Source organism: Panthera onca, chromosome B1, assembly GCF_046562875.1.
Source record: "Panthera onca isolate mPanOnc1 chromosome B1, mPanOnc1 haplotype 2, whole genome shotgun sequence".
NCBI classification, from domain to species: Eukaryota; Metazoa; Chordata; class Mammalia; order Carnivora; family Felidae; genus Panthera; species Panthera onca.
The window spans coordinates 112780614-112924792 of record NC_138342.1 but is presented as its reverse complement, the minus strand read 5'-3'; the positions used below and the strand labels follow the sequence as shown (position 1 = coordinate 112924792).

General features: G+C 35.6%; 1 protein-coding gene and 1 long non-coding RNA gene across 6 annotated transcripts; one reads left to right on the top strand and one right to left on the bottom strand.

Annotated features, from left to right (window-relative positions):
• Positions 1–63919: 63919 nt before the first annotated feature.
• Positions 63920–127602, bottom strand: PCDH10 (protocadherin 10). Of its 3 annotated transcripts, none has more exons than XM_060654180.3 (5): positions 124033–127602; positions 122395–122453; positions 121734–121840; positions 113565–113870; positions 63920–64403 (listed from the first exon to the last, which is right to left on the bottom strand). In XM_060654180.3, the coding sequence occupies exons 1-5, from the start codon at positions 126661–126663 to the stop codon at positions 64336–64338; spliced, it is 3171 nt and encodes a 1056-aa protein (XP_060510163.1). In that variant the 5' UTR covers positions 126664–127602; the 3' UTR covers positions 63920–64335. The 3 variants fall into 3 exon arrangements, with proteins under 3 accessions (XP_060510163.1, XP_060510166.1, XP_060510164.1); XM_060654183.3 differs by lacking the exon at positions 63920–64403 and adding an exon at positions 84316–86897; XM_060654181.3 differs by lacking the exon at positions 63920–64403 and adding an exon at positions 107423–107699.
• A 159-nt stretch (positions 127603–127761) lies between these two features.
• On the top strand, positions 127762–137251 carry LOC132693263 (uncharacterized). 3 transcript variants are annotated; one of them, XR_014137545.1, is made up of 5 exons: positions 128693–128796; positions 129087–129178; positions 129606–129683; positions 134293–136668; positions 136901–137251. It is a non-coding gene; the product is annotated as an uncharacterized LOC132693263 (long non-coding RNA). The 3 variants fall into 3 exon arrangements; XR_009616689.3 differs by lacking the exons at positions 128693–128796; positions 134293–136668; positions 136901–137251 and adding exons at positions 127762–127864; positions 133881–134283; XR_009616688.3 differs by lacking the exons at positions 134293–136668; positions 136901–137251 and adding an exon at positions 133881–134283.
• The last annotated feature ends 6928 nt before the right edge of the window (positions 137252–144179 follow it).

Genomic DNA, 144179 nt, shown 5'->3' with positions numbered 1-144179 from the left:
CTTTGAAATGTCTGTTATTTACATGTAAATATTTTTTTCATGTTTATAAAAACGTACAATTTATTCAGAATAATATTCCTCTACATGGTTTTTTAAGTTAAACTTTAGAGAAAAGATAAAATTAGGACGTGAAAGCATTTACACTTAAAGCATGCAATACATCATATATACAATGTCATATATGGAAATTAATACTATGTCTGGGTAGTTATTAACATCTATAAAAATGTAGTCCTATGCACACTACTGTGATGATTTGAGAAAGTGCTCTTGGTCCAGTGCCACCTACTCGTTTTAGTACAATGTTTATGCTTCTTAGTGATCATATTAATACACCCAACAAGCCCTATCTTCACTCCCCTACTATAAGATAGTCTGCCAAATATTCCAAGTGTTCACTTGGGAGCCCTGAGATAATATACTTCAGGAATAAAAGAAAACTAGAAATACATCAGCTCACACAAGAACTAAAACTCAGCTTTTTTTATTTATTATGTTTATTTTTAAGAGAGAGAGAGACAGAGTGTGAGTTGGGGAGGGGCAGAGAGAGAGGGAGACACAGAATCCAAAGCAGGCTCCAGGCTCTGAGTTGTCAGCACTGAGCCCAACATGGGGCTCAAATTCACGAATCATGAGATCGTGACCTGAGCCGAAGTCCAATGCTCAACAGACTGAGCCACCCAGGTGCTCCTAGAAGTCAGCTTTAAACAGCTTAATCCTTATTGGATTAAGATGATTTGCCCCTTGAACAACAGCCTGGTCAAAACAAAATTAATTTTTCTCTGGAGGAAAGTCACAACATCGAGAAGTTTTAATCATCTTTATACTTTGTTTTATGAGATATTGTGTAATGAATAGAAAATTATCAAATAAAAATTAACAAAAATAGAAAAAAAGATAATCAAAATAGAGCCAAAAGAGATATAGATACCAAACAGAGATTTCAAATTGTCTGTAATTAATATTTTACAATATAAATGGGTACATGGTGTCTTCTACAAAAATGTGAAATATTTAAATAATCAAGTGGCAGTTATATAAATAAAAAATGCATATAATAATATTAGGAACTCATTCCATGGCATTATTATTAGATTAGACTTAGCTGAATCAGTGAATTGAAAAATAAATTAGTAAATGTCCAGAATGAAGCACAGAAACATAAATTAGTTAAAACAATACCAAAGAGCCTGCAAAGAAAATTATGTTACTTCATTAAACAGTCCAGTAAACCTTTCATTAGAGTCTCAAAAATAAAAGATAGGAAATTGGAAAGAAGTAATATTTGATGTAATGATAGTAGTCAAAATAATGTTAACAATTGACGACAGTTACAAAACCACAAATTCAAAAACAATTACAAAATACAAAATGATAAGTACAGAGAAAACTATACCTAGACACATCACAGTGAAACAAAAAACAAAAGACAAAAGACACACCCAACAAGTGGTAAAGTACTAAAGTACCCAAAGGAAAAGGATTTTATCTACTATGAAACTGTTATAAACTGACAGCTAATTTTTTGACAGGGAAAAAATAAAATCTACAGTTAGAAGGTAATAAAATAATGTCTTCAAATTATTTATAGAATATAACTGCCAAGCTAAAATTCTATCCCCACCTAAAACATGCTTCAAAAAGGAAAGGAAAATAAACACACTTACTGACAAACAAAAGATCTAAAAGTACCTATACTGAGCTGTAATAAGTTAAGGATGCATGCTGTAAACTCCTGAGTAACTCTTGGAAATAATAATGAGCTTCTAAGATTAAAAATGAAATAATAGAAACACTGAATTCATCTAAAAAAAAGGCAAGAAGGTAGAAAAAATATGTATGAATACAAGAAGAAATAGAGAAACAAGTAAAAATATGGTTTATCTATTTATTTATTTATGATTTGAAAGAAAGAGAGTATGTGTGTGCATAAGCAGGGGTTCTGTGTAGGGTCAGAGGGACAGAAAGAGAGAGAGAGAGAGAGAGAGAGAGAGAGAGAGAGAGAGAGAGAGAATCCTAAGCAGGCTCCATACTCAGCAGGGAGCCCAATGTGGGGTTCGATCCCTGGAGGCTGGCTGGGATCATGACGTGAGCTGAAATCAGAAGTCCGACGCTTAACCTACTGAGTTATAGCGGTGCCACAAAATATAGTTAATTTAAATAAAAACATATCAACAGTTAAATTTAATGAACCGAGTCTAAATGCACTACTTAAAAGATAGAGTAGGGAAGATTGGATCAAAGAACAAAATCTAACGATGTATTTATATGAGGTAAATGTCAAATACATACATACATAACAAGAAATTCATAAATAAGAGTTAAAAAATATATGCATTATGCCAACACTAAGCAAGTAAAAACTGCTGCGTATACACTCATATCAGCCAAAACACAGCTTATGAATAGAAACATTATTAATTTTGACGAGCTTCATTTAATAATCCTAACAGTATCAATCTATCAGGATGTTATAAAAATTCTAGATTTACACGAACTCACTTCAGTTATCTTTTCCTGTGGAACAAAACTACCTGCAAGTATAGCGCTTTGAATAATGATTTATTATTTGTCATGATTCTGAAGGTTGACTGAGCTCAGCTGAGTAATTTTCATTCAGATTCTCCCGAGATTGTCACCACATAGCAGCTGGTGCTGGTGCCACCCGAAAGCTCAACTCGACTGGACGTCTGACATGCTTCACTTATAAGACTGACAGCTATTCTGGCTCCTTCCCTGGGGGTGTAGATGGAGCTGTGCACTGGAGTACCCGCATGTCTCTTCGCATGAGTCTTGGGCTTCTCACAGGATGGTGACTGGGGAATGTTCCAGGAATCTGAGGTAAAGCTGAAGCCTTCTCATGGTCAGTCTTGTAATTCCTAGAGCACAGTTTCCACAACATTCAGTTAGTCAAGCAAGTCACTGAGGCAAGATCAGAGTAAGGGGAGCGGCAATTAGACTTCCTGTCTTGATATGACAACAATTCAATGCACACCCAGAGAAAAGAAATCGACTGTGGTATCATTAGAGACGGTTCAGTATGGAATTTTATAATATAGCCTCAAAATACATTTGTAAAAATCGTTGAAAATGTAAAGAGAAATAGATAATCATACAACCATATCATAGTTGATGATGCAAATAGATTTTACTTTAATTTGGGAATGAAACAAATAATCCTTCTACTCAACATTTTACTGAAAATACCAATTTATACAGTAAGACAAGAACAAAAAATGAAATAGAGAAAAATAAAATATCCATGATTTGCATTAGACATGTTGTGTATGAAGAAACTGCAAAACATTCTTAAATATACTATAAGAATAAATTGGTGAGTATGGCACAACCACTTGATACAAGAGAAATATAAAAATCTCTATTTTATTTTCATAGTTAATATGTTGCAACAATTAAAATTTAAGTGTAAAAATCCTGCCACTTAAAATAGCACTGAAAAACATGAAATACCTAGTAATAAATCTAACATAAGAACAAGTCTTAGGCACAGAAAGTGATAAAACATTATTGAAAGAAATGTAAATCAATCTAAATAAACAAGGTATATTCCATTTCATTAATATTAATTCTAAATTATTCTTAATATTAACATTCCACTCTTAATATCGTTAAGATATCAGTACTCTCATGAGATTCTAATCATGTTGTCAGTTAATTTCACAAGCTCATCCTATAATATATATAGAAATATGAATGTTCAAGTTTAGCCAAAATAATTAAAAAAAATCAAAACTGAAAACATAGATCACTGGTTATCAAATCTTATTATAAAACTATGATAATTAAAACAGCAAGGAATTATTACATGTAAAGCAATATATGACCAGTATAACAGAAAGTGTTCAGAAACACACAAATGTAAATATGGAAACTTGATTTATGACAAAAGTAACGTTATGGAGGAATTGAGAATGGATAGTTTTCAATAACTGGTTCACATTCTTATGGGAAAAAAATGATTTTGACCTATAAAGAAATTATACAGTGAAGTCCAAACAGCTACATTACAGATCTTAACTTCAAAATTGGAAAAGAAAGCTTTTATTTTTTTATTTTTATTTTTCAAATAAAATCTTTAAAGGAAAAGATAAGAGAATATATTTATTACCAAACTTTAACAATGTTGTTTAATCACAATACATAAAGCACTATCTATATAATAAAATATTTAAAAATTGGACTATAATAAGAGTTTCTATACCAAAAAGAAAAAAAAAAAAAAAATAGGCACCATTGAAATGAACGGGCAGCCATAGTAATGGGAAAAGATATTTTCAACATGTAAAAAGCAAAAAAAACCCTTGTGTCCACAATATATTTATCACAGCCCTATAGATCACTTAGGAAAATATATAAATAACTATTAAATAATATATAAATGAGTATATAAATGGGCAAAAGAATGAAACAGGCACATCACAAAGCAACATATCTAAATGGTCAATAAACATTTGAAAAGATGCTCAGCAACATTAGAAAAATGAAAATTAAAACTAGTGAATACACAACCACACACTTGTACGTATATACACACATAAGAATAACAAAGCAAAAATAAAAACATCCTAAAATAACAACATAAGGAAACAAAAACAAAAACCTGACTATTTTGTTGAAGATGTAGCTCAAGTGGAACTCTCATACATTATTTCGGGAGTGAACTCAGCACAGCCACTTTAAAAAACTGGTAGTTTTCCCAAAAACTATGTACATAGATGTGTATCACAATACATGTGCAATAATATTTGAAGCAGCACAATTCAAATAGTGTAAAATGGGAAATAAGCCAAATGCCATCAGCACTAAAATTAATGAAGAAATCCTAGTCTATTCCTATACTCATTACTGTCTGAAAGCAAAACAAATAAACTAATGTTACAAATAAAATATGGCAAAATCTGGGAACAAATTATTTAGGTGGTTAGAGACACGTGGAAGTATACATACATGATGTGTGATTCAATTTAAATAATACTAAAAAAAGGTAAACTTAAAAGTCAGGATGGTGGTTACCTTTAAAGTATGGGAGTGTTTGAGAGAGGGCAAATCATTTCTGTGTGAATGAATTACTACGCCCTTCTTGTTTTAAGCGGCAAAATATTTTGGTATTTCGCTAAACAGCAATGGATAATAGATTCAACACCCTATGGTGGTAGGCCCTGACTTTAGGATGGAATTGTTTTCAGGTTTTCTGGCTAAATGCAAGATGCCCCTTAAAAGAAACTATTCTTATAAAATATGTTTAATATATTGAATGTCAGGGATCATTTTCCCTCCATGTATGGTTTCTCCATTCTTGAACAGTCTTAGTTATTGAATATTATCTTTCCATTGAAGAATTGAGTGAAGAATTTTCACTCATGTTTCCTAATTCTGAAGTTACCTAATTCTAATTAGCAGTACACAGGAAAAGGTAACTCTCTCTTAATAAGACATCCCCTCACACATGTGAGAAGCAAACTGTTGATTTATTTTTGGTATTTATACCTTTATAGCTTCTGCATACATATACAAAATACAAGTTCAGCACTTCTGCTAATTTTATCCACTAAAATTTTCCAGAAAGAAAAAATTCTAGTGAATTCCTGCTAAGAAATGCCAGGCCAAAAGGATTATTACTGCCCCAGGTTATAAAGGTCAATGGGTTTGTTAAAGAGGAAGGATGAAGGATTTCCTGAAGCCAGGTCTCCACCATCAAAAATGCCCTCCCTGGTTCCCAGAAACCCAGATCTGCAGGCTGTTTACAAGGCAATATTTATAAATCTTTTATGAAAGGGTCAATGCTAGGGTATTGCAATACAAGCCACCATAGCTAGAAATAATGTCAAGGTCCTGCAAAAGGCTAGCGGAGTAGGTCCAGTGCACACGGTGACAAAGCAGTGTCACCTATATGGTCATGTAAGAGCTATATCAAATATTGTAATTAAATTCCATCTTTATCAATAACCTATAGTTAACTACATAATGACTCATATTGGAAGGCATTCAAATAGTCCTCAGATAAATTAAAAACATGTTCATATTTTTAAGACTTGTTATCTCAAAAATGCTTAAATTAATGGGTAAAAGCCATATATAAAAATTAAAATTTTCAAAGAAAACTTTGCTATACTGAAGCTTGAATACCATTTATAAAATTACACAGCCTTAATTCTGTATAAATAATGGAGATAGGTTTCACATTTAAAAGTGTTTGGAAAAACATACCTCAGAAGGACTTCTATTCCTGATGTTAAGCAGATTTGACATCTTAAAAAATTAGCTTGATTCATAATACCCAAAATCTGGATTTAATATAACATTTTAAAAAAGCATAGCTGAACTCATAAGTAACAAAAAGAAACAAGACAAACAAAAAAATCTTTCTTTGGCTCCCAATTGGAAAAGGCAGTGGAAAACAGAGATGGTTGAGTGTAGCTGAACCACAGCTATCTGGGGAATGTTTTCTGATATTAGTATCAAGAGGTTTGCAGTGTAACTACTTTTTCAAGAACTGGAAACAATACCTTCGGTCTACAAAAATTGTTGGGTTAAAACGGAGACCTGTGGAAAACAAAGATATGAGCCACAAGGGTACTAGGAAAAATATGACCCCTTATAAAGAGTTATGACTAGAAAGTCCACTTCTACTGTCACTGGATGGGGAAAATACTGTCCTTGAAATCTTGAAAATTTTGTCCTCACTTCATGCAGCTTTGGAGTTTGAGATTAAAGTAAGGGAATTCCCAAACTAAGAGGCTAAGAAATTAACCTAAAATGGCATGAGATAGTGCCATCTCAATTCACCTAAAAAAACAACTTTTCTCCGAGGAGACAACATTAAAGCAGGGTTCACCGGATTTTTACAGGTAACATTCCTGCTTTAAGTTTCATGATCCTAAATCATCCAACACACAAGGAAGCAACTATGAGTGAGGATCAGTAGAAACACAGTAGGAACAACACCGCAGCCCAATTAATCTGCTCAGAAATTAAGTAATCAAATATAAAATTCAAATAGGTACATGTAAAGGTTTAGAAGAAATGAGAGGTAGAGTCACAACTGTGATTTAAGAACAAAATACTATCAAACAAATCCAAGTATATTTGATGACGAATCGAATGGATTTTCTAGACCTGACATATGTAATCTTTACAATAAGAATCCACAGTTAAGTTAAATAGTCAAATAGATGTGGACGACAAGAGAAGTAATGATACTAGATGCAGATCTGAAGAAATCTCGCAGACTCATAGCATACTTATACAAGGAGGAGAAATAAGAGGTTAAAAATAATGGATGGTAACATGGTCCAAATTTGCCGAATTGGATTTCAAAAAGAAGAAAAATGAGAAAATGAGGGCCAGGCTATACTAAAAAATAATATAATAACTGAGAATGACCCAGGATTAATAAAAAACAAAACAAAAACATGAATCTTCTTGTTTAGGAAGCTCAACACATCCCAAACAGAACACATTTTAAATAATTCATATTATGGGGTGTCTAGGTAGCTCAGTTGGTTAAACGTCAAGCTCTTTCTTTTTTTTTTTTTTTAATTTTTTTTGTACTGTTTATTTATTTTTGAGACAGAGAAAGACAGAGCATGAATGGGGGAGGGGCAGAGAGAGAGGGAGACACAGAATCGGAAGCAGGCTCCAGGCTCTGAGCCATCAGCCCAGAGCCTGACGCGGGGCTCAAACTCACGGACCGCGAGATCGTGACCTGAGCTGAAGTCGGACGCTTAACCAACTGAGCCACCCAGGTGCCCCTGTCAAGCTCTTTCTTGATTTCGGCTCAAGTCATGATCTCATGGTTTGTGGGATTGAGCCCAGCATTGGGCTTCATGCTGAGAGTGCAGAGCACATCTGGGATTCTCTCTCTCCCTCTCTCTCTCTCCCCCTCCTGTGTGTGCTCTCTCTCTCTCAAAATAAATGAATAAGCTTAAAAAATCCATACGATGAAAGATTATGTTTTTACAAAGATGACTACAACAATGTCTTGTACTCCAAATATTTTTTTTCTATAATGTAGCCATACCAATCTCCCTCCAAGAGGAGAAATTGAATTCTGTCCTCCTTGAAACTGGGATGGCCTGGGAATTTTTTTCCTCAGAATGTGGAGGGAATGATGCTATGTAACTCCTGCAGCTTTGTTAGAAAAGATCACATGGCTTCCTCTTCTTTTCAATTACTTGTATTAGGAAATTTCCTCCCAGAAATCTACTTCTTGGAATTCGGCTGGATGTCTTCGGAAGCTCAAGCATGAGGAGGAGGCCATCGGTCAAGCTGAGCCTCACATTAGACTCGTGGCAGCTGAGTGTCAGACATTTAAGTGAAGAGGTCCCCTAATGATTCCAGGCTTCAGCTGTTCAAATCTTCTCTGTTGAGGTGCTGGACATTTTGGAGCAGTGAGAAGTTGTCTCTGCTATGCCCTCCTTGGATTTCTGACCACATAATAAACAAAATAATATAGTTGTGTTATGCTTCTAAATTTAGGATGTTAACTAGAACCTGACCAAAACCATTCCCTGAAGAATATAATAAAGGAAATTAGAAAATCTTAAAACTCAGACTCACAATTTGCTATTCATGTATTTATTAAAGATGTTGTATCAAGAATATGCAAAACAAAGCAAAACAAAACACTAGAAAGAGGCACAAACCTAATAGAAAACTGACAAAATTGACAAAAGCCTTAAAAAGACACTCAGTAACAGAAGAGAACCATACAGCATAAGATATTCAACTACATTAATCATTGGGGAATACAAATAAAAACACATTTGGGGGGCACCTGGGTGGCTCAGTAATTTAAGCTTCGAACTCTTGGTTTTGGCTCAGATCATGATCTCAGGGTCCATGAGTCAGAGCCCCACATCAGGCTCAGTGCTGCTGGTACAGAGCCTGCATAGGATCCTGTCTGTCCGTCTGTCTGTCTCTGTCTCTGTCTCTCTTTCCTCTCAAAATAAGTAAATAAACTTAAAAAAGAAAAACACATTTAGTAGAACTCACCATACTGCAACGGTTAAAATTTAAAAAATGAAAAACATCAAATAACGATGACATAAAATCAATTGAAATTTATATAAATTTTTGGTGAAAGTCTAAATTGGTACAATTCTTTAAGAAGTGTTTTTGAGGTATTGACTCAGGTGAAATATGCCTAACCTATAATCCAGCAAATTTAAGTCCTGTATCATCCCAGCAGTATTTATGCATAGGTTCACCAAACAAAAAACAGAACATGTACTAGAATATTCAAAACTGCTCCTGTGAATCCAAATATCATCAAAATCGGAATGAACAAATACATTTTGACATAGTCAAAACATGTGATACTGTATAGCAGTGAGAATAAGCACTCTACACCAGCATAAATGCATAAATCTCATAAACACAGTGTTGAACAAAGAAGTCAAACACCAAGGAGTACATATTGTATAATTCCTCTTATATAAATCCAAAAGCAGGCAAAACTAATAAAGATTATTAGAAGACTGAATAAAATGTACCAGAGGAGAGGATTACAAATTCTAAGGGATGGGGCCCCTAGGTGGCTCAGTGGGTTGAACATCTGACTTCAGCTCAGGTCATGATCTTGTGGTTTGTGAGTTGGAGCCCTGTGTTGGGGTCTGTGATGACAGCTCAGGGCCTGGAACCTGCTTCATATTCTGTGTCTCCTGCCTCTCTTCTCTTCCCCCACTTGCACTCTGTCTCTCTCAAAAATAAACAAACATTAAAAAAATTGTTTTAAGTCTAAGGGAGCTTGAAATCAGGGGTTCTGAGAAATAAGGGACCTTATTTCTCATAGATGGGAGTTGGTTGCATTGGTTCAATTTATGGATTTCGTTCAACTTTACTTCTAATACATTTTTGTATATTTAATATACTTCATAAAACAGCTTCTGGTTTTGAGTTATTTTGGTCAATATTTAACGAAAAACAATTGGAGACATAGAGTGGGTTTTCTACAAAGGAATCAAAACAGCAAAAGGAAGCCATAATACAGTTGGATTGTATCTTTAAAAGACTGAAAGAAAGTAATTATCAATCAAGAATTTTATATCAAACTAAATTATTCAAAAATGGGGATGAAATAGAATATGTTAAAAAGAATGAAATGAACAGGAATTCCTGAAATAAATTTTTTCCACTCTGCAGAAATTTTCAAACATATGAATAACTAGATCCCAGAAATTGTGAATCATTATATTTCATCAGTGCCAGGATACGTGGGTCTTTGAAAACCATTTCCTCCATTTTCGAATGCAGTCAATGTTAAGAATGGTTAGGATTAGAAAAATCTTATATTTAAATTCTAAGATTGAGAAAAGTGTGATGTTTCCGTCCAAGTTACCAGCTACTAAAAATATCATTTGTGCTAATAGATTTTTTCTTCAATTAGATTGTGAATTTCTTTTAGAGAATTTTTTTTCTTTTAACTGCCTGATGTCATGCATAGAATACAATAGAAAACTATTGTTTTCGCTTCAGAAAACAATTCTGAAACTTAATTTATAATTGTTTATTAGATGGTATATTCAATTTAATTGTATTATTTGGAGCCAAATTTTTTTTCTCTTTTTAGTTGACAATTTCTCTATAACAGTTTATTTAGTTAACAATTTTCCAATACCCCCCTAAAAAACATATGTGTACATACACACATGTAAAAATCTATAAACATACATAGAAATGCAAACCTGATAGAAACCAATGGAAAAAAAAAACTGGGTGTGTGTGTATGTGTGTGCGTGTGTGTGTATCAGTGAGAGATTAGTGGTTTCATGTACTTGTTCAAAGCTCTCACTCCAAAAAATAGGCTTGTTGGACTAGTCCCATATTATGGGTAAATCTTAATCAATTCACTTGTTATAACTCATATAGTGCTTCCATTTCTATGCAATCAAGTTCAATATGAGGTAGCCATTTTCATAATGGAGTAATTGCAAGTTTTTATACCAGCACTAACAGCACATATTTAATTATTGGCTTTGGGACTCCTGGGTGGTTCAGCAAGTTAAGCAGCCAACTCTTGATTTCAGTTCAGGTCATGATCCCAGGGTCATGGGATGGAGCCATGCATCCAGTCCTGCATCATGCTGGTCATGGAGCCTGCTTAAGATTCTCTTTCTCTCTCTCCCTCTACCTGGCTTATGCAGATGCACTCTCTCTCACTCAAATTAATATATATATATATATATATATATATATATATATATATATACACACACACATATATATATATATAGGCTTTATATAAAATATATATATATATATGTATGTATATATATATATATATATATACATATATATATATATATATTGGCTTGGACCAACCCCATAACTATGTTTTGCCTTGATTTTTTTTCATTTTTAAATGTGGGAAATGCTAATGAAATGGTAATTACATGAGTTAATTTATATAGGTGAAAATGCCTGAACTTTCTTTTAATCAATAATAAGTGTTAGTAATTAATATCATGAAAACTTGTTTGATTTTAAATCATCTACATATTTCAAAAATCTCTAAATTTAATTTTTTCATAATATTCTACATTTTAATTTGAGTTTTTACAGGATTCAAGTATATGTTCAACAGTCAAACTTTTCCATTTGAAAATGTGATTTAAATTATTCTGTTTCAAAAACTTAAATAATAAAGTGTTAACATGAAAAACAAAATAATGACTATAGATATAATCGTGGTTAAATTGCAATTAAATTCAGATTATTTCTTTTTAATAATTTTGGATCATTAATTTATCTCACTTCATAAACTTCTAATCATGAAAAGTGTAGCATGAAATAAGGCTTTGAAAAATCTTTCTATAATTATCTTTTAAATCTTAAATTTTTGAACCTCTTCCAAACAAGGCTGAAAAACTGACCTTCTGAAATAATGCAGGACAGAGTTTTTTCAGATGAAAGATAATGCCCACAAACTTGCCCACTTCTGACCATTAAAAGGTTTTGATCATGTCTCTACTTATGTTTGATGATGAAGGTGAAATACACTAATTAGACTTTTACTGTTACTTGCTTAATCTTTTTCTTATCCACATTTCAGAGAATGTGTTTGATCTAAAGATGTGATTTAGAATAAATTTCAATTGAGTACAAGATGGAATTTTAAAAAGGTAATGAATTTAACTTCTGATGAACTAGAAATTTTATATAATCTTGTATAATATCAATGTGGAACACTCAAACAAATGAGTATGTCAAGATAACGTATATTTATAAAATGTCTTAGCAATTTCAAGTAGCTTTTCTATAAATTTAATTAATTACAAAAATTATTAACTCCAATAGTGGAAACACGAACAGTGGAAAATAGTTGAAAACATCTTAAATGAAGAATAATTTTAAATCATTTTTGAAGCATTTTTGTTTTGCAATATTTAACTGAAAAGTCCTAAAATTTATAAAACATTGCACAGCTAAAGGAAGGAAGAGAAATTTAACTTTTTGAGCTCTATTTTAATATATATTATTATAAAAGTTGTTTGTAATTTCCACAAGTGGGATATAAAACCTTTTACATAGCTTTTGGACTTCTATATTAAAGAACTGCTAAGAGATCTTTAATTCAATTGAAAGATTTTTAAGGTTTTTAAATGCAAAACAAAGATCCAAACAACAAAATCTAGTTCACAAGAGATTAACAACCCAATCAAGTATTACCAAACATCAGTGAATAATTCTAGGAACAACGAAAATTTTAACACACAAAAGAACAGGGGTGCCTGAGTGGCTCAGTCGGTTGAGGTTAAGCATCAGATTCAGCTCAGTTCATGGTCTCATGGTTCATGGGTTCGAGCCCCTCATTGGGCTCTGTGCTGACAGCTCAGAGCCTGCAGCCTGCTTTGGATTCTGTGTCTCCCTCTCTCTCTGCTCCTCCCTTGCTCGTGCTCTGTCTCTCTCACTCTCTTTCTCTCTCAAAAATAAATAAACATTAAAAAAAAAAAAAAAAGAACAGGATTGTAAGAGGGACATAAAAAAAATAAAAAGAATAGAATTGTAATAGCTGGTGTGTTAGGTAGCCAGGTTCTCCAGAGAAACAGAACCAATGGAAGATCTATCAATAGATATATAGATAAAATTAATTAATAATTATTAAATAATTAATAATAATTAACAATTATGAATTATTGAATAATAATTAATTAATTATAGGCATTGACCCATGCATGTATGAAAGCTGAAAGCTTCCATGACCTACACCCTCAAAGCTGAAGAACCAGGAAAACCAGTGGGAAATTCAGTTTGAGTCAAAAGCCCTGACAGGAGGGTTGTCAAGTGCAGGAGAAGATGCATGTCCCAACTTAACCAGAGAGAAAATATGCCCTTCCTCCATCTTTCTGTTCTATTCAGGCCCTAAACATGTTGGATGATACCACCCTGCATTGGTAAAGGTGATATTGTTTACATGGTCTAGTAATGCAAATGCTAATCTCTCGCAGACATACCCAGAAGTAATGTTTTCCCAGCTATCTCTGCATCCGTTTGCCAAACTGTCACATAAAATTAATGACCACAATTACTTGAAACTATGAATTTTAGAGTTCTGAAGAGACTGAGAGATGAACAGATTTTAATCTATATGCAAGTATTACTCAAAAAATATATAATTTGAGGAGAAACCCAAGCCACCTAAAACATTATATCAGTTTATTTACCATAGTACACAATAATAAATGGTCCTGACTTGGCACTTATAACTCTATAATGAAAAAAGGAAGTTTAAGATGCTGTTGTTTCATGAAAACATCTCTAGAAACTTGGTGCTCTATACCCATTAAAAGAAAAAAAATTTTGGTCTAGCATGTGACTTTTGATCTTGGACCCATGAGTTCGAGCCCCACACTAGTGACAGAGTCTACTTTAAAAAAATACGTTAAAACATATGGGTTTTTATTACAGAAAGAAAGGACTAATTAGATGCTGATTTTTTATTTAATAATAATATTAAATAATATTAATATTTTATATTATATATATTATATTATATTATATTATATTATATTATATTATATTATATTAATAATATTATCATTTATAAAAATAGTAATTTGGCATTCTAATTTTAGTATAATTTTCACAAAAAATAATTAGCAAGACAGCAGAATTATTATAGAAAATAGTACTACATATTAATTATAAAAAACTCTGCTTGGAGTCTTGTCTTCCATTGTACAGCTTTGTATCCTTGGGCAACATACTTAAGCCCTCTGATCATTAGTTTTTTTCACATGTAAAATGAGGATACTAAAATAGGATTGGTAAACTTATCTTTAAGCCAGGAAATAGATATTTGTTATGTGAGAATACTGAAACCACTGAGTAAATTAAAACCGGAAAACTTTTAAAACATTGGATTAACAAGATCTCAACCATATAAAAATAAAAGCAGACAGCCTACAATGAGATACTGCTGTAATTCCTATTGAATAAAAATGAAAAAAATAGGTATAGAATCAATTTATTTAGCCGAACTGCACATGTCATAAGTTAATTGTTATATTATCCTTGACTTATTTTGTTTAATTTTTTTTAATGCTTATTTATTTATTTTAAGAGAGAAAGCACGCGTGGGAGAGGGGCAAAGAGAGAGGCAGAGAATCCCAAGCAGGCTCTGTGCTGTCAGCGTGATGCCTGATACGGGGTTTGATTTCACGAACTGTGAGATCACAACCAGCTCTGAAATCAAGAGTCGGACACTTATGACCAACAAGTACATGAAACATTAGCCATCAGCGAAATACAAATTAAACCCACCGCGAGATGTCACTAGGCACCTACCAGAAGGGCCGAAATAAAAATGGTGACAATGCCAAATTCTAATGAGGATGCAAAGCAACTACATCACTCATTCACTGCTGTGGCAACAAGAGATGGCTTGCCACTCTGGAAAACAGTTTGGCAATTTCTTTTAATAAACTAAACGTACGGCTACCATATGGCTCAACAATCACACTCCTAGGCTTTTACCCTGGAGAAATGAAAACTTACATTTGCACAAAAACCTGTGCAAGAATGTTTATAGAAGCTTTGTTCATAAGAGTCAAAACTTGAAAACACTCCAGATATCCTTCCGTAGATTATTGGTGAAACCGTGGTCCAAGCATCCCATATGCAAAGGTTATCAGCAATAAAAAGGAACCAACTACTGATACGCTGATGAATCTTCAGGGAATTTTGCTGAGTGCAAAAGGTCAATCCCAAAAGACTTCATACTGTGTGCTCTCATTTACGTCACTTCTCTGGACTGAAAAATGTTATAAATGGGAACAGTTTCATGATTGCCAAGGGTTAAGGTAGGGTGGGGGTAGTAAGGAAGTGGGCGTAGCCATAAAAATACAACACGAGGGACCTGGCAGTGATGGAATGTTCTGTATCTCGACTGTATCAATGTCAACATCCTGGTTTTGATACTCTGCTGTAATTTTGCAAGATACCACCATTGAGGAAACTGGGTAGAAGCCTCATGATATCTTTCCATTGTTTCTTACAAGTGTGTGTGAATCCACAATTATCTCAAAATAAATAGTTCAATTTAAAGCAAAAAAAAAAAAAAAAAAAGAGTCAGGCGCTTCACCAACTGAGCCACCCAGGTGCCACATCCCTGGCTCACTTTTCAATGCTAGTTTAAGGATATGATAACAATCATTGCCACAGTGACCGTGGAGTGTGGTTCTCGATCAAAATATGAATAATTATTTTGGTTTACATTTTTAAATATCTGAACATCTCCAGAATTGACTGAATGAAATGCCTGAGTTATTCAGTATAATCACTAAAATGATGTGCTAACATCTTTAATTGAACCCAGGTATTTATGTGTGTTTTAGCCCACCAGTGCATTTTATTGTTTGTAGAATCTAGACCTAAGAAGTGAAGAGGGGTGCCTGGGTGGCTCAGTCGGTTGAGCTTCGGGCTTCGGCTCAGATCATGATCTTACAGTTTGTGGGTTCGAGCCCCGCATCGGGCTCTGTGCTGACAGCTTAAAGCCTGGAGCCTGTTTCGAATTCTGTGTCTCCCTCTCTCTCTGCTCCTTCCCTGCTCATGCTCTGTCTCTCTCTGTCTCCTTCAAAAATAAAGAAAAACATTAAATTTTTTTTTTTAATTAAAGAAAAAAAAGAAGTGAAGAGAAGCTGAAATACTGATGCCAGAGAGCTAAGAAAGCCCTGTAAACTAGTGAAAATTGTGAAAGTGTTACTTTTTTTCTTTTCTTGTACAGTATTGTGTATAGTGACCAATAAATCCTAATGTATATGAACAAATTAAATTATATATGTTTGCGATAAAGAATTACTTGTTTTTATGCAATTTTAAAATTAATAGAAAAGACTTGTAAAACTTCTTTTATGTTTATGGACAAGATATTAAAAATATATAAAGTTATGGATTTCAACACTTTTGTTGTATATTCCAGGTCTCAATGAAGCAGAAATATATGAAACATAACAGCAGGAAACAGGTTGAAAGCATTTATTTTTTAAATACATAATATTTGTGTATGGAGCTTCATTATAATGCTATCTAAAGGCTAAGGAAATTGCCTTCTTAGGAAGGCATATTTTATTATGAATTTCCTTAGTAATTTACTAAGGATATATCCTTGAATATTTTCCAATGGTGTCCTTTTATATTGTTACTTTACATGCCAAAATATTTTATTGGAAGTTTCTCATTTTTGAATATATTTATATGTGCATATATATATTTTTTTTAAATAGCAAAGGAGCTTTTTTTTTAAATTTTTTTTAACGTTTTATTTATTTTTGAGATAGGGAGAGACAGAGCATGAACGGGGGAGGGTCAGAGAGAGGGAGACACAGAATCCGAAACAGGCTCCAGGCTCTGAGCTGTCAGCACAGAGCCCGACGTGGGGCTCGAACTCACGGACCGCGAGATCATGACCTGAGCCGAAGTCGGCCGCTTAACCGACTGAGCCACCCAGGCGCCCCATATATGTGCATATATTAACACAAATTTAGACACATCATACACTTCTTATTTATTATGTGGAGTTCTGTAATGATCAAATATTCAATATTCTATATTGTACATAACAAAATATTCAATCTTCTACATGGAGTAGGTTAACTGTAAATAAGAAGTCTGATATTGCATTATTCACAAAATATTACTAGAATCATGTTTATATTCTCAAGAGAAAACCATATTAAGTGTTAGGAATTATGTTTTCTATCTTCTCTATTTCACACTGATTTTAGGACTTTCCTAGTTGACTCAGTAGTCGACACGAACTTAGCAAAAACAAGTTATGCCAAATTACCTTAGCTTTATTTTTAGGTGAGGTTTCCACTCTATAATCCAGAGGAAGTCCTGGACGTAGTGGATCTTGTTTTCTGTGAATAAAATGCAAACTGGCTAGCCATTTGTCAGGATTCTAAAGGGATTCCAAGAGTGGGTAGAAGGGATGATTACTTCTTCTATGTGTGGCCTCCTCCAGCTCGAATGATCTGTAACCACCTCTTTTCTTGTGCCGTATGCTGGTTTATTGTGTACTAGATAAGACCTGCAGTGCATGTGTCACTTATTCAATGATATGATTTTACATGAATGCTTACCTCAAGGATTCTTGTTTTCCCACTCGTGTCCCAATGTGGTTTTGCATTCCGCTTGTTTACCTGAGTCAGGTCCATAATAGGCATTGGACTTTGAACTGAACTTAGAATCGAGCCAACATAAACTTGTTATGTGTAGAGGAAAATAAAATATGTGATGAAAACTTTAGTGAAGATATTACTGACCCTCATATCTTGTTTTGGCCTTGGCCTTCATACATTGCCTATACAGATGTATGTAGGATATTTAATTATCCGTATGCTCTAAAAAATGTTTATCAGCTATCTAAATTGTATTAAGTGTGTACTGTCATGTCCCCATATACATTTCATTTATAGATCATTTTACTTTCAAAACCCAAGCTCCTTATGACAAGAAAAAAAAAAAAAAAAAAAAAAAAAGCAATGTTACTTAGGGTATAGACTTTGGAATTATTGCCTCCATGCTCTTAGCTCCAAAAATGATTATTAATTTTGATCAAGTTTACCTCCACAATTACTTTCAATGTTATGCAATTTTCTTCATATCTGTTGCTATCTTATTCTGACCACATTCCCAGCTGTGTTACAGCAACAGCCTCAAACTGCTCTCCCTAGATCCAGTACTTATCTCAAAACTACCCGTCAATCCGTCCTTCCCCCGTCACCAAAACTCCAAACTATAAACTCCAAGCCTAGCCACACCAATCTCTTGTTTATACCTTTACAATGTTCCGATTTCAATCCAAACTTTTGAACATGATTTGCAAGTTTTTCATGATCAAGAACCAGTTTTACATGCAAAGTACATTTACTGAATTATTTTCGGTGCCATTAAAGTGCCACGTTCATTCTGTTCTAACTCACCTCTTTACCTTTGAGAAGACGGTTTTCTTTCCTGGAAATATTTTTCCACCACACTCACTAACTTTTCTCTGAGCTACATGATTCATCTATCAGTTTAAGTTTTCCTTCCCTGAGATTGCCTTTGCTGACCCCCAGAACACTCAGTTTTGAAGATTTCATGTGTGAATTTATGCAACCTTAGGACCAAGTCCCTGCCCTGTAAGGGAAGTTGTCCTGTTCTGTGTATTCTTATTGACTTGTTACTTTTTTCCGGGAGAGTTTTTAGCACGGAGTGAATACTCAATGTCCCTTTTGAGAGAAAAGAAGGAATAAAAAAAGGGAGGGAAGAAAAGAGGCAGAAAGGGAGGAAAGGAGGAAGGGGGAAAACGAATGGTTAAAGCAAGAAGAAAAGTAAGAAAGCAATTTTTTAATTAAATAAGAAGTACTTATTTATCAATTATTAATTATAATTATTAAATTAGTACTTATTTAATTCATTATCAACCTAATGAAATAAATATATTTTACTTTTATTTAATATGGTATTATAAGAATGGCCATCAATGACATTTTTCGATATGTGAAAATTATAAGCAAGTTTTTACTTTTTTTAGATTGTCCTAACCATGATGTGTTCAACCAACTCATTGGAAGAGAAAAAAAAAAAGAAAAGAAAAAGAAAGATATTCCAGGTGATAAAATTACAATTTTAAGAGAAAAACAGAAAACAGTCTATTAGATACCTTTTTACTTAGTAACACTACAACTTTTTAGCATTTTAAAACTTTGTTATTTTAAGTGTGATAATTAGGTATTTAATTGAACAGAGCTGACAAAATATTAAAACGTAATATATTTGCTCATTTGTTCAGTACTTTTACTAATTCAATGAGATTCATACTCAGGTTAGTAACTTACACTTCTGCATGATTCATTATAACAGAACACTATTTAATTTGAAAGTCTCTGAGATAAAGTGATGATACTCTGTATAAACATGTAAGTTAAATTATCTTGCTAATATCAAACTTAGAAGATGTTAGACTGAGAACATAAGACACAAAGTATGGAAAAGATACAAGCAGAAAATACTAAGTTCGGTTGTGATTTATAAGAGAAAAAATTCCAGCAATATCCTTATTCCAACTTGTTTTCAAATGCAGATACTAGGTCTGTGGTTTGAAGTGTTTAATTCTTTTTTTTTTTTAAGTTTATTTATTACTTGGAAAGAGAGAGAGAGAGAGACAGAGAGAGATACAGAGAGAGAGAGAGAGAGAAAGGGGGAGAGACAATGGGCAAGAGTGGTAGAGAGAGAGGGAGAGAGAGAGAATCCCAAGCAGGCTCTGAGCTGACAGCACAGTGCCTGACATGGGACTCAAACTCTGGAATCATGAGATCGTGACCTGAACTGAAACCATGAGTTGGGCACTTAACTGACTGAACCACCCAGGCGCCCCTGAGGTGACTAATTTTTTATTCACATAATAAATGTTGAATCTGCATAAAGGTGAAAAATATTTGAAATCAGTGCTTAGCAATTCTTTGTGACCAAATTATGAATTCAATTTGGAAAGAAAAACAGTATATACATCTCTCACAAAATAGCACGTTAGCTAAACTGTCATTTGAAAATCATCATGGACACTGTGGGAATACTAATATAAATTTCAGAAAACTGGAGGTGTAATTGGAAAGACTTTTTTATTCAATTACAAGTGAAATCAAACTAACTTGATATGTTCTTAGATAAAAAGGGGGGAGGAATTTCACAGAATCGTTCTTCTCCCTCCCCCCACCCATCACTCCATGCATCTGTTCAGCTTTCTTTCTAGCCCTTGTCTTTCTCCCTGTCCTCCATGCCCTTTTTTTTTTCCTCACTACTCTCTGCTGTCCCTGTTTCTGGATGTTCCTTCTTTTTTATGAAGACCAGCTTCTTCAACTTAACAGGGGCCAGGACTCCCGAAATTTCTAGCATCACACGTCTCTTTACTTTCAGAAAGGAAGTCTAAGTCACTGCCTGAATGGAGGAGGGAATAAGGACTGCCTTAGCTTAGATCAAGTGCCTACTTCCAAGACAGAAAATTCTAAGGTAAAAGCTCTCATTTTAGCCACATGTTTAGGAGAATTTTCCGGATACAGGGGATGCTGCTTTTGTCAGCAAAACGGTAGATGGCATTTCACAAGGTGTGCGGGATTATATAGGAACAGAAAGAGGCAAAGATAAACCTATGACAGTTTTCTGAAAAAATATTTTCTGGAGGAGCATAATCATGTCAATATATCAAGGGAAGAACCAAGGCTATTTCTCTGTGAAGTGATCTAAAATTAACTAGAATTAGTCAATACATCCATTTAAAGCTTTTTATAAAAGCTACTTTCTTCTTGTTCTTTTTTCTACTGTCCAAACTCCTTTTGCCTGACAACAAACTATTATATTTTGGCAAATTTACTTTCTGGCATTCCTAGGGGAGTTGCACACAGTCAAACCGCAGAAGGGCATATCTATCCCTATTCTAGGTTAGAGTGAAAGCAAATAAAAATGCTTGCCAGGGCACAATGCCTCACAAACCCATTTCTAGTTTGGGATTCAGCCCAAAGTAGAGGATATTTGGGCTGCTGGTTTGCCCACTTCTATTTCCAAGGTTTGTTTACATTTTATGACTCATAAAAACATCAACAGCCTCAGAGTACCTTAATTTTAGATCCACAAATGTATTACCTTTTTCATTTCCACTTAATCAGCCAGCATTATCAATATGTACAACATTTCGTGGTTTTATAAATTTTCTAGATATTATGCGTACATTTTCTCAGCAAAGTTTTTTCTTAATCATTTCAATGGCTGCATCAGCCAGTTATATTTGTTTTCATTTTTGAAGAAAACAAAGAAGCATGGTTAAAAAACTTCCCCAAGTTCATATAACTAGGAAATGTGAGTTTCACTCACAGCCATGACTGACAGTGTTGCCTGTGTTCTTAATACTTCAGCAACAATGACATCCAAATATTTCTTAAACACATTGTTATTGTTGCCTACTGCTGGCCTTATTACCTAATGTTTGCATATTTCGTTAAGTATATAGCCTATCTTAGGTCTTTCCTTAGTTCAGTCTATTCTTCAGGTCCTTGCCATATCAGATTTCTTCCACATTACGGTAAATGGCACTCACTCTCAAAAACCATCAAGACCAAATGGGATAATTTACATACCATTTTCTCGTACATTCCTGATGAGAAGTAGGCATCCAATGTAAGCATTAAGAGAAGGAACACTGGTTATTAATTGCAATCATAATCAAATCCAAACAATCCCCAATTCTACTCTACATTTAACTAAATGGACACCTATTTAAGGCCCCCCACTTTGAGTCTTTACATCTTTGTGCTGCCTGTTCTGTGTCACTCAGAAATCATTATTAGCTCTTAGCTCCTATGGATCTCCCATGAGTGGCCACCTGCTATCTAAGTTTTTCATATTTACCCTTTCTGCAGCTGTTTGGCCCATGTACTTGAGACGTGAGGTTAGGAATTGTGTAAAACTTTTTATATACTGAACAGCATCTATCAATGGTCTTGGATATAAATACTCCAATAAAAACCTTACTTTCTCTTAGTTGTTCATAACCTTGTTTAACTAATAATAGGTAATTTCATAGCGGGATTAGAATATTCTCAAGTAGTAGTATTTTTGTTTGTTTTCCTGCTAAGATTTTACCACATACCTGCTTAGGGATTTTTTTTTTTTAATTACAAGAAGTGAAGGAGATTAATTCAACTGGGAGGAAGAGAAGGCTATGATGATATCGATGATGTCTATACCAGATGTAAATAAAAAGTAGAACAGATACTTCCATTCATGTAAGGAGAGACAGAAAATGTGGCAGGTGGGTAGTTTTGGGGAATTCATATAATGAAACAAGTATGTTCTGGCTGCTATCCTCTATGACAAAATCCTAGAGAGATGTTACATAATATGGGTAGCAAGGCAAGAGATTGTGCCCTGATTTGCTTTTGGGATTTTGGAGGTGACCACTAAGCAGGCATTCCCAAATGAAACCGGGGGGAGGAGGGGTATCTAAAACAAACTAAAAATGACCTCATGACATAGCAGGCTGAGAGAGGAGCAGAATAGTACTCCAGAGGGTCTTACAAATTCTACTCATCAGGAAAATCTTCCAATTTTCAGTATGCCTCGAGGCTGAGTTGAGATTCATGGGTCAGTCATGCAAGGGGAGAGGTGACCTTACACTGGAGGGTGATTATGAATGGACCTCCCAAGCCAGACTCTCAGTGGAGGACATGGCTAAAACTCAGGAAGAGACTGCTGAGTCTGTGTGATTACAACTGAGTTTGGCAGAGAGAAAGCACTGGGCACTTACCCAACAAAAGAATGGAAGATTTCATCAATGGCCATTTTGACAGATAAAAGTACAAGCAATTGGGAGACCACTCAAGCCAGCAACCTTGCAGCTGAGTCCAGTTCAAGGACAAAGAAAAAGCTCTGTGTTACGTTAAGGATTTTCCTCCTTTATCCAGGGTATAAAGAAACTTTCGCACTCAAATCCCTTTTGGGACAGGAACAAGGAGAAGGAAATGGTTATAAGAAGACTGGTTAAAATAGAGAAAAACTGCCTCAAATAATAATAGATCAAAGATACCTTAACTGGAAAGTTTAAGAAGGACTTTATTTTTCTGCTGGTACCACACTGTTTTGACTACTACAGCTTACTAGTATATCTTGGAATCTGTAATCATGATAGCTACAGCTTTGTTGTTCTTTCTCTAGATCGTTTTTGCTCTTTGGGGGTCTTTTTAGGTCAGTACAAATTTCAGTATTATTTGTCCTAGTGATGGGAAACATGCTGTTGGCATTTGGATAAGGCTTTCACTGAATCTGTAGATTACTTTGGGTAGTATGGGCATTGTAACAATATTAATTCTTCTAATCCATTTGTAAGTGTCATCTTCAAATTTTGAATCAATTTTTCATTGTGTTCAGAGTACAGGTCTTTCATCTCCTTGCTTAAGTTTATTTCTGGGTATTTTTTTAGGTGCAATTATAGAAAAAATTGTTTTCTTAATTTCTCTTTCTGCTTCTTTGTTATCAACGTATAGGAACACAACTGATTTCTGGGTATTCATTTTGTATCCTGCAACTTTACTGATTTCATGTACTACCTCTGGTAGCTTTGGGAGTGAATGAATCATGGGACTCAGGCACAGCATAGGGAATATAGTCAATGATATTGTAACAGCGCGATATGGTGACAGACAGTAGGTCCGCTTATGGCGGGCATAGCACAACATGTAGAGAAACTGAATCACTACGTTGTACGTCAGAAACTAAAGTAATATTGTGTGTCAACTCTACTCAAATTAAAAAAAAAATTAAATAGAAGAATTCCTTCATCCAGTAATCAGGAAATAAAAGTATTTTTTTTCCTTTGCATTTAAGTAAAGAGCACTGAATTTGGAAATCGGAGGCAGTTTAAATTCTATCTGTAAGGGCTGGGTATTGAAGCATTTTTGTCAAAGGTTCTAATTCCAAGTTTGAGGGAAAAAACTGAACAGACCTTTCGGTGTATGTCTACTTCAATGTCTACTCACACTTATTGCTTTAGAAATAAAAACCTCTAAGCATTTTAACTGAACACATAGTCATTCAAAATAAATACTGCAGTTACTGACAACCTCCCTACCAGGGGATGTGACTAAGTTCAGGACAGTAAAATACATGAATCGTTAAGTGATATCTTCTGGAAAAAAAAAAAAAAATGATTAGCCCTCAGTATACTGGGAAACATGATTATCACCAGTTACTATCTGGCTCCAATGGACCCTTAACTCTTCTTTTTACAAGCAATGAATGTCTTATAAATAATGTGCTAGAGTACAAAATAAGGAGTTTAAAGAAGCTTTATTAGAAATATCAATAAAAAATAAACGTAACAAGCTTGTCTGTATCAGATTAGTTTTGGAGCACAAATATCTTAAAGGCTAAAAAGAGACAGTCATTTTTCCTTGCAACATGGAGAACGATCCAAATTATTTTAGAAATGTATGATGAAGTCCTTTCTTCGAGTGACTAACTGGATGAGGATATCATTGCCTAAGAAATGTGTATTTCACAAATTAATTCTTGTGTTTGAGAAAACTTAACTAGGATATTGTAGTCTGAGTACTCATAGTCTGAGATTCCATTTACAAGATCAATTTCCCAGTCACCGTTAGAGTCTAGAGGAGTGCTAATAGAATTCTATGAGTTACATATGTAATTTAAAAATGTTATAGTCACATTAAAAATGTAAAAAGAAATAGGTGCAATTAATTTAACAATATATTTTATTTAATCCAACACATCCAAAATATTATCATTTCGACATGAAATAAATATAAATTATAATGATATATTTTGTATCCTTTTTTTCATACTAAGATTTCAAAATATGGTTATGCTCACAGCACATCTTAATTTGAGCTCATTCCAGGTGCCCAATAATCACATGTGGCTATTAATGACTATCAGATTGGATGGTATCTTTCTAGACAATTAATTGTCTCCTTGCAGTTAATTTCTAATAATTGCAAAACATCTAACTTTACGAAGTTTTTCCTCTTTGTCATTATAGGTGGAAAATGCTCATCTGAATTATCAACTGTGTTCAATAAAAGCTCAAAGCAGACTATCAGTTTTCTTTATGCCTTCTTTTTTTATTTTTAATTTATTTTTCATATTTATGTACTTTTGAGACAGAGAGAGCACAAGCAGGGGAGGGACAGAGAGAGAAGGAGACATAGAATCTGAAGCAGGCTCCAAGCTCTGAGCCGTCAGCACAGAGCCCGACATGGGGCTCGAACTCACAAACCCTCCAAAGTGGGATGCTTAAACAACTGACCCACCCCGGTGCTACTCTATAAAGAGGAACCCTCTTGAAATAATGATGCAAGACCTGAAACAACTGAGTAAGAACACTGACGGATGGTGATACTATTATAGCATTTTTTCATATATTGTCTTTTTTTTTTTTTTTTAGCATGGTTTGGAATAATTGATGAGTGATGAAATAAATCCAATGAGGATCACGGCAAAAATTTTCAAGACATGGCAAAAATAAGTTAAGAACCCATAATGTATCTAAAATTGATAAAAGGATCCGGTAGACACATACAAGTAATTGCAAAATATGAATCTTATTCTACTATCAAAGACAATGATGCTTTTTTCCCCCTCTGATCTTTAGGAGACCTCATAGAAAATAATAAAATATTAACCATCATGAACAGTTAGAAGTGTTCAAACAAAAACTGAAACTATGTACAGTGCACACTAATAGTATATTGAAGACTAAAGATGTATGTTGCATACCACTGGCCATTTTGTCTGTGCATTCCTCTCTTGAACTGCCTACCATGTGATGTCGTTTCAGAAACTATAGCAGTCATCTTGACCCCTGAGCACAAAGATCACACACTCAGAGTTATTAGAATGGTGAGATGAAAGAATCTGGTTACGAAACCAGAAGCTACCTCCTGGCTTTTTATTACTAATATTTGTTTTTACCATTTGGTGGTTGCCCTCAGTATGGCCCTCTTACAGAATGGTGAACAAATGAAGATTATGCCCATGTTTTTAAGGTTATTCTCCCAACCAAAGATACTTTCACATAGGGCAGTGATAAAGTGAATAGTAAATTACACTGAAAAACAAAAACAAACAAAAAACCACCTGTCTTTTTTATTTAAAATATCTTTTACTTAACTTCCGTTGTTTTCTTGTTTGTACTTTGTACTTGTTTACCGAATGACCAGACAATTCAAATGTCAATCAGGGTTTCTTTCATTTTGAAGAATGCGTTGATGTCGCAATGATGAGATATTATGAATAATAATTATCATGTAAAGTGAACTGTATTGGAAAAATATTGTAAAATACTGACGGATTTTTGAACAGATGAAAATTCTATTAGTATGTTTATTCCATCTCCAAATGGTGCTAGTTCATTCAAACAGGACTATAGCTGTTACAGTATGACTTTTAGCTTTTTTTTTTTTTTTTTTTTTTCTGCTTGCTTTCTTAAGTCTGGGCACTATGTTTGTATTATCTGTATTTGTTTCATGGTTGACTATGAATAAAACATCAGAAACTAAGTTATATGTCCAAGTAATATAAAATTGCCTTGACCTCTTTGTAAATATCATCAAATGTAGCAGAAAAACACATTTTCTTTATTTCCAAACTAGAGGGTGGTTTCTTTTGAAATGAGTAGGTCAAAAAACAAATTGTACACATTTTAAAATATGAATATAGGAAACTACAAAGAAGGAAAGGAACATGTGGGTCAGGCTAATGATCCTTTGCTTATCACAACCTGACCAAAATCTATAAATGGTAAAATATATTTTAGGTTATTTCCTCTGCACCCACTTCCAGTATAGGAAAGCCTGCACAGAAATGTGATTTTAAACTACTGTTTTCTAAACACTCAGCCCAGTTTTCCTTTGGTGTTCACACATCTAAGAAGATATATAAACACCGCGTTTATGACTACAGGGGCTTGGATGGAGAGAATGAGAATGACTAAGAAAAAAAACAATGTTTTGGGTGAAACAAAAAAATACATGAACTTTTCTTAAAGAGAAAAAAAAAAGTAACCACAAGCATCACGCATCATTCTTCAAAAGCATTTTTGTCTTAGTAACGTTTAGCGTGAAATAAGATTAAAGGTGAAATTTACAAATAAATGAAGGTCTTGAGAGTTCATGTCTTCATTATTCATCTCTAGTACCTGAAAAATACTTGCAACTTGTATTGTCCTTTTATTTTAAAAATAAATCTATTTGTGAGCAGACTCTAGTTTGAAATAATTTATTGGAAATTAAAGGCACAGCAACAAACACACAGAAGACAATAACCGCCTTCTGAATTCTACCCTGACCTTTACCTTTCAAAACAGTAACTCTCCAAAATTGCTGAAAGGTTAACTAATCTCTTAAAAGGTCACCTGTCTTTAAACTAGCTACAGTATATAAATGCTTTTCTGCTATCCTGGAGCAATTCATCAATAACTCATTAAAATAGCACTGTTTCTTTCTTAAAGTTTTTACTTTCCTGAAAGGCTATTTCCTCTTGGTCAATATAACATTTAACATATGTCATAATTTATGAAAATATGACTATATAAGACTATTATAGCTCAGTTTGTGTAATTAAAACTATTTATTGAGTACATAGTATATGCCAGATGCAGGCCTAGTTGCTAGCAAACGACAGCACAGAAAAAATCATAGAACAGAAGAAATGCTTCCTGCAATATGTGTTTATGTTTAGCGAGTATAATGAATATCAGCATGTGGTATTTAAGCCTAAATAATGTTTCATTAAACACTTTGAAAGATAATGCATTTGATATTATTGAATTGATTTAAACATTTTCAAAACTATTTTTTTTTCCTAACTTGAAATGCTACAGTGTTTCTTTCTTAACATCTTTAATGTTAAATACAAATCACTGCAAAACTCATCCTTGGAGATCCAACTAGATGTTTAAACGTGATAAAAAAAAAATCACTGAAAGTTTAATGGGTTGAATAAGGTGACTATAGTAGTTGAAAGGGGGCTTTTAATTGGGGACAAAGATAGGATTCTAGAGTAATAACGCGGGATTTCTTTCTATGTTCTGCAATTTGATTTATATATTTTTTTGGTGTTGCTATTTAAGGGGATACAAAATATTTTTGTATAATTTTTGCTTATTATTTAAAAATGAATCTGAAAAAAGTCCTTGTATAGGAATTAGACTTAACCATTGCCCACTCATTAATCGAGGCCCGGTGTGCAATTCTCCTCAGGAAGACCATGCTATGCTTCATGAAGAAAGACCTACTTCTTCCAAAGAAGTAACAATATACCTGCCCTGTGGATGAACAATTACGGTTAATAATAAACGTGCAAATGCAGTTTATAAATCCATCTTGCTTAAAAGTGTTCTCATTTTTGGCATTTATTAAATTCATATTTTTCAAGCTATGGCTCTGACATATATTATGTTTTTTCCCCAGCATAAAAAATTATAGAACAGAAAATGCATCAATAAATATCAGAGTGTACCAACTATAGTAAAGCCAAGAAGTGCTTTATGAAACTTGCGTTTCAATTATGTTTATTGCTGTGTCTCTATATATGTATTTATGTATACTTGGTTGCAGTGTAAATAGCTTTTCCTATGAAGTTTTTTTGTTATTTGAAAGACACTGAATTAGAACATTAAATCAGTCTTGAAAGCATCAATAAGAAATAATGTTTGATTTTCACAAATACTCATTAAGTCCACATCTCTTACTTTTCCTGAGAATAAGCCAAAAGTTATACCATTCATTAAACTGAAGGTATAGAAGTTCACGTTGATTTGAAAAGAGAATACAAAGTTGTGATTGGAGTTGTAAGAAAAGAGAAAAACAAATGGAAGTTATCGGAAGGCACTTACGTTCAGAAGGTACAAGTTCATTCACCAGTGCACCCAACTTAGCTAAATAACTGTGAGATAAACTTAAATAATACAGTTCATGCAGAAGGTCATTTACAATTTTAGCTATATTAGCTATCTAAGAACATTGTTTTAAACACAATTTTACATCTCTATGTTTTTAAAAATATATAGTCAGGCTTCTAATTCAATGAGGGAAATTGAAGCAGTCATTCTTTATCTTAGTGCTGTTATTGTTGCCTTTTAAACTATCTGAATGAAAGTCTGTATTATTTACTTTATGTATTTACTTACTTTTGAACTCTCGCCTATAGGAGTGTCTTAGCTCCAATGTACTCCCTATGAGAAACTTCTCTTTTCTTCTCCAAACTAAAGTACTGTCTCCTTTTGCAATGCCAGTCACTAATTAGAATGTCGTTCTGTTTTATTTTCTTGATAGTAATTTTGTCATTGGAATGACAGCACTTGATTATAGAAAACCAACAAAAACCATGAAAGGTTGGAAGTCCTTTTAATGTAAAGACTCTTTTTTTTTTTTTTAAAGCTTTCTCTACAAAAGAACCTATGCAGAGAAAGCAGAGGACAGATCAGTACATTGCATTTCAGTTAACCTTCCCAAGAGCCCTTAAACTCCAGCACATTCTATGTTTACCTTCACTGGAGGAAATGAAGGCAATTTATCTGGAGGAGGAGAAATAGGCTTCAGGCTTGCTTGAAGTCCTTTTCTATTAGTTCACCTCACCTATGTTTCAGTATTTTTACAGTACCACCTTTCCAGTCTTATCCTGACTTATCTTTCTAAAATGTTTCTTTTATTTTTCATAGCTATTTTTTTTACTATGATAAACTACATGCACGGCACTACCCAGGAAGGGAAGGGTATTACATTTAATTAAATAAATCTAAGCATTCTACATTTCTTTGTGACTTGAAGGTCACTTCTCTTTTTTCCTTTGGGAAAGTAGGCAACTATCAATTGACTCACATGGGCAGGTGTATATTTGTTGTATCACTCCTTATTCTACTTATACCACTTGAGGATCATTATGGCCCTATAGTCATTCATGAAGTAATCTCTATTTATTGTGTTGTTTTCCTGCTCTAATTGTTAGTAGTGTGTGTGTGTGTGTTTATAAATATATATATATGTGCATATATATGTATTATGTATATACATAATATGTACATATGTGTATGCATATATATGTATTGTGTATATGCATAATGTGTCTGTGTATATATATACATACACACACACACACACACACACACACATATATATGTATATAACATACATACTGTGATTTTGATAATTTTTTTGGTTTCTTATTAACAATATCTGTTAAGGGCGCCTTGGTGGCCAGTCAAGCATCCGAGTACGGCTCAGGTTATGATCTCACAGTTCATGAGTTCGAACCCCGCATCTGGATCTGTGCTGACAGCTTGGAGTCTAGAGCCTGCTTCAGATTCTGTGTCTCTCTCTTTCTCTCTGCCCCTCCCCCACTCAAGCAGGAGCATGCACTCTTTCTCTCTCTCTCTTTGTCTCTCAAAAATAAATAAACATTTAAAACAAATTTTAAAACATGTTAAGGCTTAGCTCTGAAATCTCAATGATTTCCAGCACTTGTACTCACCCCGCACCATTTTGATACATGTGCCACTTGTTTCTCCCTTGATTTTTTTTGTCAGTTTCAAGTCTTCTTTCCTTAATCAGTGTTAGATGCATTTGCTGCTGCTTCTTCTTCTTTTTCTTCTTCTTCTTATTATTTCTTTAGAGTATATTATACTTTTTTTCATGTAACCCCTTAACTGAGGGCTTCTAGTCATTCTCTGTATTTTTCATTACTGCTAACAACTCATTTTCTGAGCTACTTTTGCTTTCGGTTGCATCTGATTCCTTTTCAAAAAATTTTTTTTTTTAACGTTTATTTATTTTTGAGACAGAGAGAGACAGAGCATGAACGGGGGAGGGGCAGAGAGAGAGGGAGACACAGAATCGGAAGCAGGCTCCAGGCTCTGAGCCATCAGCCCAGAGCCCGACGCGGGGCTGGAACTCACGGCCCGCGAGACTGGAACTCACGGACCGCGAGATCTTGACCTGAGCTAAAGTCGACCGCTTAACCCACTGAGCCACCCAGGCGCCCCTTGCATCAGACTCCTTTTCAGCAAGTCTGGTGTTATTTTTCTTTTTTTTCCTCATGGTCAAAGATACATTTATCCCTCTCTTTGCAAATCGATGGATACATTTATTTTGTTTTCATTTTTCAATGACTTCCAAATATTCAATTGTTAGTATGAAGGGGTCACATAAATCTTGAAACATAGTTTCTAACCCTGCTCGCCTATCTCATACAGGGACATTTCTCACTCTCTTTTGGACCTAGAAGCCCCTTCCAAAGTCACACATAATCCCATTAAAAGTATAAAGAATTACTTACAGGGTATTTAGTATAGGTTGTATTTCATAGTAAATTTTTGTTAAAGAATGCATTATAAAGTTCATTCTGGTAAAGTAACATTATTCATAATATAATACACTTTCAATAGTGATTTTTTATATTTAATAGTGGCACATTTTTATTTATGTAAATTTAAATTAAATTTATTTAAAGTGTAGATATATTATTAAGTTTGTAAATGGTACATTCTCTTGTATTTTGTCTTTGTGTGGAAAAAAAAGGTTTGCATGTTAATTTAATTTTACATCATGGTATCAAAATAGACAAAAGCCATTGTTATGCTTTGAATTACTTGTTTCCTAACAAATAAAAACTTAATTTATTTTTATAATTATATAGATAATTTTCCACTGAAAAAATTAGAAAATGGCTTCAGGATGCTATTTGCTAACTCTTTTCCTCAACAAATTTTGAAAAATATTTTACAATTTTATGCACGGTGAATAAAATCCACTTAACAGAAATCATCGTTTATAATACCAGTTTTTGACATACAGAAATATTTTTGTTTGATCATATGAATAAAAACTTGAGGTCTTTTGAAGTTTACCTTGAGGCTAATTTTTAAATTTTAAGATCTCTGTTTCTTAATATTGTAGTATTTCAACTTTAGTGTTTTTTTTAATCTAATAGGCTATAATGGATATGAAATAAATAACACATAGAATTAACAGTGGAAATAAATTTAATGGACTAACACTCAGCACACCACATTGGTGAACAGCTTTTGCCTCAGTGATTATCAAAGTTAATGAGTGTAGCATCAGTTTTCTCAGCTGAAATTCACAGCTATACATGCTAACACAATACACACTTTTAAGCTCTCAAAAGATGGCATGAGGGACATAGTTATACAGTTAAAAGCAAATAAAATGTTTTAAGTTGCTTGCATTGTGTGGGAAGTAGAGAAAGTGCCCTTACATTAGCCTTTAATAAGGTAAGGAGCCAACTTGTGGACTTTGAAGCAATATTGAAAAAGAACTACTGAAAGAGTATAATCAGCAAGCTAAAATACAATAATAATAATAATAATACTTGACTTTTCTAAAAAGAGCAAAAAGTGGGCTACATATTCTAATTAAAAGAGAAAGTCACCATAATGGATTGAACTGTACCTTTCCAAAATTCACACTGAAGTCTGAACCTTCAGGATCTCAGAATGTAACCTTATTTGGAAATAAGCTCTTTGCAGATATAATTAGGTACATTAAGATAAACTCAAACTCAACAAGGTGTGCCCCTAGTTCAATGACTGATGTCTTCATTGGACACAAAGACACACATACTTAAAAGAAAGTTGGTTGAAAATTGGAGAAATATTCTCATAAGTCAACAACTACCAGATGCGAGGAGTTCTCTGGAACAGACTCTTCCCTAGTGCCATCAGAAGGAGGGAGCATGGTCCTGCTCACACATTGATCACAGACTTGTAGCCTCAAGAGTAATGAACAATACATTTCTGTCATATGAGCCACTCAGGTTCTGGCACTTTTTATGGCAGCATTTGCAAACTAAGTCAGAATTTTTAAAAAAGAAATCCAAGTATATTGAATATATGTAGTTTACAAAATCTATACATTATAATATAAACATTAAATCTAAAAGTGGAAGGAAAGAAAAAGTTACACTATGTAAAAAAGTAACCATTGAAACTAATGCGAATTACACAAGGTAAAGAAGGATGTTTCATGTAGTGTTGGAGCAAAGAGACATCCACAGGCAAGAAAAAAGAAAAAAGACACATTGAACTAAATCTCCTACTTTATACCAAAATTAACTTATAATAGACCACGTACTTAAAAGTAAAATGCAAACCTGCAAACTTAAGTAAAAGAGACAAAAACTTCAGGATCTCAGGATAAACAAACAGGTCTTGGGCTCAACACCAAAGCACTAGCCATAAAAGCAAAAATTGCTAAATTTGATATCAACAAACATAAGAAAAGGAAAAGAGAAAAGAAAAGAAAGAGAAGAAAAGTGAAAAGAGAAGGAAAGGAAGGAAAGGAAAGGAAAAGAAGGAAAAGAAAAGAAAAGTAAAAACAAAAAAGAAAAAGACAAGACAAGACAAGAAAAAAGGAAAGGAAAGGAAAGAAAAGAAACTAGGAAAGAAGGGAGAAAAAAAAGAATGAAAGAAAGAAAGAAAGAGAAAGAAAGAAAGGTTAAATACTTGCATACCACATAGCTGAGTAAAGATATCTAGATTATATAAAGCACTCTCAAAATTCAACAGTAAAAACAAAATCTATTTAATTAGAAATTATATTTTTAAAGTATTAATTAGACATGAGACATGAAGAGGAATTTCACTAACGAGGAGATATAGTTGCCAAATAAGTGCATAAAAAGATATTCAATACCATTAGCCATTAGGAAAGTGGAAATTTAAACCAAAAGTACACATCTCTCAGAATAGCAAAAATAAAAAAATAATAATAATAAACGATAGTGTGGATACAGAGAAATTGTGTCATTCATATTTTTCTGCTTGGAATATAAAATGGTAAAGAAAATGGAAAAGAGTTTGGCAGTTTCTAAAAAAAAGCGAAAGTTGCAACTACCATATAGACCAGGCATTGCACTCTTGGGAATTTAGGCCAGAAAAATAAATAAATAAAAAGTTGTGTTCACACAAACACCTGCACATGAATGTTTATAACAACTTTATGTATGTTGCCCAAAACTGGAAACAACCAAGGTACTTTTCAGTGGGTGAATGGTTAAACAAACTGTGGTGTATTCACATCATGTAATACTCTCAGAAATAATACTTCTAATGATACTTCTAACTATATGGATGAATCCACAGAGAATTATGCTTAGTGAAAAAAAGCCAATCCCAAAAGGCTCCATACTATATAAATCTGCATAACATTCTTGAAATAACAAAATTACAGAAATACAAAACAAGTTAGTAATAGGCTGGGGCCAAAAGATGAAAAGAGTCAAAACACAGAGAAGAGAATGTGGCCAGAAAAATTCAACATAAGACATCTTTGTAGTGATGGAAATGTTCTGTATCTTGATTATTAATGTCCATACCCTGGCTTTGATATTGTACTATGATTTTGCAAGATGTTTCCATTGGGGCAAACTAAATAAAGAGTCCATGGGCTATTCCTGTATAATTTATTGCAACTGCATGTGAATATACAATTATTTCAAAATAAAAAGTTTAATTTAAAAAATTTACCCTTTATAGGAACATGGAAGAACATCACATAAGTAGGAAAACATCTAAGGAACAGGTATCTACAAATATAACAATAGAATGTTACTGAAGAAGACCTAAATAAAGAAAGGGTTAGGGGCGCGTGGGTGGCTGAGTTGGTTAAGCATCCAACTTCAGCTCAGGTCATGATCTTGCAGGTCGTGAGTTTGAGCCCCAATTCAGGCTCTGTGCTGACAGCTCAGAGCCTGGAGCCTCCTTCAAATTCGGTGTCTCCCTCTCTCTCTCTGCTCTTCCCCCACTCTCACTCTGTCTCCGTCTCTCTCTCCCAAAAATCAATACACATTAAAAATTTTTTTAAAGGGTTATACTGTATTCATAAATTGGAAAACTTTATATTGTAAGGATGAAACTTTTCCAAATACTGATTTCTGGAATCAAAGCAAAGCTAATCAAACCTACAGCATTGTTTTCTGGTTTTGTTTTTTCTGGAATTTTAAATTTTCATTCTAAAATGTATGTGGAAATGAGGCTCCTGGGTGGCTCAGTGGGTTAAGCTTCTGACTTCAGTTCAGGTAATGATTTCAAAGTCTCTGAGTTCGAGCCCAGCGTCGGGCTCTTCCCTGGCAGCTCAGAGACTGGGGCCTGCTTCGGATTCTGTGTCTCCCTCTCTCTCTGCCCCTCCCATGCTCATGCTATGTCTCTCTAAAAAATAAATAAATATGAAAAATTTTTAAAAAATAATAAATTGTATGTGGAAATACAAAGGACAAAAGAATGGCCAAAATAATCTTTAAAAATACTTACCTAATATTAAGGGCATTGCTACCAGTTTTCAGGATACATTATGAAATTATAGTAATTAAGGCATATTAGAGTTGCCCAAGGAAAAACAAATTTGTATCAAAGATGCAACTCCAGTTTAGTGGAGAATACATGGTCTTCCCAAGAAATACAGTTGAGTCAACTGGATATCTGTAAGAAAACAAAAACAAAAACAAAAACAAAAACAACTATATGTATGTATATATATGTGTATATACATATAAATATATATATACATATATGTGTATATATATATATATAAACTATATGTATGTATATATATGTGTGTGTGTGTGTGCGTGTGTGTATATATATATATATATATATTCCTGGCACATACCTCATACATTTCATGTAAATGAAATACAAGTAGACTTTAGATACAAATGGAAAAAAACTAAGTAATAATGTTACTAAAATATATCATAATGGAGAAACAGGGTAACTACAAAAGAAAATATTGATAAGCTAGGCTACATCACAAGTAACAACTTCTGCTCATCAAGAGTCACCTTAAAGAAAATGACAAGACAAGCAACATGATGGAAAATGTTTTTTTTCAATACATACCTCTGAAGAAATATGTGAAATCTTCTTTCACAACTTTTTATAAATAAGAAAATGGCGACCAGTCACATCTGAAAGGAAAGGTATAAGAATAAGACAGAATGTAGCAAGCTCTACCCAGGTCTGCTACTCATTTTGGGTAAATTATGCTTTCTCCATCTTTGAAGGGAATTTCAATTTTGGCTATGTTAGTGGGGTACTCTGGAGGGGTACAGTGTGCTAACCGTTACAAGTGAGAGTCCTGTGCAGAGGCAGATATATACAGACATGCAAACCTAGATCCTGGATCTAAAGAATCAGATAGTAATAATTTATTTTTTTTTACATCGAAAAGTAACAGTTGGAAAACTATTGGGAGTGACCTCTGTCAAACAGACCTTCTTAAACTTTTTTGGTAAGCAGTAACAACCACAAAGTAAGATCTAGCCCAGGTGTACGGTCCAATGTTGAGTAACTGATCAATTATTTTTGTACATTCTACTGGATTTAATTATAAAAATAATCACTTTAGTAGCAGTAATAATGTAAAGCAAACCATATAAGATATTATATATTCCAGCATTTATAAAAGAAAAGAATACAATTAAAATCAGAGAGTGTGCAAATAAAAGAACGTTCATATCTCTAACTTCATGTAATATAAAACAAAGCATGAAGTCTTTCTTTTTTTTTTCAATATATGAAATTTATTGTCAAATTGGTTTCCATACAACACCCAGTGCTCATCCCAAAAGGTGGCCTCCTCAATACCCATCACCCACCCTCCCCTCCCTCCCACCCCCCATCAACCCTCAGTTTGTTCTCAGTTTTTAACAGTCTCTAATGCTTTGGCTCTCTCCCACTCTAACCTCTTTTTTTTTTTTTTTTCCTTCCCCTCCTCCATGGGTTTCTGTTAAGTAAGCATGAAGTCTTTCTACCAGCCACTATAAATTAGATTGAGAGTCGTGAAACACAAAGTCTTAACCTATAAGTTTTTCCTCCTGTTGGATGATACATAAAAATGTTGATTACAGTATAGGTCCTCTGATTTTAAAAAAATGCACTTTTCCTTGCAATGTTAGAGGAGCAGTCTTTGGAAACTTCTTTTCCCACTGAAGTATTTTCTAAATAGACATAAGATTTTTCAAAGTGATGTTACCTTAACATCATCTTGTATTAGAAAACCTAAAATATACATGTAAATTAATTCATAGAGTGGTCTGCTCACTCTGAAACTTAAATCACTGCCTGGTAAAAATATACACACTTCAGAAGGCACATTTACTCTTAAAAGCTACTGCCACATGTAAGTTAGCTCACTGTAGCAATAGTGTGCTAAATGGCACCCATTAATGTCTCATTACGTAGAAACCTATTTTAGAAGACCTTCTAATCTCTTTCAGAACACATGCAAAAGACTCAGAAATCTTCATTTTCAGTACTAACCACTAAGCAAAGTTGCCAAACTTAAGATAAGTACTCATTATCCCTGCAATCAATTTTTTAAAAGAAAGGAACTAATTGTCAGCTTTGTGGCCAAATCTTAACAAAGACGAACCATTGAATATTTTTAGAAACTTAGGGGTGATATATAAGCTCTCAATATAAATTTGTTCCTCACTCTTACTGTTAATAATTCCATAAAAAAGGAATATAAAATACATTTAGGGAACTCTATAAATCAAATATTGAATGAAATGACAGAGCTTATATTCACTTCTCTAAAGAAAAGGCACAGCAATGACCTTACAAGAGGCATTACACAGTCTTTTCTATAGTGTTACAAAGATGGAATTGGAACATGGATTATCTTCCATTATCTCCAGTATCTATGCTTTCTTGGATACTCAACTTCTATACAGCAAACAATTTACCAGAGATAATTTTGATTTAATTTATTCAATATTCACTTGAAGGAAAGTGATCAAGTGCCTTCAGTTTTAATCAAGTTGCATTTGGTTGCAAAGAATAGATCGAATACTATCGTAAAATAATTCATGATAAAAAGATCATTTATCTCAGCTGCTTCTAAAATTCAAATAACTAATAACATCAAATATCTTTTTCTCTCATATATTTGCTTAGTTTTGCCTGTCTTTGGTATTCTTTATTTCTTGGTTGTATTCCTTTCTTCTTCAAATAGGCTGCATCTATTTTCTGGGAAGGGTAGACTCCCAGCAGCCCCCGTCTTAACATCCTTGTGAGGTAAAACCCTAAAAGAAAAGGAAACTACCTTTTCTAGCTACTACCTAAATGATAGTTCAGAAGAATCTAGACAATGGGCTATTTGTCCTACTTTTAGACCAAAGCCTATACCCCAAGTCTAGGTTCAGTGAATGATAATCACACCAACACTACAGGAGATGGGAGAGAAATTCTCTAAAGAAAGCATAGTGGGTTTTTTTTGTTTTTTGTTTTTTGTTTTTAGACCAAAATGTGTGGGAAACCATGCTAAGCAGATAAAATGAACAAACAAATAAAAAGCACAGTCTACTACATCTTTCATATCCAAAGAATTTAAAATTTCTATTTGGCCTTCTATGAGATATATAAAGCTAATGTACTTTTCATATAGTGAAAGGTACTTATAATTTTATTTTGTTTTAGATAAATGATAATATGCAATCATGATAATCAAGTCGAGCACTTTTAAAAAACACATTTGGCAAATGACAGCATTTACAAAATTATCATTTCTGTTTATGATTACCACATTATTTTATTAATTTAATATTAATTTTAAGAAGTATACAAAGAAATAAAATACTTCCCTTAACATTATCATTCAAAACTTCTTGGTGTACAAACCATGATACCTTGTATATACAAGGCCATGTCTGAGGTAGTGCATGCAATTTAGAGGGCCAAGATTTAGGAGATATGTGGGTAAATTAATTTTATTCAGAGGAGGCTGCTGATTTAAAAAAAAATGTTTAAAAATGATATTCTGTGAGAAATTTGAAGAACAGAAAAAGTAATTCCTAAATGTTAGAATCTTTAAGCATAAAAGTTTAAAAATATCTACAAATAGTTGAAGAATCTTTTGTTAGAAGAATATAGTCACTGCAGTTCCAAGGGCCACTAGAAGAAATAAATGCAAGTTGCATTTATAGGTTGAATTTGACTCCAGCTATAGATTTTAGTAGCGTGACGAATAAAGAAAAATTAAATGAGGGTCTCTTGCAAACTTCCTCTCATTCAAAATACTTTGTTTTTAATTTTTTTAATGTTTATTTATTTTTGAGACAATGTGCAAGACAGAGTGCAAAAAGAAGAAGAAGTAGAGGGGCAGACAGAGGGAGACAGAGAATCTGAAGCCTACTCCAGTCTCCGAGCTGTCAGCCCAGGGCCAGATGCGGGGCTCGAACCCATGAACCCTGGTGAGCTCATGACCTGAGCCGAAGTCAGATGCTTAACCCACTGAGCCACTGAAGTGCCCCTCATTCAAAATACTTAAACAGAGATGGAATGAGTGTTCTAAGAGCTAAAGGAAGACTTCAAGCGGTTAGAAGTTAGGAAAATAATGCCTGAATGGTTAATAATTCTTTAAAAAAAAACCGAGATGTGTTATTTCTATTTTTACCTTGCGTAGGTCACTGAAACTGAAATAAAATGAACGTTCATCTTGATCAGGAATGGAATAAATGATGAATATTTTAGAAAGAATGCCAATTGGGGCACCTGGGTGGCTCAGTCAGTTAAGCGTCCAACTTCAGCTCAGGTCACGATCTCTCGGTCCGTGATTTCGAGCCCCAAGTCGGGCTCTGGGCTGACGGCTCAGAGCCTGGAGCCTGTTTCAGATTCTGTGTCTCCCTCTCTCTCTGCCCCTCCCCCGTTCATGCTCTGTCTCTCTCTGTCTCAAAAATAAAATAAACGTTAAAAAAAGAGAGAAAGAATGCCAATTAATTATTGTATGTCTTAACCTTTTGACCTCATACATAGATATTTTTGAGAGTCAATTTTGTTTAAGGGAATAATGCCTGAATTACAATCAACCTGATTGATATATTATTGATGGCAGGAAATGATACTTATTGTAACTTTAGTAAAATGCTAAACGAATTAGTTTTCCCATGATATATAACAAATTATTAAAACATATTAAGTAACATGTTACACTAATAGTATGGTAGCATTACAGTGTAGAATTATAAGAAGACACCAAAAAGGACCTAAAGGTAATGTCTAGATACAACTTATCTCACTGATGAGAAAACTGAGTCCGGTATAAGTTATTTATTTCAAGACACCGGTTAATAATTTATTCCCAATCAATGATAAATTCAAGTTTCTTCACGTTTTTAATGATCTCACATACTGCTACTCTTTACTGATCCCCTCACTTTGAGATTCTTGTTCTTTAGGACCGCATTTACAACATTATCAAGTTAGTGTTTCCTCCGGGAAAGTGTGGCCAGCATGTAAGAGGTTTGGAGGACGCGACACGTAGGAAGCAGTTTTGGAAAATGAGGGATCCCTTTACGAAAATCAGCAACTAAGTCTCAGGTAATGAAACGTTGAAATTTGAGAGCTCAGGGTAATTTGTTTTCTTCCTTAAATCCAACAGGGTCAAACACCGCTGAAACCAGCGCTTCCACAGCCTTCGCTATTTTAGCCCCTGACCTCCCCAACCTGCACTTACTTTAGTGTTGTGGTCTCTCAACTAGCTAGCCTTCCTCATTGTCATCTTCCAGAGCGCCTAATGCCGTGCCCAGTACATAATATAACCTGCTTTAAAATTACATGATTCTTGGGGCGCCTGGGTGGCTCAGTCGATAGAGCAACCGACTTTGGCTCAGGTCATGATCTCACGATTTGTGAGTTCGAGCCCTGCGTCAGGCTCTGTGCTGACAGCTCAGAGCCTGGAGCCTGTTTCAGATTCTGTGTCTCCCTCTCTCTCTGCCCTTCCCCCACTCATGCTCTGTCTCTCTCTAATGCATAACATTACATGATTCTATCTGCCAGTGATTCTCAAAGAATGGTCCGGGAATTCCCAGAGTCCCTGAGATACTTTCATGGGGTCCACAGTATCAACGCTCTTTTCATAAAAATAGAATTTGAAGAAGAAGTTTATTGATACGGCTTCAGATTCCACATTGCCACATATGGAAACAACCATCTGTCAAGTTTTAGTGTGGTATCAGAGAAAATACCTACAATTATCTGAAATACCCCTTCCTTTTCCAACTGCATATCTGTGTACTTTATACAGATGTTACTTATATTCTTTTTTTTTAATTTTTTTAATGTTTTATTTATTCTAGAGAGAGAGAGAGCATGAGTGAGGGAGGGGCACAGCGAGAGAGGGACACAGAATCCAAAGCATATTCCAGGTTCTGAGCTGTCAGCACAGAGCCCGACCTGGAGCTGGAACTCACAAGCTGTGAGATCATGACCTGAGCTGATGCTCAACCGACTGAGCCACCCAGATGCCCCTCTTTTTTTTTTTCACATTCTTGAAAGCCTGGAAATGGGTCAAGCTTGATGTTTTAAAGACCACTGTAGCTGTTGCTCTGTGAAAAAGAGGAGAGTGTTAGAAAACATAGCTAGGCAATCAAAAGCTATATTAATAGGGCCTTTATATTTAAAAACTGATTTTAATTTGGATACAAAGAGAAACCAATGGACATTTTAAGTTAGGCTAGGACAAATAAGGTTTGGAAGGTAGTGATATGGTCCAAATCAAATTCTAAAGACTTCCAGTGACTAAGTGGAGGATGCAATATAGTAAACAATGGAAGCAGGAGAAAAATTAGTATAACTTTGCAGAAATCTGGGAGTAAATTGGTGTGGCAAAGAAGTCATCCCAAAAGATATATTTTGAAAGCAGAGCTGATGTATTGACTATTGTATTGGATTTAGAAAATTATTAATGTTTATTTATCTTTGAGAAAGAGGGGGAGACAGAGCAAGACCAGAGGAGGGGCAGAGAGAGAGGGAGACACAGAATCCAAAGCAGGCTCCAGGCTCTGAGCCATCAGCACAGAGCTTGATGTGGGGCTCGAACCCACGAACTCTGAGATCATGTCGGACGCTCAACCCACTGAGCCTGCCAGATGCTCCTAGAATTCTAAGAAAATTAACAAAGAAAGACTTCCAGATATTTAACTTGTGAAAATTTGTGGACAATAGTTTCATTAACTGATATGAGAAAGATATGCATAGCGACAAGGGTTGGGAAAAAAATTTCCAGATCTTAGTTCTAGACACATTAAATTTAAGTTACATACTAGACTTCCAAGTGAAAATGGTAAGTAATAAGTTTGATAGTGAAATCTATAACTTTAGGGAAACCTGGAAGTCTGTACTGTCTCAGCTGTGCATCTATCTGTGACCTAACAGTGCCTGACCGATTGTATGTACTCTCAGAGTATTTGTTGACTAAATGACGCAACACCTAGTTCCCTTACTCTTAATCTTAACTCTTCATATAGTCTTCTAATTAACTCATTTATTATTAATTATCCTTCAAGCTTACACCTTATGAGGATGAATGATGACATAAATAAGAAATCCGAGCATTTCCCTTACTGAAAAGAAAGCTCCTTGAATAAATTCTTAGAGTGAAATATTTCATGTAAACTGAGAGAGCGTTAATACTTACCAAACATATAACACCGCTGAATAACTCAGAGAACTTAAGTTCCTGGTGTTACCTGTCTTGCCATTGCTGTTTACCATCACAAGCTCTGCCTATGAAGAACGTATGTATTTATTTATATGTTCATTTATTTCACTGATTTTGACAAATATTTATTGCTCCGTGCTCTCCACTAAGCATTTCAGGTGCTCATATGGAAGAATAATGTCTCTGCCTTAGAGTCTAGGCACTGGGGTCTAGTCATATTCCAGAATTACAATCAATACCTTGCATCCAAGAGAATGGTATTCATAAGTCTAATGGAAACAAGACGTGGGATGTTCTAGAGAGTTCCTGGGAGTTAGGAAACATTTTGCAATATTTTACATGAAACTAGTAACAGAGAGTTCGAAAGGGTAGTCCAGGCAAAGGGTACAATGTATCTTCTAATTGGAATATTATAGAAAATACTGTGGCAATATTTTAAACAATAAACTGAAAAGGTCAGCAGTAAAAGGAAGAGAAGGAGGTATGAAACTAGAGACAGGGAAAAGGATAAGAAAGCTATTTGAATAATCTAAGGGAACTCTCTGAACTAAGGCAATGACACTTGAGATAAAATATGGCTTCCAAATTTCAGACTTTGACATTTTGGTTGGCTAATACCATCATCTAAAGGTGCTAAGGAAAAAACAGGAGAGAGATCTTGAGACATCCATGTGGGGATGTCTAGAAGGATAGGAAGGTCTGGAGGAACACTGAAATTTAATCCATAGTGAATAGTTATATCAATGATCATTTAAGACATAAGTGTGACTATATTTACCCAGCAAGAGTAAAGACAGCCTCTACCAGAGGCAGAGTCCAAGAAAAGAAATGTAAAAATAAAGGAAAAAGGGTGTGTGTGTGTGTGTGTGTGTGTGTGTGTGTGTGTGAAACTGAGTTGATATAGACAGAAATACACCTACAGAAGTAATAGGATGCAATGTCATGAAAACCAAGAGAGCAGTGTGTAATGAGAAGTGGAGACTTAATAATGCCAGAGGACACAATCATAAAATTGAAATGCAAAACATTGAAATAAATTTTGATATAGTGATGCAAGATGGAGGAAAACAATAGGGCATTTCTTCTGCCATCATGAACAATGGTCAAAGTTTTCATAGGAGAATGTGTAGCTTTTTTGAACAATGTACTTCCGAAGAAAATTCTTTGAGGAAAGTTTGAAAGATAGTTAAAAGACTGCAAGATGTGGCACAGCAACAGATGATTTTTAAAAAGCCGAGGTCTTTAGTCTATAGGAAATAGGATTTAATGTAGTTTTCCCAGTAGTCCTTACTTATATGAAGGGCTCTTACATGGGATCTTCTCTGGAACATACCTGTGGGAATTAAGAAGTTAATACCAGAATAATATTTCACTGGGAAATAACATACTCTAATTTGGAAGAAAGGAACAAGATTGTGACTAATGAAGTAAAAAAAAAAAAATATTTGAATTTGTTTGGCTTTGGAAGAGGTAGGAGTCATAAAATTATAAAGATACATGTTATGGCACCAAAGGGAATGCCAATGTTTAATTGAAGAAAATAAAGTCTTAATGAAGTAGTTTTATTTTCAGACTAATAAGTATGCATTAGGGTTTTGTTTGTTTGTTTGTTTGTTTGTTTTTGCAGACTACCCTAATGTAACATTTCATGAAGATGAAACAGGTTTTGCTTCCAGTTATAAGAGAATATACTATGTCACTTTTATCTTTTCTTGAAATTTGATGCAGTTTCATGTTTCTAGAATGAGTATCATAAGCACAGTAAATTTTTCCTTTTCATTTCCAATTGTTTGCAAACCTGGAAAATATTATACGTATTAGAATCATTATTTAATCTTTATTAGGTACTGAAACTTGCATACTCTGAAAGCATATGAAGATTGAAATTATACTTCCATGACAAAAGAAAGTATAAACCTCATCAATTGTGTTTTTTAACTCAGGAAAATCATGTAGATCTAAATTATCCTGATAACTCCAAGTTTTAATATGTATTTTTTTGTGATCTCTTTAATATGAAAATGATAAGAAATAGTCTCCTTGAATATATATGAAAACTATTTAGACCGTAAGTGGTATCATAGTATATTTTAGGAATATATGATTGACCTTTCATGACTAATGGTTGGTGATTTATTATTTTACCTCCCTTCCATAAAAATGGACTGTAAGACAGTGACAGACACTTAAAAGGAATCGAGGGTCTTTTTCCTGGCCAAATTTATGATAGACTTTACTATCCTTCCAAGAAAGAAAAGGATATCTTCAAGGATGGTCATCTTGGGCATAAATTTAGCCATTATTGATTATATTGTCCTCTAGTTGAAGTAACTAATCCTTCAGCTGATGGCAAATGGAAGTAAAATGGTCTGATTATTTCACTTTGAATTTTAAAAGGCACACAGTCAAGTTTAAACTTAGCCAGCTAAAAATAAAATAATGGAAAAAGGTGTTGTCAGCTAGCTGAATAAAAATAGAAATGTTTTCATTACTTCAAAAATAATGAAAATATATTTTAGTAAAGAAGAAAATCAACACTCCATTTCCCAGCATTATTTTGGAAACAGATCATAGGATGATAATGTAAGAAGACCAGATGGGAAACACAAGAAACAAGAATTAGACTTTCAAAATACTTCAGTATAAGGTACATGGGAACCTGGAAAATAACTCCATGCTTTATAAGTAATTTATTACTAATTACACAAAAATTTACCAAGGACACTTTATATTAAGACTCACATGGAAAAAATTAAATAAAGCATATATATATATATATATATATATATATATATGAATATATGTATATATGTATTTGTGTATATATGTGTATGTTTATACAGTGTGTATATATGTGTGTGTACACATGTGTGTGTATTATATATATATATAATACACACACATGTATATAAAATACACACACACACTTTAAGCATATTTTGGTCTTAATTAAATGAAACATAAAATGAAAACCATTCAGTGGTTTTGCGGAATTTATTAAAATATCAAAAAAAAAAAAAAACCTTTGCGAATGTTGTAACACATAGTATGCAACTGAATGTAATCAACTGTAGCATATTATAAACTTTTCCACAACTAGTTCTCTACTTTGACTCTAAGAAAAATTACTGCTAATATTTTCCTCATTGGAATTTGTGCTTTATATTTGAAAAGAATTCAAAAGAACAGTTACAAAGAAAAAAATATACTACTTGATGTAAGGTGTAACGCTAGTTGCAATTTAGCATATTGCTTTTGAAAATAATAAGGTCAATCACTTCTTTTCAGTTTTATGATAAAAATTGCACACCACCCAAATTAGGGCTAATGCATCACATATTCAGTGTAGCATTTGTTTCAATAGGCCATTTACTCAAATTTCAGTGGCCACTTTTAAAAATCAGAGTCTGTAATTTCTTAATCAAATACTATTGAATAAAGTTATTTGTGAATTTTTCACAGCTGTGAAATATCAAATATGACCAGAACTCCACAGTTAAAAATAAACAGAAAATTTATGAAATTATTTTGATACTTAAGAACTGACATGCTGTATATATATTTTTATATGACTTCTTTTGCCAAGCAAAGCAAACTGAGACAACATACATAAAGAGGAATTATGGAATTGAAGCGATTGACAATTAAAATTAGGTTTCTATGGTTTCAAATGGCATGATTAATTCTAGAGAAATCTATGCTGAAAATAAAGAAGACCAGTCACGAGATGACTTTGACCTATTAACATAAGTTCCTGTGAATACAGGTTAAGTTATTTATAAATAAGAAAATCACAGAGCTCTTTCATATATTTATATAAAGTGTTACCCTTAATTCACTCATGGGAAAGAAAAAAAGAAACTTACTATTACCCTAGGACTGTGAAAGGTACTTAGAATAAAGAATTGTATAAAAAGTGGTTTCCTCATCTTAAAGTAACTGAGGATCCTGTGCAGCAGGCAGATATTACAAGGTAGCCTTTGTACCTCTGAATCTGTCACTTCCACACCCTGTCCTTCTCACTTCTATCCAGCCACTGATAGCCTGCCTTTATTTTTCAGATGCACAAAAGACTTTCCATCTCAGTTGCTTGTGCTGAAGTTTCTATCTGCCTGGGGTGCCCAATGTGACCAGCTATTTCCCAAACTAAGGTCTTTGGAATTCACTAATAGTTGCCAACTCTGTATGCTTATCTCCTGTCTTTTTGCCTAAAATTTTACATGGAGGAAAAGATGATGCTTATTCCAAGCCAAGTATAATAAAAACTGTATGCTTTCTTAATTTCCTGTCTATTAGGGCATATATATTCCCCAGTTGTAATACAATGTAGGCAAAAATCTGTTGGACACTACACTGGGAAATCTGTTGTTTCTCTAAAAACATACAACAAATGTAACTACTCCTTCTTTCTTTCTGCTTTGAAAAGAGGTGGGATAGATGGAAATGAAGAAGCTATTGGGTAACCATGAGACAGCAAGCAGGAGGGAGAAAGCAACAAGCTAACAATAAGTATGTCGCTGGTTGCATAACTGAACACTTAAACCACTGTAGCAAAGGACTACTTCTAGAGTTCTCAATGAGAAAAAAAAAACTACCTATTTTTTTAATAAATTTGTTTTATTTTTTAAAGTGTATTTATTTATTTTGAGAGAGTGAGAGAGAGAGAGAGAGAGAGCCAGCCCAGGCAGGAGAGGGGGGAGAGAGAGAGAATCCTAAGCAGGCTCCACACTATGTTTAACTGACTGAGCCACCCAGGTGCCCTTATAAATTTTTTTTAATTTTTTTTTTTTTTTTGAGAGAGAGAGAGCAGGGGAGGCACAGAGAGAGAGAAGGAGAGAGAATCCCAAGCAGGCTCTACACTGACAGCACTGAGCCTGATGTGGGGCTCTACCTCACAAACCATGAGATCATGACCTGAGCCAAAATCAAGAGTGGGACACTTAACTGCTTCAGCCACCCACGCACCCCAAAACTATCTATTTATTTTTATGCTACTATAGTTAATGCCATTACTGACTCGTACAAAGCCCCAGTTCAAGTTCTCTGTTCAAACCATAGAGGATGTTCTCTAAAATTCCTTCCCCAACTAGTTATGTTTAAGTACCTGAACTTTTTTTATTTACTTCCAAGCATGTATAATAACATGTGATTTTCTCATTTGTTTTATGTGTTCACTTGTTTGTTGTCTCTCTCCAACGCTGGATGGAATGGAATCTCCACAAAGGCAGGGACTTTGTCTTTTCCTGTACCCTTGTATTGTCAGCACTTGAACCTATCAGAGAGACAACACCGCACAAGTGAAAACTGCCCGAATCTAGGAGACAGAGGAGAAATTGTGCATGTGCATGGAAAGGAGAAATATTCTAGGCAAGACAAACTAATTTGGGAAAAGACAAGGAAACTTGAAGTGGCAAGCAGTTCTTCCTGGGTGGAAGAGTGTGATTGAAAATAGTACAAGATGAGGTTGTAAAAGATGTCACGTGGGCAGGAGATTATCCCTCACCTGCTCTAACATGGGGACTCTCTGATGGAATTGAGTCAACAAGGAATGTGATAGTTATGCCTTTCCAACAGGTGAGTTTGATGCCTTGTGTCTTAGGGAAGGTTGCTACCAGTAAAAAAAAAAAAAAAAAGAAGAAAAAAATTCTGCCACAGTGAGTTATGCAAAGAAGCTTCAATCAGGTTGAATATACTGGGATGGAAGAGGACAGGCGTATTAAGGAGACTTGGAGCTAGAACCTATGTTTTGGTGATGAATTATAAGAAGAAGTTAGTTTCGTATCGGTATTTCAGAAGAAGGAACACATTAGGTATAACAATAAAATTGATTTTATTCATCTTGATTATGAAGTGCCTGTAGAAACAGTAAGGTGCCAGGATGTAATGATAATCAATAGGCGGTAGTTAACCTGGACTGGAACTAAGATAAACCATCATGTCTGAAGATGCATACAGGTATGAGTTTAAAAATGTGGACGTGGAGAGATACCTTTCAGGCAGAGCATGTAGAAAGAGACGATGGAAAGGCCAGAGGAGAACTTTGGAGAAAACCAATATTGGATGGAAAGGAGGAAGAAAAATGAGAGAAGTTATAGTTAAAAAAAAAAAAAAAACCTAAGAAAATCAGAAAAGAATAATTCTTCAGAATGCAATTAAAAGGACAGGTCGGCATCTGGTGAGAAAATATTTTAATCTCTCCTCTTGGAGCACTAGAAAACTCTCTGTTACATTTAAAGTTTTTCTGCCGATATGAGTATACGTGCACAACTTTCTGCTCTTGTCAAAAGACGAACAGAAAAAAAGGAAGGATCTCCATTAGTTGGACATCTCCCAACTGTGGTAAATGTGATAGGAGAACCAAATTCAATCTAATTTAGGAAATCATAAAATGTGCTGCTTCTGGCACACACATGTTCTTCAGCATAGTATGCCTACGGGGTACAAATCAACAGCACGACTAAAGATGACTACCTCGTGCACAATAAATAGAATACATCTTGTCAGTGGATATAATTCCATCAGGAGCAAACCATCCATCCTTAACTTACCATTTCCAGTTATTTTTAAAATCCGAAATGACAACTGGTAATAAATGTTACTGAGTCGGGAACAGTAGCACTCACTATTCTCTCAATGAGAGAAAAGACTCCTCTATTTAATGAGGGATATTTCTGACTTACAGTTACATGGTAACAGCTGAATTTGTGTCTCCATGTTACATGGCAACTCATGCACAAACGATGATTTAGTTTTGTCATCTTTTTTTTTGTCCTTAAATTCTCTTAGCTACTAACTGTTTCTGCATTTATTCCCACAACAGAATTCTCCAACATTTCTGAAAAGGGGTTTCTTGTTTTTGTATGTCTCTGGAATAACTGTGTTCTTGGGTATGTTTGAATTTTTGCTGAAATTGAACTGCATTGAGCAAACTGCACGTCATGGGGTCGCTCACAAACAAAGTGCCCCTGAATGATCAGCACCTAAAGCAAGACCTGGAATTGTACCAGATCCTAATCCTTCCTTATGCCTGTTCAGATATTACTGAACAAACTATAACCATTACCCTGAATTCTAACATCATATATTATTTGGTCTTTTCTTGTACCCTATCTACACAGAATTTTACAACGTGTACTCTTTTGTGTCATATTTTATTAGCATAACATTATGTTTGTGACATTTATCACATTATTATATGTAATTATAGATTATTCATTCTCATTGCTATATAATATTTCATTGTATACCTATAACTAAAATTTATTTAGCCATCTATTTTTGTTAGCCATTTGAATAGTTTTAGTTTGCTTTCTGTTTTCTTTTATGAGAGTTACCTGTTTGTTTCTTTTTTTTTTTTCCAGGTTTTGTTTTTTTGTTTTAATTGTGTATTTGTATGTCTATGTTTACTACAAATAGAGCGGGATCTTAAAATATGTTTATGTTCTTTAGCAAATATTGCCCATATTTCCATACTGTATGAGAGTCCCCATTGCTCTAAATCTTGCCCCCAAATTTGTATTATCTGTTTTTCATTTTAGCCATTGCAGTGAATGTGTAATGTATCCCATTGTGGTCTTAATTTGCATTTATCTGATGACCAACACAGCACCATTTGTATGTTTACTGCATTTTGGTTATTTGGATTTTTTCTTTTGTTAAATATCTGTTGAAATCTTTTACCCATATTTCCACTGGATTTATGTGTTTTCACTATAACTTTGTAAAAGTTCTTAACTTATTTAAAAGTCTTTTATTTGAATACATGTACTGTAAAATCTTCTCCGTTGTATGGGTTGTTTTTTCACTCTGTGTCGAATGTCAATTGAAGGTAGACGTTCTTATTTTTAATGCAGTCCAAATTATTTTCACTTCTCATTAGGTCTGTTTAAAAAATCTTATCTACTTCAAAGTCACAAAGATACTGCATGATATTTTCTTCTACAATAAGACATCAATCTACAATTGATTTTTATGCATGATGCAAAGGAAGGGTATGTAGGCATGTGTGTGATATATATGTGTATGTACATATATGTGTGTGTGTGTGTGTATTAGTTGTGCAACATAAATGGGTGAAATTCTAAAGCTGCAGATTATACAATTCTTTACTCTTAAATGTTAACCTTAACCCTCTGAAACTTTCTTACAATTTTAACAAGGAAAAAAAAATGTTGCACTGAAAGCAGACCTTGCTATCCTAAAAACTACTACAGAGAGTTAATTACAATAGGACGCAGAAAATCACAAACTAAATCTGCATCTTCATCAGAAAGATCCAGGAAAGGTATACTCACACAGAGTACAGTGGGCCCTGGATGAAAGGAGACAGAAAGACTGGAAGGCAGAGTAGAGAGCTATATAATAGAGATATATTTACATATATTTCACAGGAAATCCAGCATACTATATAATGTAAACATTTTAATATGTTTCCCCTACAAAAATCTTTGGTAATTTTCTAATAATGTTCACTAAATAAAGAATATTTATTTTATCAATCTGCATTTGGCAGCTCTATTTCTTTCTTAAATCTTCGTACATATTCAGGTTGGCCTTGTATTATATATTCCATCATGTTTCATATTTGTTAGCCAAGAACATGTAGCCTAATGCAATGTCTGATAATAAAAAAAAAGAGATATGAAATGACAAATATAATACCATATTTGCATAAAAGATTTCAGTAGTCTTCCTTATTAAACACATAATTTGGTCTACAATTCATTAGATGGCCCAGGATATTTTTATAGCAAGTAATGAAATATCAAAGTTGTATTGTTTAAATTCTGTGAGTCAAGTGACATTGATGGCCTAAGTTATCTGTAATATACAAATACATAAAAGTCAAATAGATTCTCAAAAAAAAAAAATCTGCCTCTGAACAACCTGAGTTAACTATTAAAGGAATCAATGACTTTATCATTATCAGAGGTTTCTTTTGGCATTTTAAGTCCATAGATCAATTACCATTGATATTTAACTTGCTTTGATGGGAAAATAAAGTCAGCATTTGTAGCCCATATAATTTAATAAAAATTTCATTGGGGTATTCGTGTTTTGCTTCATTTCAGATTTGATTTCAGACTTGAAGAATGGTTTGTCTACTATGGAGCTCACAGCAAACCTCAAACCAGAGAATATGCTCAAAAAACATATTCCATAGTTATTAGGAAAGAATGCTACTGAGCACACTATCCTTGACTATACAGAAGATAGATTCTTCCTAGTGGCTGTATGCTTACATGTATATTGTAAACAAAATGATATGTTCATTCGTTTATATAGTTTAGGGAACTTTTTGCTCATTAAAGCTTCCTACTCCAAAGCAGTGGTGGTTTCTTGATAAAGGCATTTTCCTGACTATGGCAGTGGCAGAATTGATACACCTGCTGATCACGGACAAGACAGTGTTTCTCTTACAAACTTGCTCTTGCAATGTCGCATTAAAAGGGGTTCCTAAATTCTCACCCAAATATCTCTTTTCCTTAACTCTACTTAGGATTATGTGAGACACTTAATAATCTGTAATAAATTCCCTCCTGCTTAAAATAGCTAGAGAGGATTTCTTTCTTTCTAATGTACTTTGACCAATAGTATGTGGTGCAAAAATTAAGTGTGATGTAAATTGGTTAACACAGTGACTGGGATATAGTTAATGTACAACAAATGTTAGTATCGTGATTATTGAGGAGCCCTTAAATATGTATGAGGTATAAGGTATAGCTAACTAGTTGTAGATTAAACAAGCTTTTGAGCAAAGTTCAAAGGCAAAGAAAATTCCTGGGAATTTTAAGATACTTTTGGCTATCTTTTACAATCTTTCTTATTGTCAAATGCAATTTACAATAACCTGGGGATGTTGATCTTATTCTTATCTTCATAGATGAAAATTTTGATGCCATTCTGCCTCAGTTACAGTTCAGAGACTTTGTAAACTCATCTGTGATTGCCTTTAAACAGAGTCTGGAACATAAGATATACTTGAAGACCAAATGAAGGAATACAACTCCTCTTTGGATGTCCTCTAAGCTTATCTAAGTATTTATTTCCAGGAAAAAAAAGGATATTATTCTGCTCCATCTGAAATGAAGAGAAGGTGAAACTTTCAGACCAGATGAAGACAATTTGGACAGGCTTAGCCAGTTTGCATCATAGTATTTTTCATGATTATGGAATACTCGTGCAAGCAAAGGAACATTTGGATATGATGTTCTGAACTGCCAAAACTGCCTCACCCATCCATGAAGCCCATGATCTTAGCCCAGGGCTGGTAGGGCGGCTCACTTGAAAATTATCCTTGTCACCATTAACACCATAGCAACCAAAAAAAATCTACCAATTACTGCCACTTTATAGTTTGTCCATGTGACAGTGTTTGGGGAAATATATTACAAACTCAAATTTACCCAAGTAGGCTCTGAGAATCATTGAAATTACCCACTATTACACCAATAGAAAGTGGCAGAACCAAACATTGAACAGAGATTTTTCTAAAAGATCTCAGTGAGTGAATGAAAGAAACATCCTTCAGTATGAAATATCGTTCTCCCTCCCCCCATGGCAGTTCAGAGATGTTGCTACTACTTGCCTTCCCCAACTATCATTTTTATCAACTGAACACAATGCAGATTTACTGTCCCCTCTACTTCTACAACTGAAGATATTGTGTCTCTTCAAGTTTCTCCTTTGCCTTAAAGAAAAAAAAAAAAAAACCGACCTACAGGAATTCCTTCTTGAAGCTATTTTTTTCTCTATGATTAAATGAAATAATTGTATTTATTAAAAAAATGGCATAGTATTAAGTAAATAAATGTCAAAACATAAGATAAAACTGGGGCACCTGGGTGGCTCAGTCAGTTGGGCGGCCGACTACAGCTCAGGTCATGATCTCGTGGTCTGTGAGTTCGAGCCCCACGTTGGGCTCTGTCCTGAGCACTCAGAGCTTGGAGCCTGCTTCCGATTCTGTGTCTCCCTGTCTCTCTGCCCCTTCCCTGCTTGCTCTCTCTATGTCTCTCTAAAATAATAATAATAATAATAATAATAAACAATAAACAATTTTAAAAAATATAAAACTAAAATGATAAAACAGATTCCATAAGAAAAAATGGCAAATATTTCATATATTTTGTTTTTGTAAACCCTAAAATAAAACAAAAAATAAAAATAGATAATGAACATTCTTTGAAAACTATTATATGTACAGTTGACAATTGACTTTTAAATAACGTGGGGGTAGAGGGACTGAACTCCTACACAATTGAAAATCCACATGCAACTTTTGACTCCCTAAAAACTTAACTACTAATAGCCTACTGTTGGCCAGAAACCTTACTGATAACACAAAAAGTTGATTAACACGTATTTTGTATGTTTTATGTTTTATATACTGCATTCATATAATGAAGTAAGCTGGAGAAAAAGAAATGTTGTTAAGAAAATCATAAAGAATAAAAAACACATTTACAGTACTATACTGTGTTTATTTTTTTTATAATTTTTTTAAACGTTTTTATTTATTTTTGAGACAGAGAGAGACAGAGCATGAACGGGGGAGGGTCACAGAGAGAGGGAGACACAGAATCTGAAACAGGCTCCAGGCTCTGAGCTGTCAGCACAGAGCCCTACGTGGGGCTCGAACTCATGGACTGTGAGATCATGACCTGAGCCGAAGTCGGACACTCAACCGACCGAGCCACCCAGGCGCCCCTACTGTGTTTATTTTTAAAAAATCCACGTATAAGTGGACCTGCTGTTCAAACCCAAGTTGTTCAGGGTCAACTGTAAATATAATTGTGTCTGTAAAATTAAAGGAAACAGTTATTCAAAGAACTCATATCATTTCGTGAAGGCAATTAAGTCACACCGTGGAGATAGAGTTGGAAACCTATCCAGATATTCCTTCTGTTGCCAAAATAAACTTTCTCTGCTTTTATAACATTCTATGAAAAAAGTCACGTTACTTCTCAGATTAATGCAGATCATCACCTGAATTAAACTGCTTCATTCATAAAGGCTTTTAACTCAGAATAAATATTTAAAGTATACTAAATATTGGACAAAGTGCTAAACTCCTAGGATGATAAAAATTAATTCTTTATAGTTCCTGATATTGATATCATTACTGCTAAGCCAAATGCTGGAAATAGAAAAATCTTTCCCAAATAGTTTTGATGAACATGGTTAAGAAAACTCAAAATGCCTTTTATTTCAATATTCTAAAAAGTCTAGGCTGTACTTCAATGACAATGTACAGATAAGATGGTAACGTATATATACAGCAATAATAATAATAATAACTATTCATAAACAATTTAAAATCTATGGCTGTTATATTAAACTGGTCACTTTTTCAACATATTGCTTTAATGTATAAACATTACATTAACAAAATTGGAGCACTTGGGTGGCTCAGTTGGGTGAGCACCTGATCTGATTTCGGCTTAGATCATGATCCAAGGATCGTAGGATTGAGCCCCACGTTGGGCTCCACGCTCAGCATGAAGCCTGCTTAAGATTCTCTATCTCTCTCTCTCTCTCTCTCTCCCTCTGCCCCTTTCTCCACTTGTGCTCTCTCTCTCAAATAAGTTAATTAATTAATTAATTAATTAAAGTGGTCTTTACCATAATACAAGATTTATAAAGAGCATACATACAGCTACTAATAAGTGATAATAGAGATAAACTAGTCACACATAGTATACTTTCCTTTGTTTTCTGTAATCTCTAAAACTAATCTCTATAAATAAATCATCCCCAATAAACTCTACATAGACTTACTCCATAATTTCTCACTTCATAACATATCTTTTTTTTTTTTTTTAATGTTTGTGTATTTTGAGAGAGAGACAGAGAGCGGGCAGGGGAGGGACAGAGAAAGAGGGAGACACAGAATCTGAAGCAGGCTCCAGGCTCTGAGCTGTCAGCACAGAGCCCAACATGGGGCTCAAACCCACGAACTGTGAGATCATGACCTGAGCCAAAATTGGATGCTTAACCAACTGAGCCACCCAGGCACCCCACTTCATAACATATCTTACTTAGACAGTGCTTGTAAATTGTCTTCCAGATTCTTAAGCATTTTGCATGTGACTCTCAGATATATCTAGATTATAAACAACATAATGGCAAAAGTCATTCTTCGATTTATTTTCAAGTTACTTCTAGAAGAAGTGGAACAGAATCAAGTAAAAGAAGGGTAGACATTTATCTAGAGCAGTAAAGATGTCACAGAATAATCAGCATTTGAATGATTAAGGAGTGAAGAATGAATTGGGGTTCCTTAGAAAAAGTGACTGAGACTGTTCCACACAAAATGAATATCAAATGCCCAGGGCAAAGAGATTGAGGGAGGTTTGTTCAACTAAGAAATACAACTCAGGGTTCCTAGACTAAAAATGTGACGCAAACTTAGGGAAAAGAAAGGTTGACTCACTGGTCAGAATATGCACTGAAGTTGTTTATGTTTTATCCAGTAAGTCAACGGTGTTAAAATATTTTAGAGGTAAAAATATTTTGAAATATTCTTTGGTATCCATGACATAAAATAGACAAAAGGGAACTGCCAATAGTTTCTGGATAACTTGCTGTAGCTTTTTTTTTTTTTTAATGTTTATTTATTTTTGAGAGAGACAGAGACAGAATGTGAGTGGGTTAGGGGCAGAGAGAGAAGGAGACACAGAAGCAGAAGCAGGCTCCAGGTATACCTCAGAGATACTGTGGATTCAGTTCCAGACCATAGCAATAAAACCAATACTGAAATAAATCAGGTCGAGTGAATTTTTTTGTTTTCCCAGTTTATATAAAAAGTTATGTTTGCACTGTATTATAATCAATTAAGTGTATGATAGCATTATGTCTAAAAACAGGTACCTACCTTAATTTAAGAATACTTTATCACTAAAAATTACTCTCATCTGGGTTTTCAGCAAGCCACAATCTATCTGTTGGTGGAGGGTCTTGCTTCGATGTTGATGGCTGCTGACTGAACAGGATGGTGCTTGCTGAAAGGTTGGGGTGGCCATGGCAATTTCTGAAAATAAGACAACAGTGAGGTTTGCTTCATCTACTGATTCTTCCTTTCATGAATGATTTCTATTTGATAGCATTTTACCTGCAGAAACTTCTTCAAAATTGCAGTCAGTCCTCTCAAAGCTTGCTGTTGCTTTATCAGTGAAGTTTGTATAGTATTTTAAATCCTTTGCTGTCGTTTCAACAACCCTCACATCATCTTCACCACTAGTGGTTTCCGTCAAGGAACCACTTTCTAATTCTAGTGCTTCTGCTATTTCCACGACACCTGCTCTTACTTTTCCCACCGAAGTCTCGAACTCCTCAACATCATCCATGAGGGCTAGAATCCACTTCTTTCAAACTGTTGATATTGATATTTTGACCTCTTCCCATGAATCATTAATGTTCCTTGTGGCATCTAGAATCCCTGTTCGAAGACTTTTTCAATTTACTTCATCCAGATCCATCAAAGGAATTGCTACCTCTGGCAGTTATGTCCTAATGAAATATATTTCTTAAATTGTAAGACTTGAGAGTAGAAATTACTCCTTTGTCCATGAGCTATAGAATAGACGTTGTGTTGCATGAATCTTGTTATACCTCTCCATCAGAGCTCTTGGATAATCAGACCCATTGTCAATGAGCAGTCATATTTTGAAAGGAATCTTTTTTTTTTTTCTGAGCAGTAGATTTCAACAGGGACTGAAAATATTCCGTAAACCATCTTATAAAAAGATGTGCTGTCATCCAGGCTTTGTTATTCCGTTGACAGAGCACAGGCAGAGTAGGTTTAGCATAATTCTGAAGGGCACTAGGATTTCCAGAATGATAAATGCGCATTGGCTTCCATTTAAGACACCATCTGCCTTAGCCCCTCGCAAGAGACTCACCCTATCCTTTAATGCTTTGAAACCAGGTATTGACTTCTCCCTTCTAGCTATGAAGGCCAAGGTGGTATCTTCTTCCAATAGAAGGATGTTTCATCTACACAGAAAATCTGTTGTTTAGTCATCCTTCTTACTTATCTTATCTAGATCTTCTAGACAACTTGCTGTAGTTTCTCTATCAGCTGCTTACCTCACACTTTTATGCTGTGGAGATAGCTTCTTTTCTTACACCTCATAAACCAATCTCTACTAGCTTCTACTGTTCTTCTGCAGCTTCCTCACCCCTTTCAGCCTTCATAGAGTTAAAAGAGTTAGGGCCTTGCTCTGGATTAGGCTTCGGTTAGAGGAAATGTTGTGGCTGGTTTGATCTTCTATTCAGACCGCTGAAATTTTCTCCATAATCAGCAATAAGGCTGTTTTGCTTTCTTATCATTCATGCGTTCATTGGAGAAGCACTTTTAATTTCCTTCGGGAACCTTTTCTTTGTATTCACATTCTGGGTAAGCGTGTGGCACAGGAGGCTTAGCTTTTGGCCCATCTCTGTTTTCAATAGGCCTTCTCACTAAACTTAATCATTTTAGCTATGGTTTAACGTGAAAACCACGTGACTCTTCCTTTCACTTGAACACTCAGCGACTATTATAGGGTTAATAATTGGCCTAATTTCAGTATTTCAGGGAATAGGGAGAGGGAGAGGGGTGGGGGAATTACCAGTGGGTAGGTCAGTGAGAACACATATTTATTGACTCAATTTTCTGTTTTATCTGGGTACTGTCAATAGTGCCTCAAAATCGTAGCCTCAAAAATTACTGATCACACACACAGAAAAATCACTGATTACACATCACCGTGACAAATATAATAATAACAAAAATGTTTGGAGGGCACCTGGGTGGCTCAGTCAGTTAAGCGTCTGGCTCTTGATTTCTGCTCAGGTCATGATCTCACAGTTCAAGAGATGGCGCCCTGCATTGGGCGCTGTGCTGACAGTAACAGAGCCTACTTGAGGTTCTCTTTCTTCCTCTCTCTCTCTCTGTCTCTCTGCCTCATCCTCATGCACTCTCTCTCCCTCCCAAAATGAATAGAAACCATAAAACATTTTGAAATACTGGGAGAATTACTAAAATGTGACACAAAGACATGAAGTGAATAAATGCCATAAGAAAAATGGGACCCCAAGACTTGATGGGGTCCTTTGCCACAAATCTTCAATTTCTAAAATATGTACTTATCTGTGAAGGGCAATAAAGCGACTTATACCTGCTATTCCTTTAGTAAGAGGAGGCCTTGGCTCATTTAAGTTGGAAGTGAATCCACAAAATTTGTTAAGTGTGAACAGAAGAGCTGAAAAGCAAGGATTCTCAGAGACTAAATAGTGTTTGGCTCTAGCTTTGGAGAGTACCTTGATCACTTTTGTGGCAGAGGTAAATCAGCAGTACCAGGACAAATTCTGTAGGGTCCACAGTGAGGCTTTAATTTTCTGGTGTGTTGAGTTTGAGAAATCGGCGTGAGAAACATGAGGGTTTGAGGTGAAGGGACATCGGAGTGGTTGAGCTAGGATATACAGAGAGAAAGTGAGAAACCACACATATATCAATCCAGATGTTGTGTAAGTGTGTATTTTTAAGTTAGGGTAGCTTGGACATGTTTATATACCGAGGGACAAAGCTGAAATGTTACTGGAGAGGAGAAAAGAAAGGAAGAGATAATTAATGGAGCAAGATGTCTAAAGAGCAAGCAAGAAGAAATGGGATTAAAATCATAAGTGAATGGATCAACCTTAAATTTAAGACTTAGTCTTGTTTCTCACTTGGATCCTTGAATACACCCATGCATAGACCTTTCAGTTACCTGAGCCAAAGTACTCCTTTCCTCTTAAGCCAGTGTAGGTTGACATTCTGTGGCTTACAAGTCTTGACAAAGACAAACAGTGACAAAAATTTTCCTTTTAAGACGTAAGGATGGATGCAGATGATGTTGAGACTATGAGACGTTTAGAAGAAGTTACAGGATCCTTTCTGATGGCCAAACTATTTCTCTAAATTAGGAGGCAAGCTCACCCCTGAAACGTATGGGTGAGACAGGCTTAGGGTTCAGGCTTGAGTAGAGTAGTGATGGTTTAACATTGAGCAGGGAAGGAATAGAAAATAGTATGAAATGAGATGGCATTGCAAAGCTTAGACTGTGTGATGCCTGATTCGAGGAAATTTAACTAACTATAGAAGGTATTGTCAGATTATCCAATTTGCTAAGAACCATTTTTCAGAAAAAAACCCACATTTTTATCAAATGTTATGTTAATTCTGATATCCCTTGGTTTTTGAATTGGAAATCTAGGTATCCTTACCCTATATCAACTCTTCAAACTTGAAAATGTAGTTACATGATCTGGTATTCCTCATAATTGCACACATCAAACATTAACTAGACAAATCATATTAGAAAGGCTTCCCATTAGAAAGGCTAAAAAAAAACTATCATTTCCTCCAATGCTGATATTAATTCCCCTCTCTCCATGAAAATGTGTTTTCGATTCCTTTTAATTAAGAATAACTAATGAATACAATTTATCAGTGTCTTAAAAAGTTCCTGATGAGCCTTGATTTCATGCAAATCAATTACAAATAATTTGTTTTTAAACAAAAAACACTGTTTTTCACTGCATTTCTGAAGGCTGATATACTTTTAGATCATCAGGTAAAATGTTTATTGCATTTTATATATTGTATAACATGCAGGTCTGTATTTATATGCGTGTGCATACATATGCACATACTTGGCTAAAAAGCATTAAACAGGACTTTTTTAAGTTGTAAGACTCCTGTGAGACTTTTTTTTTTTTTTTAACGTTTTATTTATTTTTGAGACAGAGAGAGACAGAGCATGAACAGGGGAGGGGCAGAGAGAGAGGGAGACACAGAATCGGAAGTAGGCTCCAGGCTCTGAGCCATCAGCCCAGAGCCCGACGCAGGGCTCGAACTCACGGACCAGGAGATCGTGACCTGAGCTGAAGTCGGACGCTTAACCAAGTGAGCCACCCAGGCGCCCCAAGACTCCTGTGAGACTTTTAACATGGCAAGGTGAATTATAAATCTTTCAGCATGCAATGTCTACTTGAAAATTCCTGGGGCTCCTGGGTGGCTCAGTGGGTTAAGCATCTGACTTTTGATTTTGGCTCAGGTCATGACCTTACAGGTTTGTAAGTTCAAGCCCCACATCCGGTTCCATGCTGACAGTGCAGGGCTTGCTTGGAATCTCTCTGCCATCTTAAAAAATGAAAACCAAGATTCCTATACTTTTCCCTTTTCCCCCACTTTCAATGAAGCAAAACTAAGTTCATGTAACACGTTTTGGAAATTTTAGACAAGGAGATCTCTAAATCCCGTTTTACTGCAGCATATTCTATGGAACTTTATTCTATACTATTTTGTTCATGTCCAGTATTGTGACCATGAAGTTCCTACCTCATTTTACACACACACACACACACACACACACACACACACACACATACATACAGGGTCTGTATGCATTGTAATTTAAAGATGTAGCAAAAGCATACAACCTACAATTTAAATCTGCTCATCTTTTTCCTCATTTCTAATACGTGTAATACACGCTTTGTTTAAATCACAAGGATACGTGGTTTAAATGCGAGAGAAATATATATATCTTAGTTTATATTTAAAATTTGGCATGTATCTATTTGGGGCATTTCTAATGAAACATAATATGCTTAATTGCCTCATTTTATTTTTTCTTCTTTCCATATTACTTTTTTAAATTTTTTAAAAGGTTTATTATTTTTGAAAGAGAAAGAGCAAGCAGGGGAGAGGCAGAAAGGGAGGGAGATACAGAATCTAAAGCAGGCTCTAGGCTCTGAGTTGCTAGCACAGAGCCCGATGCGGGGCTCGAACTCACAGACCATGAGATCATGACCTGATCTGAAGTCAGACACTTAACCAACTCAACCACCCAGGTGCCCCATTCTTTCCATATTATTTAAGGTAGCTGATAGCAGGGGTCCATACGTCAGAAGTTATTTTTAAGTTTCAACACTCACTAGCCTTATAATTAAGAAATAATCAAGTTTACATGCTTCTCATAGTTTCATCTTCTGTAAATTGATTAAAACTCTCATTTTTTTATATAAATGTTGTGAAATGTTGTTTCATATAAATGCACAGTACTTGTCAAAGATGGACTATTTAAGAAATATTAGTTTTCATTATAACCTTAAAAGCATCATAGTTTTGATTTTAATGTGAGCCCTATAGGTTTACCTTGGTTTGTGCAACAATTTGGAATTGTAAAAAAATTCATGGTAGCAATAGTTTATCACCTTTATCAAGAAAAGATTATTTGTAACACCCACCAATATAACTTAGAATATAACTATTCTCCATCACTAATAATTAGAACCATTTTAGTAGGTCCTTCACGGAATTGACAGAGTTTTTTAGTTTGTTTTTTATGCTAACCCAGAACTTCCACTGAGCAAGGAGTTTCACATGAATTTCTGGAATGAGTATGCCCCCCACCCTGATCATAAAAGATTCTCTCTAGAAAATGAAGATTGTTTTCTTCTTTAAAAAAAAAAAATAATGTTTATTTTTATTTTTATTTTTGAGAGAGACAGAGAGAGAGGGAAGGAGAGAGAGATTGAGGGAGTGGGAGAGGAGCAGAGACAGAGGGAGACACAGAATCCGAAGCAGGCTCCAGGCTCTGAGTTGTCACCACAGAGCCTGATGCGGGGCTTGAACTCACAGACTGAGAGATCATGACCTGAGCCGAAGTAGGACGCCTAACGGACTGAGCCACCCAGGCACCCTGGGATTGTTTTTTCTTAAATTATTCCCAACTCAATTTTGATTCATGACCCTAATTTAGATATGAGAACTGATTTGAGTCTCCAGATCAACTTCAGAAATTTACCTAGGTCACATGATTTTCAGCAGACATAGCAGAATCCAGTTTGAAATAATTTCAGAGGTATCCTGCTGCTCCTTACACACTGTGTATTTTCTACAGTATCAAAGTTAAGAGTGGTACTAATCTAATATACGCATTAAGTATATACATTAAGTTACATGACATATATATATATACACACACATATATATATTTTTAAATTATAGCGCCAAAGCTAATTAATGATTATGTTTTTCTCAACTACTGCTTGAGTTATCATTTCCTTTCATATATATTTTGCAGATTAATAAGTGGTAAGCTTTGCAAAATGCCAAACACAATACAATTCCCTAGCTGTATTGAACACATAAATACTATATTCATCATCTACTCAATTCTGCTTGAATCAGTATTAGCATCAAAGTGTCTATTTTGTCCAAAGTTTTGCCCCACTCTTGTTCTGATTTCAATTACACTTAGTATCTCTGCACAAGCTAAAAACACCAGAGTTTAGGCGATTTTCATCTTCAATTTTAAGACATATTTCCCTTTACTGACAAAACCAGATGAGATGAATATTTCATTCTTCTGTTTGGATTATAATTTCAAGAGAGCATGTGCCCTTTAAGCAGAAAAAAAAAAATCTTTATTCATGACTGATCCAAAGAACACTTCTAAGATGTACTTTTACTTAACGCAAAGCGGTTGGGATATTAAAAATGAGCAGTGCGTACTCTTTCAACATAAAGTTAGGGTTTTTAGAGTCTCCTCGTAAATAAACATAGTATTGATTTTCAGGTTTGGAACATAGAAAATGCACTGGTTTCCTTTTATGCTTTTATCTCCCCGCTAGCTGTAAGGAAGAGTGTGGGCGCTTTAAATCCTCTTGATGTGTCTGTCACTGGCACAATAAACTCCCCTCCTGTGCGGAAGAGACCCTTGTCTGTCACTGGATCTCTACGGAGGTGAAGATTGCCAAGTGGGTTTTCTGTCGACTTCCTAAAATGTAACCTCCTCATCTAGGCTGCCATCTCTAGCGTGACAGATTGGGTGGATGATTCCATCATCGCATCACACTATGTTTTACCATGTGGGGCCAGATGTCATCTTTGGGGAAGAGAGTTAAAGCTTTTGTCAGAGAGTATTTCTCTTGTTTCGCTTAACATCTACTCACCTTTTGGTATTGAAAGAATAAAAAATACAAACTGATAACACTATCCCCAGGCAGAGTTTTCATGCTACCCAAAGCAGTCTTGGCAGTTATAAAGATCCTTCAATAATCTGTCAAAAACTGACATCACTGTGTAAAGAGCTGTTCATTTCTATATCTCATTTTGGATTGATGTACGTGCACTTTTATATCCTTCAGTTCGATATAACATTTGGCCTTTCATGTTCTCAGTTTAAGCTACAGGGAATTCAAAGCTATTTCAAAGCATAATTATATCAATCTGCATATAAAAGGCTCTATGTCCTACAGAGGGTTCGATGGAAAAGCAAACTCTTTCAAAGAAGAAAATTAGAAGTAATTCCCACAACTAAAATTCACAAAAGTTAATACATTTTTCATCTGATGAGAACAGTTTTATTTTTTTTAAGCCAATAGAAGTTTAATCAAGAAAGTGATGGGGACTTTTGTGTGAGGTAGGGAGGAGACGAGGAAGAAAGGAGAGCAGAAAATTGGAGAGGAAGGCAAAGAAACGATGCACGTACATTATACATATTGTTCGATTATATACATCACATCAGAAAACATCAAGAATTCATATTGCTGTGGCAGACAACAGGATTCTCACTTCCATATTGTATTAGTTATCTATTGCCGCATAACAATATATTCCAAATTCAGATTCGTATGATTCAAAATTCTTAGTGCACTTTAACTGGGTGTCTCTGACTAAGGTCTCTTCTGGGACTGCACTCCAGATGTTGGCAGAAGCTCTGGTCTCCTTTGAAGATGCCGCCTGGGGAAGGGAGTCTGCTTCAGGGCTCACTCATGTGTTTGTTGAGAGGCCTTGATCTCGCGCCGCATGGGTCTCACCACAGAGCTGCCTCCAGATCTCTGCAAGCAATCCAAAAGAGAATGAGAGCGTGTATAAGAAGCTTCCCAAGATGGAAAACATAACCTTTTCATAACATCAGGACCACATTCTGTTTCATAGAAGTGGGCTCCGTATCTCAACAAGCTTCAAGGGAAGGGGGGTACTCAAGCGTTCAATACCAGGATATGGAAATCACGATGGGCCATTCCAGGGGCTGCCTACCCTGTGTATATACATCCATGTGAAGTTACTTTGGGCACTTTTTTTTTATATTACCAAAGACTTTTCAAAATACAAGTCCTGTGAATATGGTTTTAACCTGAAAGTAAATGTGACTACACGAATTTATTTTTTCCAAATATTTGCTCTCCAAATATGATCTTAGTAGTTTTCAAATGTTTCATAACTTGAAAATCGCAAGTACAGTTGCTTCAATCTTTAAAGTGACCCTTTTTTATCTTTTTTTTTTTTTTTATCATAGCATAAGGAACATTTTTTAAAAAAACCTCCCAAACAAAATTCTGTAAATTCTGGAGCTAGCAAAATACTTAGCACCGAAGTTATGGAGCATATGGTTATCCTCGTCCCAAACAGTAAAATGCGTCTGTCTGTGCCAGCTCTTAATTACCGGCTCATTAACACTCAGGTGCCAATTGCTGGTGGCAAAGGCAATACCCAAATGGCCTAGTGTCTGTCATGCACAGTGTAATTACACTGACCTCAAGTTCTAAAGCTCACAAGTTGCCTGATACTATTTGGACACTAATTTCAGGCACTATTCAAAGTAGAATGATATGGTGAACAAACCAATGTAATAAGAGAAAAGCACTATGAGGTTTCAAGTTATTTTTTTCATATGAAACTGTAACCTTAAAGACAGTCGACTGTTCTGTTACATACAACGACACATAGGACATGTTTGGTTTTAACATTACTGATCTAAAATTTTGTTAGATCTCAAGATAATGATAAAGTTGTTACAAGCCAAAAGTGAAAACTAAGTTGTTGTAATAGTCACGTTTGGGAAAATAGAAATTCCATATCATAGTTTATGATCTCATTTATTGATATGTAATGGGAGCATTATTTATATCTTACATTTAAATTATGAATTCCCAGGGGGGCCTGGGGGGCCCAATCGGTTAAGCGTCTGACTTCGACTCAGATAATGTTCTCACGGTTCATGAGTTCGAACCTCACGTTGGGCTCTGTGCTGACAGCTTAGAGCTGGAGCCTGCTTCGGATTCTGCGTCTCCCTCTCTCTCTGCCCCTCCCCACTCTCACTCTGTCTCTCTCCCTCAAAAATAAATAAACATTAAAAAAAATTTAAATATTAATTTAAATGTGACCAAATGTAAAGCAAATCTATATAATCCTAGCAACCAATAAATATGTACTTCCAGCAAGAATTACACCATCTCTTAATAATCTAAGAGCAGATTTCTTCATCACTTTCTGTTTAAGACTTTGCTATTATGTGCAAAGCTTATTTTTAAGGTTCCAGTTGAAAAGAGAGAGGGGATGAATTCATGCACGAAACTTAACTTTTTATAAAACTTCACAGAAACGAAAAGAACATTTTATATGGAAAAATCTACAAGAACCGTTAAAAGACAAAAAACAAAACAAAATAAAACAAAACACCCACCACCAACAACAACAGTGAGAAAACAACCGTAACAATATTTTGGAAGTTTGGAAGTGGACCACCAAAATGTTATCGACTTACTAGTTTTGAAAATGTTTAATTTTGAGCTGAAAGTTAAGAGTTTAAAGAAAAAAAAATCTGATTTATCCCACAGAATATTCCAAAGTCTCAGGAATTAATAGAACAAATTAGTTCTGAAGTGGGAGTGAATATAAAAATAAAAAGAAGGATCAAAAATGTCATTGAGAGGCAATTAGACTCCCAGGTTTCCCTCATCCACTGTGCATAAGTAGGTGATCAATTATCCCCTCTGGTTAGAAGACAGGAGATTTATTCTCGAAGGAGGTTAAAACAGAGGTGTCTACATCAGAAGACAGCAGGTACAGTTTAATGTGAGATCATCATACCCAGAAAACTTAGGATTTTGAGTATTCCAGACATCTTTCCCCAATTAACTTTCAGAATGCATGTGCCCAGGCAGAAGACCCAAAAATACTTCCCTGAATATCTCTAACTAGCCTAAGAAGAAAAATACACTGAACATATTTACACTGGGGGTTTCCTTAACTAAAGGATCCAGCAAGATCACCCTATAGACAAACATATTCAACAAGCTTTCCACGCAAAACAGTTTTACCTTCAGCAATTTTGAATACTGTTTTTTTTAAATAATTTATTGTCAAGTTAGTTAACATATAGCATAGTCTTGGCTTCAGGAGTAGATTCCCGTGAATCATCACTTATGTACAATACCCAGTGCTCATCCCAACAAGTGTCCTCCTCAATGCCCATCAACCACTTTCCTTTCTCCCCCAACACCCATCACCCTCAGTTTGTTCTCTGTATTTAAGAGTCTCTTATGTTTTGCCTCCCTCTCTGTTTGTAACTTATCTTCCTGCTCTTTTTTTTTTATGTTTATTTATTTTTGAGAAAGAGAGTGAGCAGGGGAGGGGCAAAGAGAGAGGGAGACAAAGGATCTGAAGCGGGCTCTGTGCTGACGGCAGAAAGCCCCATGGGGGGCTCAAACCCAAGGACTGTGAAATTATCACCAGAAGCTCAACAGACTGAACCACCCAGCAGCCCCTAGAGTACTGTTCTTAATTATGGGTACACAGCTAAGTGTAAATGTCACCAGACATCTGCAAAAAATCCCTACCATAATTCCTGGAAAGACATATTATTCAGGGAAAATGAAATGCAATATAAACTATCATCACTATTTTCAGATGAATAAGAGAAAATATTGAATACATGAAAAGAGTTCAAAATACCTTAAAAAAGAATTTTGGGAAAACATGAAGAACTTTTATACTTAAAATAATAATAAAATAATGAAGTTAAAAACTCAGTAGAAGGTTGGAAGATAAACGTAAGAAAATCACTGAGAAAGTAGATTAAAAAACTGTAGAAAGTAGGGAAGAAAACATGAAGAATATTGGTAGGTCAGTAAAGGAGGTTCTATATTCAAATAATAAAGGATAAAAAAGATGAGAAAAATGGAAGAAATGATGAAAGCAATAATTCAAAAAAAAAATCCAAAACTTGAAAGGCTTGGGTTTAAAGATTGAAGAAACTTAATAAGTGTCTGCAATTCAGATGGAAACAGATCCACATCAAATTACATGATATTATGAAATTTCAGAACTTGATGACAAATAGACCCTCCCATAAGAATCCCATAGGAGGTGGGGGACCTATGTTCATAAAAAGTTTAGTTTAGTTTTACTTTGGAAAATGTTCTACTTTAAAAAACAATATAGAAAACCTTTCAAAGAATCAAAGCTTAATATCTGACAAATTTGGTTTGAATCTAGTGACCAAGACCTACATCCTTCAAGGGGTCTCAGGGATTTTGGTCCTCTGAAACAGCCTACTGTTCATTCTTGCAGTATGACCAAAATTAAGCCCAATATATGTGTTGTCTTGACATCTGGCATAACCAGGAAGACTTGAAATAACCTAACTCCAAGTTTCTCTCTCCATTCTGCTCCCAAAGATAATATTCCCTAGCAGGACAACCCTACTGGCCAAAGGGCTCAGGTGAAGGTGGGTGTCAGTTCCCTACTAACTTGCAAAACAAGCCAATTCAAAAAGCCTATCCTATCTCATCAGAATCAGGGAGCACCTCACCCTCTTGATGCTACAAAGACTTGCCTCCATGACCCCTGGTTGTTCACTCTGTTTCTGAGTGCAGCCCTGTGAGGCCTTGTGCAGGATCCTTCCTGCCACCTTCCACCCCAGGGTTGTGATTATATGAGACTAACAAATTGCTGTTGGTCTATTCTGTCCTATGTCAGGTGCTACATAGTCTCCAACTCCATTCTGGAGCAGAAATTTTCCCCTCACCAATGGAGTGATTAGGAGGCAAGTTAAACAACCCTAAACAAGATGATCCAACAATGACCCAGTCAGCTTGAATTAACTGCTCTTGGATAACTTAAATGGTTTCATGATACAGGGAAGGCTGCCTGGGACTAAACTGCTTGTTACTGGTGGACTTGCACTTCGGCCTACTGGACCCTGTGTTGTCTTTAGCAGGTATTTCCCTCCCTTTCCACCCCAAAATGCTCTTGTTCTAAAGAAGAGAATTGTGGTTAATTCCCTATACCTCAGCATGATGTTTTGTCAGTTTTAGTCTACATTTGGCAGGTGTCTCTAGGACCTCTGCCTGTAAAAGCAGTGATAACACAGCACCATACCTGGTCTTCTGGTTCTTCAGCTCTAGTTACCAAGGAATAAGCTAGAGCTCTCTGGTCATGGATCTAACTTGGGAATCATTACTAGCTGCTTGGACAGCCATCTGGACGTTACTGTGATTGCGCACCATCAGAGGGATTCCAGGGATGGCTCATTATGTGGTTCGTGGAAAAGAAGGACATCACTACCCTACAGAAGATTAATCATGGGACCTAAGTCACTTAATAAGTCACTTTAATAAGAGTTGTTCAGGCAATGGCAGCTACCTTGCCCATTTCTTTTGCTACTGTTTCCCGTGCTGCTATCCCAAGTATTTTCCTGATCTCCAAGTATAAGTATACATGTCTGGCAACCCATGGACCAGGCACTGATGAAAAAAAAAAAAAAAAAGGAAGAAGAAGAAGAAGAAGAAGAAGAAGAAGAAGAAGGAGAAGGGGAGGAGGAAGGAGAAGAAGAAGGGGAAGGGGAAAGAGCATTGGCTACCAGTTCCTCCCCAAACAATGGAGGAGGTAACACAACTGCCATCTCAATGAAAAGGCCCTACCAGGGATGCCTGGGTGGCTCAGTTAGTTAGGCATATGACTTTGGCTCAGGTCATGATCTCACAGTTTGTAGCATTGGGGTCTGTGCTGATAGCTCAGAGCCTGGAGCCTGCTTTGGATTCTGTGTCTCCCTCACTTTCTGCTCCTCCCCTGTTTGTGCTCTGTCTCTTTCAAAAATAAATAAGCATTAAAAATTAAAAAAAAAAATAAGATAAAAGTCCATAGACAATGTGCCTGGGCTTGTCTTAGTGCTGCTGGCTACTAGCATGCCAAAGGGCTAACTTTCTAATCATAGGGCTTGACTCCATGACTAGCACCATAGACAGGAGGATTTTACTAGAGGTGAACCCTGACCTTGGGAACATCGCTTAACCCTGGAAAAGGAGATAGCTGTCTACAGGAGTTGCTGGGCTGCCAGGTTTTTCTCCTCCCCTATGCAGAAGGTCTGCACGAGGTTGTAAGTTTCCTGTGGACTTCTGATAAAGGAAACTGCTCTCCTTGGCCTTGCACTATATACCATTAGAGTGGTAGTTCTTGGCCACACACTGAGCTCTTCTGAAAACAGTCTCTCACAGCCCCCTGTGCATCTATTCCTCCATACCAAGCCAACCATTATGCCTTGGGTCGTGGAGCTAACATGCTCCATGCTTTGCAAGGCTCACAAGCTTTGCACAGTTATCAAGCCTTCCGTTCTACAAGATGGAGTCAAATCTGACCCTCTGACATATCCCATCTGCAGGGTGGTGTAGCCCCACCTCTCCTCAGTTGCTTGACACATGACATGGTGGTAGAGGAGATCAACCCTCTCCTAGACCCCTTAGCCACATGGAGAGCCCCTTCAGAGCAATTGAGTGAAAAATTAAAGGGAGTTTATAAACTTTATGGGCCATATTGCCACTCTTCTCATATATGATGGAACTTGGTGGAATGTTGCTGGGTTTCATTCTTTATTCAGGATGTCCTTGTAAAACAACAGGACCTAAGGGTCAGCCATACATCAGGTAGTCATCTTAGCACCACATACCCTGGCCAGCAAATGGCTCCATATGTACATATTCATAAACTCTTGGTGTATTACATAAGAATTGCTTCCTTTGAGGTAAAGCACTCTGGGAACCGCTTGTCTAACAGAGACCCAGAATATAAATCAAGGTAGCAGATGTCACTACCTGTACTAAAGCCACGATTCAAGGCTTTGCCGGTATACTCTTCATCCTCTTTGGAACTTCAGAGATTATTGATAGTGGCCAAGGCATCCATTTCACTTCTTAAAACAGACAATGTTGGACTCTTGAAGAAGACATTCAATACAACTTCCATGCCCTCTATAGACCTAATGGCCCCTTCAAAGAATTCCAAATAGAGCAAATAACCCCCCGTGATTGCCACAGATATGGTTTAGTCTCAATCCACGTGCCTTGGGGACATGCAGTCCCTGTACTAATGCCACCAGCTTCCTTAATTTCTTTTATTGGTCATAAAGGGAAGACCTCTAAAGTTCCTGTTTTTGAAGGTCACCTCACTATGTGGCCCTCTGTGTTGGGGGGCCCGTAGCTGATGTATTAAATTAAAAATATGCAGTTTATGATCTGCTGAATGAGGAGGCATAAGTCATCCATACACATTTGGCAGATAGCTCCCTCAGCATCTGAGCTCCCACTTTGGGGAAGTAAAACCCAGGATTATTTTTTATCAATAACACAGTGTCAATATACTCACACAAAGGAAATAAAATCACAAGGTTTAGTAGTTACAAATCTCAGGGTGGGGGGCAAAGAGCCAGGGAAAGGGCAGTCCCCTGTCCCAGGCCATGAGTAAGGAGACAGAGAGCAGGGTAGTAAGCACCTGTAAGGTGGTTGGGGTGGAGATCACTAACTTTTCACTGGCTTGATTCTAAGTGGTTGTTCTAAAAGGTGCCCTGGGAAAAGCAAAGCAGGAACTTTTGACGGGAATCCTAAGCTCAGGTCCTTATCTAAATGTCCAGACTCTGGGTCTATGCAGGGTTATCATACTGTGGAATGCTTAGGCAGCAACTCAAAATAGTTCTTTTTCTCATCACACTGCCTCTTCCTCCAGGTCAAGTGCCTACTTCATGTGTTGGAGAGGTACTTCTCTTACCCAGAAATCTCAGTTCATCACCAAGATAAAAATTGATGTCAAGACATCGGGGAGTCAATTTGATATGAGGACTAAAATTAAAGCTCAATATTATGTGGTGCCTTGACATCTGGCCTATCTTAGAGTGCCTTGAATGGTCTGATCTTACCTCCCTCATTCCCCTCTGGAAAAGGAGATCCAAAGAGCCGAACAGCTCTGCTGGACAGAGGAACCAGGCCCAGTTCATTCTTAAGTAGTGAGGTTTCATTTCCCTGCTAGCTCCACTGAATTCTCCCTGGTCACATCCTCCAGCAGGAACCAGAGAGAATCCCTCCCTCTTGATACCAAAAGAAAGCCTGCCTCTCACGGCCCCTGGTAGTGTCGCCCTGTGTTTCGTGTGATATCCTTCTTCCCCAGCCTGTGAAAATACATGACTCATAAATTGTTGTCAGTTTCATCTGTCTGTCCAGTGTCAGATGTTGTATGTTCTCCGTCCCCATAACTCTAGGATGGAAATCTCTCCCTCTCCAACAGGGTGAATAGTGGATGACTAAAACCACCCTTTACCTAATTTCTTCTTTCTCTTTCAGTATTTCACTAAATTAGTTGAAGTTAGTTGACGATGATTTTATAAAGTCCAGTTATTCAGACCTATTCTTGGTGAAGCAGCAGTTGCTTTATGGGATTTCTCTGGGAGATGTACTCATATTTGTTTGACTTTAGTTTTGCTTATTCACTGCCAACATAGCATGTTGTTAAGAGGAATAAAAATGCATATGTTAAGACAACATTTTATTCTAAATATAAACCATAAAAGGACAGTCAAAACTGTCTAGTTTCTTAGGCCACATTTCATGGTGCCTTATACATGAGAACCATCCTTAGAAATGAGCATGTGGCATAGGGGGAGCATTGAAATTTAAAAATATGAAGTGGAGTTCTAGATGCTATAACTTATTTTTGTATTTTTTAAATATAGTTACTTCTAGGATTTCAAGTTAAAATAAGACACAGGGACTAGAAATGCAGCCTGGAACAGGTGAAGAATTCAGTCAAGAGCTAGGGTTCAGGCGTTAAGTTCATGGTTATGCTCTGCCATCATCTGGTCTATATTGGTCTCATTTTCTTCATAAGTAGGTTAAGGACCAGAATATTTTCAAAGACTTGCTCTGCACTAAAAACCTATTATTCTGTGGGGCCCACTTAAAAAGAAATAAAACATAGAAAATAACATTCATTGCTGATAGTAGTTGATGAATAAAGGTCAAACACCGTGAAGGTGTTTTGATTTAAAAAAAAAAAAATCTGGGGCGCCTGGGTGGCTCAGTCGGTTGGGCGTCCGACTTCAGCTCAGGTCACGATCGTGCGGTCTGTGAGTTCGATCCCCACGTCGGGCTCTGGGCTGATGGCTCAGAGCCTGGAGCCTGCTTCCGATTCTATGTCTCCCTCTCTCTCTGCCCCTCTCCCGTTCATGCTCTGTCTCTCTCTGTCTCAAAAATAAATAAACGTTAAAAAAACAAAATTAAAAAAAAATCTGCTGAAAATGTTAGTTGAACTTAGATGGAAAGGAAATATAAATAAATAGATTTTATGATTCTTATAACTTTATTTTTATTTATGTATCTTCCTCTTCATTATGTAGTATCATGCATGTGTCGCAAAAAGAGTGAGAGGGTTTTTGACTTAATCTGCATCCTTTTTAAATTAGTCAAGACCCCTTTTGGCATATACACTAGCCAAAGTTGCACAGGGAAAAAGAAGAAAACCTTTAAAAATATTTCTAATTTACATATTACATATGTATTACATATTACATATGTAATTATTTCTACATAAACATAATGAAAAAATTCAGGTTAAGAGACATAATTTAAATGATTCTAGTTATATTACTACATGGAGAATAAACTAGAATACAGTAGAGAGACTACTTTTGATATAAGGATAAAAATCTAAAATTTTATGGTATGTTTAAATATAACTCAGTTCAATTTCCACTTGGATAGCAAGCATAGCAAAAAATTGAATGATAAAAGGAAATTAGCAAACCCTGCTACAAATAAGATTACCTTTCTCACAAAGATTTTACTTTCTTTTATGTTGCCTTATTTAAGTACAGCGTGATCCACTCAGGTGCACACAAAACCCCCGTCATAGTTACTTCTCCCTCTCCTTCATCAGTCAGGAAGCAAGTATAATGTTTTCTGAAATGTCTCCCAGTTGTGTCCTTCTTCTTCCATTTTTACTAGTCCAGACTGAAAGTTAATTGTGCTCAATTGCTTCTTAGCTAAATATTTACAATAGATCTCTGTTATCCCAAATTCTTTTTTTTTCTGTTTTTTTTTTTTTTTTTTTTAATTTATTTTGAGAGAGAGAGAGAGAGAGCTGCATGAACAAGGAAGGGGCACAGGGAGAGAGAATCTAAGGCAGGGTCCATGCTCAGCACAGAGCCGGAGGTGGAGCTTAACCTTATGACGCTGGGATCGTGACCTGAAACAAAATCAGGAGTCAGTCGCTTAACCCACTGGCCCCCCTTGCCGCCCCATTTTTCTTGTTTTTAATGTTATGAATTATCTCATAACATTATCTAAATTAGTAATGCTTTTACATTATGTGCATTTATTTTCATCTTTTCATTATTATTATATCTAATACTGGAATAGACTCTTCTAGAGTGCCAAAGGAAGTATTACATTTAAACTAAAACTGTGCTTCATATGTAAACTTTAAAAATACTAATAGGGGCGCCTGGGTGGCTCAGTTGGTTAAGCGTCCGACTTCGACTCAGGTCACGATCTCGCGGTCCCTGAGTTCGAGCCCCGCATCGGGCTCTGGGCTTATGGCTCGGAGCCTGGAGCCTGCTTCCGATTCTGTGTCTCCCTCTCTCTCTCTGCCCCTCCCCTGTTCATGCTCTGTCTCTCTCTGTCTCAAAAATAAATAAACGTTAAATTTTTTTTAAATAAAAATACTAATATACTTTGTTCACTTCACCCAACTGATGGGCGATTGAAAACACTCTTCCCACCTCAGCAGCAATACTCTTGACTAATAATCAGTGTTGTAAACTTGCCATGTAGCTTTATGAAATGTTATGCCAGTGTCACCTGATTCTGCATGATCTGTTCACAGTATTCCCAGTTTCTCCCCTGTACTGGTCCGTATAATTGCAAATGCATTTTCTTAAGATGATTGAGACACCTTTGAACCCAGTAATATTTGCACACATTGTCATGTAAATCCATATATCCTTGTCAGAGAAGCAAGGCACACAAAGCAAGCATCTACAGAGGCATCCCAATGAGATAGCTTGGTATTCTTAGATTTTAAAATAAAATTTATATATCCTTTCTGTGTTTTACTCCCTTCTAGGGTATACCAGGTCACTTCACCTCATTCTTTATTGTATTTTAACTAGAAATACTCAACCATCTTTTTTTTTTTTTTAATTTTTTTTTTCTAACGTTTTTATTTATTTTTGAGACAGAGAGAGACAGAGCAGGAACGGGGGAGGGTCAGAGAGAGGGAGACACAGAATCCGAAACAGGCTCCAGGCTCTGAGCTGTCAGCACAGAGCCCGACGCGGGGCTTGAACCCATGGACCACGAGATCATGACCTGAGCCGAAGTCGGCCGCTTAACCGACTGAGCCACCCAGGCGCCCCTCAACCATCTTTTATTTTCATTACTTTTCTCCTTGTTTTAACTTATATATGTATACGACCACATGAACTTTGAAAATCATAACTGCTTCTCAGTCTTTTAAAACTTACTGGAGAATGAAGGAAGACAATGGTTATATTCTCTTTCCTTCTTTTTGGCCTCACATTTCTTACTTTCTCTCTCTAATTCAACTTTACTTGGTACATTTTATCATAAACATTGTGTTGTCTCTTTGTGGTCTTTGTCACCCGGTATAAAATAAGGGTTCTTATCAGAGAGTGTCAAAAGAAATTGACTATTGATTTCCCACCAGTGGAAAAGTCCATGGTAGGAGCGCCTGGGTGGCTCAGACGGTTGAGTGTCCGACTTTGGCTCAAGTTGTGATCTCGAGGTTCGTGAGTTCGAGCCCCGCATTGGTCTCTGTGCTGACAGTTCAGAGCCTGGAGTCTGCTTTGGATTCTGTGTCTCCCTCTCTCTTGCCCCATCCCTGCTCATAGTCTCTCTCTCTCCCTCTCTCTCTCTCTGTCTCTTGAAAAACAAATAAACATTAGAAAAAAATTAAAACAAACAAAAATAAAACCAGAAAAGTCCATGGTAGCTTGTTGAAGATCAACCAGGTTTTCTGATAGTCTAAATATTAATTAATAAAGGGGCACAGAATGTGTGTGTTTGCATATAGGATGATTCCCTTCATGTATTCCTCCATGAGTCTCCTTTGTGTTGCTTAATACCTCTCTCCATCACACACACACACACACACACACACACACGCACACATCAATTTTGAGAAAAATGTATTGCCAGAAAATCCTGAAGTTGGCCATTCTCTCCATTGTTAATTAGGAAACACAACTAAGAATATAAACACTATCACACTATGAGGATACAATTCAGTTTCAGGCTTATGCAATTCACCACACCAACGCTTGTTTTCTTCGCTTTTTTCATGATTAAAAGAAGAGTCACTCACAATGATAAAGGGAAAAAGAGGATGGTGACTGTGTTCCAAATTAGATAATTGCAACATTCATTAAATGTTTCTTACGCCCAGGCAGACTGGTTGAGCAATGACCCAATGATTAGCAACTGCTCTCAAAGAAAAGTAAATATGTAAGATGAAACAAAACAAAAACTGTCTTCAATTACACAATATTCTCAATAGAAGTTTTTACATGGATTGATACATTTCTTTTAAAATAGAAATGCTCCCTCTGAGACATTTAGTCACAGATTAATATGAACTGGTTTATTTGATAAATTTAAAACCCTAGCTTTCAAAATAAGGAAATAAAAATTGCGATTGATTAACAGAGAAAAGCGGAAAATAAAATAATTTTGAACAACCCGAGGACAGCTCTAGAGAACCGGGTCTGCCGAGCTAAGAAATTACAAGTTCAACAAGTCTACGGTTAGAACCACCAGTGAAAAAATCCATTTGATAGAGCAGATACTAAATACTGCAGATTTACAGGGCACCCCTTTAACTAATCCTGATGTAATCTTGATGTTTACAGGTCATGTTGTAGAAATGAAGAAAGACATTTCCAAGCTCGCCAGGTGCTTGCTTTCCAATAAGGCCTATTTGAAAGGGGGAATTTCCCAACAAGTGAAGTTAGACCAACAAGCAGATCCCAGGCCCTCACCAGACCATGTCAGTTATCAGAAGGACAAACTGTTAATATTTATACTAACAGCCAGTATGTTTTGAGGGATGTTATGGAAACAAAGGGGTTTTCTTATGCTCTCTGAGACCCCAGTCAAAAACAGAGAAGTAAATGAACTATTATTTTACTTTCTGAAATTGCTCTCATCAATATTGGGGCCCACACTGAAAGGACTGAACCTGAATCTCAAGGAAATGCCCTAGCTGACTTTCCTGCACAGACAACAGCAACAGAATCTTAAAAGTTGTGGCTCAGGTGGTGGACTTTATTCTGCTTCGGCAAAAAATTAATCCTCATTGTCAGACTTTTTTGTCATCCTGATGTTCTTGGCACATAGTAATTGTCTGTTCCTGATTCAGAGAAAAAAAATAATAATAATAATAAGATAAGCAAGCAGTGGTTTAAATCAAACAGTTTGGGGCTATGGGAGACCCAAGATGATAGTTTACCCTGGATCCCTAGTAAATCCCAACTTTGGGTTTTTGCACTCCTTTATCTGCCATGGTGCATTTAAGAGGACTCAAATTATGAATAGACATTGGTATAGCAACTTCTATACAATTGAGAAACAGTTTACTACCATCTAACCTGTCAAATCCATAACACTGGAAAACTATTTTTGTCCCAAGAGGCCTCAGACTTAATCCTTCTGGTCCTTTTCAGCACTGGAAGCTGGACTTTATTCAACTGCTACTTATTATGGGTTATTGATATGTATTTCTTATTTTATTTATGTTTCCACATGGTTTGGAGCTTCCCCCTGCCACAATGCTGATGCTCTCGCCATGGCAAAGAGATTATTAGAGACTGTGTTTCCCACTTGGGGCATACCTTCCACAATCTCCAGTGATCGAGGCACCAACCTCACTGGATAAATCATATGAGCCTTAATGAAAATCTTGCAGACTTCTTGGAATGATTGCTGTCCCTATTATCCTCAGTCATCAGGCAAGGTCGAGAAAACTAATGGGATCCTCAAACTCAAAATCTCTAAACTTTTTGGAACTACTGGACTCCCTTGACCTAAGGTATTGCCTCTGGCCTTGCTGACTGCTCGCAGATCCCTTTCGGGAAACAAACGAACTCTACATGAGATAGTCACCAGTAGACCAATGTCTATTGGTATACAACTTTCTGCTGATCCCTTGTTGTCATGATAGTATGACTCCTTACCAAAAGTATTTAATGCCTTATATTAATATATATTAATAAATATGTAAATGTCTTATTTAGTGTCTTATATACGATCATTATTTAACGTTTCTAAGTATCAACAGATTAAAGAAGACTTCCAAGTCTTGGGATCCAAGATCCCAATTCAAAAGATTCTGTTTGTTGGTCATTGTCTGAAGCCTAGTGACTGGGTATTCTGGAAACATCAACCTGAGCCCCACTGGAAAGAACATTACTGAGTCTTCTTGACCACTGACACTGCTGCAAATCTAGAAGACACTGAGTCTAAGGTACACATCTCACAGCTAAAGAAGGCTTTACCTGACATCTTGGCCTGTACAGACGCTGAAGACCCCCAGATCAAACTGACAAGGAATAGAAGCAGCTGACATGAATGTAGGCTCCTTCCACCCAGGACACCAGATCCACATTTCATACTTTAACTGAACATGAAAGCTTTTTTTTTTTTTCCTTCTCTTTCTTTCCTTTACTCTGACATTGGTCTGGAAAGATACACAACACCCCCATCCATATTTCCTACACCAATGCTAATGGGGGTGAACTCATCAATCTTGGAAGTCTCTTACCAAGTTCCACTTTTATGATCAGAATATCCAGTGCCTTGTTTTTTTCCCTTTCTCCAATTATAGCTGTATTTAGGCAGTTAGACCCATATACCTATGTAAATATTTGTACAACCCCACTCCCACATTGCCATGAGCATCTGGATCAGATCTGCCCACTAAGAGATCTCTTCAGCAGCACCCATCTTTGCAAGGCCTTTTTATTTCAGACAATGAGATTTACTTTCTGAATGTGCTGAGAACCTAGTTGAGCCCTGGGTTGAATGGGGCAAATGCATTAATCTCTGTAAACGAATCCATTAACAGAACCTCCTTAATGGGAATGGTTTGTGCCCTAATTGGCTTTGTCTTTGTCTATGATACTTATCATTCTTCTTGGACCTGAATACCTAGTTATGGCTGGTACATAACTGGGCCATGCCTCTTGGGTTATCCAACTGTGCCTCTAATTTTCCACAAACTAAGATACTTCGTGAATTGACTCCCCTGAATTCACACCATCCAATTAGAAAGAACCTCTCAGGAGGCACTAGCGACTCAGGATTTGCTTCCTTTGACAGGGCCATACTTCCTTGGCCAGGAGTAAATGTAAATGAGAATATGATGGGAAACCTCTCTCTAATTCTTGAAGATATTGTAGAATCTGATTCTAAAACAATAGCTACCCAAGAAAAATTTTTAGACGTTGCTGACCAAGGTAGTTCTTAAGGACAAGATAGCTCTTGATTATCTTTTTTTTTTAATTAAAAATTTTTTTAAATTTATTTTTGAGAAAGAGAGAGACAGAGCATGAGCAGGGGAGAGGCAGAGAGAGAGGGAGGGAGACAGACAGAATCTGAAGCAGGTTCCAGGTTCTGAGCTATCAGCACAGAGCCCGACACGGGGCTTGAACTCACAGACTGTGAGATCATGACCTGAACCGAAGTCAGACACCCAACCGACTGAGCCACCCAGGCGCCCCAGCCCTTGATTATCTTTAAGCTCAGCAAGAAGGTATCAGTGCTATGGCCAACACCAATGTGCTGTACCTGGATTAATACTTCTGTGGAAGTTGAAACCCAGTTATATAAGATCATTGAGCAAGCCACTTGGCTGAAAAAGGTGACTCTTTTAGGGGGGTCTTTCTTTGACTTTTTTGATTTTGATGGGTTTGGGTGTGGGGGACCATGGCTCCAAAGTGCACGCCACACATTAAAAACTATCCTGCCTATTATAATTATAATAATCTCCCTAGTGCATTGTATTCTCTCAAAAGCTTTAAATGTATGTTCACAGCTGCTAACCACCAAGAAAATGATCTCCCCAAGACTGGGATTTCAAAAAAAGAAGCAAAGAGAATGATGAATCTAAGGACTATGAACCTGGAACAGTGACCTATGGAAACCACACAAAGAAACAACAAAAGCTGCGAGTGGTAGCCGAGAGGGGTGCTAATGCCTTCAATTTTGATGACATATCTCAGTCAAGCTGACAGTCTGATCTAAAGGAAGGAATTGTTAAAAAGGAAACCACACATCCAAAATGGAGTTGCTTCTGCTAGGCCCGCATTGCCAAACAGGGGCTTTATTCCTAACCTAATTGTAGTTTCAACCTTCCCCAGAAACGCAATCTTAGTCAGTCTGGAATTCTCTGCTCAGCACCAGTGAAGTAATCCACATAATAAGTCCCTGTTAGCCCCCCAAAGGGAGACGATCTTGCCTATCTTGCCTGAAATAGCCCTTTGTTTGGTTTATGATTCCCTTGTTCTGGATTTATGAAACCTTTCCCTTTCTGTAGCCCTTTGGAGCTCTTTTCTACTTGCTAGATGAGATGTCAGATTTCTGAATTGTTCAATAAAGCCAGTTAGAACTTTAAAATTTACTCAATTGAATTTTTGTTATTTAACACTGTCCAGACTCATTTTATGCTATATCATATGCAAAAAAATATGATTCTGTCAATTATTCAGTAACTCCAACAAACATTTATTTGCATGGAAATAGAAAGTTATTCAAAAAGCACACTGGGGGTCAAGGGGAAATATCAGGTAAATATATCCTAGTGCAATCATACATATATATATTTTTCAATAGTAGGGATGGAGGGCTATTTGAGAGTTGCAAAGGGGGTGAGGGAAATGACTGGAGCTCAGCAGCTGTGAGTTTTACTTCCTGGACTCCATACCACCAATAAATAGAGAGGCAAAGGTGAACTGAGCTGATGAGTAGATACCAAAGGCAAGTTAACTTTCATCTTGCAATTTTGCAATCAGCGCTGCTTAAATACAACTCAGAAGCAGACTAGAGTTTTGAGAAAGGAATGATTTCCATTTGTTGCCTGTATTCCATACTTTTGAGCATCAAGAATAGCGACAAAGTGATGAAAAGCAATATTAATAATTAAATACACCACTTAATGTGCGTTAGCATTGTGCTATGCATTTCACACATGTCAGTTCACCTAATTCTCATAAGAATTTCACAGCTAAGTGTACTTCATATTTTACAAAAGTAAAGATCAAAATTCAGATGTGAGATAACTTTTTGAAAAGATCTCCCCTGACTTTCTATAGCATTAAAGAAATTTAAATTTGAAATAGTGATCATACGATGCGGTGCTTTTCAAACATTTGGGTAATGATTCACAGTGAGAAATATATTTCACATTGTGACCTATTTTACACATGTATCGGAAAAAAAAATGTTTCACAAAGAACTATTTGTTTTTACCATGAGTGACGTGTTTTCATACTCTTCTACTCTACTTTTTTTCCTATTCTATTTACTTCTAGTTTTATTTTTATGTTATCGTCTTAATACACTGAATTACTCTTGTGACCCACTATTGGGTTTTGACCACAAATTTGATTACTTAATTATTTGACTGTTGAATTATTTAACATTTTCCTATAGTTTCTTTGGTTCTCAAAGCAAACTAGAATTTTCATGAAGGCAGATATTACTATGCATTCCTACCTCTCCTCATTGTTGGACCTTAATAGAAGTGTGTAATTTAACAAAATTTAATTTTTACATCTGAAAATTCATAATCTTGGTTACATAGAAGAGTCCATGATATGATTCCCAGAAAGGGTAAAAGTAAGGGACAGGAGGGACAGGTCTAGGGGAACAAAGCAACTTGTAACTATCACTGTTAACATTCTCTTGAGAATCATTCCTGTATATTTTTATTAGTTTTTTTTCCACCATAAGGCTAGCTTTATTAGACATAAAGAGCAAGAGAAATACCTAGTCCTATCCTTATCCCTTGTTGCTTCATAAAATGAGTTTCTGTCCAGGTATGTGTAGTTTGAACTCAAGAAAATTGGTTACGTAAACCACACATTAGGTTACAAAGCACACTTTTCTTTTACCTTTTAGTTATTTCGGAATATAAATTTCTGTAAGATTTGTCCAGATTATTGTTATCATTATTAAAAAACACTATACCTTAATTTACGTTTTCTTCTTGGAATATGATACCCATATGAATTTTATTTTTTTCTTATGTGTCCATTGATTTTAAATATGAAATAATTTGTGTCTAAAATTTTAGATAAAATATTTTCCTTTTATTGCTCGAAGGCACTCATAATATCCTGTGTCAAACATCTACATTATTCCTTGTGGGCCCTTGGTATTACTACAAATCAAAAAACTTAAGAAGAAAATATAACAATAGGTGGAAAAATATATACATTTAAAATATTCATTGTGGGTCTCATGAGAATCATATAGAATTAAATGCCTACTTTCAAAAGTGTAAATATCGCAAAATCCTTTAAACCTAGCATATGTTTCTTCGAATGAGACTCAGTTTTGAACAGATGTCCCCTTAGACCTGTTATATTAAGACTGAATTTACTAAATCAGCATTAGTTGTTTTTAAACTTAGGGGCATATTTTGCCACTGATTTTTATTCAAAGCTCCCACGGGCGTCAGTGGAAGATCCATGCATGGAAAAATGGCATAATATGTATCCTAGTTTTATTTATTTCATGTGTATACAGCAGTATAAAATAATATATTACATTTACACTCATTTTACTTATGTATTATTATAGCATTCACAGTAACAAACACTATAGTTAAGATTTAAACTCATCTTTTGTTATAATACCCTGTTTTCACTCACAGATAACTGTCTTGAAAATGTGTTTAGAGCTGAAATTCCCTGCTTACTTTCAGCTCTATGATGTACGGATGTATTGGAAGTCTGAGTTCTATCGTTCAGAAGTTTTTGAGTCTCATGCGAGATTTTAATATTTGCATCATTAATGCAAAAATTGCACGCAACTCAAAAACGTCTGAAGTGTAAAACTTCAAACTAAGCATGTGACAAGTTTTCAAGAAATAAAAGTCATTTTTCTAATTTTACAAATACTTAAAAAATAACAGTGGTTAGAAATACATGCATGCACACTAAAGGTATTAGAATTTTAGTCATATTATTGCCTTCAATACTCTGGCGGCACCCATCTCCCAGCATTCTCATAGAATGCTATAATCTAAAACCTATGCCAAGTTTTAGAAGAAACAAAAATATTCTATTGAACAGTAGCTTCACAAATTACTGTATAAGGATTTTGTTCGACCTAGCAGAGGGATATTCCTTGAAGTGCTAACAATATATATAAAATAATTTTACTACTCCATGGCATAAAAAATATGGAATTTTGTCATTTTCTGTTTTTCCTTGTTAAAAAGGAACATAAAAAGGATGTTAAGTGCAAAGCCTTTACCACTACAAAATTAGAGTTTTGAAAAAGATAAAGAACCCAAGAAATTGCAATATGAAAAATATAAGATTTTCAGAAAAATTATCAAGTATACCAAGATTTTAAATGTTTTTGAGTTCCTCGGGTATTAAAAGCACACATAGAAATATGAGGGGGAGAAAGAAAACCACATGTAATGACAAATAACAGTGCTATGATCAGTCAGCACCGTAAGTAATTTTCTTTATGCTGCCTAACATTTGCAACATTCTGAGTCAGTAGTTGTATTAAATATTAATTTTACTCCAGTAAACTATTTTTGTAAAGTTAAAACGGCATAATTAATAGACAGTTATTAAAGTTTATGTTGAGAATTGTGAGGATGTTTTTTCTTCCTCTTATTGAAGAAATAAGAAGGTTTCTACAGTACAGGAGATCCGGCGGCAAATTATAACACTATTAAGAAATGAAACAGGAGGAAATTAAAAGGAAACGGGAGTAATTAAAATATTTAAATCCTCTACTATAGTACTTAATTTGCAATGTTTGATAAAGGCATTGCATTTAATATCTTCAAAAAACAAAATATACATATTTCTCAATAGTTCCCAAGAAAGATGATACACTTAGAGTGATACCATTATATCTGTAAAGTAATTATGATGTGATACTTAAATATTGATTTAAAATGATTTCACAAAATTATGTTTACAAGATAAGAATTAGAATTTTACACGTGGAGAAAATACTTCTAAAAATTGTCGTTTGACATACCTTTGAAACATTAAGACACTGTTTCCACAGGAAAATATTTTGACATTTTTACTACTTTAGAACGAACCGTGTTTATCAAGAAGTAAATGTCATGATCATTCGTTTCTGAAGTAATTTATTGATGAAATGTCATCTGATAATTTAGATAGTATTTTTTGATATGTATGGAATTATGTAAGACTGGATATTAAGATGACTAGATTAAACAGAAAAACTATTCTAAAATTCCTTTTCATGGTAATCTAATACATGTTTTTTTGTAAACCTTTATTATTGATTGGTTGCATTTTTCTATTTTATAGTCCCCCTGTCATTGGTAGAAAACATCCTAGCCAAATACCTAAAATTATATCATTATACTCTCTGGTAACTTCTGATTTATTCTGGATACAATACATGATTAATAACTGTTTAGCATTTTAGCAAATTCTATCTTTCCCACAAATTGGGTAAAATTTTCTTGTTTTTGTTGTTTGCTTTTGTTGATTAATGATATAATTTAATAATTAGAATGTAAATTAGAATAACTGTTACTATGATATATAAAAAACGAATGCGTAAATATATGGCATAAGAAGTTTGTTCAAGGGAGATGATATACGATGACATAAAAGTCTAAATAATTAAAGAAACCTTCTTAACATTGAATGAATGAATATAAACATAATACATGAAATGAATATAACCTTATTTTTAATGCATGTGATAAGGCAGATGGATGTGTGTTTTCCGCCATAATTGGAAAATGATGAATGAAAGGTTTTAATTAAAGCAGTGATTCAACAAGAAAATCATTTTCTTGTTTAAAAAGCAATTACAACAAACAGACATTTTTCCAGCTAAATTATATAGAAACATATCCTTATTAAAATAGTCTATCATTCAAAATCTTAATGAAGTAGCGCCAAAAGTTTGAGAAAATGTTACTGCTGCACTTTTGTGAACGTATGTGCTTTTGTGTCATAGGCGATGGATTGGTTTTACGTATTTTTAAAGGGTCCCCAAAAGACTGGAATATTACACATACTTCAGTAGATAAAATGATTGGGATTACGACGTATTAATCTCTGTCATTTGATAAGTCAAATGAGTGATGCCAAGATATCACTCAAATCTACATATCAAGGTCCTCTGAAAATATGTATGCATTTTATTGTTAAATCGAAGGAAAATATTCCCATTTACATGACCATAAAACTAGGTGGGAAACATTTGTTATGTGTTAAGCTTTAGTCTGCTCTTTAATAACATAGCACAGCTCAAACTTTCACTGAATCCAGAAGATCAGTTAGCAGTTAAGGTAAATGTGTCAAAATTGATCTGTAATTTGGATTGGGCAAACATTTAGAAACGTTGAAGGCTTTCTTAGGAGGGAGCTTTGAGAATTCTGTTTTTTGCTAAGATTATCTCACATCCTCTGATTTTTCTCTCTTAATTTCTCTCTTAGTTAAGCAATAAACAACAGCTGGTAAAAAGAAAACTATGTAAAAGAAAGGAAAATACATCTAAATGAATTTAATAATTAACTTCGTGGACATGAAAATAAAAGGCAAGCTTAACTTTTCAAGGCTGACTGAAAGAATTTTCTCATTAATAAAACACTGACTATATTTAAGCTATAAAATCTTCACATGTAAGATAATACTGAAACAATAATGTACCATATTTCTATCTCCAAATTTATTTAACTTATTTTAAATTTAGAGATCACTTATATCTTATAGTTACTCTTTACCAGTTCAGATACTTATATATCTCTATATGTTCATATAGAGTTATAAATAGATTTTATATTCATGTGTTAGTAAGAGTCACAAAACTATGTAAAACTATGTAAAATAAAATTCTGTGTGAGTTATATGGTTGAGGACTTCTTAAAATAGTAATCTCAATTACGTATTTTACACCACAAAATGTACAGACACCCAGTGTTTGTTTTTGTTTTTTTTTCTAACAACAAATACAGGTGGATTTATAGATTCTTTATAAAAGCTTTAAATGATTCTAAATTCAAAGCCATAGAAATAGAATCGAAAGAACGTAGATTGTTAGATATTCTGATATTACATATTCAGTGCTCTTCTGATAACATCGACAGCTATATCTTTGGCATTGAAAATTCAGTACAAGTTCTTGACAAAATTGTGTAGCTTAGAGCTTCATTTTCTTTTAAACAAGGAAAAACAGGGTTGTATAAGATGAAAATTGGGAGGAAACTATTAATGATTATTCTTTTCTTAGTAAGTTTATCTTTGGGACCCTGAATTACCTTCACTTTACTATATGATGTGGACTGTATGAATCCATTTAAAAACCAACTGAGTTGTACCACATTTTAGGAAAATTATATAATATAATATATATATTTTATATTTATTTAGAAGCTTTGAAATAGTACAGTAAACACTTTGCAACATGGTGTATAAACTACAGAATGTCTTTGATATTTTGTGGGTCTTCAGAATACAACATTTTTTATAACCCACAGGTGAAAAGAACATAATCACAATCTGTCTTGTAAAGTTGGAATAGTTTGGGGAACACTCGATCACACAAAAAGAATATAAAACAGTCAAGTTTAAAACAGTGATATTGCATTTATAATGCACAAATTTCCTTTATCTTTATGACTGGCTTCTCGTGGTGAATATAAACATGTAAAGGGCTCAGTGACATTTGGAGAGAGAAAGATATATAGTGCTGTAAACAGGCACACACTGATCGGAGAGGCAAAAGCAGTTGCCTCTAAAGTTTCTACAGTTCTGCACATTTCAACTCATTTCTCAGGCCTGCTGAGAGCAATTAGGTCCTATAATTGGCCACGATGACTCCGCCGGCAATCTAGTACTCGGTTACACACAACTAACTGATGGCCAAGATAATGAAGTTGAAAAGTTGATGCTTTTGTTGGTCGACTTTGTGCAAATCATGCTGCTTCAGGTAAATCCTGTAGAATTGACTAGCATATCCTTTTCCGTGCTGTGAAAAAGAAAGAAAAATACTCTAAGAAAAGGAGCCTGCGTTTGGGAGTTTAGAATTGCATGTTACTGGAAAAGAAACAAATACAACTGGAAATAAGTCGTCTCCCTATACCAGACCCACGTCGTGTCAACGTCTTTCAGTGTTAGCCTTGGTTTCTAATTGTCAAGTCAATCCGTTGCGTGGGTTTCTAAAAATGTCAATTTTGGTATTTTAGAAAATGAGTTTTGTGTGGGAAAGGTATGTTTTATATATCAAGCACCAATTATGTGGAGATTAAACTTTTGAAGTTACATACAGAACAATCCCCACTTCATTACTTATGCACGATCAGAGTATAGAAAAAAAAAAAGTGTGGCCTGTAAGCATTCTAGAATGAGTCATTAGAATATCTACAAATAACTGGTTATATGTTTAATTGAAAAAATTCCAAATTATATATATTAAATCAACATATCATACAGAAACCTGTACTAGAAAATGTTGATGTAATTAAAAAGTTAAAAAATGCTTCACATTTTCTGGTTTTACTTTACTTCATCATTTATATTATGTAAAAACCAAACCTTTTAATGTGTACAAAAATAATAATAATAAATTTATTCCCTAAAAGGAATCCGTTTTCTTATAAAAGGGTGACAGGAAAAAAGATATTGAATTTGGTCCAGTCTTATAAAATGTACTGAATTATGAGGTAGAATTTCCAAATCCAATCATTTAGATTTTATGATTTTAAGTATTTTATTTATTTATAATGATGACGGATATTTCTTCCTACCTTTCTATAATCTTTATATTAGGCAATGAGCACAATGAGAGCAGAAACTGCATTGGCTAGGTCAGCATCTGGCACGTAATAGATATATAATGAAAATGTGCGGAAAATAGTGTTCAATTGTGATAAAAAGCAATTCTTTTGTGTAAAATCGATTGTAATAATATATATACATATATAAATTAAAATATAATTACAAATTAAGAATTACACTAAATGGCATAACTGGATTGTTTCAGTCTGGTAAATAGTTGGCTTTTTTGTTTCTTTTGTTTGTTTTTTTTAACACAAACATAAGAACATACTGATCAGAATAATTTTTCTTCTGTGGTATTTCCATTTATTTCAAGTAGATTATCTAGTTAATATATTTTTCTTAATTTATTTCTCCAATTCTCACATTTATTTTTCCTTACAAATTCATTTTCTGAACAAATCACCAAACGTTTTTTCCCTAGGTCACCATTTAGCAGACACATCAATTAAAATTGGAAAAGTCAGGCACCGTAATTGACAGAAATAAAATGAAAATGAATATTTACATGTCCCTGGTGGTAACTCATATTGAGCAATCAAAATATATATATATTTGTAATATAATATCATGAATTATAAAACAAGTTAGCTACAACCCAGGATTATATGGTAGTTATTATAACTTACCTGGTCATAATGCTATAGAGAATATTCTATTAAAGAAAATAGAAATTTTCCTCTTTTTAAGCAATCAAATCTTATTTTCCTATGTTCTTGAATTCGAATTCCCTGTTTCATGATAAGCGTGAATATATATAGTTTAAATATATTTTGTTTATACCAATCAGAATTTAAAATTCCTCAGTAAATTACAATAATTAAGCACCATGGAAATTCAGGTTTATAAAATGAATTTGAACAAATAATTGCAGGGGTCAAATAATTTACTGTCTAATCCAAATAATTGTGTGAGTAAAAGGAAGCACAGGACATAATCTTGTGCTTTCAATGGATAACTCAGGACACATGAACATTCTGCAAATAATACTACTTTTCTCAAAATAAGGAGGGGATACTACTTACAGGATGAAACTTTTTTTTTCTTAACATACTGATTTATAAGAAACAACTTTCTAGTAGTTTGAGGACAAAACAAACTCGCGTGACCTATCCACAACCTATAGAGTAATTTATTATGTGTAAAAATTAATATACCGAAAAGCACATCGCAGTATAATGCAGAAATTAGTCAACCTAACACATATTTAAATCAGTAAAATGTTTCTCATTAGGTTAAAAAATACTTATGGAGAAACCCTTTAGCATGGATACTACATGTTTATTTCATGTAGTCAAAAGACAAAAACAAATTGTTTTTACTGAAATAGTCCAGAATTTTAAGAACACAGAAGTTTAGCACACATTATACTTGATACCTTAAATTTCAACATAAATTTAAAATGCATACTTTAGTTACTGCTTAGGGTTACTTGTGTGCCGCTTTTATTTAAAGTGCACCTATTTCAAGTAGTTGTATGAATAATATAACCGCCTTTTATTAAATTACCACCTCCCACCTATCTGTTAAGTCAGGAATGCAAATCTGAATAGGACAAGTGTAAAGGCTGAGGTTGAAGGTCAGAACCAAGTAGGATGGGAAGGAAAGATTTCCTCTATTTCAGCATCAAATTTCCCAAATGTGAAGTAGTGCCAGATAAACTAGAGAAAATGAAATATTATTACTAAAGTTATAGTCACATACATTTTGTTTCAAGCCTTTTAAGAGCTGATTTTGAATACTGAATATTCATTGTCCTTGGGGGCTGTCTGGGTTAATGTTGGACATGCAGCACACAAATATATATACATATATAAAAGCAATGTTACTACATTTTAGAGTCAGTGCCAAGGACAGTTATTCCACAGTGTTAACTATTATGGGTATGCATTTGCTGAAACATTTCAGGCTAGAGAGAATGGGTCAAATACGCTGAATCTCTATGCTTTATGATATATTCTACATATGTTTTGGAATTATGAAAGCGTACTTGAATTTTTTTTTTTTTTTTGCTTTTTCTGTTCACTTCACAAATGCATTTTTCCCCTAGTTATTCATCAGCATACATAAGGAGTTGGTCACTTGATATAGATGAAAGATTTTCCTTTCAGTCAAATCTAAAGTAAAGGCATTGTTGGTATTCTTTTTATATCAATTTATTCATTCACTTCATTTATTCTTCAAAGTGAGTCATAAAAATCTTACATTTAAGACCTTTATATTATTTTCTGAACTATGGATGAAAAAATTACTCTTAATGGAAAAGAGATATTCAAATATCTCCTTTTTTATAATTTTGCATACATGTATGTATGCATATATTTAACATTATAGGTATGTATATATTTAACATATATGTTTTTAATGACATGATGCATATTTTTCTTTGTAATTTTTTTTAAGTTTATTTATTTTTGACAGAAACAGAGTACGAGCATGACCTGGGGAGGGGCAGAGAGAGAGAGGGAGACACAGAATCCGAAGCAGGCTCCAGGCTCTGAGCTGTCAGCACAGAGCCTGACGCGGGGCTCGAACTCACAAACCGTGAGATTATGACCTGGGCCGAAGTCGGATGCTCAACCGGCTGAGCCACCCAGGCGCCCCGATGCATATTTTTATTTATATTGTGTCATCCTGTTATTGCCTTTGATCATCTGTAAAGTATATTAAACTTTGGGACATTTACAAATTCTGATTAATGACGTAAGAAGAATAACTATAAGCATGTATGCTGCAGAAATAATTGTAAAAATAAAAGTGCTGATAATCTATTTATACCATGAATAATATTATAATTTGCCTGCCGAAAAATAATTTAGTATAATATATTAAAATGAAAATTAAATAACTAGAATATTCACATTTCTATATTTGCATAACAGGAAGCAAGTTATCCTTTATACTTTATGACAGTATGAACCACAGAAGCTAAAGAAATATATAAACGTGTGAAATGATCTAACCTACTTCTGTGACTGAAAGAAAGAACAGCCTTCAAATATCCCAAATGATTGAGACTCCACTGCAGTGAAAAACTTCCAGATACTGAGATCAGTAACCTACTCCAGAGCGCATTCAAAAGTTTAATGAGCCTCAAGGTCAGGACACTTCTTTATAAGTAAAGTGAATCTAGCAGAGACAAGTTAAAGCCCATTACCCCTTCTAGAAGTCAGAAACACCTGCCCTCTGTGTCCTGAGTAAAAGCATATCATAAACTGAAAGATCGTTTAAAAGGAAGTCTCCATTAGAGATCTGTCCAGCTGAATAATCAATTCATTTACCTTTCCTCTATCTTATTCCTGAGACATTTTTGAGGATTCTCTTTAAAAATCTATTTTTTTTTCTGTTTAACAGTAAAGTCCAGAAATAAGCATAGTAGAGGTTACTATTAAAAGTGGGTCACTGCTTGATTTCTCTTTTATCTTCCCACTTGAACAGTATTATATTTGTTTTTATATTTTAAGATATAATCGTACATTGTCCATATTGTAAATGCTTTCCTTTTCACAAAAAAAATGACAAAAAGGTTTAAAATTTTAAGATCCATATAAGGCAAAAACTGATTAAATGTTATAATTATTATGAATTATAAAAAGCTTGAAAGCCTTCTGTTAATATAATATATATTGTCTTTTGTCTAATAGTACTAGCTTAGTGCAGCATAATCTTGAGGTCTTACATTTATTTCGTAATATTCACACCATCCTCATGTTAAATTTCCTTTTTTCCTTTCATCAAACAGTATGCTCTTTATTTTAGGTTGACAGAGCTAAGAGATTATAGAATACATTTAGAAAACGAGAGTTCATCTGGAGAAAGTGGTTCCCATATGTAAAGTTGATTAGTTTTTTAGAAAGAAAAATTTATAAAATGAATGACTCAAACAAGCCTTCAGAACATTCATGAGAGAAATATGTATTAAATCCAAGTGTTTAGTTTAGTCTTTAGACTTATGTAATGCTTACAATGTAGTTTACAATTAATAAATGTTTATTAAAAGTTAAATTCATGGGTGTTCGCAGAGATAGGTAATTGGCAAGCGTAGTTTTGTGGTATAGAATTTTACACCAAGAATGAGCAAAATGGATCATTTCTGAGAGAAAACAAGCATGTTGAGCATATTCTTTTCAGAAATATTAAAAAGAAAACCATTGCCTGCCGTTTTCATCTTTCAAAATGGCATCACTTGGACCACATTCCTATACAGGAGCCTCGTACCTAATCTATTTGCAGTTTCAACCTCTCCCTCCCAGAAATCCAGTGTTAATCGTCAGTCAGAAGAAACTTTTATTTTTGATTAGCGATTAGGGACACAAGGGCCCTCTCTCCTCCCCAAAGGAAGATGAGGTAATTTGCATGATAAATCCCTTTCTTACCCCCCCTATGGGAAAGCCGCCTTGCCTGGAACAATCCTTTCCTTCCTTCCCTTCCTTTCGTTTTGCTAATAACTTTCTTGTCCCACCTTTCTTCTATAAAAACCTTCCATTTTGTAAAATTCCTCAGGGGCCCCCTGTATTTGCCAGATGGGATGCTGTCCAATTGGTGAATCATTTAATTTTTTTTTTTAACATTTATTTATTTTTGAGACAGAGAGAGACAGAGCATGAACGGGGGAGGGGCAGAGAGAGAGGGAGACACAGAATCGGAAGTAGGCTCCAGGCTCTGAGCCATCAGCCCAGAGCCCGACGCGGGGCTCGAACTCACGGACTGTGAGATCGTGACCTGAGCTGAAGTCGGACGCTCAACCGGCTGAGCCACCCAGGCGCCCCTGGTGAATCATTTAATAAAGCCAATTAGATCTTTAAAATTTACTCGGTTGGATTTCTGTTACTTAACAACAGTCACCATCTCCCCTAAAAATCCAAAGTAACCAATACTGCTATATTTCAGTTGTGGTAAAGACTATATACCAATTTGAGGCTATGGATTAAAAATGAATTAGGACTCATATTCTCACTAAGAATGGTTATGTACAAAGATACTTTATTTTATAAGCTGGAATGTGCTCCCAATATCAAGAAGAGGTTGATGTACTGTGCAAAGCCCTGAATTTACTACCAGGGAAAATTTCAGAAATCATTGCTCAAAATTTATTTTCAAGCCAAACTTTATCATTATTTAAAAGGTTTAACAACCTTCAAAATAGGAGCTTCTATTTGTCTACAAGTACAGTCCACAACTATGACATATATCATGACCCTCACACAACTCTGTATGAGGATGTGAGTCTCCTGAAACATCATGGGTTCTTTCTAGATAGAGGATCCATAGGCTTTTAGAAATTTCTATATACTTGCGTGTGTTTATGTGCATATGGGTATGTGTTATTTAAAATGACCTTCTCACAAAGGTACATTTACAACTGGTTCACTAGAAAATATCTACCCTGTGGGTTACTGCAACCATGTCAACTATCACTATTATTTTTAACAGGAAAGCTGTACAATTATAGTAACTCAATTTTGTTTTTAAAATCTTTAATTCTAATTAGCTAAATTAATTAAGAGTGCTTTGAACTCTACAGCAAAAACCAGTGATCATGTATCAGCTCCTTTAATTAGACAATACACTTTGATTATTATCATGATCTAAATTGATTCAAGCTAGATATCTAAAAACACAGTAATCATGCATAATTTTTCCATCTAAACACAAGAGTGGTCAGTATTCTAAATATCTGTTCTTTAAATATTAAAACCATTAAGCTTTTAAATTATTTATGAAAAAATAAAAACCCATATGACAAGGTATTGCATAAAAGTTACAGATTGAAGGAATCATCTAGAAATGTGGAAAATTATGCCTTAGAGGCTTAAGAAATTTTCCCTGAGAGGGGAAAAATAGTAGAAGGTGACAATACCTAGCACACATTGGCCACTCTGTCAGGCTCTCTTGATGAATAAAACCACCTTGCATCATTGGTATCTTAAAATCAAAGCTGGGGATTGAGTTAGTTTTTTAATACTTCCATCCCACATCGGCATATATTTAGGCAATGGAACTCTAATGTATATTGCCCTCTATGTTTATAATATCATCGAACATTTTTCTGTAATCCTTTATCATAATCCACTAAAATATGAACACTATGATTTGTTCCAGAGTTATTTGAAAACCACATTTTTTTTATGTTGGTAATAAAGAAGTACCCTTGAAATATCTCTTGAAGACAAGCCACTCAGTTATCTTGCTTTAATAATGACAAAGGATGCTTTCATTTAAGTTACACAAATACCATTAGTTTATGTATCTAAAATTCTAAGAGGATATCCTTATACTCCTTTACAGAATAAATGGTTCTTCTTTTTTCTTTGACAATTATGAGCGATAACATTTACTGACATTTAGACGCTTGTATTTCAACTAGTTTTCTTCAAAACAACATTATAAGGAGATCAAATTAGTTGTTTCCCTGTAAGGTTGCAATTAGCATTAATTTTCAAAGCAGAAGACATGAAAAATGCCTGAATGGGATCGGTCATTCCTACAGGTATAAGGATCTTATGTACATAGACCTATCTGCAACAAACATCATTGTACCACAATATTAGATCAATTACTAGTGATGTGTGCACCTTTGTCTTTTATATGAAAACTAATCATAAATTCCAACAATGAAAGATAGGAAAAACTTTAAAAACAAATACATAAAACCTTCATTTAAAAATATATAGCTATTCATTTAATTTATTAACCACTAATAACCTACTTAAGCCAAATACAATTTCAAAATAATGTAAGTAAAACCTTAGATAATTAAGCCATGAAAATAAATGCAAAATATTCAGGATTGGGAAATAAAATACTTATGACACAATTCACACAAATTTATTTTCAAAAAAGACACACACGATATACACAGCTTAGAAATTATGTATAAAAATATGGCTGTATATTTAATATACTTAATGATCCGATTTCCCCTAACATAACTCAGTTGCTTCTATGTGTAAACAAATAGCAGATTAAAAAGAGGAATTTGCAGGCTCAGATAGGGGTTGAAATGCTGACATACTGAGAAGTGAAAGCTGACCACTGTTTTTCTGTATTCAGAAAACAACCCTCACACTCAACCATGTCAGAAACTCCAAGACTACGTATGGGCTTCCATAACGCCTTGAGCAGGATTGCCAGATAAAATGCAGAATGCCCTTACATTTGAATTTCAAGCAAATAATGAATAATTTGTTAGTATACATAAGCTCCATGCAACATTTAGGTGTCGTGTCATTTATTTGTTAAACCTGGAAGCCCTATCCTAAAGCATCTGTTTCATGACACCACAGGTGACACTAGTTACTACTGAGGTAAATGGTACAGTGTTTTCTAGAAAAAAATGTTGCGTTACATTTTCTAATTATTTTATAACACTGTAATTCCTAAATTTCATATGTATTTCAGTCTACAATGATTTACAATTAAGATAACACATTTTTTAACTTAAGATTGAAAATTCAAAGAAGAAAATAAATAAATAAAAATAATAAAATTCAAAAGACAGAGAAATGAAATGCAGTTATCTACAATATAAATTCATATGTAATGAATTTAATATCATACACGAATGTAATCTTTATTGTCATTTAAATTATTTCTTTGTATCATGATTAAATTGTAACCTTGGTTTTGAATGAAATCTTTGTTTTTATGAGATGTGGATATAGCATATTAGATCAAATCTTCTTTCTCTTTTTGCATAGTAACATAATTTTTAATCATTTATTCTAAAATCTAAGCCTACGTATACATTTTAATTTTAGTTATCTCCTAGAAACTCATTAAACCACCTCCCTCTTGCCCTTCCAATTTAACCTATCATCAGATAATTAAAGATTTGAAAACTGGTACGCAGTGAACTATACTCACCTTTAAAATAATCGCAAACATGCGAATTGTTGAAACAAGATTACATTATGCTTGTGAAAGGTTAAAATAATTTTAGTTATGTACTAATTAAATGACAAGATTTGGATCCTTAAATAGTTGTGTTACATCTCATAACTTCACACTTTTGTTTAAATAGGATTCACCTTAATTACTGTAAATATTTAACCACATAATAAATAAAAGTAAAAGTCATGTTAGACACTTAGTATTTATGAAAAATACCACAATAAATCTAGAAAATAATTCAAATTTTAATTAATCGATCTTTGCTGGGGCAGCAACAGATTCTGGTTAAATAGTATCGACAGTGTATGTTTATATATAAGATATCTATATCATTATTAAAACATGACAAATGTACAAACCTACCTACATATCTTACGATAAAGTTCTCACACAAAAAAATCAAAATTCTACCTTATGAAAAAAGAAGTATGAGATACTCAGTTGCCACAAGGCCATAGAAAAAGAGTTGTCTAAGAAAACAATTTGAAAATAACTTTTGCAATAATGATGATGAGTAAAGATAACAAAGACTTAAAAACTGTTAGTTACATGGAAACCCCCCCAAACCTAAAGGAAAGTCAGTTAAATTGCCTGTAGCCATAGTTATCCTGTATTATTAACAAGTTCCTGCCTTTGCCCATAATCATGTATTTAAAGTGGATCTCCTTTTACGTTCATGTTTAATTATCTTATATTGACTTAATTTTTACAAATATGTTTGTAAATTATATACAACAAACCATTGAAAAAATATATTAGTTAAACGAGCAGTTGGTGATGGTGAAACATGAGGCTTAGGGAGTTTTTAAAGAAAAAGTAATCAATCAGAAAAAAAAGAATAAAAAGACTAATACAGTTAAGGCCAGAATAAAAAGGACAAAGAAATTATGGAAGGTTAAAAATTGATGAAACCCAGGGGAGAGTTTGTTAGGAGTAGAAATGGTTAGGTTCGGGGATTGTTTGTTTGCTTTGGCATTAAGAGATTATTACAATTCTATTAATTTGCATAAGTCGGGAAGATGCCTAGATAACCAAACAGGAGAAAAAAAAAAAAGTTCTCAGTTTCAAGGTGTTTCATTTATTGATTCATTGATGCAGTCTATAAGCATTTATAGGTGTTTACTTTGCTGTAGACCTTATTCTGCGACTTGAGACTCTAAAATGAATACACATGGATTCTGTTCCAAAAGATTTAACAATTCAGTGGTAAAAACAATGTTTTGTAAGATATTTTAAAAATAACAATCATGTATAAAAATCTAGAAGAAGTTACAAGAAGAATGCATATCTCTTTTTGGACAGGCTTCATTATTAAAAGTAAAATGAGGGACGCCTGGGTAGCTCAGTCGGTTAAGCGTCCAGCTTTGGCTCAGGTCATGATCTCATGGTTCGTGGGTTCGAGCCCCGCACTGGGCTCTCTGCTGACAGCTCAGAGCCTGGAGCCTACTTTGAATTCTGTGTCTCCCCCTCCCTCTTCCCCTCCTCTGCTCATGCTCTGTCTCTATCTCTCAAGAATAAATAAACTTAAAAAAAATTAAAAAATAGAAAGTAAAATGAGATGAATCTTAATTGACGAGTATGAGATGGCCAAACAGATGTGGTGAGGAGTGGTTTTGTAGGTGAGAGAGCATTCCAGAAAGAGAATAGAATGTGTCAAATCACAAGAAGCTGACAATCACTGAATGACATACAGCAAAACTACAGGCAGGGTTTAAACATAAAAAGCTTATAAAGCTACTGAACATTATTGTGGTCACAACAGGGAGCTTCTCAAAAATTTTAGAGGACTATCGAAGTCAAATGTCTATAAATATAAATTAATACTCTACTTAACAGTAGAAGCCAGATGGAAAAACGGAGGGATCTTCGTTAATTTTGGTGAACTAAGCACATAGGACCGGGCTTGGAGAATGCAAAAGAAAGTATACCTGTGTCTCCTCACAGAGCCCAGCAGAGAGGTTTATACTTTACATATCTGGAAATAATTTGCATTCCACCCTAAATCTCCCAAGTGTAATAAATTATTTTGCAATCAAATGACTGCCTGGGTGTCTTGGAGCTGATAATTCAATATTAAAGATAATTATGAAAGACAAAAATTGGTGAAAGGACCTGCTCAAAGAAGTGATTCTGTCCCAAATCTCAAGCCTCGGGTAGTGTCAGCAGCAATAAAACTAGGCGCCTAGAGAAAAGCGGGGGATGTTTTTCACACCCATTTTAACAAAGAAAAATTAAGGCAGATGATGCTCATAGCCTAACATTAAATTTACTTTATAACCATGAAACCGAAATTTTGTAAATAAAATATGGCTCCTGAGTTCATTCTTTCAAAGAGACACTCACAAGTAAAGCTCACCCTAAGAACATCTGGGTCCGCAATTCACAGAAATAGTGAAGACACAGGAACAATTTTAATTGTTGCATTTAAAATAATATATTTTAGGGACGCCTGGGTGGCTCAGTCGGTTGAGCGGCTGACTTCGGCTCAGGTCATGATCTCACGGTCCGTGAGTTCAAGCCCCACGTCGGGCTCTGTGCTGACAGCTCGGAGCCTGGAGCCTGTTTCAGATTCTGTGTCTCCCTCTCTCTGACCCTCCCCCGTTCATGCTCTGTCTCTCTCTGTCTCAAAAATAAATAAACGTTAAAAAAATTAAAATAATATATTTTAAGTGATTAAAGGTCACAGGCATTTGATCAAATCTTTCCTATCCAAAATTAACCCCTGTCATATCTCTGCCTATTAGAATTTTCAGTTATCACGTTACCTTGTATCTACTTTTCACTTCCAAAAATCTTGATACAAAAAGTACACATTTTTTACAGTCTCACAATTAACTGTGACACTGTGTAAAAAATTTCATACTTTTGATATATATTTTGCTTTTGCTACATAATTTTTCATCTTTTTCCATTTGATTGAATTGTCCTTTCAAGGGTGTTCCTAGCTGGTTATTAGTTTTTCAATCAAAATGTATTCCCTTTCCTTTAGTAGTTGTATATAAGAGGGATGCAACCTTTTCCCAAACATTCAGTCAGAAGATTTCACAACCATCCCTGATAACTATTTTCTTTATCTTTTATTGCTACATTTAGAATTCTAATACTTCCCCCTTTTTTTTTTTTTTTTCTTAATTTCTCTAAAGGTAAACTTCAGCTGTCATTCTCCTCCGGGGTCTTATTGCCACGAAGCCTGACGACTGGAATACACTCTGCTGATAAAACAAAATGCAAAACAATACCGTACAATACATCCTTCCTGACTTCTCTCTGAATAGTGTCCAATTTCTTAAGCCTGGGATTCAAGTAGTGAATTGGTTACAAGTAAATGCTTACTCTAGAATCAGGTGGTCTCAAATAAAAAGCCTAGCTCTCCCTTGCTAGCCATCAGACCATGGACAAGTTACTGGACATCCCTTTTTCTTAATTTTATCATCTGTAAATGGAGACAGAAAACTTATTTCATTTGCTTATTGAGTAAGGCTTCAATCACTAGTTCATCACTAGTGCTAGGCTGACAAGTTCTTAACAACTCTTAGCTACTATCATTATTAGCTAATGATTATTATCATGTTATTATTCAAAACATGTCTTCATCCATCCTAAACATAACTTTCAAACTTTAACTTCCACTATTCCCTCTGGATTTATCTTATAGATTTGGCAACTCAGAATACTCACTTCTTCATATTTATTTGCTGTCTAGTTCCACATTTTTGTTCACTCAACTTTGTCCTCCTAGAATGCCATTTTTCTTTATCAGTTAAAATCATTCAGATAGTGCTCCAATAATGGCCCCAAAGTGGAGGTCTATAAATCCTTCCTTGGTTATACTCTAAGAGATCTTCTCCAAAGATAGCCAAAGACATTTATTATAATAAAGTAACCATCTTATTTATCTGTTAATGAGATAAGAAACTTAAAGTACAATCACCGAAAAACTGCATTTTGAGAAGAGAGAAATGCTTAATTGCCGTTGACATTGCAATTTCACAGATATGTAAATGAAACAAACAATTAAATCTGCTTTAACATTTCATTTTTGCAAAGTTGGGCAAAAGTACTATTAAATGGAGGAAATTTCACCATTTTATAAAAAAAGATGAGAAATTTTTGTTTGCATATGAGGCATGAACATAAAAAGACATAAGAAAATATAATGCTGGACTGGCACTAAAAGTTGTTAGGTCTCTTGTTATTCAGGCAAAATAGCAATGTACATATAAGGCAGTATATATGGGATATGTACAGGAAGGCAGAGGACAGAAAACAGAGAAACATAAAATCATGAGAGTTACATAAGACAGCCCGACGAATAAACCGTAAACAGAAAGTAAAGTTTGGATAGTCTTTTAAGAATTTCTCCAAACAAGGCTAGGTAAGATCATTTGCTAGTCTTATGTTATTTTTAAAAGACAAAGTTACAAAAATATAAATATAATGCTGGGTGAGAGAATTCGGTTTATCAGATAATAGGATTTTAGGGCAGAAAAAGAGGCAGGGAAATATTGGAGTTCCTGCATGTCAAATACTGACTTACGGCAGGCAGAGTCTTTGGGATATCTTCTAGAAAGACTCTATTTTCACATAGTAGCAGACTGTTCTCATTTACTTTGTGTGATGATTTGGGGGCATCTGTGTCATCTACGCAGAGATATCAGAACTTTTTGGAGTAACAATGTCCTAAGGCCAGAATTTACTCTAATGGGCTAGTATAATTGTCGAAATGTAGATTATGTCAAATTAGATACGGGCATCTATTTGTACCACTTAAAATTTGGAGGGGGGCGGGGAGCCCCAAGAAACATATTCTTTTTTCAAATATAATATGCTGCTTCTTACACCCAAATAATAATCTGTTGTCTCAAAAGTGCATTCTTTGTCAAATTATTTTAACTGCTTGTTGTACATGATCAAGTATATTTACTCACTGTAAATACACAAGTTAAGTAAAATAATGAGAATATATATATTTTTTAAATTATAATCATGTTCTGTGACTAACATCACCACAAAATGAATACAACCCAGTCTTTAGTGGGCATCATACCTTTGGTTCTATTCAATCTGTCTCATTGGTTTTACAGATGAAAAAGAAAAATACGGATGCTGTCCTTTGAAAACATATGTATTATGTGGAAGAATATATACTGCAGATGTAACATAGTGATATATCGTGAAAAGAACATTTGGAGTCTGATTTTTCTCTGGGAGTAAAAGAAAGCATAATTAGTTCTATTTAAGCCAGAATTTTAATTTTCTCCATACTCAGGCTGATGTCATTGTTCCAATTTTAACTGAATATATGGTTGCCTTGAACACTTAATGAGTGCTTCCTTTGGGCCAGGCACTCCCTGCTTTAGATATGATAAATAATTTAATCTCTACAATGAGCTTTCGAGGATCTATGTCACAGATGAGGAAAATGAGTTACAGGAAGGTTAAATGAATTCTAGAGGTCACACAGCTAGTAACTGGCTGGATGAGTATTGGAACCCCGGGTAGATTGGCCCTGTAACCAGAGCTCTTAATTATACCTCATCACATCTCTGATATGAGGACAGACAGAAAGACCTACTCTTGTAATTATGTAGTAGGCTATGAGTCCAAAGCAAGTATGCACATACCTTAAGAACAAAATCAGAAAGTGATATTTGCTGGAATTAAAAATTCCATGTTCCCATATAGTCAAATGGGAAAAAATTAGTGATGCTTAGGAAAACCTACCTGAAAATAATAAGACTAGAATATTTTCCAAGTATTTGCTAAGACCACAATCCAACTAGGTAAGTAGGCTGTGTTTCATGTACATTTTAAAGGAAATGGAGAACTTTTCACTAGTGTTGGAAAATGCCAAGTTTTGGTTATTCATTTTTGGTTTTTTCAAAATTATCTCAAAAGAGGGCTGGTAGTTAGCATGAAGTATAGCATGGGAGGATATCAATAATTAAAAATGCTTTTGCGTATTTCTGGAATGGTGCAGAGAAGGTGACACTGAGATGACCTGATCTGAGTATGTTGATCTATGCTCTAGGGCAAACAAAACTGAAAATCACTGTGCCTAGAACACAGTTGGTGCTCAACTGTAAGTTTTCTTGAATGTGTGTCATACTGTTTTTGTCAGTAGCTTGGGAAGATCTGCCTAAAACAGCTGGTTAAAAACTTTTTTACAGTTCTAAACTGCCATGGCACCACTTTATAATAAATAATAGTATTACAAATAGTAGGACCTATTGACATCCTCTGAAATTAGAAAGTAATTGAAATATGAAAAACTTTGAAGGATTAATGAAGGGTACAGAATTAAAATTAACTTCAAAGAAATATAATATGCCCTTCATAAACTACATTAAATGTTTTTATTTAAGAGGAAGATAACATTTCCCCATATTAGATATATCAGCACACTTTCTCTATTAGCATTATGAAAACATAATTTCTATGAAGAATTCCTACAAAGCAAGCAATTGAAGTTCTCCAGGATTATGTCCCTAGATCCCAGGCTCAATTTTAAATGTGAGAGATGAAAATTAAATTATTTAATGTCAAGTATTTCCTAAAAATAATTTTAAGTAAGCCTGCATTAAAAAAATAAGTTTCTTAGTAATTTTAATGAGTCAATATTTTATTTTTATAATTTGAGAAATAATTGTCTTCATTCCTTATATAATTTAAAAAATATCATTTTCCCAAATCCTCAGCTTAATTCAAGTTCAAAGGAGTTAGAATTCATTCCAATCCATCAACAAAAGCCATTTCTACATTGTCTAATACCAAACAATCCCTTTGTCTCTATAAAATTAAGTATATTTATATAATCATAAAATATGAATATATCTAATTCAAAAATTATTTCATGACCCTTGATTGATAAAAAGAGCTATCCCCTTACAACACTGGTTGTATATTTATGAAATCAGTGCCTTTATTGTGTCTTATTTCATCTTTTCGTGCCTACAAAATGGGCACTCAGTAGTAGCTAGTACTGTTATTAAATTTAGACTTAATGTTTAGCTAATACAATTTACTGTTACACTGTTCTTTTCATTTTCTATTCTTTTTTAAAATTATTTTTAATGTTTATTTATTTTTGAGAGAGAAAGAGAGAGACAGAGTGTGAGCAGGGGAGGAGCAAAGAGAAAGAGAGACACAGAATCTGAAGCAGGCTCCAGGCTCCCCATTGTCAGAGGGGCTAGAACTCACAAACAGCAAGATCATGACCTGAGCAGGAGTCAGACGCCTAACCAACTGAGCAACCCAGGTGCCCCTCATTTTATTTTCTTAAGTGCAGAATTAACTCCTGCTTTCATGTTACCAAGCTAATGCTACATTTACTTTCCAAAATAAAACCCAAAATGTAATGATCACATATAGTCAGCTTGCTATATCTTCCAATATAATTAAGAAAGCTTGTATGACTACTAGGTTTAAGGAGTAGGCAACTTGACTGTGAATCATTATTAATGGCTGTTTCATTTTTTGTTTAATTGTGAGCCATTTCACAGTAACTGACACCAGGGATTTCCTTAAAATTCAGCAGAAGATAATATGATACCAAAAGGGGAAAATTCTTATTATAAGAGAATTAAGTCAGCTTGATAAAGATTCAATATTTGACAAAGTAAGCTATTTAAAAGCTATAGTCATCTGTCTTCCTGTTATAAATTATTATCATATATAATGTGAAGCTTCATATTTTTTAAGTTGTAATGCATACTTTTAATAGACACAATCTATGTTATATATTTCATATAAACAATAATTAAATAATTATTCAATAATTTAATAAACATTTTACACTTAGCTTTTGCCCTCTACACATTTCCCCAAACTTCCTTCTAAAACTATGATTTCTCAATTTCTGTTCTTGGATAGTCAATCATCAATTGCAATTCATTGTGTGAGGGGGAATCAAAGGCTTTAAGAAACCAAATTTTTTCCCTTTCAGAATCTCTAAGAAAGAATAAGAAGTCATCTATATAGAAACAGGAAGCGAAGGAAATAGATAAAAACCTAGGCTTCCTCAATTGCTTTTCCTTTGTCCTCCAGTAAAATTGAGCCTCATCCCTTTCACTCCTTCACCAGCCCCAATGCCGGGAAAAGTGTTTTGCAGGAAGTACATCACAGGGCTAGAAAGTGCCATTCTACCAAATCACAGTTGACATATGCCTACGTTTGTAGTTTGTAAAGCTTTCTAGGTAAAGTGTTTCCATATCTCTCAGGAGAAAATACCAATGTCAGGGTCAGGATATTTCCCATAATGTGCAATTTACATCTCTCAGGATGCAATATAGATCCATTTTCTCTGTTCTGCTCTCAATAAAGACAGATTAACCGATCACTATCTTATCTGTGTAGTATTTGTTTAAGCACTTAACATTTGTTAAATCACCTCTCCCCTTTCTTCTCAATTCACAGTCCCTCAATCCTTTTAAACTCTAGTCAGATATGCTGTTTTCCAAAATGTTAATCTCTTTATTTTATTAACTCTCCCTTCAGCATCATGGGTGCCAGTGTGCCACAGTCCTCTAACCTAGACTCAAAGAAATGTGAAATACAGACATTACGATTTTTCTACTCTCTTGTTTTAATCTGGTATTCAAATCAATATACTTAAATATTTGTTTCTATAAAACACCTCTAAGTTAACAGATTATGTTTCAATCAAAAATAAAGATATAAAGACAGGTACCAAGCATTTCTGAAAGACTAGACAAGAATTCCAAAAAATAGCAAGATAAATCATGTTCAAGGAGAATACATGTTAACTGGTCTTTTTAGCTTACACATTTTAGGCTCTGCTGATTGCTTTCCCTGTATTAACAGAGAGAATAACTGGCTATTACATTTTAGTGAAACAAATACATTATACTATTCCACTTATTCAAATTATATAAAATTGAAAACCCAGAAAAGCTAAATTTGGTTAGGGGCTAGGATAGTGGCACTCCCTGGGGTGGTCATAGCTGGAAGAAGACAGAATACAGGACTTTTTTAGGTACTTGTAATGTTTTGGCTATTCGACCCAGTTAATGTGGCCACTGATTACACACGTGAGCTCATTTTGTAAAAAGTGGAGTTATACATCTGTGATTTTTGTATTTTTCTATATGCATATTATACTTTAATAAAAAGTTTAAAAATAAAAATGAATTGCCATGTATGGAACTTATTTCAAGCATGAATCAAATTAATTGTAAGTGTAATAATATTTATGAGAAAATTATGGAGATGGGAACAATAATTAGACAATCAATGATAGTAAAAACTTTCTTGTTAAAGAGGAATAGGTTCTTGTGGTGATGTTAAAAATAAACTTCATCTTTAATAAACATACGCTGAAATAGTAATGGATTAAGCAGTCAGAACCCTGGATTTGCTCTAAAAATGTGAGGAAAAAGACAGTATGTTAGCATTTGGATGAAATAAATTTGGCCAAAACCTGATAATTGTTTAGGCTGGAGAACATAGAGAGTTTAGTACTATTCTCTCTATTTTATATGCTTGAAATTACCCATCATTTTTTTCTTAATTTTTTTTTTTAACATTTTTTTTTTGAGACAGAGAGAGACAGAGCATGAACGGGGGAGGGGCAGAGAGAGAGGGAGACACAGAATCTGAAACAGGCTCCAGGCTCTGAGCGGTCAGCACAGAGCCCGACGCGGGGCTCGAACTCACATACCGCGAGATCATGACCTGAGCCAAAGTCGGACGCTTAACTGACTGAGCCACCCAGGCGCCCCTACCCATCATTTTTTAAAATGTTTAAAAGTAAAATTTAGTGGAACTCTACGAGCTCCAAGTAGTATTGTTTTCTATTACCATAGTTCTCATAAAAAAAGGTTGAGGTAAATCAAGAATCAAGATACATCTACCAAAACAAAACTAGGTTTCATGCTCTCCAGTGTAATCATCTGAGGAGTATTTCTCTGGCAAACAAAACTTAAACCCACACCATTAGTAACTGGCAAGGGGACGAGTTCTTGTATAAGGTTTATCAACAGTGGGGAAAACAAGTACCATGGTTTTATACTAATTTTACAGGTTAGCCTCCAGATTTTGTATACATTTTCTAACAATAAAATGATAGCAACTGTCAAACTAGAACATTAACCTTCCTATCTAGGGACCTATTCCTAAAACTATTTTGATTAAACCTACAAGTGAGATATTTCATCTTATGTACACCATCAGGTATATACCATCAAGACAACATGTATGCTTATTCTACTGTTGCCCTTGTTGACTCGAACTTTCTACCGTGTGTTGTACTTTGAGACAAAACCCAATGATGTGTTCAGTGAGATATGAGACAGACCCTTCCCCATAGCTACTTCTTTATCCTGGGTGATTCAAAATTTAACTCAAGAAATATACATTTGATACTGGCTTTATTTATGTATTTCTCCTAGGCCTGGGTCTTTTCATCCTTTTTAAGGCACTTATTCGAAAATTTTAACAAAAACACATTTACAACTATGGTTTTTATGGAATAATGCAGTCATTGGCCAACTTTCAGCTGAAATATAGTGACTGGCATAAATATAAACCTTAGGACACTCAATAACAAACGAAGTCACTTTTCTAGGAAGTATAAAATATATGATTAAATATCCAACACAGGTAACTTGGAATCTGGTACAGGATTCTGGCTGATAGCAACATTAAAAGAGGAAAAAAGTCCTATTCATTACAATATTTTTGCAAACAATAAATAAAAATAAATTAAATTAAATTAAATTAAATTAAATTAAATTAAATTAAATTAAAATAATGTTTTCCTCGTAATACAGACACCTATTTCCTCTACAGGTCAATTTTGCTCTAATGTGCAATGTGAACTGGTCCTCAAAAAGTACAACAAGCACCTTAAAAAATAAAGAAACGGACCAAAACCGATTGCCACTTATCTGTTTCTCAAAAAGTGCCAAATTCTCATGTTTAACAGTTTCTGATACTGAAGTAGCCATTAGTTAAATAATCATGCTCTGTTCTTTCTCTGGTAACTGATAGATATAATTAAAAATTAAATTAAATTAAAAACATAATGCTTCTATATGGGATGTCTATATGCATAAATGCATCCATATAACAGAATCATGACTACAGAACACAGAAAAAGGATTTACAATCACTTGTTGAGCTCATTGTTGAGCTCAATGACTTAAAAGCTGTCAGTGGTAGTTTTTGTTTTATTTTGTTTTGGTTTGGTTTGGTTTGGTTTGGTTTGTTTTTGGGTTTTTTGTCATTGATTATTTAATAACACTCTACTGGCCAGATTACAAAAAATTTGTTGAAATGAAGTTCATATACTCTTTTCAATCCTCACAGTTAAAAGAAATGTATCTCCAGGAGAAAGAATACAGTATGTGCCTAGGTATAAGGTACAAATATAATTTCATGCAATGTATCAGTTAAAGAATCAGAAATAAAACCCTGAATTTTATCTGCGAAAATTTCTAGCTTATAACTTGTTTTCATCTGTGTCCTTTTGTATGTAATTACGTTTTTGGGATTCAGTGTTTCCGAATCTTCTATACTGTCCCTACCTAAACTGATGTAGGTGATTAGGGGCCACTAATACAGTAATTAGGAAGTCTTATGAACCTTGATACAAAACTTCCAGGATTTTATTACACTTTGGGAAACATTAAATTGACTCACATTATGTTAAGTTCAGTCTTGATTTGAGAGTATTATTTAATCTTAAACACTAAACCTCAGAGTACAAAACAGTTTCCAAGCTCTATTACCTAAATGACACTATCTGATTCCTATTAAAAGGACTTCAGGAGACGCAGACTCACCCAAAAAAAGTCTGGCACATTGAGTATTGAATAATGTTTAATGATATTTATAAGCAATTGAATTTATATATTCCAGACTTCTTTACAATATCTTTATAACTCAATGCATTTAAATTTTGACCCACACATCTTCAGTATGATGAGGCAGGAAAAAATCCCAGGTAGATAATCCTTTTCATTGAATAATTCTATTTATATTTTAATTGATAATCTTCCTTTGTTAGGCTCACATGGCGGACAAATGCTTATATGGATTTATTTCCAATGTACAAAATAAGAAAGAGGATGGAAATGATCTGTAATATAAAATCAGGTATATAAATAATATTAATATGCTAAATGTTTGCTCAATAAAATGCAAAGTATGCACCAAATAAACTGCTTTAAATAACTGATGGACACTCACACATGGAGTGTAAAATACTGAATAAAGATATAAATTACTTTTAGCAATTAAGTTTTTTCTATAGACCGTTAAATATATATTTTATTGAACTATATATCTGTGAATTCAAAAACAGAATTAATAACATGCAAATAAGTAATTCCTACATGGGAATTATATAAGAAAAACAAGTGATGATACCAGAGGAAAATTTGGATCTATTAACTTTACAAAGAAATGAAAGATGGGACCGAAACCATGAGACCTGTTAGTAAATAAAATATGTCCAAAAAAGCTTATCTCAATGACCTGGTAAGAAAGGGGAGTACTTAGAAGTATAAGAGAACTAACAGGTATGAAACAAACTTAACACTTTTTTAGGATATAAGTTCTTAGAATGAATCAAAGGGAAGCCTCAAAGCATAGAAAAACTCCACCTATATACATAACAAAGCACCTTGGTTGGGTGCATTTCAATATTTTGAATGAGTTCACGATCTACTTCCCCTTATAAAAACTTGGAGGTAATAGCACCAGAGAAAGACAACTAATTTAAAACATATTTTAAAAATTAGAAGAGAAGAAAGTTTGCCTGGAGATTAAAAACAACTGCAGACGTGTGTGTAAATGAAAAGTATAATGAGAGCATTAAAGATTATTTGGATACTTTAAAAACACTCATTCAGCCAGTCATTCATTTTTCATCACATAATTATTTAGCATTTATAATATGCACAGCCGGGTAATGAGTCTCAATACGCCAAGAGAGTATTGGATACTAACTAGTTCCGATGCACCCAAAGGCACACATTTTAAATGACATGTGATAAGTCACAGAGAAGCACTGATGTCTGAATAAGTAAAAACAAATTGCCTACAGAAATTGCCATATGTATAGATGTACAGATGAACTGTTCACCTCAGAAGATTTTTACAGCTTCCGATGTAAATCATATTAATTGAGGTAGACCATTACTTAACGAAAGAAGAAATAAGATAATATTATAATATCTCATTTATCTGGAGTTACAGGAAAGTTCCAGGCAGCTGCTGCATCAGCTAACTGGAGTAATGATACCAGTTGTGAACAGATTATCATTTTTCAAAGAAGTAAAATATCATAAAATTCAGTGAACATTAAATCTAACAATAGATATGCAGAGAATATGAACTGGGATTGAGTTATCATTTGTTTCCTGTTCACGGAGTTGAGGTGCGTAAATTATGTTGATTATGAAAGATCAATTCTTAATCACTAAACAAAGGAATTTAATGAAAAATAGAAGGACTGGTGTGACTCAAAGACTAGAGATTTGTCACAAAGAGATAAACTAAAAATGTGAGGAAGTTAGGTTAACAAATCTAGAGCTATTCTTATAGAGAAGAGTGAGAGGAGCAAAAGTCTCAGAAATAGGATATTATAGAAAAGTAACACAACTTGGAGACAAAGGGAACAGAAATTAACATAAGTACTAGGAAAAAAAATAATCCTGAAAAAGATGTGCATCTATTTAGTGATGTATGGAGCTAGGAGACAGGAATGTTAAAAAGGCCACATACAAGAATGCTTATTTGTGGACTTTAATATTTGAAAAAGTGATGTTATGTTTATGACATTATAAGAATATACAAATCCCAGAGAAAACACTATATGAAGATATGTAAATATGAGGGTGCTGTGTGCCAATAAGAGAAGTTGCTTATTTTGAATCCTATGTACACTCTTACCACACTATTGAGTTCAACAGATTAAGAAAACTCACAGAAGGCAGATTGAGATAATGAAGGGATTGAAAGAAATGTGACTAAACAAAACATGGTCTACAATTTTAATCAACTGAAAACTTGAAGTGCACCATAGAAATAACATCGATGCCCAAAAGAATTTTCTCAAAATGACGTTTACTGAAAAGAAGTCTACGTAAAGTGTCAGCAATTTTTCAAATGGAATGTTTCAAAAGTTCTGACACCTTTTCTTGTGTTAAGAGCAAATTGAATTGAAGTTTGAAGGAGATTCAAAAAGTAGGCAAAATTAAAATTAGGTCAGGAGACAGCTCGTAATTTTTTGGCATGCATGGACTGGTCTAAATGACGTGTAATACGAAGGCAACATGGACCATGACACTTCAGTAAATCGTTCTTTACAGTTCTAGAAAACTAGAATATTTCATGAATACAGTATTTAAAAATTAATTATGTCACTGTATTTCTTCATTTCATTCAGCATAACTTATTACCTCATGACCCTTCAAATTAATGAAAAAAAAGATTTTCACAAATATATTTTAGATGAAATTTCATTGGTTATTGTCTTTTGACTGTTGCCAATTCTTAGGCACTGATTATGTTTATCAACAAGAAATCAAATTTCCAAATAATGAATCCTGAAATCCTGAAATCTTGAAATCCTTTGTTTCATTTAGGCTTATTTGAACCGAAAGATATGTCTCATCCACTGACAAAATCAATCGTTAAGTGATGATGTTCAAAATGTGTAGCCAAAATCATAAGCAAGAATGATTGCCAAAATAACAAAATTGTTTTAACTACTGGGATTTTCTAAAGTACCTTGATAATACAGCTTTTATCAACTATTCTGGAACTTAAATTATTTTTATGCTCCTTATTTGCTGATATTATTCAGAATGTGTCATTTGAAAGACTGATTTTATATAAGGTGTCTATAATACTAAAGAATTTCATGAATTCTTCACTATAAAATGTGATGTTATTTTTAAAGTCCAGGTAATATTTTTTGTGTTTCATTTTAATAAATGTTCAAAACAATGATTAACTTTTATTAAAAGTTAAAGGGATACTTTAGAATTTTTTATTATTCTAAAAAGGTAAAGCCAAGCTAAAATTCATCAGCATTTTAAGATAAAGCTAAACACTGAGTTTTGAATATGACCATATTCTACATATTTACATTTATTTCTTCAGTCCTTCAGTGTATCCCTTTGGTTTTTACCAGAGCATTAACAAACTACAATATCGTAACAAAAATAAGAGCAAACAAGCTCATAAGGTGTTCATGACTAACGAGTATTAATAGAAACTTTCAAAATCGCTCCTGATTTAAAAACGAACTTTCATTTCATTAAATGCATCACGTATATTCTTCACAGATCTTTTCTTACACATTGGAAAAAAAGAAAAAAGAAAAAAATACAGCTGTATGTGAGCATTTCTTTTTTTTTTTTTTTTTTTAATTTTTTTTAACGTTTATTTATTTTTGAGACAGAGAGAGAGAGAGAGAGAGAGCATGAATGGGGGAGGGTCAGAGAGAGGGAGACACAGAATCTGAAACAGGCTCCAGGCTCTGCGTGGGCAGCACAGAGCCCAACGTGGGGCTCGAACTCATGGACCACGAGATCATGACCTGAGCCAAAGTCGGCCGCTTAACCGACTGAGCCACCCAGGCGCCCCAGCATTTCTTTAAAAAAAGAAACACAGAAACTACTTTCTTTAACATGTGCATACACGTACTTTTATGTAAAAGTTGGTTTCTTGCAAGTTTAAATTTTAAATTTTGCAATCACAAGTATAGAAACGGGAAGTCCTTGGGCACAGACAATGATCTCATTTGTATTATTAAGCATATTACCATTTCCTCATCATTTTATAAATGGCAGTGGTAGCTTCATTAGGCTTTATATTTAGAGCTCTACAAAAATAACCAAATATACAGTTGTTTTTCTCAACATCAAAATGTACGTTATGTTTACTAAAGAACTAAATGCATGTTTAGCAAAATAAAACTCTACCTCAATAATTATTTAAACATTCTGATTCAAAATAAGTTATAGATGTCAAAATTTTAGTTTAGTTACGTAAGGGACATGCTTTCAATTTAGAAGATGAGAATACTTCCATTCCTGATGATAAATAATACAAATATGAATGACTACCACCATGTGAATTTGGAGGGCAAAATGGTCAGGCATGGTTTTGATTTATAGTTTATACTATTAAATTAACCATAAAATTGACTATGTCTATTAATATCAGGCTCATGATGTAATTTTAAGTTAATATTAAACACTAAAAGTTGAAGTCATACAAATAGCTAAGGAGAGTATAAGTAAAAACAACAAAATACTTATATTTTTGCTTCTTTTTCACCTAGGGCACACTTCATCCCAAACCCTAAATTTTGAGTGGTGTGAGCTGGCTCAAACAGAAAAAAAAATAGTTTTTTAAAACTAATTTATTCTACCATATCTGAGTAATATGGAAAAAAATCTTAATTTTCTTAATTAAATGATATATGAATTCTTTGATTTCTAGCAACACACATAATAACTATTTTAGGTTATTTTAAATCACTAATGTGTGTAGATGTGTGAGCTAAACTTTATGACTTTAGCATCCAAATTTCATCAGTTATGATGTTGGACATTTCAATACTTTCTAAGTATATGTGGTCTCCTTGCATTTTTATAAAGCCAAAAAATAAAGCAAAATAAATATCAATAGTTTATAGACAGGAGTAGTTATTTGGTTCTAAAATGATATGGGGTAATGGTATTTCCAGGAAATCTGAAAAGTTGAATTGAATCCTTCATAAAACAGTTTAATCAGTGTTGCCATCACAATGTATATTTCCAATGGCAGATTCATTCCTTTATCAATGTCTAGAGTAGTGGTCTTGTCCTCGGTGTATTCAATTCATGCCTTTCATATTTACATTCATGAGTTAAAATATATGTTCTTCTAGTTTGTCTTTCCTTTAGGTATTTTTTTTCTATTTCCCTCCCATTCCTGAAGTCATGAAAGTAATGATACATCTGCAAACTGTTTTATTTTTGTTTCTAGCTTATGATCCCATGATTTTTTTTTTTTTTTTGTACTAGGGGATGAAAGTAAGAAAACACCATGTACGTTAGATTTGCAATACAAAATAAAAGTCATCTTTTGATTGAGTCTTTATGAGTTTCATCCTTATCAAGTATTAGTTTATGTGGTTTGACCAAACTATTGAATTGTCAGTGGTATTTACCGATTAACTAAAAGAAAAAAAGATTCCTATGTAGCAGAGAATAATAGGATAATTTCATTACCAAGACCCTCAAAGAAATATACTACAGAATCTCTAAGCATTTTTATTTTCACTGTGGTTGTATAAAATAATCCACTTAGAGAATATGGTCCCAATATTGAAAGAGAGGAGTACAATTTTGAACATCTCCATTGTTAGAAGAATGTATTATTTTAAGTAAATGAAGAATATTGCTTTATTCGTATGTTTCCATCACATAGTTCCTCTGATTCTGACCATATGAACATATTACTAAATTACGTTGAATGGTCAAAGTGATAGCTGCGCTGATTTCTTAATTTAGCCTAAAATGTTTAATGTCACTGTGGGAAAAGGATGATTATGTGAAAATGCTGGCATCAATAAAAAAATGAGATCTCCCAGTGACTCAAGTGTCAAGAGATGTTTTTCCATCTTAATTAAGCCCTTCAAAACACATGGAAATCAGTAAGCAAGCGAGCAATATTCAAAGGAAATATGAAATGCATTTGAAAAATGTTTTCAACATCAAAAGTTATGTTTGATTGTTGTCAACAACCATGTCCTAACACAGAAACCTGTCTTCCTGTTAAGATACTCATTTTTCCATAGTAAAGGACTGCCTGCATCCAAGAGTCACTTTTATCTTTGTTTCTGAAAAACAACCTGAGCTCTATTTTCACTAAGAAGAATGGCATGTTGAACTTTATTCCCTCAAAGGGAATACTTTGATAAAGGCTTTTATGTAATACTTACTCAAATATGGTGGTTTGTAAGGCGCTCGTGTATTAGACAGCAGTCCATCCAGCTCCTTCCTCTCCAGGGTGCTGTGAAGGGCCTTCTCTTTGCCAAAGGTGGAGAAAGACCTCTCCGCCCCAGGCTGGGCTTCTGGAGTTTCAAACACCTCAGTGTCTGGAACAGAGTCCATGCCAGGAACATGCAGATTGCTGCGATAATCCGCAGCCTGGCGTCCATCCGCGGGGACAAAAGAAGGCATCCAGCACCGATCTGAATGGCCCAGCGCTTTACATTCCTCAGTACAGTTGGAGAAGAGATCCATGCCTGTAAACAAAAGGGAAACTATGGATCCAGGTTTCACTAATGTGAAAGATTACAGGTAGCATAAAGAGTGCTGGGTGAATGCGTTTTAACAAATTTTTCTTGCCTTAACCTCATAGACATCAAAAATGTCTTTGTACTATTGTGCAAAGGGTTAGACTCTTCTAGCAAAGAGGACCTTAAGGTAGATAGATCTTTCTAAAATTCTCAGAGTTGGGAAAAAGCTGTGGGAAAAAACTAGGGAATGGTGAGTAGAAAAAGAATGAATATTTTTAAAAATCTCTGGTGAAATTCATAATAGAGAAAAATATAAGTATAAAGCTTTTATAATCCATAATCTCTAATGATGATAAGGCATCCAACATGTTTATTTTTCCGTTAGAGACAAGAACATCAGAAATACGTAAAGCACAAATGATGATATTTAGATTAAGAAATCTAGACATTAAACAGAAAGTGAAATTCAAGAGAAATACGGCACACATATTGCTAAACCAATAAATAACAAGAATGAAACAACATTTTGTGAGTGGCCAAGAGCATGCTTTCTTAGGATCTCAGAAAATGACCCTAAAAGGTATAGCTCAATGACATTCTGGTAGCCCATATTACTACTTATTATTCACCACTGCAGACAAACCCAGAACAAATGACTATAATTAGTGAAACCAAGGTAATCAAGTGTAATGTGAGTCAGCTGCAGATACTATTGACAAATACCTTATTACTTGTTTCACACTGGAAACGCTTGTCCTAGTGAACACAGAACTGTTTCCTTACTAATCCTAGGATACTAAGATTTCAAATGACACCTTCAAGTTTCATCGTCTCCCACAGATTGACAAGACTATTAAATATTATCTGGTTGTGACTCAAGAAAGCTCAGTTTCTTAGGCAAAGCATAATAATTTTGAGCATTATAGAATACTATTTGACATTCATTTTGGTAACTACCCTTATTCAGAAAAACAAGTACATAAACCATAATCACATTTTAATATTTTTCTAAACATACTAACACATTTATTGTGCATGTTTTTAAACAGGATCAATTTAAAATAACTCAAGTATGATTATTCTGCATAAAAGAAGCTCTCAAATGCATGAGCAGTCTGGAAAAACGATGAATTTCTTTTTTAATCAACAGAGTCATATTTATTTAATGAACCCATCTGATTGTTTCTTCTTACAAATATCAGGAGTGATTTTGAACTCTTGAGTTTTGGTTTTTAAATTCCTAATGGCCTTTTGTCACAAACTGCTTTACTTGTTTGTGTGTGTATATATTAACATCTGTATATAATAAAGTATAGAAAATAATTTTTTCAGAGTATCAATCTTCTAGATTGTCCACAAGTATTTTGGAGATAAGAACAGTTAATTATGTAAATTATGTTTAAAGAAATAAAATGAATCTTCTTATCATATATTAATCTCACTTTATGACTTTTTTATTTTAAATTAAACTATGTATAATGCCGAGTCTGGCTTCGATTATAGTGTTCCATTGATAATTGTCATGCATAAGCCTTGAAATAAATTACTGATCAGTGAACTGTTGAGGAACTTAAACGTGAGCTGAAACCTGGATAAGGAACCAGGTTAAGAAAGCATGTAAAATATGTCAGTGTTTTTTTGACACCAGGGTAGCTGAGGTTTTTTTTTTTTTTTCCTATTTCATCACAGAGATATTTAGAAAGAAAAAGAAAAAGGAAAGAAATTGATACACATTGACATCCTAGGTTGGTAGAAGCTATAGAACCAAAGAGATTTATATTTTGAATACTGTAGTAGAAACGCTCCCTATTTGAAATATGATAGAGCAAAAAGAAAAGATTTTTTTGACAGATGGAATTACTGTTCAAAGTAAAATGATTGTGAGCAATTATTTATTTTAAAATTAAATCCAAATCATAATTAAGTTTGAAGTTGGTGGAATTAATACAAATATTAGGATAATACTACATTATTAAACCATAATAAAAATGGGTATTAATGCAAAATTTGGAATACAGTTTTTTTCTCACATGACCGATGAATATCATTTTAAATATACCACATGATACCATTAACAATCTTTCCCATCTTTTTGAGCAGCTATACTCTCAAGTTCTCTCATAATTTTAAGTGTGATCATCTGTCTTAAATTTTAATAAACTAGTCTCTCAACATTAGTAAGATGCTGTATGTGTTAGGAGGTACTTTTAGTAGAACTTGTTTAATTAAATAGTTTATACTCAGTTGTGCCCATTTTCTTTTCTTGAAGTGTCTGGTTTCCTGGTCTTCGGCTTCTTTAATTATTAGAAACTAGTTAAAATTCTCTCAGACGATGTAATCAAGTTCTCACGAGTCGAGAACCTGTACAAAAATGATATCATGTGCATAACAAGAAAAATGAGAAATAGGATGAAGTTTTATGCTGGAAGAACAATTTTACTCGACAGAGAAAACACTTGTAAATGATGTTCTTACTGAATTTATGAACTAGTCTTTTAAAAGTGTGATTCCCACAGTAATACCACACAGCTATATGTAACCAGAATGAAAGATAAGGTGCTACAAATTGTGCATGAACATACTCCACCAGTTTTACTGACAAAACAAGTGTACTAGTTTCTCATGAGGAAAATGTCAGACTCAGAAGCAAAATTAAAAAATAATAACATAAAAACTACATCAATACATGTCAAATCATTTGTCTTTTAGATGCATGATTTGAGAACCAAGTAAATATACCTGTTACCATTCCTCACTTGAGGGAGTCACTGAACGACTAACTATTCTTTTCTTTTTTTTTCTTTTTTTACCTTCTTTCATTTATCGCCAGTCCCGTTAAATATACTATTTAATGGCCAAATAAACAGAAGTATATTTAAGTTCTGTTGTGATAAATGACTACATGATACACAGGAATGCCAGGTCTTCTGGGACAGGTGACGTATTAAAATGTATGCTTTTCACATTGCTCTTGGAATTTTTTAATAGCTCAAAGTGAAGGCCCCAGAGAAAACAAATTTAAGGTGATTTTTATATTTTCTCATTCAAATGCCCCTAAGTATAGAACCTGTGAGATTTGTTTAGCAGAAAAATACAGGCCAAACCTCAGTTTTGAAGTTTTGGTAATTTCTAAGAATCATCTCAACATACACACACACACACACACACACACACACACACACACACATACATATATATACGTATGCACGTATATATGTATATACATATATACACATATACATACATACGTATATATATACACATATACACACATACATATACATTACTTGAAATTTCTTCTCCTAGTTATTTATTTTTCCCACTTCTCAGAAATAATCTGTTCTACAAGGCATGACAGCTGACGTGATAGACTTCTTGTTATGCAAAGATATATTTAGACAAATTTTAAAATACATATTTTTGAACTGGCAAGTAACTTGTTCTTTATAGTCAGAGGCAGTGCTATTACCATTGAGAACAAATCATGATTTCAAAAATATTATAATTGTATTCAGTTTGTGCTGTTTTCTGATGAATGTAACAATATAAAGTTATGTGTGCATTTCTTTCTCATGCACCAAGACTTCATAAAAATGTTTAATTTTTCGTAACACGATAAATTAATTTTAAAGAAAATCAAAACTTAATTTTTTGAGGAAATTTCCAGTCTTCCTTTAACCACTTACCAACAACAAAAAAATGGAGAGATATTAATTATAACCGCAAAATTGGCATAAGTTTTAGGAAAAGATAGCTTGGACACAGATATTTATTAACATGATTCACTCATGAAAAAATCAAAACATGTACATCAAAATTTCTCCTAATTTATCAATCTTCCAGTGTGTTGATATTTTTCTCCATTTTCTCTAATATTTTGTCATATGCGTTTTTCCAATTATAAATCTCTCTGTAGCGTCAAGTGGCAGTTCAGATTTTCACCAGTAACACGAATAAGCTTTTGCAAACAATCATATAAATTCACTTTATTTACAAATCCAGATGCTAATCTGCCAGTATCTACATTCTGAGTGGAGCTGGGAAAGGGAAATTTGTATTGATGATAAATCAAAAATTGTCTTGTTGGTCTTGTAAGAATGTGCAATCACTGAATATGTTTCATGGTATACTTTACTAGTTTGGAAATACTGTCAACTCCAGTCACTTTGTTTTTTTAACATGTAGCCAAATTTTGACCGCATATCCTGCATCGATCTCAATAATTAAAATTAACACACCTAGTCTAAATTTCCTTGTAACTGAAGGTCAAACGTACAAGGAAGAGCGGTTTGACAATTTTCAGGTAAACTATAACACGTAACATTAACAGAATCACTTATTAGATTGTTCTTTTCAATATATTTTTTAAGAGGACACAAATATTAGAAATAAATTGATAAGTCTAATAGTGTGCATATCACAAATATTTAATAAGCGAGGCAAAAAATTCTTATAACTAAATATATCTCCTTAGATGTGCCTGTAATAATGTTAAAATGTTTAAGGATATGCAACTAAAATTTTTGTATCAGTATTCCAAATCAGAAAAAGATATCTTAATCTCATGATATAATAAACAAAATTGAAACCATATTTCTTTTAAGTATACTTTGACTTATTTGTGGCTATTTAAGTTGTGATTAATCAGATTTTCCTCTTGTGATGGTTTATGCATACATTTACCACATCTCCCTGGACTTCTGCCATATCTAACCAATACATCAATAGCACACTGAAAAAAACGGAAAGCACCTTGACAAGGCTATAGAAAGAAAATGCCACAGAGCAGTGGTCAAGCCGAAGAATTTCACACATGGAGCCAGGTGCAGTAGAAAACTGAAAAAGCTTATGTGATTCTCTGTGCAGCTGCCTCCGTGTTTAAAGCCCTTCTATGAACAAGATTGGTGACTCCAAATGGCTTAGAAAGGAGAAAAGCAAGGAGGGGGGGAGGTGGAGAAAGAACAAAAAAGAAAACTATTCATAGTAGAATAAATAGAAGGCATATCGAAATAAATAAATACAAAATAATGCTAACAGAAAAAGAAATCAGGGATAAATAAAAAGTTAGCAAGTTTAAACAGGTGAAGCACTGAGCTAAATAGTGTATATAATGAACTATGGAAGAAGGTACAAACTGAAGTAGAGATTTCAGAGTCTGTATCTTTCTAATGTTATTTTTCCATGGCAATCTGGTGTTCTTCCCCTAAAAACTAGCTCAGTGAGATTTGCTGATATGTATGTATTTTTTTTTCATACCCTAAACCTGGATATAGACATGCTATGAATAATATTTCCTAAATATTACACAACTAGAAGATCATTAGTACCTGGCATTACAAGAAAATAAAACAGATGTACTTATTTCCCTGAAATGGGCTTAACTTTTAGGAAATATTATAGCCACTTGGTGTGAAGTTTATAGGACACAACATCAGTAGGGACTGGAAAAAGTCATTAAGTAAATGGATTTCAATTCTCTGCACTTAGGGTTTCATACTTAAAAAAAGAAAACACTTCAAAATCATTCTTACCATAAAATTAGACATATTAAATCTGATTGCAATTCAGCACACAAAGGTGAGATTACTTCTTAATACAAGCGTGTCATTACAATTCTAAAAGAGCAATTATCGCACTCAGTATGTTGTGCCTGCCTCGTAACTGCCAAGGAAATACAAAAGTAAATTGTTAATTCTGTGATACTTTTCGTGTTTAAGAATGTAAAGGCAGAGGCAAATTTTACCACTGATAAAGAAAAATACAAACTGCCTTGCTTTTTGGAAATTTTTCCAGTACACAATGTAGCATTTTAATTTTCCTTGTAATGCTTTGACATCTCAAATAATTTGAAAGAAACATTACCGAAATGGCAACACTGAGTGCCTGTGAAATAAAACAGCTACTGGGAAGACGCATTGATAAGAATGTATTCCCATCCATCTTCCAAATTTAGTACTTTTTGCAGATGTTTATTCGTTTCTCTTTCTTTGGTTAGGTTATTATGGCTCATTATGTCTGAGGGACTAAACTAATTGAAATGTTCATTGAGATTGGAGTGCTACAGAAAACAACAACAACAACAACAACAACAACAAAAAACAAAGCAGAGGGTGGGGGAGTGGGAAAAGAATAAAATGCACCCAAGGAAACATGCACCAGATACTCTGTTTTAATATTAAACATTTTGTTTTAAAAGTTTAAAAAAGGCTAACTTAAATTAGAAACCCTGGAAAAAGAACAGGAATGAGCAATTCTACATGTACAGCTTTTTAAAGATAACAATAAATCATATGCCATATATAGGCCAAAAATGAAAGGGACTTTGTACTCAAATATAAACTTCTGGCAAGATCTGGTTTGTTGTCAGGTTCCCAGACACTAAATAGATGCTCTGTTCACTTAGCGTGAAGGCCCGCAAGGGGCAGGGACCTCCGGGGATTCTTGGCAGTTCTCAAGTCTCATTAGGTCTGCATATTAATGACTTGCAGCAATATAAAGAGACCCTTGAGCAGCCTTTCCCCCCCTCCTCCTGCCTGTGTTTCCCAAGGCTAAGTCAGTCTCAGACACAGCACACATTGGCCAAGTGGGAGGCTTGCAGTAACCACTGCTGCCAGGCGACCGTGGGGTGTGGGCTGCCCTTTGACACACTGCCTCAGCACGGTTTAGAGGTCCACCGAGTGTGTTAAGGAATGTGTGCTCTCTAGGACCAATATTACCTTGAGAATCAGGACTCTCTCACTCTAGGGTTACATCGTTAACCAAAATGGAGCTCAAAAGCATGTGACCAGAGTTGAATCCAGAGATGGCCCAATGATGGACATTTTTACAAGTCACAAAAGTTAATTCATTCGCCTTTCCATTTCTTTTCGCATGTCAGAAAACCACAAACCTCAAAAAAAGAAAAATTTAAAAAAAAATACAACAATCACCCTTCTTGGTTGAAAGGCCAACGAGGTAGAAAATCCAACCTCATTTAATCCAACCTCAAATATGAAATCATTTTCATCATTGTAAGGTACATATTTTATTTTTAAAGTGTCTTCTTTAAGTATTAGTAAGCAGAGTTATCAGCATCCTATAAAACTTAACAGTTAAATTTATATAGACAAAAGTAAAGCAAATAAACAATGTAAAACATCTGTGTCACATTGCAACCCCATCAGTGACTATCATTAAGCTCGTATACAAATACACACAGGGTTCAACTTTTGACAGGTCATGGACCCTATTGAAAATATGAGGAAATCTAGGATGCTCGAGAAAATACACATTATCAAATGTTTCCTAATGTCCTGAAGCCTAAGAACCCAGCACTGGAAACCCTGCTTTCAGGCTATTCATGACTTTTCATCACCATTCCTTCTACCATTCAATACTCAGTGGCTTACAAAATGCACTGCTCTCAAAAGCAAGAAATTTGGATTCTAGTTCCCAATCATCCAATTATTCTCTTGTGACTTTGTACAGTTCAATCAATTTCATTCATCTTCAGTTACCTCATCCATAAACAAGTCTAATAATACCTTAATTGACTAAAGACTGAGGACTGGACCAGGTGAGAAATCTATAGCTCTTTGTGTGCAATACAATTGCACTAAAGAACATTACATAAGGAAGAAATAGCTCATATTCTAACGTATTTCACAATAAATCTCTAGCTTTACCTCTCTGAAGGAACATCAAATTTTTATAATCCTCTTTGAATATACACTTATCAACATAACATGACACCATTTTTTCTGTGGATTTACCAACATTAAACCTACAGAAAATTACCTAGGACATCATTCTTTCTAGATTTATTTAAAACAACAACAACAACAACAACAAAAACCATAAAAGTCAGCATTGCTCTTTGAACACACTTACCAGCTGACTGGCCGCGGTTGGTGGCATCGTGATCACTATCTCCTTGTTCACTGTCTCCATGACCACTGTCCTTAGAGCTTACTATGTCGGCTTCCTGGAATGCAGAACTAGAAGTACAAAAACGTGAATATTAGAATAAAAAAGGTGAAGAAACACAGAAAACATTCTTCTGCCACCACATGGTCAACAATGGTGCTGCAGATTCATAGACCTCTCAGTTGTCTTTATTTCTGCATAAAGCTGGTTTTCATCACCTTAAACTTAACTCTTTAAAACTGAGCATAGCAGGTGGTTGAGCCCTTAAGGCATATCTAGTTTAGCCATTTTCTATGATTAGAGTTATGTATATGTTTATATGATTTTCATAAAAGAGAGTATCCACCTGGAACAGTTAGGGAGACTATCAGAAGCAGCGTAGGCGTGTAAATTGATAAGATATTCAAATATATTCAGAAAGTTGTATATAAATGAAATATGCCCAGATTTTAATGTATTGTCTAGGAACCCCAACATAATCAGCATGTATGTTCTGCCTTAACTGGAAATGTTTTATACATTTTATATTTTAATATTGAATAATACCCCTAATTCCTAATTTTAGTAGGTTGTAAATTGTCCACACACCAAGGTAGGAAAAAAAAAAAAAAAAAAGAGTCCATACCTGTTAACTCGGCGAGGTCTGTCAACTAGATAGCTGAGCTCTGCTCGCTGGTGTTTAGTCTAGAAAAAAAATAAATAAATCAAGAGCATTTGAATGCTAAAGGTTTAACTAACAGTCCTTTTTTTGAGGTAAGGAACTGAGTCTAGTTTAAGTAATTGTGTGCATTTTTATGAATTTTCAAGCTATTCTAAGACCTCACCCTAGTGACTGCTGGGTAAGGGGTGGGGGGGGGGATATGCAGAGACACTCAATCTAGACTTTCAGTAAAGGTTAAAAAAAAAATTCCAAAAATAAAAAGCCAATTTTAAACGTGTGTATGTGTGTTTTTAAGGAGAGAATGCAAATGACCTCACAGCTAGGGCTCATAAACTATTGTCCCTAATAGAGTCAACCTAGGTAAACTCTACAGTCTTTCTTTCAGTGGCCTAAAACAGTGTTTAGGTGCATACTGGTTGACACAAGAAAAACAGCACGCTCAATAAGCAAAAAGTTTGGATATTTTATGGAATTATTTTGTTGTTTATTTTCAAAATGTGCTTAAGATACAAATGAACTGTACAAATATTCATGAAAGTCAATTAATAATATCTAAGACTCAAATAAAATAACCTGCCAAGAAAGGAATTCATAAAGCCCCCCCCTCCCCATTCTTTTCCCCCTCCAAACGCCCTCTGCATTCTCCTCCCCCCACCTCCGGCATCCACACACCTTTTCCGGTCCAAACTTTCTAGTACATAAATCAACCCTGTTCTCCCCCTCCCTCCCACCTTCCAACTTTGCCACTTCTCCATCTTTTAAATAGAAATCGGAATTGACAAGCCAAATTCTTTGAGGAAGAAAGCCAACAGTGGTGATTTATCAAGAACAGTGGCAAGAGGTGATTATTAGTTAAAAGATATATTTAAGGTAACAATTGTTTAAGCCTTTCTTTAGTTTACGCTTACAGGGGTTTGTGCCAAAGTAACTTCATTCAAATTCACACTGTGTGGGCCTTGGGTTTCAAGAGCGTCTGTAAATGCTGTCCAGAGCAGAACTGAAGGCTTTTCTGCAACCCGAGTTCAGGGGACAAGGATCTGATAACTTATTCGCTAAAACATGCATTCGAGTTTAGACGACTGTGCAAAGTTAAACAATCTATAGCTTACTTTTACACGCGACTGAAAGCATCGATAAACAAAGCAAACAGCATTAACTTTATTAACGCCTGGGACAAACGCAAAGAGAAAAAGACCTTTGCCGGTGCCAGAAAGTCCCTCCATCACATTTTCCTCGGTCCCCCTCCTACTTTTCCCTTTACCCTCAGAAAACTGAGAAGGGAAAGGGCTGAGAAGGGGTTAGGATTTTAAAGGAACGATGCCAGAGGGAAGAAGGAAGGTCCAAGGTGGCAAAGCACCAAAGGGAGGAAATGAAAGTAAATGTGGAGGGGTGGAGCGCAGAAAATTAGGGACAACACGAAGTTTAGGTTACATACGAAGGGGTGGGATAGCCTCCCCCGCCCAATTCCTGCCCCCACAAAGATACAAAGAAGTTAATATCCTAAATATAAATACAGAGTGCACCAGAGATACAAGGGCCGGGCTAGAGGAGGCTTTCAGATGGAGGAGATGAGAGATGGTGGTCCTTTCGCTTCAGCCTTACCTCGTTGGACAAAATGCTTCCGTTGGAGATGATGTCGGGCTGCTGGTCTGTGTAGCCGGTGACGATGGCCCCGCAGGGGTTGTGCTCAGTGTCCGTACTCCGCGAAGGGCTGCAGGGCTTAAGGAACATCAGGTCGGTCTTGGCGGACTCAGGGGTCAGGCAGACCTGGTAGCAGTAATTCTGGTTGTGGTGGTGGGAGCCAAAGCCCCCGGACTCCTCCACCGGCACTTGGGCCGGGTTACTGGGTACGTTGGAGCTTTGCACCAGCATGATGTCCGACTTGCTGAGTTTTTTCTTGCGCGCCCGGGCTTGGCGGCCGCAGCAGGTCGAGCCCCCACCGCCACAGCAGCAGCAGCAGAGGCAGCAGTCACTGGCCAGACAGGTGTAGATGTTCAGTTTCTTCTCTTTTTGGCAACGCACGGCAAGCACGATCATGGCTAGCAGGAATATGAAAGAGACCGAGCCCAGCGCAATGATGAGGATGAGGGTGAGGTCCAGCGAGGTCTCCCCGCCGCCGGAGCGGCTGGGGCGCTGATGCTCCCCTGACCCCCCGCTACCGCCCCCGCCCCCTCCCTGGGGCTCCACGGCTCCATCCACCAGCTGCACCACCAGTGTGGCAGTGGAGGACAGGGGCGGCTGCCCGTGGTCGCGCACCTCGATCACCAGCTCGTAAGGCCGCTGGGGGTCGCGCTTGGCCGGCACCCGGCGCGCGGTGCGGAGTTCCCCGGTGCGCCAGTCCATGCGGAAGAGGTTCATTTCGTTGCCCCGCACAATGCTGTAGGTGAGTCGGGCGTTCTCGCCGTCGTCTGCGTCCACTGCGGCCACGCGGGTCAGCAGGTAGCCTGGCTCCGCCGACCGGGGCAGCACCTCCCGCGCTGGAGTCCCGTTGCGCCCAGGCAGGGGCGCCACGATGGCAGGGGCGTTGTCGTTCTGGTCCACGATGAGGATGTTGACGGTGGCGTTACCGGCCAGAGCCTGGGGGCTGCCGGCGTCCCGAGCTTCCACCTGGAAGCTGAAGTCCTTGAGCTGCTCGTAATCGAAGGAGCGCAGGGCGTACAAGTAGCCGTTCTCAGAGTTGATGGACACGTAAGTGAAGACGCTCATGCCCTGGATCTGGCACTCGAGGATAGAGTAGGCTAGCTGGGCGTTGGCGCCCTCGTCGCGGTCTGTGGCGCTTACCGCGTAGATATAGGCGCCGGGCACGTTGTTCTCGGTCACATACACGTCGTAGACCGGCTGGCTAAACCGCGGTGCGTTGTCGTTCACATCTGACACTTGCACCTGGATCGACTTACTGGTGGAGAGCGCCGGCTCGCCCCGGTCCCGAGCCACAACGGTCAGGGTGTAGGAGTCCCCGGCCTCTCGGTCCAGGGGGGCTTCGGTCACGATCGTATAGTAGTTCTTGAAGGAAGACTTGAGGCGGAACGGCACATCCCCCAGCAGCTCGCACTGCACCTGCCCATTCTCCTCTGAGTCGCGGTCGGTCACGCTGAACAGGGCCACCACGGTCCCGGGCGCCGCGCCCTCGCTCACCGCCTCCTTCACCGTGCTGAAGCTGATCTCCGGCGCGTTGTCGTTAGCATCCAGTACTCGCACAAGCACCTTGCAGTGCGCGGGCACCGCGTTGGGGCCCAGGTCCTTGGCTTGTACGTACACTTGGTACACCGGGCTCTCTTCATAGTCTAGCTCTCCGCTCACCTCCAGCCGGCCAGTGCGCGGGGAGAGTCCAAAGAGCTCCCGCGCCCGGGGCGAAATGTGGCTGCTGAAGGAATACACGACTTCGCCATTCTGGCCCTCATCTGGGTCTGTGGCGTTGAGCTGGATTACGAGCGTGCCCGGCGGCGAGTTCTCTGGTAGAGACACAGTGTAGACGGGTTGGTCGAAGGCGGGGACGTTGTCGTTGGAGTCCAGCACTCGGATGGTGAGTAGGGCAGTGCCGGTGCGCTGCTGTTGGGGGGGCAGGCCCCCTCCCCCGCCGCCTCCCCCTCCTTCTCCTCCTCCTCCCCCTCCTCCCCCGTCCACCGCGGTCAGCACGTAGCGGTGCACCGCTTGCTGCTCTCGGTCCAGCGGCTTCTCCAGCACCAGCTCGGCGAATCGGTTGCCATCCCCCTGGGTCTGCACGTCCAGGGAGAAGTAGCTGTTGGGGGTGATCTCGTAGTCGCGCAAGGAGTTGGTGCCCACGTCTGGGTCGAATGCGCTCTCCAGCGGGAAGCGGGTGCCCGGCGTGGCGCTCTCAGAGATCTCCACAGTCAGGTCCGGCTCCGGGAAGGAGGGGGGGTTGTCATTGATGTCCAGCACTTCGATCTCCACACGGAAGAGCTCGAGGGGGTTCTCCAGGAAGACCTCCAGGTGCAGGACGCAGGACGGGCTCTGCTTGCAGATTTGCTCGCGGTCGATCTTCTCGTTCACGTACAGCACCCCGGTCTCCAGGTTGAGGTCCAAGTAAGGGGTCCGCGAGTTGGGCACCGTTTGAAACCTGCGAGCTGAAAGTTTTGTAATGTCCAAGCCCAGATCTTCAGCGATATTCCCCACGAAAGTGCCATGTTCCTGCTCCTCCTGCACTGTGTAGTGAAGCTGGGAAAAGACTCCTTCCACCATCCAGAGCAAGGCAAAGAATAATAGCACAATCATCTCCAAAGGGAAAGGAAGCAGCTTCCCGCAGCCAGTCAGCCACCCAATCACCTCCCCCACCACCACGAAAAAAAAAAAAAAAAATCTTAAAAAAAAAAAAATAAACAAATAAAAGTGCGCTGTGTGGGGGGCTCCTGTGGCTTTCTGTCCTGAAAAATCTTATTCCTTTTGCTTCATTTTAGGGCTTCCCCCAACTCAGCCTCATTTTTCAATCTTAGCGCAGGAAGGGTGACAGGCGTCCCCTTTCCTCATCGGTAATCTTCCCACTGACCAATTAATAAAATAATAATACAATAGTCAGCGTCCTTTATTCCGACAGTCTTGGCGCAACGCGGCGCTGGCAAATCCCAAGGAGGAAATTTCGATATTTCAAGACTGTCCTCGGTTTGTCTTCTTGCTGATGGGAGGAGAAGGAGGAGGAGGAAAAGAAGGAGGGGGAGGAGGAGGAGGAGGAGGTGGTGGTGGTGGTGGCGGTGGTGGTGATGGTGATGGTGATGGTGGAGGAAGATGAGGAGGAGGAAGATGAAGAGGAAGAGGAGAAGGAAGAGGAGACGCTGCTGGCACCGCTGAACATGCCTCAATGTCAACGGCTGGCAAATGCAAAAGGGCTTAAAAACAGCAAGATAATTTTTTGCCGGAAAAACATAGAACGGCTCTGCAGCATAAAACTTTCATTCTCTTCATTTCTCCGGATGGATGTTCTTCTTGGCATTTTCTCCTCTTTCGTTTTATTTGTATTTTTTGGCTCTCATAGTTTTGTCTTTCTCTGTCCTCATCTCCAGCATCATTTGCCTCTCTAGAAGTGTGATGAGCGGCTTCTTTCCTGCTGTTTTCTTCCCGAGCCTCTTTCCCTCTAACCTGTCTCTCTTCCTTCCAGTCTTTCCCTCCTCCTGCTTCAGTCCTAGAGACTGTGATCTCGGCTGGCAGTTTCTGAGCTCCGAGCGCTCCGCTTTTCTGTTTTTGCGCAGCGCCCTCATTCTGCCAACCAATCGCTGAAGAGCACCACCCACCGAGCCACCGCTAACTGGCAGATCTGGCTGTCAATCATGAGCGTCACTCGGCAGCCGGGAGGGGCGGGATGGAACCCGCGTTCGGGCGGGCTGCCGGGGTGAGTGTGAGTGTGAGAGTGAGAACAGCCCGGCAGGTCCCGAGGCGCTGGCTGGGGACTCTGCCGCGGAAAGTTCCCAGTCCCCAGCCGCAGGTAATGGAGAGGGAATAGAGAGGTTCCCCTGTTTGCATCAGCAAATGCGAAAACATAATAGCAACAGCAGCGGTATCCTCTCCCAGGAGCGGGGTTTCCAATGACGCTAACATTCTTTTTCCTTTAAGGTGTTTTCCTTTACTACCGATCGTGGAAATAAATCACCGAGAAGGGGAAAAGTTGCAGAGGGGCCGCTAACTGACAGGGGTTACCTAACGAAGGGGCTCTGGCCGAGACTGCCTGTACGATTTTAAAAAAGGGATATAACATGGGTTGTGTCAAACTAAGCGGGAGGGTCTATCGGGGCTGGATGCAGCGGAGTGAGGCAGTTGGGGCGTGGGGCGGAGGTGGGTCCTGAAAAGCCGAGGAATTCACGCCGGGAGATGTGGGCTGGCAGCTACTATAGATGTGCAGACGCGTTAGACGTGCCTCTGCCCTTCTTCAGTGTATATCCGTAACATTCTTACCAAACAGATTATTTCCCCTGGGGACCTAGTTAGGGCTACGAGCGCTTTGATCAATGACTGAGGAATTCCATTTGAGCACTACCTGCAAGCACGCCAGCCTAACGCCGGACTCGCTGGCAACCGAGCGCCGCTGGGCGCTGTAAGGCGCCTCGGATATCCCTGCGCCTCGCCCTGCCAAGTGCTTCGCTGCGGCGGCGCGCACGGGCTATTTTCTGCTTTTTGTGACATTTGGAGATCCCCTTCCCCGCCCCCATTATAGACCCGGGCAGCGATTCTTGCCCAGTTTGGGGCAAGACCGCTAGGTGAAAACGGCCGGGCTGCTGAGAACACGCGCAGGGGTGGGGGTGGGTAGGCGGGCAGGGGCTGAGCACATGCGGCGCCCGAGTCTGTGCCTCTGCGGTTATCAGCGAAGGCGCTCGCACACTGACGGCGCTCGCATCCATCCTCCCCCAGCCCGGAGCACAGGTCTGTGAAAGCCGCAGCGGAGTCCCGAACCCCCCACCCGGATCTCGAAGGATGCGCTTGACGAACTCTGAGGGCCCACTGCCGTGGCGCGGGGGCAAAGCAGAGCATCCATGCATCCACTTCTTGTGAAGTTAAAATACAGCGCGAACTCTTGTTAGAGAGTGGAATGAATGTCCATTCTCCGAGAAAAAGATTTTTTAAAGCATGTTTTTATACTAATTAATGGGCTGTACGGGGGTTGTTTATTCACTAAAGCTGCCCCAGTTTAGTCTTCTTATGCCACAACATAGGACGGTCCCTCGCGGCTTCCTGGTAATGAATGACCCGAGGGTAACACCAACACAACCTTCGAGAGAAGGCGGACCATTTCCCCAAGCCCGAGGTACGTTTTCATCTCTTCGTGATAGGGAATTAAGGAGAGCAAGTGTCCACGGGCGTGATTGCAGACGGAGGCATGCCTCTGTGAGTCCCGAGAGTGCGTGTCTACTGCCCTGCCCCCCCCATCCGCCACCACCCCCCCTCCGCCCCGGGCTCTTTCATGGAGATGGGTCGTGCCTTTGAGCGGTTGGAAGGAAAGGATGCCAGCAAAAATGGCTAATCCTTTTTCAGCTGCAGTAAATTGACTACTGGCCATAGCCAAGAGAAAACCGCTGCAGTTAAAATGATTTTAGCATCACGTCTACTGCTGAGAATGGAATGGCAGTTTATAAAAACGACCTGTGGATCAATGAAAAGGAGATTATAGTATATCTGAATATTAATAACGGCATTGCATCTGTACTTTCCACCCTTCCCCCCTTTTTCTTTAGATCTGCAGGACTGAAATGAAATATTTTGAGCTCTTCTAGCTGACTCATCAGAATCCTGGAGCATTTTTTAAAATGACGGTAATTTTCTAATGTTTTCATTTATACATATGGAAACACTTGTGTGTGTGCGCGCGTGTGCACGCGTGTTTGCGTGTGAGAGACATGTGGCTGAATGACAATGCAGATCTGAAACTGTTTGGGGAAGAGGGTTTGTGTTTTCAAAATGTAGATGAAGTTTGGGCGGACTTGAGGCGTTCTCTGCGAGCCAAAGAGCTTCCAGAGGTGGAGATGAGAACGTGGAGAGATGGCCAGATTTGCCTGTAAATAATCACTACATCCACTGTAACACTTGAGCTGCTTTTTTTTTTTTCTTTCTTTCTTTCTTTTTTTTTTTGGAGCTGTTGTGTTTGAGCCGGGAACTCTCTCGCAAACGTGGGTTACAGGCGTCTCCTAGCGGCGAAAGCAGCATAGGGCAAGCCAGAGAATTTTGCTTTGGAGCTCCCATTCCGCAGGGTTCGCCTGTTGGGGGCTCTGCAGGATTTCTTGGGTCACAGAGGCCTGTGTCCGCGCAGGCGACGCCGGCCCGGGCCCTCTAGAGGTCTCGCCTCTCGAACTTCTAGTCTCTAAGGCTCCCCTGGACTCTCAGGGTGACAGCGGGGTCTTCTGCTAGGGGGAACAGACCCGAGCCCGGCCTTGCCTTCCCTCTAGGTAGCTCCAGCCAAAGACAACTGCTAGAGCATTTTGTTCCAAACAAGATTCAGATACTGGCATTAATAGCCTTTTCCGCTTCTTTATCCTGGAACCATTAAACAGCCCCACCCCGTCACCCACAAAACAACAGCCTTTTAAAAATGCCTCTTAATTCTTTTTTCTTCTACGTGCCCTTCGGTGGATCCCAGAATTTAGTGAAGCCATGAGTAAGTAAATAAGAGCCTCGGTGGTGGGGTTCACGACCTCTTTGAAGTGCGGAACATCGTGTAATAAACCGCGTCCCCTCTATCCCCCTTCCCCCATTACTGGACCAGGAAGGGAGCAGTGATACCTATGGAGCACCTCCCTACCCCTACCTCCAACACCTTCTCCAGGGGAGCCAACCGTCTGGGCTAAAACAAATTGCATCCTAAATCAGAGTGGAAAAGCAGTAATTATTATTTCGAGAGGTGTATCAAAATCAATTTTCATAAAGTCCTGGTTGGTGTATGAGAGTGATAATGCACATTCGTGTGTTTCATTGGCCTCTAAGTGCAGCAGAAATTGGGGGGTGCAAAGGATCCCACAAATGCTTTTTATATACATAGTTAGAAACTTTGAAACTAGGTAACAGGGTTGCTTTCTTTCTCACCCTTTTGTGGAAAAAGCGGGAGGGAAACAAGTTTGTTAACCAGCGGTTGGATAAATGAGTGTTTGCAGTGATTTAACTTGACTTGAAAGCAATTTGTTTCTAAATCCTCTTATTATTGCAGTGTGCCCAGAGCTTTGAGAGAAGATTTTTTTTTAAAGAAATGAAAGAAAAAAAATTTAAATTGTCAATAAGAAGTCTTTCAGACACCAGACCTGGCCAGGATTGAGGTAGATGGTTCCTGGCATTTGCCATTCGCAGCAAGGAGAGTGCAGAGAGCAATCACAAAGGACCTGGACTGCGTTGCATCTCTTATGGCTATGAAATAGGTTTATTTGTGGTAGTGCAACCTAACTTTAGAGGTGGAAAGTTTTGGAGCCAATGCCAGGGACGCTGATATTTTTGTTCATCTAGTTATAGAGACAATGTTGACTAAGTTTCTAGAAAAGATTGATAGCATATTGTAAGCATTTAGGTAACTCCTTAGTTACTGTGTTGTAATGCTCTCAACTCAACAGAGAACAAACTAATACATATTTTGGGGACTGGGAATACTAGATATTCCATTAAAGCATTACTTGATATTCAAAGTAGAAATGTTCTTCTCCATTTTGTTTAACCTCGTTAATATTGGTACGGCTTCACATTTCAGTGTCTTTTCAGTTATCAGTCAGGGCCAGCATTTTGTTAAACTCTAAACAGTGAATTAAAAGCACTGATGAGCTGAAGCAGCCCTCTAATGCAAAATGACAAATTGCACTTAAGCAGCACATGAAGAAGAAAATGATTTATGGATTTTTACAATGGTCTGAGCAAATGAAAGCAACATGAATTATACATCCTAATGCTCACGATATCATTTTCTAATAATACTGTTTCAGTTCAGATGCTACACTCTCATCCTTTCTATAAGAGATATTGATCAATAAGAGGTCCAGGAATATTTTTAAATTAGGCAGTGGTGTCCGATATGGGTTCCAGATATATATTTTTTCCCTGAGTATGGGTGGTGAACATTGAACATACTAACATTCTGGTCAGTTCCTTCACATACTGTATCACTGAGTGATAAATAGTCTTTGGGAAACTAATGTTTTGTTCCACACCTTCTTTCGGAATGCAAATAAATAGATCTAATTTAGAATGACAATCCTTATTATGTCATGACCTCTTTCTCTGAAAATCAAAGTGTGTAATCTCATCTTACCTTTTTCTGTCATTGCTTTGGATATTGAAAAATCTGATTTCTCAAAAATGTCTCTTATCTTCTTCATCTTTGTTTCATCCTATTTTTCCAGAACACTGTTTACTTCCTTAGTGTGTTAAAGACACACCTGAATTAGTAAAAAGGTCATATGCCTTAGTTTTATTTTGGCCTTAGTAGACAGAATAGTTCTTTTGGCCATCTTAAATTACAGGAAAAAAAAAATCAATCAGATAAAATTTTATGTGATGCTTGTTTTTTGAATCTGGAAAAAAACATCTAGTTACCTCTATGTTATGATGGGTGACTGCTCCCAGCACTTTTATTTAACCATTTGTGTCTTATGTAAGTATTTTAGCGTGTGGGTAGAACTTTAAGAGAAGATAGTATCTTTGCTGTATTACACATTTAACCTCAGGAAACTTCTAACTACCCAGAGGCCTCTGCAGTCACATTATTAGGACTAATCTTAATTGTCCAGGTAGAAAAAGAAAAAGAAGAAGAAAAAATGAATCACAGCTTCTGGTTTTGATAGCATTCATATCACTCTTACTGAAAGTTTACTGAAATCAATGATATTATTAGGATTGTGAGTAAGAACTACAAGACATCACATTTAAAAAGCAAGCTGTTTTGCTAACATGAATGCTATGTGGGTTTTACTGATGGGGTCCAGAGGTAGAAATGAAGGTTTGAACATTTAGATCGGTTCAGAACAATTTCAAAAATTAATTGCAAGCCCTGATTAAGTTTGTCTGAGTAAGAAAAAAGGTATCTAGAATTCTGTGTTTTTTCTTCACCAGTGTGTTTGCTTCTTATCTGACCGTGATACAGTCAGCATAATGCTAGTGTTTATTTGGCAAGTATAAATTGTTTTCTTAAGGGGAAGCCCCTTGAGTTTATAAATACAGAATGAGATTATCCAAATTTTGATAATCCACAAGCATCCACATTGATAATCCACAAACCACAGCATTATTTTCTGAAGAGTTTGAAAATGTTATTGGAGACAGTCACCATGCAAAGAATATCAAACATAACTTGAGAATTATGTTAGTAATTAGTAATTGGAATTATAATAGTAAACAGAACAAATAGATACTTCATTAAAAAAATTATCTATCTCAGTTTGACTGGCTAGTTAGTGTAATTTTTTGTGTTAGAAACTTGATTTTCATGATGCCTCATTTAAATGGGCCTGGGAACACTATACTTTAATATTCTTTATTTTATTACAGTTTTGATTTTTTTTAAGTGAAACTGGATAATTAACTTTAAAGAGTCAATGTATTCCAAGCATTCTTACATAAGTTAGCATAACCTCCCATATCTAAAGGTATTATCATTTCAATATCATAGGTAAAGATAATAAGGATGTTCAGAATTTAAGTAACTCACCAAATCAATACAAAACTCAAATCCAGACCTCTTGATGCTAATGTTGAAGCTCATTTTTCTACAACACGATATTTCTCTAGTTCGAGTTAGATTTACTTAAAAAGTAAAAAAAAAAAAAAAAAAAAAAAAAGAACTAATTTAGAACTGGGGTTCATTCAGATTTTGTACTGACAAGAATACAGCTTTCATCATAGTCAAATGGCTAGTACTTCATTGAGTTGAGCCATGAAAATGTATTTAAGGAGGTGTTTTGTGTGTGTGCATGTGCGGCGGGGGCACAGGGCATTGTCAGGAAACCGAAACTTGAATATGTTGTTTTTTTTTTTTTTACTAGAGTGAATAGACTATAAGCAGCCATCTCTTTCTCATGCAGACCAGCCTGAAATGGAAATTGTAGGTTTTAATGATTGAAAATGGAAATTGATAGAACACACGTGCCCAAGAGAAATGCATCTCCACTTCTTCCAGTCCTGAAAGATAGGATGTTGATCAGCGGTCCCAAAAGCATTGCCTTGATTTCTCAGAGTTTGTTAAAAGCTAGGGAAAAAAAAAAAAAGTGTAATCACTCTATACAGTGCAAATATCTGTGTATCTGTGTTTATTTTGTATATATTTCTGGTCTTTAAAAGGGAAATTCTGTTTCAACTATCATTTGATACTAACTTCTTCAATGTTGCTCAGAAAAGATTGTTTTAATTTGAAATTTCAAAGTTAAACAAATTTATTTGACCATCATGTGCCAGCAGAAAATGGAAAGAAACAACTTTAAAGACTCTTAAATGCAGAAAGAAATAATCAAAGGAAGATGATTTGGAATCTTATATACCTACTGTAAGTAAAATATGTATTATTATTTTGATAATAAGTACTGACAGAGGAACAATATTGTGTTTCTTTTAGAAGAGTACTTGGTAATTCAGGGTATGTGTATTGGATGTGTACAGGGTAGGTTCTCTATGTGATTCATTTCTAAAGGCACCCAACTATGGCAGACAATGATACAGTAAATTATGAAGAACATAAACTTGAGAATTAAGCCAAATTGGGCTCAAATCCCTGCTTCTCAAAATATGTGAACTTGGGCACACTACTTAACTTCTTTGAAACTCTGTCAAAGTGTGTCAAACATGCTGAACATCTGTTAAAATATGATGATATATTGACCTTGTTGAGTCACTGTGAGGCTTACCTGAAATGTTATATGTAAAATTCTTGGCCTGTTGTAGACTCTCAGTCAGTGTTAAATATTTTGATAGCCAGATGTTTTGAATGAGGTATCCTGAAACAAGATAATTATGGAGAATAGTTGGCATTGATTTTCCTAGTGGTTTTATTTCCTTCATGAAACACAAACTAAAGAATTTACTTTGAGGTGCAAAAACAGTTTAACATTGTTCCTATTTTACGGAAATTACAATATAATTTTGAAGATTGGATGCAAATAATGAATGAAGAAGACTAAACTAACAAAATTTTAATTAGGCACCAAGACATAAAAATCAATAATGACCTTTATTTCATAATCATGTTTTATATTGAAACTTTTATTTACTTTTTTCCAGATAAGTTTACATTTTCTATAAGCTTTAATTTATATGGTAATACTAATATGTAGATAGATTTTTAAAATCATCTTGATAAGAACATGGCTCTTTCGTTGCAAAAATATTTTTCTTCTATATGTGTCACAATTTTAGGATTAAAGTACTCTTATTTGATAGATTCGCTTATCTTTCTTCCAGTTCCTTGATGTAAAGCCTTAATACCTACTACTCTATCCATGCCGTTGAGTACTAAAATTCTCAAAACTAAAAACAAATTAGTGAAAATCAGTGACTGAAAATAGAATGAGTTTATTAGAATGACCAATTCTGAGTGTCAAGCCTCAATTGTATTTGACTTTCTCTTTAGCATTCTCCTCCTTGCAGTTTCTCTGCCTAGTTTTGCTGTTAGTATTCTCTTCAGTGGCTTCTTATAAGTTTAGAAGCAAAAGCATGCACTGGTGCTTTTATGATAGGAGCACAGCCATAGGAATACTGAAATAATAGGAAAAAAAAATGTAGGGGGAGCCTGGGTGGCTCAGTCGGTTAAACATCTGGCTTGGGCTCAGGTCATGATCTCGCGGTTGGTGAGTTTGAGCCCCGCATTGAGCTATGTGTGCTGACAGGTCAGAGCCTGGAGCCTGCTTCAGATTCTGTGTCTCCCTCTCTCTCTCTGCCCCTCCCCTGCTCACGTTCTGTCTCTGTCTCTCTCTCAAAAATAAACATTAAAAAAATTAAAAAAGAAAAAAATGTAAATCATGGGTATATTTTTTTAAGGATTCACCCTCAATGTGATAAATAAAGAATATACATTAACAGGTCTGAACATTGAACAGTATGAAAATAAACCTGTTAAAACATATAATGACTATAAATGTTGAGTGCATGGAGAATAGAGAAAAGACTAGAATAACATCAATTAGTTAAGCAAAAATTTCTAGAAAAGGGCAGTTTTGTTACTGTTTTAAAGACAACAGTGATATGGGTTAGTAGAAAGACCTATCTGAAGTAAGTGAGAAGGACTTGCGCAGTGACGAAGTGAAGGCAGTGACAGCATAAAGCTTTTCTTACAGAGATCATCAAACAGCAAATTAATCTTTTCAATTATGGGGCAACATCCTGGCTTTGGACTCAGTTTATCCTGGCTTTGGACTCAATCTCATTGGAGATTGGCTTAAATCTCCAATGTCAGAAGGCCTTAATTTTATTTCATTAGATTTTCCCCTCCCCATCACCATGTGCAAGAACTTGACCAAATTTAAGGTCAGCAGAGAAGGGTGAGATCCTCATTCAGCATTCATACCTGAATAATGCTTTGGGTATGATTTGGGCCAATAGCCAACTTTAGCCTTAGAATTATGATAAAACCTAATATTATTGCTTGTTCATTAGCATACATATTTGAGGACCTTGGCCGCTGTTGCTAATCTAATGATGAAGTGCTGATTGGTGATTTTCGCCAACCATTTTTTAACCTTGCCTAGTCAGACTACCTAAGTATCAAATTTATCAAGAACATATTGTCATTCTGCTGAACAGGATAAGAGAGAGTACTGTTTAAGCCCAAGGAACCTAACAAACGTTCAGCTGAATGGTCACATTTTTTTTAAATTTTTTTTAACGTTTATTTATTTTTGAGACAGAGAAAGACAGAGCATGAATGGGGGAGGGGCAGAGAGAGGGAGACACAGAATCAGAAGCAGGCTCCAGGCTCTGAGCCATCAGCCCAAAGCCCGATGCGGGGCTCGAACTCACGGACCGTGAGATGGTGACCTGAGCTGAAGTCGGACGCCCAACCGACTGAGCCACCCAGGCGCCCCTGAATGGTCACATTTTTGATGAAATTGTTGGCTGCGTAACCAGTACTTAATAAAGATGTGCTGGCTAAACACATGAATGCTTGACCTTTTCACTTTCTGCTATTATTCATCTTAAAAGATATTTCTAAGATACTTCACTCAATTCCACAATATATGTTTTTAATAATCTGTATTTGAAAAAGGTCTTTTCAAGTAGATTATTGCTAAGAAACCTAATATGGAAAGCCCATGGTACGAGTGTGTTAAAAACACTTTATCTCTTACTTTCCACTAATGAAATGCATGTCTTCTCTCTCCAATTGCTATCATTATGATTTTCTTTGTTGTCTAATGTTAATCTTATTTTCTATTTACTGCATTGACTGTATGAATATGAATAGAGTAAGCAAAAAAGCCAATATTCTGGATTGTTTTATTTCTTTTATAAGGTCATGATGATAAGGTAAGAAGGAGTCCTCTGTGATTAGAATGTTAGATGTTAAGGGTAAACAGAGAGGGAGATGGGAGAACATTTGCTGCCTTAGGTAGAATCGGGAGATACTATAATTTAGAAGAGTATTTCAGGGTTAATTTAAAAAGAAATGTTGATTAACTTTGTGGACTCAAAGCAATATACTGAATTTCAAGCCAGAGGGGACACTTGTCTTGCTCCTAGCTTCTCATTTCTTCAATCTCCTGAAATGGAATTATGTCACTTCAAAAAAAAAAAAAAAAAGGCTATTAGTTGCATATATATATATATATATATATATATATATATATATGCATTTCCATATTCCCCAGCTTCTTCATTCCATACTTGACACTTATATTATGGTTTAGATATTATGGAGTTTGGATATAATTCTGTAATTAGGCTCACAATTATTTTGCACATGCAAGATTAAGAGTAATCCTGTGAGGTTTTTCACAGTCTAATAAAGTCAGGATTAGTTGACCAGAGTGAAAGGATTTAAGTATAAAGGTAAAGTACACACGGTAGGAAAAAAAAAAAAAAAAGGTATGGTAGTTAAAACTATGTTTTTTGGTATAAGAAAATAACATATCAGTGAAACAGGGCAGATGACACAACTTCAGGTGATGTAGAAGTTTGCATGGTTTAAAATGGAGAAATTTCGTGTCTGTTGTGAAAAGAAAGGTTTAGTTTTTCATCTTTCGTGATATACAAAGATGAATTCCCACTGGATTTGAGCATTAATTAAAAAAATATAAAACCATGGGCTAACTAGATCTATGATAGCATCTGTGGAAAAAAAAAAAAAAGGAGGTAAATGGAGGAAAGTGCAAATACCAGAAATTTAGTTTATTCAGGAATAGCAGAAGAATTGCACAGGGAAGGCAAAAGGTAGGAACCTTTTGCAAAGTCTGAGCGCCTGGGGAGGCTGCATTTATCTGGGAGGAGCCCAAAGAATAGGGAGTCCAGCCAGAGTCCAAGCAGTGAGTTTATTGGCTTAAGAAGGGGGATAGATTCTTTGCAGATATTCCTTGGCTGGAAGAGAAGTTTCGGTCTTCTGTAAATAGGGGATTTACGGGGGCAGCCTTCTAGTTCTTCAGTTGTGTGTCCCTTAGAGTGCATGGGTGAGATGCTCCGTTTCAGATGCTCTGTTTCAGAGGCTCCATTGGTGCTTTCGATTGGAATCCTTTCACATGTGGAACATTTACATCACTCCAGGTTCTGGTTACAGGGCTTACCATTGGGCTGTTCAGGTCCACTCCTGAAGGCAAGTAAGAGAATTTCCCAAACAAATATGTGAGAGACAGCAGAAATTTTGCTCTTCCCACGAAGTGAGGCACTCAAATGGTGAGCAGGAGCCCTCTCCTGAGACCTGCTCATTCACTCCTAGGAGCCCCTGTTCACTGAAACCACTGATGGTGGCAACAGATGGAGGTTCTGGAAGGGGAAATCAAGGTTGCAATTATATGGACCTCTCTTAATTGCAGTATGAGGTGTTTTTTTTTTTTTTTTTTAAGTTTTTTTGTTTGTTTGTTTATTTATCTATTTAGAAAGAGAGCTAGCATGTGCACACCCAGAGAGAGGAGGGAGAGGCTCTGTCAGCTCAGAGCCCAACATGGGACCTCAACTCATGAACCCTGGGATCACGACCTGAGCAGAGATCAACAGTCTGCCTTTAACTGACTGAACCAAGTGCCCCTACATGGTGAGTTCCTTTTGACATTGATGTGGGAAGACAGGAATTAAGATTGTTACCCTTTCAATAATTTCCTCATTAACAGGATTTTAAAACTTCCCAATTTTTAGTGTTGACATCCCAGAAACTCTAAGAGGCTTGTTTCAGTTAGAGAGTCCTGAGATAATAACCCGTTTTTCACATTCCGAGTGGAGAGTATTTCTAACCTGCATAAAGAGCTTTGACAATGTCTTCTGATTGGAAAACTAAGTTACTAGTTGTTTTATGGTTCTTACTGAAATTCACATTAATATTTGTCTAAAAGGTTTTTGACTTTTCAGTTATTTATGTTTTAGTATAGCATTCCTTATTTGAGTAACTATTTTTCTAGAATTAAATGTATAAAATAATATTTATCTCTGAAAGGCAAAAAATGAGTAAATATCAACCAAGAGCATGTGATTTATTTATCTTAAAAATCTATTGATCTTCATCATAATTCTTTTTAATAACACACCCAAATTAATCTGGGATGAGAAAATTCACTTACAATTTTAAAATAAATGCCCATTTAAAAAGTTCCCTTCTTCCTCACCCTTAAAATTAGTAGTTTGGATTTAGCTGGTTTTCTCATAATTTATGTAACATTTTTATGTTTAAAATAAGGACATGCACGAGAGCATAAGATCTGATTCATAGATTGGAGAGTCTAACAAGAACAATTTATTTCTGTGCACTTAAATTTTACATATGAAGAATTTTAGATGTAAAGGCAGCAGTGTTACTGACTTTATAGTTTTATTCCAACTTTAATAATTGTGGGTAAAATGGATTAAAAAGTAAAGGTCACAGCATTTAAGAATATCTTTTTAATATGGTGCTGTTCTCTTAAATTGCTGATGATCACAGAGTCCCTGCTGATTTATATTGTGTTCAGCAACATTTGCAAATTTTCTTTTTTTTTTTTTATCTGAGAAGAATGTGTTATATTTCAGTGAATTATAGGTGGCAGTATACACAGCTAAATTCCATGTTTTATTGCAGGTAGATAGAAAATATCTCAGTTGGTTAGCAATTTCATATTTAAGCTCATTGCAATTTTAACTCCCATTCTAAACTCCCCCTTCCTCTTTGTTATTAATATAAGAACATCAAGTAAACTCTCACAAATAAGAGAATGCTCTTGGAAAGTATTTTAAATCTCAGGTTTATTCTGACAGATACAAAGTATTTTTTGTAATGTTATTAAAGATACATTACAAAGAGTGTAATAGTCACTGACCAGTTGACTTAATATTAACATCAGAATTTTAAAGCTTAAAGCCTTCTTAGAATTACATATCAAGCCAGTGACAAGAGAATTTTTTATTCTGTCTCCACCTCTTCTGTTTTAAAAGTTACAAGCAAATGTGTTTTGACTGCTAAGTTGTAAAAATTCAATACTTTCTTGATTTACTATCTTGAGGTGTGATATCTATCTTTGAGAATAAGTACAAAATTGCTATTCTTTATGCCTCATATCCACTCCAAAAGCATTATATCCATGAGTATAATAAAATTATACATGATATAGAGAAAGAGAAAACTTTAAATTGATGATCAATAGCCAGAGTGTGTCGTCTCATGGAGAATAAGAACCTTAGGCAGTAAAGTGGTCTATTGACACCATGCCTTCCAGAACTTTTCACAAGTGAATCCAGAGGTTTTAGGAAGGTTACTGAGAGACACGTGGGGTTGGAAGATGGGGCAGAGAGAGTGGAGGTGAGAGCCAAAGAGGCAAGCAGGTCAAACTCTGGTGCCCTGCAATTTTCCTGTTGTTTTGTTTTACATATTGAACTTTGTAAACTAACCTCTTTCCCTTCTAAACTAAAATCATCTTATCTAATTCAAAATCCTCATGTTTAGAGCAGGTAATTGAGAATGGAGTAGATTCAGACACTTGCTAAGGGTCAAGTCAATAATTAGCAGTGTAGGGCTGACATTATGAATACTAACCACTGTACTGCTAACCAAGTAAGCGGTATTTACTTTGTATATGTGTTTTCTCCAGAGTCTTTTTTTTTTTTTTTACGTTCATTTATTTATTTTGAGAGAGAGAGAGAGAGAGAAAGAGGGAGAGAGAATCCCAAGCAGGTCTGGATCCCAGGAATTGCAAGAACATGACCTGAGTCCAATGCTTAAGCGACTGAGCCACCCACACGCCCCTCCAGTGTGGCTTTTTATGTCTGTTTGCTGACTTGCTTTGTTTGTCACTTTCCCCACCATAACTTGTTTATTCATTTTAATGCAGCCAATTACTTTGCAAATTTTGGTCTATATAGTAGCTTGTAACTTTCAAATAGATATGCTTGCTTGCAAATGTTCATGTTAATGCTGGGCAATTGTTTTAGGATCATTTGGTTCTCTCAAGCTGATATTTAAGCATTATTAATTCTAATAAGAAATAAGTAGACTTAGAGAAATTCAGAGAGAAACTATTCATTTTTTTTCTCTTTCAAGGTCAGTAAGATAAGTTCTCAAAACTTGAATGTTTCTTAAGTACTTGCCAATGGATTTTATTGTTTTTTGATAAGATGGAGTTCTCTAGCATTTGGAAGTATGAATATCCTTAAGCATTTGGAGTTTAAAATAGGCATAAACCTGTAGAAACACAAGAAGACATCAGCTAAATGTATTGAGCTAAGTTCATTTGAAAAATAAATTGAAGCCATGAAAATGTTGGGAGACCAACCCCAAATCTCCTGTTTGGGTCAGAGAAATGCAATGGGCCCCAGGTTGTAGCCTCTTTATTTTTAAATAATTTACTCTTGAATAGCTTTTGAATCAAATAGCATGTTAAGAATGGGCATCTTTTCACCTGAAAAAAATATGCTTGGAGCTACCGTATTCCTATGGAGTATGTCTAAGAACTTTTCCATTATTATATTAGTTGAGATCTCAATCTTTCCCACTACTGATGCATATGTTTAATAAAAAGATAAACATAAATGGATATTGCAGTATGAGTGCAGCTGACTTATTTTGCATGTGTGGTTAGAGCCTAGGAAAAAATCATTTATTTAGGTTGTGCTTGCATGGTCCTATGTGATAAATAGTTCAAGTTTATGAACTCAAGTTTATTAAATATAGCCCCCCCCCAGTAGTTAATAACTTGTAATGCTTCATGTAACTTCAACTTGAAATTAAAAAAATAGGAAGAAATTTTGGTTGACTAATTCATTTATTTATTCAGGAAATACATATTCAACATCTGTGCCAAGCAAGGTGTTTAGGATACAATAGCAAACAAAACAGACAAATGTTCTTGTCTTCATTTAAGTGTGTATAAGTACAGACAACAACAAATGAACATATTAAATAAATAAGTCATCTAGCTTTTCAGAAGGTGAAAAGTGCTATGGAGAATAGGAAACGTTGAATAGGTTAAGAGGATCTTTTATTTTTTTTTTTTTTAATTTTTTTTTTTTTCCAATGTTCTTTATTTTATTTTTGGGACAGAGAGAGACAGAGCATGAACGGGGGAGGGGCAGAGAGAGAGGGAGACACAGAATCGGAAACAGGCTCCAGGCTCCGAGCCATCAGCCTAGAGCCTGATGCAGGGCTCGAACTCACGGAGCGCGAGATCGTGACCTGGCTGAAGTCGGACGCTTAACCGACTGCGCCACCCAGGCGCCCCAAGGATCTTTTAATTTAAATTGAGTACCTCTGAAATTTGTGAGGGTTATGGAATTCAGAGATGAAATACAGAGGGTTATTAGTAAATGACTATGGTTGTTTTGCCATGGGAAGAGAAAACAAACACAACTTAAGCTGTTCTTTTTAAAGATTTCCTTCAGGAGTTGCTTTAAAGCAGATTTCTCATTAGCCATTAAATTGAATGTTTTCCCACTAGGCAATTTGCCCCAAACACTAAATTAGTGGGAGACCCACTAAAATAACTTTGTCATTCTAATGGCAATAAGGCTTTTAAAGCAAAGGTGTAAAGGGAAGTCTGGATATAGAGTAGGTTTCCTTTTTCTTTTTCTTTTTCTTTTTTTTTTTTTTTTTTTTCTCTTGGCAGAAATATAAGGTAGGATTTAAGAACATGTCAGTGGAAGCAAAACTGTGGTTTAAGACGTTGAGTCCCCAGCAGGAGACATTTGAAGAATTTCTTGGTTACATTAACAAAACCCTTATCTTCCATGGGGAATAACTAAACAATAATAAAAATACAGGCAAAAAAGAAAATGTAGTTATTGTCACTTGAGCAAGTAAGTTTCACATGAACACTGATGACAAAAAGCTTTGTCAAAGTTGACTGCTCTAAGAGTCCACCTTCATCGCCCTTTGCAAAAATCCCATTCTTACACAAGCAGTGGTCTTAGAACAAGTAATGTCTTCTGTGAATGCAAAATCAGTGATTACAAAGTGCTCACTCTGGTTTTATCCTCTGAAAGATTTTCTCCTGCCTAATTTTCCTAGTTTTATTTTAGAAGAATGCGTATCTCCCAAGCTTATTTATTTTCTGCTAATGTCATATATGTATTTACTCACTTGTTTAAAAATGTGCAATGAAGTCTTCTATGTTTGGGACATTGTGCTATAAGTGCATACAAAACCTTTTTCTGGTTAAAGAAATTCCTGTGAAAGGTGGCAAGGTGATATGGCTAGTCTGAGTACCTGATTTAAGAGCCATTGGTTAGTTCTTTCTAGTTTACAGCTGTATGACATACAGCTGTGAGTCAACCATTTGATGGCAGGGAAGATGTGCACACAAGTATCACTAGATTTGGAAGCAGAGAACCAGAAATCTGGGTGAATTCAGGTAAGTGCTACATATGTGATGGTGTACACAGTAAAGAAAAAGAGAACAAGTTAAATGTTGTTTAATAAGAATAAGAGACATTTTTAATACATTTCAAAATGATTTCAATACAGTGGCCCACATTTATAGAAAGTTAATAACAAATTACATTAATGATAATGATCCTTTATATATTTAAGAAGTTTATGAAGTCCTTGATTAGCTATTTTTTTTTAAATGTTTAATTATTTATTTTGATAGAAAGAGAAAAAGAGAGGGAGAGAGAGGAGAGAGACAATACCACGCAGGCTCCATGCTGTCAGTGCAGAGCCCGACACAGGGCTCAAACTCATGAACCGT

Excerpts from the sequence above, each read along its gene's own strand:
- PCDH10 (XM_060654180.3), bottom strand. The coding sequence starts at position 126,663 with ATGATTGTGCTATTATTCTTTGCCTTGCTCTGGATGGTGGAAGGAGTC. Across the intron at positions 122,454-124,032 it reads GAAGCATTTTGTCCAACGAG|ACTAAACACCAGCGAGCAGA; the intron begins GTAAGGCTGAAG and ends TTTTTTTTCTAG. Across the intron at positions 113,871-121,733 it reads CAACCGCGGCCAGTCAGCTG|GCATGGATCTCTTCTCCAAC; the intron begins GTAAGTGTGTTC and ends TTTTGTTTACAG.